We start from the raw sequence: 110551 nt of genomic DNA, 5'->3' as shown, positions 1-110551 counted from the left end.
CAAGACTGCTTTCCCTGTGTCCCATAGATTTTGGATTGTTGATTTTTCATTGTCATTTGTTGCCATGATGTTTTTTATTTCTTCCTTGATTTCTCTGGTAACCCAGTCATTGTTTAATAGCATGCTATTTAGTCTCCATGTGTTTGATTTTTTTGGATTGTTTTTATTGTAGTTGATTTCCAGTTTTATGCCATTGTGATCTGAGAAGATGCTTGATATGATTTCTATCTTTTTGAAATTGAAGAGACTTTGCCTGTGACCCTATATCTGTTCTATCTTTGAAAATGACCCATGTGCACTTGAGAAGAATGTATATTCTGTGGCTTTGGGGTGAAATGTTCTGAAGATGTCAAATAATTCCATCTGGTCTAGTGAGTCATTTAGGATTGATGTTTCTTTGGTGATTTTTTGTTTAGAGAATTTGTCCAATGGTGATAGTGGGGTATTAAAGTCCCCTACTCTGATTGTATTGCTGTCAGTCTCTCCCTTGATGTCCTCCAGGAGTTTTTTCATGTATATGGGTGCTCCTGTATCAGTGCATATATGTTTATCAGAATTATTTATTCTTGTTGGATTGCTCCCTTTAGTATTATGAAGTGGCCTTCCTTATCTCTTTTTATGTCCTTCACTTTGAGATCTAATTTGTCAGATATAAGTATTCCTACCCCAGCTTTTTATTTCTTTCCATTCACCTGAAAAAACTTTTTCCATCCCTTCACCCAGTCTGTGTGCATCTTTTTTTCTGAGGCAGGTTTCCTGTATACAGCAGATATATGGGTCATGTTTTCTTCTCCAGTCCGTTACCCTATGTCTTTTGATTGGGGTATTTACTCCATTTACATTTAAAGTTATTATTGATAGGTTACTTGTTTGTCACCATTTTTATTCTTTACCCTTGTTTTTCTTCTTCACTTCCTATTTCTTCTTTTTACAGCAGACCCTTTAGTATTTCTTGCATTGCTGATTTGGTGGTAATAAACTCCCTTAGTCCTTTTTTGTCTGTGAAGCTCCTGATTTCACCTTCAGTTTTGATTGATAGCCTTGCTGGGTACTGTATTCTTGGATTGTGACCCTTCCTTTGCATGACTTTGTATATTTCATTCCATTCCCTTCTTGCCTGATGTGTTTCTGTTGAGAAATCAGTCGCTGGTCTATTGGGGGATCCTTTGTAGGTAACTTTCTGTCTCTCTCTGGCCGCTTTTAAGATTCTTACTTTGTCATTGGTGTTTGCCATTTTAATTATAATGTGCCTTGTTGTAAGTCTTTTGGGGTTCATTTTGTTTGGGACTCTGTGAGCTTCTTCGATTTGTGTGGGGTTTTTCTTCCCTATGCCAGGGAAGTTTTCTGTCATTTCTTCAGACAGGTTTTCTATTCCTTGCTCAGTTTCCTCTCCTTCTTTCACCCCTCTTATGCAGATGCTGTTTTGTTTCTTGTTGCCCCAAAGTTCCCTTAGACTCTCTTCCTGCTTTTTAATTTTTTTTTTCTAAAAGTTTCTCTACTTGGGTGTTTTTTCCTACCTTGTCTTCTAGCTCACTGATGCGGTCCTCTGCTTCTTCTAGTCTACTCTTGATGCTTTCTATTGAGTTCTTTACAGCAGCAATGTCATTTCTCATTTCTTCTTGGTTCTTCATTTCCTCTTGGTTCTTACACATATTGTTGAATTTGTCTTCCATTCTTTTCATCCACCTTATGACTATTTATTTGAATTTTTTCCCTGACATGTTGCTTGCCTCCATTTCCTTTACTTCCTTTTCTGGTGATGCCTGCTTTTCTTTCATATCCAGGCTGTTTCTTTGTCTCCCCCCCCCCCCCAACCCGACCATGATCTCTCTTCTCCGGTTGTCTGGTTATGTAGTTCTCTCTCTCCTGCATTGATTTAAAGACACAAAATACAATACAACAAGGCATGATGCACAAGGCACTGAACACAAATGTATTCACAATATTAATAACCCCAATAAAGGTGACCACCAGAGAAAGGCAAATTAGAGGATAAGAAAGAAAGAAGAAGTGAAAAAAAAAGGAATGCAAAAATGAAATCGGGAAAAGGGAAAAAAAAGTAAGAGAGAAAAGAAAGAGAATAAGAAAGAAGAGGGGGAGAAAACTATTTATATGTGGAGAAAACTCTAATAAACAGCCACTATTCCCAACAAATGCAAACAACAAATAACTAGAGATGAATTCAAACAACAAACAACCACTATTATCAAGCGAGGCGAGGGAAAACAGAAGCAAAAAAACAAAAAAAACAAAAAAGAGAGAGGCGAAACAATCTCACAAACAAGCATAAAAAAACTGATATAATCAACAATCGAGCAAACAACAAAAGGACAGAGAGAAAAAAATTTGGATAGTGAAGAAAAAAGAGAGAGGCGTGTATGGACTTGGAGCAGGGGATTGGAAATTAGATATATAAGTAGGGTTAAATGTTAATAGGGGGTAAAAAGAAGGAATAGGGAAAATCTAAAGCAGGAATAGGGTAGGAGAAACAGGATAACAAAAGGGGAAAAGTGAGGAAGACAGTGTTGGCATAAAGGTAAATTTGAGATAGAGTAAAATGATGCTAAAGGAAAGATGAAAATAGAATGTAGAACACTAAACCAAAGGAAAATACAGAGAAAATAAAATGACACTTTTTTTAAAAAAGGTAAAATAGTATTAGTAATAATACTGATTGAAAATAAAAATGTAATAATTAAAAAGGTAAAATCATGTGAGGAAAAAAGAAAAACATTTAGTTTCTTAAGTAAAAAATGAATATAAAAATAAAAATGTGCAGTAGTGAAGGTCATTCACTTCTACTGTTCTGTTTGTCATGCCTTTTTCCTAGTCAGGACAATATTGAAGTTCCCTGCGTTCCACTGCTCCTCAGTGTTGTAAGCCACAGTCCTGATTTTCAACCTGGCAGTACGTCTTTATTTCTTACTAGAGGCCCGGTGCACGAAATTCGTGCATGGGGGGGGCAGCGGGGAGTGTGTCCCTCAGCCTGGCCTGCACCCTCTCCAATCTGGGACCCCTCATGGGATAACCAGCAGTTGGACATCCCTCTCACAATTCAGAACTGCTGGCTCCTAACCGCTCACCTGCCTGCCTGATTGCCCCTAACTGCTTCTGCCTACCAGCCTGATTGTCCCTAACTGCTCCCCTGCTGGCTTGATTGCCCCTAACTACCTCTGCCTCGGCCCACACCTGGTACCCAGGATTCCCTCCTCCAGCTGACCACAGGCACCCAGGATCCGGGCTTCTCTCCCTCTGGTCAGCCATAGGCGCCCAGGCTGGCTGCAGCCTTAGGGGATGGTGGACAGGGGGCTTCGCCTGTGCTGCAGCTGCAGGTGCTGGCGCTCAGGACTGCAGGGTGGGTGGCTTCTTTGTCTCCCAGGCCACAGCCAGCCACAGGTGCTGGTGCCTGGGACTGCAGGGTGGGCGGATTCTCCATCTACCATGCTGTAGCCAGCTGCAGGCGCTGGCACCTGGACCACAGGGTAAGCGGCTTCTCTGTCTCCCAGGCCAGAGCCAGCCACAGTTACTGGTGCCCAGGTCCGCAGGGTGGGTGGCTTCTCTGTCTCCCAGGCCACAGCCAGCCGCAGGTGCTGGTGCCCAGGACTGCAGGGTGGGTGGCTTCTCTGTCTCCCAGGCCACAGCCAGCGGCAGTTACTGATGCCCAGGACCGCAGGGTGGGAGGCTTCTTTGTCTCCCAGGCCACAGCCAGCCACAGGTACTGGGGCCCAGGACCGGAGGGTGGGTGGCTTCTCTGTCTCCCAGGCCACAGCCAGCCACAGGTACTGGTGCCCAGGACCGCAGGGTGGGCGGCTTCTCCATCTCCCGGGCTGCAGCCAGCCTCAGGTACTGGTGCCGGTTTCTCCATCTCTCCCAGGACGTGGGGCGGGTGGACATGGGGTGGGCGGCTTCTCCAGCTGGCTGTAGCCTGGGATCATAGGGCAAGTGGCTTCTTCATCTCCCAGATCGCATCCACCCTCAGGTACTGGCACCCGGTTTCTTGTCTCCCCCAGGACGTGGGGAGGGCGGCTTCTCCAGCTGGCTGCGGCTTGGGATCACGGGGCAGGCGGCTTCTTCATCTCCCAGGTCGCAGCCAGCCTCAGGCGCTGAGGCCGGGTTTCTCAGTCTCCCCCAGGAGGTGGAGCAGGCGGACCTGAGGTTTCTGCTGCTGGCTGCAGCCTGGGATCACAGGGCAGGCGGCTTCTTCATCTCCGGGGCTGCAGCCAGCCTCAGGCACTGGCACCTGGTTTCTTGTCTCCCCCAGGACGTGGGGAGGGCGGCTTCTCCAGCTGGCTGAGGCCTGAGATCACGGGGCAGGCAGCTTCTTGGTCTCCGTGGCTGCAGCCAGCCTCAGGTGCTGGGGCCCGGTTTCTCCGTCTCCCCAGGACGTGGGGCAGGCGGACCTGAGGCTTCTGAGGCTGGCTGCAGCCTGGGATCATGGGACGGGCAGCTTCTTGGTCTCCGTGGCTGCAGCCAGCCTCAGGCGCTGGGGCCCAGTTTCTCCGTCTCCCCAGGACGTTGGGCAGGCGGACCTGAGGCTTCTGAGGCTGGCTGCAGCTTGGGATCATGGGGCAGGCGGCTTCTTGGTCTCTGTGGCTGCAGCCAGCCTCAGGCGCTGGCGCCTGACTTCTCCAACTCCCAGAGACCTGGAGAGGCTGGGGGGCGGGGCTGCCGCCATGTTTTCAGTTTAATTGCATACTCACTCAGATTGGATGGTGGGCGTGGCTGGGGCGTGGCTGGTGGGCGTGGCTTGTGAGTGTAGCGGAGTGATGATTTGCATACTACTCTATTATTAGATAGATACTCCTTTATTTGTGTTTACATAAGAGTCAAGAGTCAATTTGTGATTAAACCCCTGGGTGGCAGTGTTTCTGGGTTGACCTCCGGGTTTATAGAATCCTCTCTAGCTAGTGTTTAGATTTTGTTTTCCCTGTGGCACTTAATACTGGTTTGGGTAATGGGCTGCCCCAGAGCTGGTTCTCTGATCGTTATTCCCCGCTCTGATCCCCAGGTCCCACAAAAACAACTTTCCCCTGCAGTCTCTTAGAGTGTTCCCAATTGGGTGATCCTATGTATTGGGCTTAGTCATCAAAAGCAATGATTTAAAGAGAAGAAAAAAAAAGAGCCAGAGTAAGTGTGCAAACTCCAGGGCTGCGTGCAAGCCTGTGCAGTCTTTTTCCCCTTGGGTCTAAGCAGCCGGCACACTTTTAAAATTTTTAGGCTGTCCTTTTGCACCCAGTTCAGCTATGGGTTGCTTTTTAGAGTTCCCTTCTGTTAGCAGCCCTGCGGATCCCCTTCCACAAGCGCAGATCACGCCAGCCCCAACGGCCCCAGATTTTTGTAGGCGCAGACTTCCCCAGATCCTCCAGCTCCCGTAGTGCAAGTTCCTCTCTCCTGCTGGGACCACAGACCTCACTATCCCAGGCGAAATCTGACCTTTTCGTGAGGGGGTGCAGAGCTCCTCTGAATCTGTGTGATTGCGCCACTTGGGGACCAGTGTTTTCGGTTTCGCAGCTGTTCGCTGGGTGCTGTAGTTGTAGATTCTTGGGCTTTGCAGGCTTCTGATAACATCCACTTTCCCCTTCAAGATGGCTGGTCTCCGCGTCCGAGCCTGTCGCTCTGGGAGGGAAACCAGTAGCAGTGGGGGCTGCCTGGTCAGGGGAACCCCATCCAGCAGTCCCCCACAGTCTCCTGGAGTATAGCTGTCCCTCAACTCACCAACAAACAGTCCCCATGCGACCACACACTCTCCCTTCTCTCACTCACACTCTCTCTTGCAGTCTGCCTTCCCATAGGCAGCCATCTTCCTGTCTCTCCCACAATATACATTTTAAAGGAAAACTATTAAATCAAGTATTTGGGAAAGATTTCTGCAAATGAGCATAAATAATCTGCTATATTCAAACTAGTTATTCAGTAGAATTCATGTACCTAAATATACTGTATAGCACTGTTGCTTAAGACTGTCAGTTTGGTTAATTGTCTTTTAATGATCACTAACAAAAAAGAATATGTTAGTCATTACGTGTTAGACCAGTGCTTTTTAAAGCTTTAATATCTATATAGTTTATCTAGGTATCTTATTAAAATACTTATTCTGATTCAGTAGGTGTGAGATGGGGCCTTCAATTCTGCATTTCTAGTAAGCTCCATAAGAGTAATAAGGTGTTAAGATAAAAATCCCCAGTGTGATTCTGGTACACTTTGGCAACTTTGTTTAAACAGATAGTGATGGACATGGCATTTGAGCTGAGACTTGAGTGGTAAGAAGGGCTAGGTCATATGAATATCCTGTGGAATAGCATTCAAGGCAGAGAAATGTACAAATGCAAATAACCTGAGGTGGACCAGCTTTTGCTGGATCATGATAAGGGGGACTGATGAGAGATGAAACCTGTGAGAATTTGAAATGGAAAGCCATTGGACGGTTTTAAGGAAGGGGATATGTAACATGATTTACATTTTGAAGATCACTGTGGAAGTTGTGTAAGGACTCTTTGTAGAGGAGCCGAAGGAAGTAGAGGGCCATATAAAGAGATTATTCCAGTTATTTGTGGTTACAGTGGAGCTGGAGAAAAATGGATTTTCTTTCACTTATAAATTGGGTCTAGAAAACCTCATTCAAGATAGAACAAACGAAAATTTAGCTTATGTTACAAACAGAAAATTGTCTTAAAAATACAAATGTTACTGGCACAGGCCTGTCTTAGGACAAAACAGATTTCACCCTAACAATAAAGGTCAAAGTACCATCATAAGAAAAATAAATAACTTGGTAATTATTTTAAAAGCATTTTCCCAGAACAGTTCAGGGCCATTTTGTGGAAATGGATTTTACTGATTTCCACTTCTAAATGGCCTATACCATGATGGAGAGGAAAATATTGTTACCTGTCAATTGGTATTGTTACTCGGGTACAGCTCTTAAATTCAACTCATGCTTATATAGGACAACCACCAGTTTGAAACTTGAACTACCCTTAAAAATACATATGATAGAGCCCAGCTGGGATGGCTGTCAGTTGGGCATCATCCTGTGCACAGAAAGGTTGCTAGTTTGATGGTTCGATTCCTGGCCAGGGCACATACCTCGTTTTCGGTTTCGATCCTCGGTTCTCTCTCTCTCTCCCCCACCCCCTTCTTTTTCCTAAGCATGTCCTTGGGTGATGATTGAGGGAAAATATATGTATGATAGTGGGTGAGGATTGAGAAAAAATATATAGTATGATAGATACATGTTATATAACTTTTATTGCAGAAAATTTTCAACCATATATAAAAATAGAAGTACATAATGAACCCCTACAGTATGTAGCCACAACCCAACTTCAACAGTCATCATTTTGTGGCCAACTTTGTTGTTGTTGTTTTTTTTTAAATAAATCTTTATTACAATTGTTTCTCCTTTTTTCCCCCCATATCTCCCCATCACCCGGTTCCCTCCCCCCCCCCATTGTCCTTATCCATAGGTGTATGATTTTTGTCCAGTCTCTTCCCGTACCCCCCACACAGACACCCCTTTCCCCCTGAGAATTATCAATCCACTCCCATTCTATGCCTCTGATTCTATTATGTTCACCAGTTTATTCTGTTACTCAGATTTTTAATTCACTTGATTTTTAGGATCACTTGTTGATAGATATGTATTTGTTGTTCATAATTTTTATCTTTACTTTTTTCTTCTTTTTCCTCTTTTTAAAGAATACCTTTCAGCATTTCATATAATACTGGTTTGGTGGTGATGAACTCCTTTAGCTTTTTCTTGTCTGTGAAGCTCTTTATCTGATCTGCTCTTCAATTCTGAATGATAACTTTGCTGTGTAGAGTAGTCTTGGTTGTAGGTTCTTGCTATTCATCACTTTGAATATTTCTTGCCATTCCCGTCTGGCCTGCATAGTTTCTGTTGAGAAATCAGCTGACAGTCGTATGGGTGCTCCCTTGTAGGTAACTAACTGTTTTTCTCTTGCTGCTTGTAAGATTCTCTCTTTGTCTTTTGCCCTTGGCATTTTAATTATGATGTGTCTTGGTGTGGTCCTCTTTGGATTCTCCTCTTGTTTGGGGTTCTGTGCGCTTCCTGAACTTGTAAGTCTATTTCTTTCACCAGGTGGGGGAAGTTTTCTGTCATTATTTCTTCAAATAGGTTTTCAGTATCTTGCTCTCTCTCTTCTGGCACCACAAAAATTCGGATATTGGTACGCTTAAAGCCATCCTGGAGGCTCCTTATGCTATCCTCACACTTTTGGATTCTTCTTTCTTTCCGCCTCTCTGGTTGGGTGTTTTTTTCTTCCTCATATTCCAGATCTTTGGTTTGACTCTTCGGGTGCAGTGGTCTACTCTGTATATTCTTTATTTCAGACAGTGTATGCATAATTTCTGACTGGTCCTTTTCCATTTTTTTTTGGTATTCTCATTTAGGTCCTTGAAGGTCTCTTCAAGTTTATCAGCGGTTTTTAGAAGATTCTTGAGTAACCTTATAAATATGGTTCTGAACACTGTGTCGTCCATTAGTTTGCTTTCATCTATCTCTCCTACTTGTGACATACTTCAATGTCTCCACATTTTGGCTGCCTCCCTGTGTTGATGGAGTGGCTTTGTTTGGTCGGTGACCTATAGGGGCCGGTAGCTCAGCTTCCCCAATCACCCTAGGTGATCGCTCTTGATACTCCCCTTTGTGGGCTGAGTGGAAAGTCTTGGTGTAGTTAAAAGCCCTGATTGCTGTTGGTACACTGGGATGAATTGACCTCCGGTCCAATTGGTTGTGAGGGCCTGCTGTGTCTATAACGGAAGAATTGCTGTGCTGGAGACACAGTAGGGCTTTGGTGCTCACTGAGTCTGCCTCTTGAATGTGTCCCTTATGAGAGTGGTTGAAATCTGGTGTTGTCCACACCGACAGAAAAGTCACTCTCAATCTCCGACCGATGGCCAAGAGTCCCATAGGTGTCTGGGTCCCCCACATGTCCCCAGAAACTGGAGTTCAGAGTGGTTGGGATTGTTGGTATCACTGGCGGGAATTGATCTCCAAGCCAGTTGGCTGTGAGGATCAGCAGTGTCTCCGCTGGGAGAGCTTCTGTGCTCAGCTTGGATGGGGCGGAGTCTCAGGGTGGCGCAGACAAGCTTTGGTTTCCCGTCTGCTCTGCCCTAAGAGGGGCGGTTTCTCCGTGCCCGAATTAATGGCTGCGCGCCTCTGAGAGAAAGCAGCTTTCGAGCCTCTCCCACTGCCTAACAGACCAGTTTCTCCCCAGCTGAGGCTGGATTTCAGTGCAGACCGGAGGTTTTGTTTTTCTCCCGAACGAGAAATCCAGTCACTGGGAGGGCTGTGCTCAGCTTGGATGGGGCGGAGTCTCAGAATGGCGCAGACAAACTTGGTTTCCGTCCGCCCCACCCTAAGAGGGTCGGTTTCTCCGTGCCCTAATCAATGTCTGCGCGCCTCTGAGAAAAGGCAGCTTTCAAGCCTCGCCCGCTGCCAAACAGACCAATTTCTCCCCGACCGCAGCTGGATTTCAGTGCAGACCGGAGGTTTTGTTTTTCTCCCAAACGAAAAAGCTAGCCATGCAGCGTCTGCTGCCCTCCCTCTCCGCGCGCTGCGAGCAAGCCTGCTGCGTATTCAGCTGCCCGCCCTTTCCGCGCTCATGGATCTCCACACCTCCACAGCTCCTGAGGCTCAGCGTCCCCCTCTCTTTTTTTCTCTAGTTGTAGGTTTTCCACTCTGCCAGCTTTCTGGTGGTTCTGGACGGTGTGCACTCTGTTTTCCAGTTGTAGTTTAAAAATTGTTGTGGTAGGCAACAGTTAGGTGTTTACCTTATGCCGCCATCTTGGTTTCTCTTGTGGCCAACTTTGTTTCGTTTATATTCTTCCTCACTCCTCCCTGTACCCATCTACCTGACTGATTTATTATGAAGCCCCCTAATCTCACTGGTTTAATTTGAAGTAAATCCCAGACATTTTTTGAAAGAATATATAGTAAAATTCTTAAATATGCCTATTTACAGAAAAAAGAAGACTCATCTCACATAAAGTCAGAGGAACAAAATAATCCTCTTGTTCAGATATTTTGTTCAGATATCTTTGTTCAGATATGTTGGTGAGAATAAAAAAAAATCTGACCTAATTCTATCCAATAGGTTTTTTGGCTCTTAATAGGGATTCTTTTGGAGAAAATACAGAATTAAATCAGTGCTCTAGAATATCATTGGATTAGAGAATATTTCCAATTTTGTTCAGCTCCATTCTGTTCTTTCAAAATAATTAGCTTGTAAATTTGATACTGGTTTAAGAAGGCCTCTTAGAACTTTGGATCCTACATAAGAACTGGCTAGTATTATTGGCAGTTTAGAGACTCTGGAAAAGAAATTGTGACACTTTTAGGGTCAAGACTGTAGCACTAGATAATCCTATTGAAAAATATTTTCACCTGCTTTGTTCTAGTTGCTTAGTCTTTCTCTTTGAACATTACCCAGATAACTATTTCAAAGAGAGTTCTGCTTTATTTTAAATTTTGGACCAATTGGCAATATTTAAACTATCCCATTTTACCCATATGTAAGTCTCAATCACCACCTCTCTGACCCCAAAACCCTGTCATCCTAGGTCCAATAACAACTACTCATAACATGGCTGGCTCATCAGACTCCTTTAGGGAACTACCTCATAAAGCCTATATATTCTCCTATTTTAAGAAATTGGTCTTGCCCTAGCCAGTTTGGCTCAGTGGATAGAGCGTCGGCCTGTGGACTGAAGGGTCCCAGGTTCGATTCCGGCCAAGGGCACATGCCTGGGTTGCGGGCTCAATCCCCAATAGGGGGTATGCAGGAGGCAGCCGATCAGTGATTCTCTCTCACCATTGATGTTTCTATCTCTCTATCCCTCTCCCTTCCTCTCTAAATTCAATAAAAATATATTTTAAAAAAAGAAATTGGTCTGACTTATTATATCTTGGCACACATGAGCTAGGAACATCCAACACTGATTGTGTTAGCAAACCAGATATTGAATCACAGCATTATATTGCAAAAGCTATTTCTTAACATAGAGGATCTCTAGAACATAAAATTTAATAACAAAAAATCCTATTTAATAAAAGAGTAATTTGCAATTTGACTGTACCTCCGCTACACCCACAAGCCATGTCCACCAGCCAATCAGGAGTGAGTATGTAAATTAACCCAACTAAGATGGCTGTGGCCATGGAGTGAGCAGGAGGGTTGGGTTTCCCCAGCAATGTAAGAAGCCAAGCTTCCCCACATACTCTGGCGGGCCCTGGACTCCACTCAAGGCTACAAAGTTTCTATTATAGATAATAAATAAATCCCAACAAAAATGGCCATGGCCACGGAGCGAGCAGGAGGCTTGGGTTTCCCCAGCGATGGAGGAAGCAAGCTTTCCACCTGCCCTGGCCTTTGCTCAAGGCTACAAAATTTCAATTATAGAAGATAAATAAATCCCAACAAAAATGGCTGTGGCCAAGGAGTGAACAGGAGGCTTGGGTTTCCCCGGCAATGGAGGAAGCCAAGCTTCCTGCAAGGCCTCCACTTAAGGCTACAAAGTTTCAATTATAGAAGATAAATAAATCCCAGATACCAGGGCCTCCGCTTGGGATTTCCGGGAGGTGTGGCCGACCTGCAAACCACCAAAGGCCCCTCACCCAGGCTGCCCCATGCCCCAAGGGAACCCCCACCCAGATCCAGGACACCCTTCAGGGCAAACCAGCTGGCCCCCACCTGTGCACCAGGCCTCTATCCTAATAAAAGAGTAATATGCAAATTGACCATTGCTCCAATACCCAAGATGGCTGCCCCCATGTAGTCAGAGATGGCTGCCCCCATGTGGACACAAGATGGCTGCCACAAGATGGCCAGCAGGGGATGGCAGTTGGGAGGGACCAGGCCTGCAAGGGAGGGAAGTTGGGGGTGATCAAGCCTGCAGGGGAGGGCAGTTAGGGGTGACCAGGCCAGCAGAGGAGAGAAGTTGGGGGCGACCGGGCCTGCAGGGAAGGGCAGTTGGGGGGGGGGACCCAGGCCTGCATGGGAGAGCAGTTGGGGGGGGACCAGGCCTTCAGGGGAGGGCAGTTATGGGTGACTAGGCTTGCAGGGGAGGGCAGTTAGGGGCAAACAGGCTGGCAGGGGAGCAGTTAGGCATCAATCAGGCTGGCAGGGGAGTGGTTAGGTGGTGATCAGGCTGGCAGGCAGAAACAGTTAGGGGCAATCAGGAAGGCAGGCAGGTGAGCAGTTGGGAGCCAGCAGTCCTGGATTGTGAGAGGGATGTCTGACTGCTTGTTTAGGCCCGATCCTCCCGGAATTGGGCCTAAACGGGCAGTCAGACATCCCTTGAGGGGTCCCAGATTGGAGAGGGTGCAGGCTGAGCTGAGGGACACACACTCCTGAGCACGAATTTTGTGCACCAGGCCTCTAGTTATTTTAATGTAATGGGTTGGGAAACCAAACCAAAGACCCTGCTCTTAACATCTCATCTACAAGAGACCAATCCAAGAAAGTTACCAAGACTGCCTGGCTATCATATAATTATTTCATTTAGCAATTCTAGTGTTCCTTTGTAGACTCAAAAGATGAATGTCTTATTTTGACACTAAATATTAAAGATTTTATTAAAATATAGAATTATTTATTATATTATTTAATTTAAAACTTAAGTTAAATATCCTGGTATCAGTATGAAATACTTTATATTTTTATTAAACAGAAAGTACTATAAAAATCCAATAAATTTAATAATGGTGTGTGATGGTAGAAAGATACCTTGTAGAGAAGTTTTCTTACTTGCAAAAGAATTATGTCTACACATCTTTGTAGATTACAATAATGAGAAAGAAGTGAGAATGGCTTTTTGTTTAGGTAATCCAAATTGGGGGGTAAGATGAAAATTTTTAAACTTTATTTTTATCCTTTTGTACTGTTTGTGTTAAGAAAGGTATTAGAGTAAAGAATACTATTACAGGGATGGGAAGAATACTTTATGGAATCATATATGCAATAAGTGAGTTATGAAAATTAGAATACTAGGTTTGTAAGACTAGGCTTTTAAATCAGAAACCTGCAACAATCAGAGGTCCAAGTATGTTGAATTGTTGTCACTAATAGTTCACATCAGGCCTTTTTTTTTTTCAGTTAGAGGGGTACTTTTAGTTCTAACATAAATATTCACATGATAGCAACTTCCTGACAAAAATGTATAGCTAAGCTAAAAACCTATCCTGCATGTTTCTTACTAGAACTTCTACAAAGACCATACAGATATTTCAAATATTTTATTTAGACACTTAAATAACTTGTCTTGCATTTCTTGCAGTCTCCATTTTATTTGACATCTAAAGTGAAACATACTCGAATAGAAATTAGATAATAGGCATTTCTCACCTAGCATTTTTTTTTTGCAAGTTTCAGAGAGAAGCTGTGTGAAACTTGTGAGGGAAAAGAAATCACTACTTTTTTATTGATTTTAGTCACAAATTGGAAAAGAAATACATACATTTAAATTTATTAAGTGCAATAAGTACCTTGTTATGACAACTCCATTCAATCACTATGCTTAGATCAAGTAAGCCAATGACATACTGACTTCTTAACTGCCTGGAGTTATGGATTGTTATTTGGGAAAAATTACAGTTCTAATTTTCAAACAGTTATGGTGGCAGTTTTCTATTAGGCTACTAAAAACTTCCATTTATATCATATGTAATAGCTAGATACCATGGCATAATTTTCTTACAGTTACATATATGAGTAGTTAACAGAAGGGAAACTGCCCTGTTGTTCCCAAACCAAGGGGGAAAATGTAAGGACTATATAGCTCATGAAAAATATTAACATTTTCTATCACAAAATATTGATAAAATTGGAATTGTGACAATCCATTTTATAGAGCTTGACCTTTTAGTCAAAGGATTAAGATAACAAAATAAGGCTTTTAGCTTGGTATCAAAACCTATTTGAAAGTTATGAGTATTAAAAGCATCTTTCTTATTATGGTTTGATTTAGTGTAGTGCCTCATCTGTTCCTATCTTAACATAGTATAATGAATAATTATCAAAGTATAATTATAAAGCATGACAAGTTCTATATAGATATTTGCAGAGATATTTCAGTGCAAAACCTTATTCAAATGTAACCCAAACATATTTGTTGCCTTAATCTATATTTTGTCAAAGGCAAAAATTTTAATTTTTGCTAATTCTTAACTTTAAGCCGAGGGCTTGAAATTAAGAAATTTCATTCCTATCTACTGATATACTTAGAAAATACTTTTGTTCACTTTGTAAGGTCATTAGAACCTAATTAATCAACCAACTTCTAAGTTCAGTAATTACTATAAAAGCTCTTTATCCCAATTTAGATGCAGATATCAATAATTTGTTGTTTCTTTTTTTATTTCTTAAGCCTTTATGCAATATTTCAATGTCACATTATATATTCTCCTATAAAAATGTCTACGTTCTTTCTACCCACTACTACAATATATTGTTATATGTTTTCAAGGAAGTGGGTGAGCTCATTTTGGGGATGATATGCTTTGAAAGAACAGATTTTCCACGCCATTGATATGTACTTAGAACCATAATAGTACAGTGTGCAAATTAGTGGATTTATTTATTTAAAAAATATTATCCCACTTCCCTATTTAATGAAGCTAACCATCACCCTTGATTTAGTTATGTCTCTAAGAGGTATAAATAGCATGTAATGAAGCAGCTGCTTTAGTCATAAGATTCAATGTGAGAAAAACAAATATATACTATATAGACCATGCACTAAACTTTTTAAAAAAAATCAATAGTCTTTTGCCTGTTTTTTGGTAATAAACAGTATCAATCCTTGTAGCTGAATTGCATATCTAATATCAGAGAAAGTCTTCTAGTGGAATAACTTGTAAAATCTCTATCCCAACAAATTAATTCAGTACCTAGGAAGCATTCTATTGAAAAATAGTGAATTATGTTCTATAATTACTGCTATGGAAGTTTAAATAAATGATACATTGCTATATTAATACAAGAATGTGGATTCAGGCCTCATAAATGGTTGGAGAAACTCATCTTCAGGACTAATTCATTCCATTCGATTCACTGGATTGTGCCATGGTTCAAAATTTTGATTGGCCTTTTGTTATGGAAAAATTAAAGTACTGATGCAAACCCCCCAAAAAACTTCTTCTGAGTTGGAGAGTCATTCATGGCTAGAAAGTAAAAAAAAAAAAGTTAGTTTACAACTGGCTAATAATTAATTTTAGACATTGTCATGGTATGAACACAGTTTTGAAAAATGATTTAAATTGATAAGATATAAAACCAAAGGAAATGCACTATGTTTTTGTGGTGCTCTTTTATATGTATATTTAATGATACAGTGGTTTGTCTGACTTTAGTATAGGTATATATTTCAAATTACTTTAAGCATTAGAGAGGGAGGATTCAGTAGAGTTCTTCCTTGGTGTCATATTTAGAGGTTAAATATATCCAAATGTATCTAACTGTTAAATATAGATTTTGAACTATCAATATCTAGTCCTTTAAGATGTCAAGTTTGGTATTTATTGCTACACATTTTTTTTTAAAAGAGAAACATCGATCAGCTGCCTCCTGCACACCCCCCACTGGGAATGTGCCCGCAACCAAGGTACATGCCCTTGACCGGAATCGAACCTGGGACCCTTGAGTCCACAGGCCGATGCTCTATCCACTGAGCCAAACCGGTTTCGGCTGCTACACATTTTTAATAGTGACAGTAGTAATGACTATCATTCTGTATACCCTTTATTTGATAGATCTTCACATTGATGTAACCCCTGGGGCACATATAGTTAGTAGCAGCAATTGCTTTTCAGTCTTAAGTTTCAACATCAAATAATCCTCAGTGACAAATTTTAAATCCTATACTGACTTTCCCTTGCTGCTCATGTGGTTCTTGGGCTATCCGGTACCCTTTATTAATTAACAAGTAGTAATTAGTAACTCTCAACTAATTAATGACCTAAGAAACACAATATATGTCAAAGCTCAAATTATTTTTATTTTTGGGTTACTGAATGTTGATTGTTTTATTGATGATAGACAACCATTTATACAAGATTGATGGCTTAATTGTAGTTAGAAAAGGGCTTCAAAGCTAAACAATTTTGAAATTCTTTTTTAAATCAAATAGTTGAGTTTGTTCAATCAAAAGGTAATTTTTAAAAGGAGTTATTTAATAGATGCTTAATTTTACTAACTCTACACCTGCAGTTATTTATTAACTATACAAATATAGTATTTTATGAACTATAAATCTGCCTCTAAACTGCCAATAACTATAAAATTTTAAATTTTCTTCAAGACGTTCTGCAAATGATTGACATTTATATATTTATCTCTTTATCTATTGTACTTTGTGGCATATTTAAGCATTTTAAGACTTTTATTGAAGTATCATAAACATGTAGAAAAAAGTACACATATAAGTGTACAACTAAATGAATTTTCCCAAACTGAGCACATGCAGTCATCACCCAGATAAAAAAACAGCATGCTATTAGTACCATAGTAGTCTTCCTTATGCTCACTTTCAATAAGTACCCATCCTCAAGGATAAACACTGCCTGAGTTTAATAACCAGAGGTTAGTGTTATCGGCTTTTAGTACCTAAGCAATTTTTAACAAAGCAAAGGCTGTCATTTTCAGATACTGTATTGTTTCCAAGCTAGGCTTCTCAGCTTTTTTTTTCTGTCCATTGCACTTGAGGAATATCATACATTCCCATTACTCTCAGTGAATTATTGTTACAACCTCTTGGCAGTACTATAGGAGTATGTAATTAGAGAGAAAATAACCTCAAGGTCATTCTGTTGTGGTAGTAGGGTGTCTCAAACTCGGCACTATTAACACGTTAGGCTAGATAATTCTTTGTGGTGGGGGACTGTCCTGTACATTGTAACATCCCTAGTCTTTACCCACCAGATGCCAATAGTACTCAATCCCCAGTTGTGAAAGCAAAAAAAAAAAAAAAAAATGTTTCCAGCCCTAGACAGTGTTCTAAGTGGTTAGAGCGTTGGTCTGTGTACTGAAGAGTTCGATTCCCAGTCAAAAGCATGTACCTGGGTTGCGGGTTTGCTCCCGTCCCTGGTCTGGGCTCTCACACAATCCATTTAAAAATTATTTTAAATTTTTATTCTCCCCCTCCCTCCCCTCTTCCCTCCATCCCTCCCTTCCACTCTCTCTGAAAAGCAATGGAAAAAATATCCTCTGATAAGGATTAACAACAATAACGAAAATGTCTCCAAACAGTGCTAAACGTCCCCCAAAGGGAAAAATTTCCGCTGGTAGAGAACCACTATGCTAGAAAAATAAAATCCTTTGTTTGATGTTCATTACTTTAAAGGTCTGTATCATCTTGTCATCCTGGAGAATGTTGTAGAAGGTAGATATTAGAGTACATGACATTTAAAGTATTCTTCTTCAGTTTAACTATAACTATAGGATTTAAAGGCAGATAATCTTATAATCTAGTTAGAAAGACAGGCATAGCTTTTCTCTTTCAAAATCTTAAAAATTTAGAATCTACTGGACATAGATGATTGCAAGAATTATTAAAACATGCTTCTCCATCTTCCATTCCCCTTCATAATCATCTATAATATTTTCTACCTGCTTCAGAAACAATAAGGTTTTTGGAAATTTTTAATAGAATCATTTCAATCACTCCTAAGGTGTGCAAGGAAATAAAACACAATGTTAATTGTGTTCCTATTTGGAATAAAGTCATATCTAATGTATTACAGTTAATTATAATGCCCCATGTATGAATCATTTCAAAGTTTCTTTTTTTTTTTTTCGGGGACAGGCCCCTGTGTCTGTTTGGCTCAACACTGTCTCAGCAGTGCCTGCTCAATGACTGGGGCTCCATACGTTCTGGATCAAAGTTTCTTATCTCTTACTATATATCAGTAAGGGGAATGTGGAAAAGTATTAAGAGGAAAAAACACACAAATTCTGTAAAATTTTAGTTCATTCTGATATTTTACCAGAATTTTTTAAGGCTGTTATATATAAAGAATATACATGATTTTTAGTACTAATGGGACTAGATACACTAAAGTGAACTTACACAGGTCCATTTGTCTTCTGTTTTCTCAATCACAATTGTCTGTGTGTCACTACCTGGTGGTATATATTCATAGTCATCATACAGGAGTCCTAGGATTGGATATTGTGTCCTGTACCTACACAGAAAAAAAAAAGTTAGTTTACAAGTTGCACATGAAAATAACTTTCATTCCTATTTATTCACTCCTAATTTGATTCCCCTTATTAAATTAATTTTTCTCTGCAAGACTTTTAATGTTTTCTTTTTAAAAATCCCCTGTTAATGTACAAAGATTTACAACTATTATTTTAAAAAGAGTAAGGGGAGGTACTTCTATTTCTGGAAATAATGGACCACAGGCATCATGAGATAACAAAGAAGGGAAGCAAATGACATAAGCCCTAAAAGTGCCTGGCGATTTCCTTGATCACAGCATAGGGAAAGGGAAGCCAAACAGATTCTAGCAGTCTCACCAAGTTGAGGTAACAAAAGTTCAAGTAAAACATGCCAAAGCAGCCAGAATAATAGACAGGAGAGAGCTACATAGATGGAGAGAGGTCAGGAGACCTGTGGAGGGTTGGCCACAAGTCTTTGAGTGAGTATGGATCATTGTAAGCATGTGAAAACGTTACCCAAACTTAGGAAAGAACCACTGGAAAGGAGTAGTATGGCAATTCCTGGAACTCACATAGTAATGGGAATAGTTTGTTCCACTAATCAGAGTAGAAAAAACTAGTATGGGGAAAAACAAGCAGAGACTACATGAGATTAGCCTTAGTAGAGGGATGACATTAGTCCTAGACTATAGTTTGTTCTAATAGAGTTTAAAGGCAAGACTTGAAACTATTAAACTATTTCCAAGTAACTTAACTTTATCTCAGAATAAAACCACAAAATACTTAAAGTGATATAAAATTATTCAGAAATCCAGTATGTAAAATCACAATATATGGCATTCAATGAAAAATTAGTAAGCATGCAATGAAGCAGGACTATATGACTAATAATAAACAGAAAAATAAATTTGTAGAAACAGACCAAGAAATGGTAGAAAAAAAGAAACAAGATAGCAAGGGAATATAAAATTTATATTAAAAAAATAGAGGAAGGCATGAACAATATGAGGAGAACAATGAAGGATATAAAGATATACGCTGAACTTCTTTACATGAAAGTTACACTGTATGGGGTTAACACCATTTAGGCACTGCAGAAGAAAATACTGTTAATTTGAAGATATCAAGAAAAATTATCCAAAATAAAACATGAGAGTAAAAACACTGAAAAATATAGAATATGAGTTAGCTATGGAAGATATCAGGTTCCCTCAATGTGTGTAATTGAAGGCCTGAAGGATTGGCAGTAGACAAAAACAATTGAAGAAATAGTGAACAAATTGTTTCTAAAGTTTTTGAATACTACAAACACACAGATCCAAGAAGCTCAATGGATATCAAGGAAAAGACCAATGAAGATCAAAACAGAGAGGCACATTATTATCAAATTGTTGAAAACCAGTGATTAAGTTTCTTGCAGCCAGAGGAAAAAAAGAACATTACTCAAAGAGGAAAATAATCATAAGATAAACAGCTAACTTCTTATCAAACAGTGAAAGTCAGAAGACAGTGGAATGACATCTTTAAAATACTGATAGAAAAAATAATTATTGACTTACTATTCTAAACATAGTAAAAATAACTGAATAATAAAGACAAAATAAAGATGGTTTTTAGATATTTAAAAAAAAACCCACAAGAGAAATCTTCACCAGCATGACAAGAAATGTTTAAGGAAGTCCTTCAGGCAGAAGGAAGATTATATCAGATAGAAATTTGGAGCTAAGCAAAAGAATGACTAGTAACAGAAAAAAAAATGTGGGTAAATTTAAAACAAGATTGAATATTTTTCTTATTAATATTTCTTTAGAAATAATTGGCAATTGAAAGGACAATTGTGTTGGGAGTTTATAATATAGGTAAAGGTAAATATGTGTGTCAAAAATACCAAAAAGACCCTAGCCGGTTTGGCTCAGTGGCTGGAACATCAGCCTGTGGACTGAGGGGTCCTGGGTTTGATTCAGGTCAAGGGCATGTACCTTGGTTGCAGGCTCCTCCCCACCCCGGCCCTGGTCAGGGCTCCTGCAGGAGGCAACAAATCGATGTTTCTCTCACATCGATATTTCTCTCTGTCTTTCCCTCTCTCTAAAAATCAATGGAAAAATATCATCAGGTGAGGATTAAAAAAAAAAGATCATGAAGGGAAATGGAAGTATACTATCATAAAGTTTGTATGCTATATGTGATGAGGTATAATAATATTATTTGAAGGTGGACTGTGATGAAATAAAAAATACTTTAATCCTTTGCAATTATAAAAAAGAAGTATACCTAATAGGCTAATAAAGTAGATAAAATGCAATAATGAAAAAAAGATTAATTAATCTAAAAGGAAAAAAGAATAGAGGAAAAGTGGAACAAAGGCAATATGGGATAAATAGAAAACAAATTTCCAGATGGTAAATTTAAACTCAAACATAATAATCACATTAAGTATAAACGGTCTAAACACTCCAACCAAAAGGCAAATATTACTACTTAGGATAAAAACACAAGATCCAACTATGTGTATCTACATATTTAAAAGTCTAAGTGACCAAATGATTGGTCGCTATGATGCACACTGACCACCAGGGGGCAGATGCTCAACACAGGAGCTTGCCCCCTGGTGGTCAGTGTGCTCCCACAGTGGGAGTGCTGCTCAGCTGACCTACGGGTGCCAGTCACAGGGCTCACAGCTGGCTGGTGAGTGCCACTGCGGAGGCTTGAGCCTCTTCCAATTGGGACTGACTGGACCAGGATGAGCAGGAGTGGCAGGCAGTGTTGGACTGCCGGTTTTGGCCCAATTCCCCACAGGCCATGCCGAGGGACCTCACCGGTGCATGAATTTGTGCACTGGGCCTCTAGTTATTTATAAAAAAAACTTTAAGTGTAAACAAATTAATAGAATAAACTAAAAAGAATAAAAACATATTTATCATGCAATCTGTAATCAAAAGGAAGCTAGAGTAGTTATAATATCAGATGAAGTAGCCCTCAGACCAGGAAGCATAGAGGTTCACTTAATAATGATACAGGTGTCAATTCATCCACAAAATACTACAGTCCTTAATTTTTATTCAATAGGACATAACAATCCTAAATGTTTATGCACCACCTACTAGAAAGTCAAAATACATGCAACAAAAACTGATAGAAATTAATGGAGAAATAAACAAGTTCACCTTATGAGTCGGACATTTTGGCATGCCTTCTAAGATAATTGATATTAAAAGGAGATGGAAAGTCAGTTAAGATATATTGAACAACATAAACTGATGAAAAAATATATACCCTGAGACAGAGAAGCATCAAATAGACTGTCAAACCTCAGAGGGAAGGCAGGGGATGGGGGGTGGTAAGAGATCAACCAAAGGACTTGTATGCATGCATATAAGCATAACCAATGGACACAGACACTAAGGGGGTGAGGGCATGTGCTGGGGGGGGTGGGAGTGGCTGGGAAGAGGTCAATGGGGGAAAAAGGAGACATATATAATACTTTAAACAATAATTTAAAAAAGATATAGAAGCTATGAACAACAGAGTTAACCAATTTGAGATAAGTAAAATTTATAAAATGCTCCATTTATCATCAATAGATTATACATTCTTTTCAAGAACATGGAACATTTACCAAGAGTCTATTCTGAGCCACAAAACAAGTTTCAATAAATTTAAAATGATTATAATGAATACAAGGTATGTTCTCTGTCCATAATGAAAATAAATTTGGAATCAATAACATAAATATATCTAGAAAAGTCCCATAGATTTGGAAACTAAAGAATACAGTTCTGAATAACCCAAAAACAAATCAAAAGGGAAATTTAAAAGTATTTTGAACTGAATGCAAATAAAACTACAACTTAAAATTGGAGGATATAGCTAAAGCACTGGTTAAGTAGAAACTTGTAGCATTAAAAGCTTTATTAGAAATGGTTTAAAATCAATGCCCTATGTTTCCAGGTTAGAAACTAGAAAAGAGAAGATTAAGTGGAAAATAAACATAAGAAAGAAAACAAAGATAAGAAATCAATGAAATTTAAAATGGTAAAGCAGTAGAGGAAAACCAATTAAAACCTGGTTCTTCAAGAACATCAATAAAATTGATATAGCTCCAACCAAACCAATTATCAAAGACAGAAATAAACAATTTTCAAAAAACAAGAAAGAGAAGTCATCACCTTACATCTATTAAAATGGCTATTATCAAAAAGACAAATAGCAAGTGTTGGCAAGGATGTGGAGAAAAGGGAACTCTTGTGCACTATTTGTGGGCATGTAAACTGGTATAGCCAATGTGGAAAACAGTATAGAGGTGCCTCAAAAAATTAAAAATAGATCTACCATATGACACAGCAATTAATGTATATACATACACAAACACACAATGAAGTATTATAGAGCCATAAACATGAAGGAAATATTACCATTTATGACAGCATGGATGGACCTTGAGGACATTATGCATAGTGAAATAGGTCAGAGAAAGACAAATACCATATGATCTCACTTATACGTGGAATTTAAAAAACACACAAATAAATGAACTCACAGAACAGAGAACAGATTGGTAGTTGCCAGAGGAGGGGGCTGAAGGGTGGACTCTGAAATGGGTGAAGATGGTATAAACTTCCAGTTATAAAATAAATCAGTCCTAGGGATATGATGTATAGCATGGTGACTATAGTTAATAACACTGTATTGTATATTTGAAGTTGCTAAAAAAAGTAGATCTTAAAATTTCTTATCTTGCCCAGCCATTGTGGCTCAGTGGTTGCAAGTTGACCCAGGAACCAGAGTTCAGTGGTTTGATTCCCGGTCAGGGCACATGCCCAGGTTGCAGGCTTGATCCCCAGTAGGGGTATGCAGGAGGCAGCAGATTGATGATGTTTCTCTTTCATCGATGTTTCTATCTCTCTATCCCTCTCCTTTCTTCTCTCTCTAAAAATCAATAAAAGCCGAAAATGAGACAAGCAATAATGGTTATGGTGACAGGCAAACAAGGAGGCATGGATCAGACTGTCAGGCCTCAGAGGGAGGGTAGGGAAGGGTGGGGGTAAAGGGGAGAGATCAACCAAAGGACTTGTGTGCAAGCATATGAGCCTAACCAGCGGTTAAGGACAACAGGGGGGTGGGGGCATGTGTGGGGAGGGGTGTGGGATGGGAATGGGGGGATGAGGACAAATATGTGATACCTTAATCAATAAAGAAATTTAAAAAATAAAAAATAAATAAAATACTACTGTAAAATAAAAAAAATCAATAAAAGCATATTTAAAAAATTTCTTATCTCAAGAAAAAAATTTATAACTGTGTGATGAACGATATTAACTAGACTTAGATTTATACATTTTGTAGTATATAAAGATAATGAATCATGTTGTACACCTGAAACTAATATAATGTTTTATGTCAATCATATCTAAATGAATTTTTAAAAAGAGACATCCTTTGTCTTGAAAGCATAATAAAGGAAATTGTGACAATTTTATGCCCCCAAAGTGTGATAACTTAGATAAAATGCACAAATTCCTTGAGAGACACAAACTACAAGACAAGAATATTCAGTCTTGCCACTTCTTTTTCACATTACTGGAGGTACTAGGGCAATTAGGTAAGAAATTGAAACAAAATGCATCAAGATCGGAAATGAAAAAGTAAAATTATTTCTATTTGCAAATGGTCTGATCTTGTATATAGACATTTTAAAGAAATATAATAAAATTATTATAATTAATAAATGAGTTCAACAAGGTTAAAGAATACAAAGTCAATACACAAAAATAAATTTTAATTCTATACACTTGCAATGTACAATCTGAAAATGAAATTAAGAAAACAGTTGTATTTGCATAACATCAAAAAGAATATGGTACTTAGAAATAAATTTAACAAAATGAGTGCAAGACTTGTGCAATGAAAATTACACAATACTTTTTAAGTAAATTAAAGAGCACCTAAATGGAAAATAATCTCATACTCATGGGTCAGAAAACTTAATATTGTTACCATGGCAGTAATTCCCAAACTTTTCTATATATTCAATTAAATTCCTATAGGAATCTCAACGGAATTTTTTACAAATATTTACAGATATTTCAAACTTATCTTAAAATTCATATGGAAAAATATAAAGATCAAATATAGCTGGAGCAATCTTGAAAGAACAGTTTGAAGGCTATCATTCTTAATTTCAAAACTTAACAAAAAAGCTATAGTAATCAAGACAGTTTGGTATAGGCATGCAGACCGACAAATAGATCAATGGAGTAAAACTGATAATCTCCTTGAGAGTCTACAAATTTGCCCTTACATTTATGATCATTTGATTTGTGACAAGGGTACCAAGGCAATTCAATAGGGGAAATAATAGTATATTCTACAAATGATGCTGGGACAACTAGATCTCCCCACGCACAAGAATGAACTTGGACCCCTACTTTACACCGTATAAAAAATTAACTCAAAATAGATCATAGAACTAAATGTAGTAGATAAAACTAGAAAACTTTTAGAAGAAAATGTGGGTTTAAATCTTCATGACCTTAGATTAGGCAATGATTTCTTACATATGAAAACAAAAGCACAAGTAAGAAATGAAAAATAATAGGTAAATTGGACTTTATTAAAATAAAAACTTGTGATGAAAATAATATCAAGATTGTGAAAAGACAACTCATGGAATGAGAAATTATCATTGCAAATTATATCTCTGATAAGTTTTTTTAAAATCTAGAGTATATAAATATCTCTTGCAATTCAACAATAAGAAGCAAATAATCTAATTTTAAAATGGAGAAAGAATTTAAGTAGTCATTCTCCAAAGAAGATATACAAATGACCAGTAAGCACATGAAAAATATTAAACAACATTAATTATTAGAGAAATAAAGCTCAAAATCACAATGAAATACCACTTCTCACTCCTTAGGATGGCTATAATTTAAGAGACGGACAATAAGAGTTTGGGAAGATAGAGAGAAATTGGAGTCCTCATATCCTGGTGGGAATGTAAAATGGCACAGCTACTTTGTAAAACAGTTTAGCAGTTCTTCAGAAAGTAAACATAGTTACCAAGTGACCCAGCATTTTCACTCCTAGGTATATACTAAAAAAGAAAAAATGAGCATATATGTCCACACAAATTTGTAATAGCCCCCAATTTTCAACAGCCCAAATGTCCATAAATTGATAAGTGGATAAATAAAATGTATATTCATTAGATGGGATATTATTTAGTAACAAAAAGCAATGAAGTACAAACACATGATAAAATATGGTTGAACCTGGAAACATTATGCAAAGTGAAAGAATCCATTCACAAAATACCAGATTTTGTATCATTCCATTTATATGAAATATCCAAAATAAACTTTTGCTGAAACTATCTATATATATAAAACCCTAATATGCAAATAGACTGAACGGCAGAACAACCAAACAACCAGTCACTATGGTGTGCTCTGACCACCAGGGGGCATTGCAGAACATGGTGGGCTTCGGCAGCAGGCAGCAGAGTGTGAAACATGGTGGGCGTTGGCCACGGCAGGATGGTGGAGCAGGTGAGTGGGGGCACCAGACCAAGGCGGGGCACAGGTCGCTGTCATCAGGGTGAGTCTCTGGTGATTACTGAAAATTCTTTGCTCCCATGTGCCATGGTCCTGCCCGGCACTTGTACCTGTTGCTGGCGCCAGTCCCACTTGTACCTGCTGCTGGCACCCAGCGCTGGCCCCAATCACTTGGCACCGTCAGCAGGTGCAAGTGGCAGCTGCTGGCCCCAATCACCCCTCAGGGCTTCTCCACCTCCCCCTGCTCCTGAGGGGCGATTGGGCTGGCAGCCGCCTCTCGCACCCACTGCTGGTGCCAGCCCCACTCGCACTCACTGCCAGTGCCTGGCGCTGGTTTCAATTGCTTGGCGGCTGCCAGCCCCAATCTCCCCTGAGGGCATCTCCACCTCCCCCTGCTCCTGAGGGGTAATTGGGGCACGAGCCACCACTCGCATCCACTGCAGGCACTGGTCCCAATCGCTCTGTGCTATCAGCAGGTGAGAGCAGGGCCAGTGCCATCAGCACATAGGAGTGGTGGCTGTGGGAGCAGGGCTGCCGGCAGAGAGGGAACCAGGGGCCACGGCAGGAGGGGGCATGGAGGATGGGCCGAGGCCTGCCCCTGTGCCCACCGCAGTCTTGCGGCCCACAGTTCCTTTCAAGGTGCATGAATTCATGCACTGGGCCCCCAGTTTATTCAAAAAAGATCAGTTTCTATTTGGTAATGCTAAATTGTTGGGATGTATGCTATGGTCATATTGCTACTATGAAGGAAGACACTGCCTAAGAATGACATCTACACAAGAAAGAGCACAGCCAAGAGACAGAGAAAGCTTTCTAAAAATGTATTTTCAACACAAGAATCTATGTAAACACCAAGCAATACCAATTAAATGAATTAACTAACTCCCAGTTTAAGTTGGGTTTCTGGCATGTGCAACTGAAAGTCTTGACTCATATAGTTTGTTAAACAACCAATTATTTTCTTTTCACTCCCATTGTACTTAATATATTGTAAATACAGGAAAGGTGTTCTACAGAATTTTATTGACTATATTAGTGATATCGTTTTGTGAATATTTACTCTTTAGTAGAATTACTGGCCTGCAGGAGACACAAAACTCTGTCTAGGGATATAGAGATAGATAGATTAGATAGATAGGTAAATTATAGATAGATAGATAGATAGATAGATAGATAGATAGATAGATGATAGATAGATAGATAGATAGATAGATAGATAGATAGATAGATAATAGAGATAGGGATATGCATATATAATTTATATATAAATTATAATGCTATAACTTGGATTATAAATAACCAAAGTCATATTAAATTTCATTAAAATACATTACTTTTTAGTAGTAATTGTAGTCCTTCCACCACTGGAGGATTGGTTATGCGATGAATATATCTCTTGTCTCAACTTCGAGAGTTCCTTACAAATAAAAGGTAGTATAATCATTTGAAAACAGTAGAAACATGAGGTAAGAAGTATGCTCGATCATTTAACAAGGTTACTAAGAATAATTACTTGTTTTTCTTCCTTGTTAACTTTTAGGTGAAATGTTTTAATCCCATTCGTTGAATACTACAGATTCTTGCTTCATGGTACCCAATAAGGTACATTATCTGTCCATGTAGCAATCCACTAACTGGTAGAGGATTTCTATATTTGAGGGATAACATGAGATTGAATGGACATAGTTCTCAAGATGATGTGAAATTTTTTGCCCTAAAATGCTTGACAAGTATAGTCACAAGAGAAAGTACTGAAACCTTGATATGGAAGCAGGTATTGTTTTCTAACAGAAAGTAAATCACTGAACGTTACTACAAGTACCATTTGTTCAATAACAACAATACATTAGCCACCATTTTTGGTAGTTCCTTCCTTTGGTACTGATTTTATAACAGATCCTGGCTATATGCTACAGATACAGATAAAAATATAACACAGTCCCTTGCTGAAGCAACTAATAATCTAGTAAGGAGCTCACAGTCTTATTGGGAGTTTTACTGCTAACAAGATAATAAAATCAATGTCTTAATATTAAATGCACAATGGCACTTATTTGTGCTTCAATTCTAGCTTTCATTGAATTATTTCTCCTGAAATATGAATTTTCTACCTCTTTGCACTCACATTCTACTTCATTAATAAAGTGAGTCTTAGAAATGTGTCCTTCTCTAATGCATGGGAAGTATTTATCCTACAGGACTGAGTTGCATTGTTCCTCTGTACCCTATCTCTTCCTTTCTTACCTCTGACTGACGCTTTATAAGGGAATCCTTCTCTTCCAGCAAGCTTGTCAGTTCATGAATCTTGAATTGGAAATCACTGCAACTTCCTTCTCTTCTTGAAACATCTTTTTGATACTGATTTAATTGAGTCTAATAATTTAAAAAGAAATAAGAATGATTATAATTCTCATTTACAAAATAGGTAACTGAGTTCTAGAGAGGTTAAGTGACATAAAATCATATAGCTAGCTATGAAATGAAGAGCTTTATGAATATAAAATATGAATTAAAATGCAAATTAGAAATTTCTCGTCTTTTTAAAAGTGCCTTTAAATTTAGGGCTAGGCATTATGTAAGTAGCATTTTTTTAGGCTACAATTATTAAAATAAAGCTTTAGATTCCTTCAAATTCCAATTAAGGAAAACTCAAAAATAATAGTGAATATTACATCATTATCTGCAATTCACAAAATATTCCTCCTGCATGACTTATCTCAATTCTCACAGCAGCCCTGTGAAATAAGTATTATTATAATATTTATTTACAAAACAGAGATATGAGATCCAGAGAGGTTAAATGACACAGTTATACAGCTAATAAGAAACATAGCTGCAATTAACTCTAATACAGATCTTCTGACTCCAAATCCTGCCTGTTTTCCTCTTTAGTATATTATGTCTGCATAGATGGCTATTAGGTTGAAGTGTTATTAGTAATGCTGAGATGAAAAAGAAACTAGTGGAGGAAATTTGCTAGAGAAATCATTAGACTTTTGAACAAATTATATTTTGTTTCATTTTGATTTTTGGTCAGGATTGTACAGTGATATTTGAAGAGAAAGACCTGTGGTCAGTTTTTTTATTAAAATATTTAAGTATATTTAGCTACATTTAGGAATCACTAAATTAAGAGTTAGTCAACTTGACCTAAAATTACAAGATAAGGTCATGTATACTTATTCTCATAAATATCATCATAATTTTATGCCAGTTACACGTACATAATTCAACACTGCTTTTATGTTTGTGCTTAACAAGGGTCTTGCTATGTATTGTTACTCAAAGTGAAGTGAGGATTTTTATGAATCCCACTGTGGCTTTGCTAGATAATCTCAAATTTGTTCTTGCCTGCATAAGCATGCTGTAGGCAAGCTCACAAAGTGTCCTGTCTTCCTGCTATCAAATAAAAAATAGATAAAAATTAAAAACAAAAAGCCTAAACTTAATATATTTTTTTATTTCCTAGAGAAGATTAAGCTAAATTAGAGAACAATTTAGCAATGTTCTATACACAGTGATATGTATTTAAACAAAAGATTCTATGGCATATTCTTAAAACTCTACCTTCACTTGATTTTTCCTTGTAGCTTTCAATGTGAAACCATCATTATCTCATTAGAAATGTTGTGTTGACCTGTGAATTTATGCAATGTAGCATCAACTTACCCTTAGCTTACAGATCTCTCTATCTTTCTCCATTCTTAAGTTTTTTACCATTTCCATGTAATGGTTGCCAATCTCATCCATTTTAGCCTGTAGCATAGGGCCTGTGCATGTCTCAGAAACCTACACAAGACAACATAATTTTCTGTAATTGGATTGTTCTGAAGGAAATAGATATTATATTACAAGGTTTATTACATGAAAATCACATGATTAAGTGAAAAATTGAAATGAGAGCATTTTTTAAGAATTGCATTATACAGCCCAAATGGCAGTGAGATAAGACCTAACTGCACACAAGAACATCAGAAAGCAGTCCATGTATTTTCTCAAAATTAATAGGATTATATATATATATTAGTATATAATATACACAATATAATTACAAATATATATATAATATATATGTTTGCCAATGCTAAGATCACAATAGTATAACTAAGGTAATAACATATATTTAGAACAAAGTTTTAATACCTGAATTCTAAGATTTTTATTCTCTTGTTCTAAATTATGTTTACAGTATTCCAGTTCTTTTAATCTATATTCTATGTCTGATAGTGTATGTCGAAGAGAGAGATTGCTTTCTTCCAATGCTTGGCATTTTGAAGTTGAGTCTTGAAGTCCTTGCTGTAAAGAAGATACAAGTAAATAAGACAAATGGTTTCTACTTTGGGGGAAAGAGTGCTCTTTTAGTTGATTAATTCTATTAAATAAAGCAAATATTTTTCCATGTCTAGTTTTCTTAAATATTGGTCCTTAAATTGTAAGTTAAATCAGCCATGTAAAATACTAGATTATTGCCCTTATTCTGACTTACCTGTCTTGAGTGAGAAGGAATCAAGACTAGATGAAATTTCATTGTACCAATTTAGCAATCTGACACTTGCTACTCTTTGACAGTACTATACCTGCCAACTAGTAGACACCAAAAATAACCATATGCCTAATTATTTATGTGACAAATGGAAGCTGAACAAAAAATTTGGGACTGTCATGGGAGTAAAGATTAGGAAGGGATTAGCCTTAGAGACTCCTTACAATTTCCTAGGAATCAACTCTGCTCAGACATCTGGAAAACACTTCTAGAGTTGACTCTTTCTTTTATTCATTGAACAAACACATGTTAAGATATAAAAAAACCCACATGTTTTTAATGACACGTTTGTAGATTAAATCAATGAGTGAACTTGGATTTTCAATATTTATGCAGTTCTTGTCACCCACCAGCATAGGTAAATGTGGACTGTATAAACTTTATATCTAAAATACATACAGTTATCTTTTTCCGAGAGGCTTTTAGTCATTAGAATTAGCCAAATCTATTCAATCCTTATAGGAACAAATTATTCCATCAGATTTTAATTGTGTCTGGATTGACCTCATAACTCCAATGTGCCAGTAATTATGCATACGAAAAGGCTTCAATCTAGTTTATCATCAAAAAAATGTCAATTTACCAGCTGCTGACGGTTATTTGCTCTCACTGATGCCAAGAGATCTTCATATTCTTTTATTTGAGTTTCTTTGAAAACCAAGTCCTTTTCAAGTCTTAACTTGTCATTTTCCAGCGACTAAAACAAAATTATGTGTTATAATCTAGAATTACAAAAACTTTTCCAAGTTACATAATACAAAGACTTATTTACATTGCAGGTTTAAATAAATACTTTTCATTTGTAGTTGCTTAATAAACAGAATTCTTAAGAGTTAAGCAAAATATAGATACAAAATTATTGAAACTTTAAAAACCTGCATATTGAAGGAGACAACTTGATGGATTGGATAATTCAAAGTGCAAGGAAACAGAAACTTCTGAATGATTTTAATGTTTTGCCTTAATCTAAAAAGAATTCTTATTAATCCTAGCAGGTGGTGAATTTTCAAAGTAAAGTTTAAATGTTTTCCTCGGAACCCAGAAACAAAAAATTCCATTCCAAAGTCCTCAAGCAGTTATTCATTGTATGAAAAGCATTGTGAATGTATCTAGCTGATGGCACCAAGAACACAAATTAAAATAGAAAAGGCTAAATGCTTGGAAAAATAAGTTTTCAAGTATTCAAAGAAATTCATAGTATGCTTTATTATTACAGAAAATGGGGAAATTCCCATTCAATGAGTCAGTTTATTCTAATTTTACAAGCTACTCCCTGGCTTTAAGCAGTAAATTACTTTAGTGGTAAACTAATTAATAAGTGCATTCCCAACTTTCTTCCTTTTTAGTGGGGCAATTCTTTTCTCCTCTCAGACTCAGTTAAGTGTTTCCAGAAAATAACTACTTTTGGATAAGTATAATGTTGTGTTCTACTAAATTTTAAAAGGTAGACTGAGTGCCTTGATTTCTAAGTTAGGAAGGTAGGAACTAGAAAAACTTCGGAAAGAAAAATAAAAATAAATGTTACTGTCAAGTCATTTTGAAGATGTCCAAGCTCCTCCCGTATGTTACTGAATGTGGACAGCACTAGCCGGAGTGATTTATCAGACATACCCCTCATCTGGAGGAAGAAAACAATAATTTATTTTTACTAGCATTTAAAAATAAGCAATATCAGTGATAGTGATCCTAGTTTTCTTTTCTTATAAGCAAACTTATTAACAGTTTTATTGTTGATATGGCAATATTGTTAATAACATGCATAAATAATTCAAGCAAGTCTCCTGAAGCAATCATAGCTATGTAATTAGAACAGGGTCTATTATTTTTTTCCATGATGAAGTATCACCCTTTTCATAAGACAGAAATTTATCAGAAAATTCTCAAATTTACTTTTATTCTTTATTTAAAGATTTGAAAAGATTAGGCAAGTCAACCTTCAAATAATAAAATAACACCTTCCTAAGTGTGCTGCCAAATGCATGGATTTTGTCTAAGATGAGAAGAAAATAATGCTAGTTAAGTTTAACCTTAAAGTATAGAAACATCTCAAATTTTAAAGAAGTTGTAGAAAAGCCCCTTTACTAGGAGAAATTACTTTCTTCAAAGGAAAAAAATGTTTAATGAAATTGTCATTTCTGGAAAGATGACATAGAAATACTTTTCCCTATTTTTTCCTGCTAAGTATAACTAAAGCCCTGGCAATTATGTACAAAAAGACCCTAAAAAAGAGAAAAGAAAGACGTCTACTTAGGAACATTGGGACCTGAAGAATGATACAGAAATGAGTTCCTGGGTTTTCTTCTTGCTTCATACATCACAGATTGGTTTTGTGAAAATCAATAACCCAGAAACACAAATGGGTACAAATAACAAAAGTCCCTAGAAAAGTCTGTTCTCTGTAGCCAACGGACCATGAAAAGGGCAGCCTAGTGAGGTGAAGAACTTTTAAATAATAATAACTCTACTCCAGCTAAATGCCATAGAAAAAAACCTACAACTCTACTCCTACCCAAACCATCAAAAGCCAGGAAAGAAACCTACACTTTCCCCCTCACCAGGCCTTAAAAAGGTGCAACACCAGATTGGTGTGAGAAAAGGTAGGGTGGAAAGATGGAACTTTCATCCCCACTGGGCAAAAATGAGATCATAAGCACTGTGGTATCAATTAAGACTATGCAAGGAACCTAGGCTCTCACCTTATTCAGCAGTAATGAGATACTGCTCCACTTCCTTACTAGGGTGATGTATGAGGATGCTTAGTAGAGAGTAAGGAAATGATACCACTTAACTTGCAGTGTCAGTGGAAGCCAAGTGGTAACAGTGATGAGGTACTCCTTCCTACCTATACCAGGTCCTAAAAAGGTGGGTGCCTAGTATAGGGTCACAATTCTTACCCCTGCTCTGGAGGAACAAGAAGCAATTTTCCTGATCAGTGTCAACAAAGACTAAGTGGGAAACTTGGACTTCCACCCCCAACTGGCAGTAACAGACAGTACCCTCACTTCCCCTGTTGTTTCCATATCAGAGGAAGGCTGCTACTACAGAAGATTTGAATAAGATCCAAAGATAACATAATACCAAAATGTCCAAGTTTAAATTTTAAACAATCACTCATCATGCCAAGAATCAGGAAAATCTTAAGTTGATAAGAAAAAATGTAACAGATGTCAACATCAAGATAATAGAAATGTTAGAATTGTCTAAAAAGAATTTGAAAGCAAACATCATAACAATGCTTCAACAAGAAATTACAAGCTTAACACAAATTAAAAAATAGAAAGACTCAGCAATAATATAAAAAACATTTAGAAAAGAAATAGAAAATATAAATAATAAATGAATGGAAATTTTAGAATTGAAAAGCTCAGTAACTAAAAAATAAAAACCTCAGTGGATGGACTGAAAATAAAGGGAAGTACAGAGCAAAGAATCAGCAAACTTGAAGGTAGAAAGTACTGAATCTGAACATCATAGAGAAAATAGATTTTAAAAAATTTGAATAAAGCCTCAGAGACCTGTTGGAGTATAAAACATATCTGATATTCATGTCATCAAAGTCCTAGAAAGAAAGAAGAAAGAGTGGAGCTGAAAATATATTTGAAGAAATAATGACTGAAAACTGCCCCAAATTAACAAAAGCCAGAAACATACATATTAAAGAAGCTGAGAAAAGTCCAAATACAATAAATCCAAAGAAACCCATGCCCATGGAGGCCACGGGGGCATAGGCTACCAAGGAGATAAAACTGAACCTCACGTCACCCTGCTTGGCCCCGGAGGATGGCTGGTTAGCCAGAGATGGGTAAGATTCCTCAAGGAAGGAACCACCTAAGACAGGCACAGTCGCAGAGGGGCCATCAGGAGAGAATTTGGGGATCAACAGAGGTGGGGCACAGACCCTCACCCCCCCAACATTGCAGGGGCCTGAATCCTAGCCCCTTCTGAGGGAGGTCTCCTGCCCCCATGGCTGCTTCGTGCTTCCCATGCCCAGCTGAGATCAGGACCCAGGTGACCGACAGAGACTTGGCTGACAGCAGCTGCCCTCTCACACCAACAAGAATTGTTTGAGTTGTCTTGTACCCATGGTGTGGGGAATTGGGTTTATGATATCTAAATCCAGCCTACCACCAGGAATGCTCAGGACCTACTCAAGAAGGCAAATAATCCCTTCCACCAATATTTACAGGGTAAAACAAGATTATTGTTAGAGTAATAAATTTGACAGTAAAACAGTAGTCAAGTTTTCAGGCAAATTTAAATTGGCTAGTTGAAACAAGCGAATATTCTAGAAAAATTAATTGTACTGGATAAAAAGGTGTTCCTAAAGTGTCAACTAAAATTTTTATTGGTACTTCATCTCATGATAAAATTGTGCACCATATAATGAACCTAAAACAGTAATATTATGGTGCAAAAAAATTAAAATTTAAAAGCCATCAAGACTACATTATAAAATTTTCAAAAGCCTCCTAACATTTAAATCAAAAGAGGAGGGGATAGTGGAGGAATATCATGTAAGGAAAAATATCCTGTAAGTAAATTACATCTAGAAAATTAATACCTTGGAAAATTAATTGTAAGGCTAAAAGCAAGACACCCATGAAAAACACACAAGGTGACAAAACAAGCCAGAGGAAAATCATTTGGGCAAAAATTGAAAAAGGATCCCCAGTCAAATTTATAGAAAATATTCCTTTATTAACTTTTGGTCGAGAATATGTTTGTATATTTTCAGAAAACAACTCCGAGACCATGTGGATTCCAGCAAGAGAGGAATCGACAGGACTACTCCAGCCATGAAGACAGAAGAGAAGCAGTCCAGAGACGGAAGACGCTGATGTGGCCTTCCCATACTAGCAGTTAGCAGCTGCGCATCAATGCAGATTGCCCAGGACCAAACCAGACAGAGTCGGACCTGCATTACCACCATTTGTCCACCATCCAGAACTGAAATGTCAGTGCTGACATGTACACATAAGAAACTGTTGGACATTGAAATTGGGTCTCAAAAGAACTGTTGGCCCAGAAAGAAACTCACTACACACTGATTCATTTGCCTGTCACCATAACCATTATTGCTTGTCTCATTTTCGGTTCTTATAAGTGTATTTCTAATAGCACATGATCTCACTCATCTAGGGGAAATAATGAACAACATAGACTGATGAACAAGAACAGACCCAGAAACAAGGAGGCACGGATCAGACTGTCGGGCCTCTGGGGGAGGTTAGGGAAGGGTGGGGGTAAAGGGGGAGATCAACCAAAGGACTTGTGTGCAGGCATATGAGCCTAACCGGCGGTTAAGGACAACAGAGGGGTGGGGGCATGTGTGGGGAGGGGTGTGGGATGGGAATGGGGGGACGAGGACAAATATGTGATACCTTAATCAATAAAGAAATTAAAAAAAAAAGAAACCCATGCCCAGATAAATTGGTCAGATTTCTTAAAACTAAAGATAAACTTAAAATCTTGAAAGCTATATAATTTTATTAATCAATGTCACCCCAATAAAATATATTGAAAAAAAAAATAAAAGTATATATCATAATTTGTGGGACACAGCTAAAGCCTTAATGATAGGATATTTATAGCACTAAATGCTTGCAGGAGGGAAATGAGTGAGGGGTAAAGGGGGTCAAATATATGGTGAGGGAAGATGATTTGACTTTGGGTGGTGGGCACACAGTATAATATATACATTTGTGTCATAGAGAGCTACACCTGAAACCTATATGATCCTATTAACCAATGTCACCCCAATATTTTTTTTAAAAAAGAACATAAGAAAGGTCTCAAATCAATAACTTAACTTCCTATATAAGATATTGGATATAAAAGAGCAAAATAAAGCAAAAGCAAGCAAAGGAAGTAAATAATACAGACAAGAGCAAAAATCGATTGAAGCATAAATAGGAAAATAGTAGAAGAGATGAAAAAACTAAAACCTAGTTATTTGGGGGGGAAATCAATAAGCATGATAAACCTCCAGCAAGACTAACAATGAAAAAAGGGAAAAGAGACAAATTACTAGTATCAGAAATTAAATAAGGGATAGTAATACAGACCCTGCAGACATCAAGAGGATAATAAGGGAATACTGTGAACAACTATAATAATATAAATTCGACAATTTAGATGAAATAGACTATTTCCTTGACAATCATAAGTTACCACAACTAAACCAATATGAAATAGATCATTTGAATAGACCTATAACTATTAAGGCATTGAATTTAGAGTTTTAAAAACTCCTGCCAAACAAATATTCAGGTCCAGATATTTTCACTGAAGAATTCTACCAAATGTTTGAAAAAAGAGAGAACCCAGAAATCAACCCAAACCATTATGTTCAATTAATATTTGACAAAGGAGGCAAGAGCATACAATGGGGTCAAGAGAGTCTCTTCAATAAATGGTGTCGGGAAAATTGGACAGATACATGCAAAAAAAAAAAAATGAAACCAAACCACCAACTTACACCATACACAAGAATAACCTCAAAATGAATAAAATACTTAAATGTAAGTCATGAAACAATAAAAATCTTAGAAGCACGGAAAAAGATGGCGACCGGCAGGAAGGTAGGGAGAGAGAGAGTGTGAGTGAGGAACCCATAGAGGAGAGTGTAGATGTGTGTGGTGTGTGTGTGTGTATGAGATAGGGTCAGTTAGATTCTGCAGGTCTTCCAAGGGGCTCCCGAACAGGGCAGCCCTAGACGGCGGAGCCCCGCGCACAAAGCGGACACTTCTCGGCGGCTGGTGCGGACGCAGAGACCACACCATCTTGAGAAACAGAGCTGCCTGAGACTCGGATCCTGGCTTCTGACACAAACCAGGACCCTGCAGCCACTGGGGACAGAGAACTGCTATCACAGCTTCAGACAAACAAACAACAAGAATCCAGACTTCCCGGCAGATTTCCGTGAGTCAAAGAGCCTATCCCCCTCCTCGCAGGCGCTGATAGCGCCATAGTAACTGATAGACCCGCCCCTCCCCCAAGCTGCTGAGCGCCCACAGGCGCGCGGAAAGCGCCATAGTAACTGATAGACGCGCCCAAGCTGCTCACAGGCGCGCGCACAGACAGCGCCATAGTAACTGATAGACCCGCCCCTGGCCCAAGCTGCTGAGCTCTGCGCAGGGACACGCTCCCTCTTAGGGAATTTGGAGCGCTCGCGCACGGGACAGAAGCAGCTCCCCGTCGGGGAAATCTGTCAGTGCGCACAGAGGGCTCCCCTTCGGGGAATTTGGGGGAATTTGGCTCGCGGGTCACAGCTCCCCCTTCGGAGATTCTTAAGAGCGTGCACAGAGGGGCTTCCCTTTGGGGAATTTGGCGCGCAGGACGGACTCCGCCCCCCTTCTGGGACTTTGGGAGAGTGCATTGAGCTGGCTCACCTTCAGGTTTTTAAGAATGTGCGCTCTAGCCGGTTTGGCTCAGTAGAGAGAGCACACACAGGACGCAGCTCCACTTCAGGGAATTTGGCACGCCGGACACAGCTGCCTGGGATCCCTGACTCACAGCGCATTCACACTAAGAGCCAGCGACCCCAATTGTTGGTGCGTGCACACACAGGGACCCTGATTCTCAACGAGAAACCGCACAAGGCAACAGAGACTTTGACACTCGAGTCTTGGTGCAGGCACAGGGAAACTCTGACTCCTGGCACATGCTAAGGATCTTATTCTTGGCACATACCAACAGTGTGGTGCAGACAGGGCCCCTGATTCTAAATGTGCACACGAGACCACACGGAACACTGGGGACACTGATCCTGGGCAAGTCTGGTTCCCACCAACCAAAGACAGCCACACATCCTAGTGTCAGAGCACTTCAGTGAAACTAGGGTGGAGCGAAGTCCCCACAGCACACGGCCCAGGTCCACGCAAACAGAAGCTTGAGCTTTCTGGTAATAGCCAGAATGGGGAAACGAAATAACTCACAGAGGAAAGAAAATGTGGAGTCGCCAAGAAAGGAAATTAGTGAAAATGAAGCTTGCAACATGACCGAAAAGGAGTTCAGAGTAATGGTCATGGAATTTATACATCGGATGGATGAGAAAATCAACAACTTATGCAAGAATCAGGAAGAAATGAAAAGTGATATAGCTACAATCAAAAACACCATGGAAAGTTTCAACAGTAGATTACAAGAAGCAGAGGACCGAATTAGTGAGTTAGAAGATCAGGTACAGAAACAAGCTCAAGCTGAACAGCAATTGGAGAAAAAAATTAAAAAGCAGGAGGAAAGCCTAAGGGAGCTTTGGGACAACATGAAACGAAGTAACATGCGTATAATAGGGCTGCCAGAAGGACAAGAAGAGCAGCAGGGATTAGAAAATCTATTTGAAGAAATAATGACAGAAAACTTCCCGGATATGGGAAAGATAAAAGTTACGCAAGTAAAGAGAGTCCCAAGCAGGATCAACCCCAAAAGACCCACACCAAGACATGTCATAATTTCAATGGCAAATATAAATGATAAAGAGAGAATCCTAAAGGCGGCAAGAGAGAGACAGAGAGTTACCTACAAAGGAACACCCATCAGATTGTCAAATGATTACTCTTCAGAAACACAACAAGCTAGAAGTGAATGGAAGGAGGTATACAAAGTGTTGCAAAGCAAAGGACTGAATCCAAGAATACTATATCCAGCAAGACTATCAATCAAAATTGAAGGGGAAATCAGGAGCTTTGCAGACAAAAAAAGCCTCAGGGAGTTTATCACCACCAAACCAGCAATGCAAGAATTGCTAAAGGGAATACTGTAAAAAGAAGAAATAAACAGGTAAGAAGGAATACAGACACAAAAATAGATATGACTGCAAACAAATACCTTTCAGTAATAACTTTAAATGTAAACGGACTAAATGCTCCAATCAAAAGACATCGAGTAGCTGAATGGATAAAAAAACACGACCCATATATATGCTGTCTACAAGAGACCCACCTCAGAACAAGAGACTCACACAGATTGAAAGTGAAGGGATGGAAAAATATCTTTCAGGCAAATGGAAATGAAAAAAAAGCTGGGGTAGCAATACTTATATCTGACAAAATAGACCTCAAAGTAAATGCCATAACAAGAGATAAGGAAGGCCACTTCATAATACTAAAGGGAGAAATCCAACAAGAAGAAATAATTCTGGTAAACATATACGCTCCCAATATAGGAGCACCCAAATACATAAAAAAACTCCTGGAGGATATCAAGGGAGAGATTAATAGCAACACAATCATAGTAGGAGACTTTAATACCCCACTATCACCACTGGACAAATCCTCTAAACAAAAAATCAGCAAAGAAACAGCAATCCTAAATGACTCACTAGACCAGATGGAATTAATTGACATCTTCAGAACATTTCACCCCAAAGCCACAGAATATACATTCTTCTCAAGTGCACATGGGTCATTTTCAAAGATAGACCATATGCTGGGTCACAGGCAAAGTCTCTTCAAATTCAAGAAGATAGAAATTATATCAAGCATCTTCTCAGATCACAGTGGCATAAAACTGGAAATCAACTACAATAAATACAATCCAAAGAAATCAAACACATGGAGACTAAACAGCATGCTATTAAACAAGGACTGGGTCACCAGAGAGATCAAGGAAGAAATAAAAAACATCATGGCAACAAATGACAATGAAAACACAACAATCCAACATCCATGGGACACAGCGAAAGCAGTCTTGAGAGGGAAGTTCATAGCTCTACAGGCCTATTGCAAAAAACAAGAAACAATGGTAATAAATTACTTAACCCTACAACTCAAAGAGCTAGAAAAAGAGCAGCAAGAAAAGCCCAGTGTAAGCAGAAGGAAGGAAATAACAAAGATCAGAGCGGAGATAAATGACATAGAGACCAAAGAAACAATACATAAGATCAACAAAACCAAGAGCTGGTTCTTTGAAAGGATAAACAAGATTGATGGACCTCTAGCCAGGCTCACCAAGAAGCAAAGAGAGAGGACCCAAATAAACAAAATCAGAAATGAAAGAGGTGAAATAACAACAGACCCCGCTGAGATACAAAGGATTGTTACAAAATACTACGAACAACTCTATTCCAACAAACTGGACAATCTGGAGGAAATGGACATATTCCTAGAAAAATATAACCTTCCAAAAATCAATCAAGAAGAATCTAAACAGCTCAATAGGCCAATAACTATGGACGAAATTGAAGCAGTCATCAAAAAGCTTCCGGCAAACAAAAGCCCGGGGCCTGATGGCTTCACAGGAGAGTTTTACCAAACATTCAAGGAAGAACTAAAACCTATCCTCCTCAGACTATTCCAAAAAATTCAAGTGGAAGGAACACTTCCAAGCTCCTTCTATGAAGCCAGCATCACCCTAATACCAAAACCAGATAAAGACAACACAATGAAAGAGAATTACAGACCAATATCCCTCATGAACATAGATGCCAAAATCCTCAACAAAATTCTAGCAAATCGGCTCCAGCAGTACATCAGAAAGATCATACACCATGACCAAGTAGGATTTATCCCAGGAATGCAAGGATGGTACAATATCCGCAAATCAATAAACGTGATACATCACATAAACAAATTGAAAGATAAAAATCACATAGTCATATCAATTGATGCAGAAAAAGCATTTGACAAAATCCAACAGCCTTTCTTGATAAAAACTCTCAACAAGGTGGGAATAGATGGCTCATACCTCAACATAATAAAAGCTATATATGATAAACCCACAGCAAACATCATACTCAATGGACAAAAACTAAAAACATTTCCCCTAAGAACAGGAACAAGACAGGGATGCCCACTCTCACCACTCCTGTTTGACATAGTACTGGAAGTATTAGCCATTGCAATTAGACAAGAAGAAGAAATAAAAGGCATCCAAATTGGAAAAGAACAAGTAAAGCTGTCTTTATTTGCAGACGACATGATATTGTACATAAAAAATCCGAAAGACTCCGTCAAAAAACTAATAGACTTAATAAATGAATTCGGCAATGTAGCAGGATACAAAATTAATGCCAAGAAATCTATGGCCTTTCTATACACCAATAGTGAACTTACAGACAGAGAGACTAAAAAGGCAATCCCATTTACCATCGCACCAAAAAAATTAAGATACCTAGGAATAAACTTAACTAAGGAGGTAAAAGACCTATACACGGAAAACTACAGGACACTGAAAAAAGAGATAGAGGAAGACGTAAACAGATGGAAGAACATACCATGTTCATGGATTGGTAGAATCAACATCATTAAAATGTCCATACTACCCAAAGCAATCTATAGATTCAATGCACTCCCCATTAAAATACCAACGGCATATTTCACATACCTTGAAAGAACTCTCCAAAAATTCATCTGGAATAAAAAAAGACCCCGAATAGCCACAGCAATCCTGAGAAAGAAGAATAAAGTAGGAGGGATCTCAATACCAGATTTCAAGCTGTATTACAAAGCCACTGTTCTCAAAACAGCCTGGTACTGGCACAAGAACAGACATATAGATCAATGGAACAGAATAGAGAATCCAGATATTGACCCAAACCACTATGCTCAATTAATATTTGACAAAGGAGGCATGAACATACAATGGAATAAAGACAGTCTCTTCAATAAATGGTGTTGGGAAAATTGGACAGATACATGCAAAAAAATGAAGCTTGATCACCAACTTACGCCATACACAAAAATAAACTCAAAATGGATACAGGACTTAAACATAAGACGGGAAACCATAAAAATACTAGAGCAATCCACAGGCAGCAAAATGTCAGACATATGCCAAAAGAAATTCTTCACTGACACTGCCCCTAGGGCAATGGAAGCTAAAGAGAAAATTAACAAATGGGACTACATCAAAATAAAAAGCTTTTTCACAGCAAAAGAAACCATCAACAAAACAACAAGAAGGCCCACTGCATGGGAGAACATATTTGCAAATGGCATCACTGATCAAGGTTTAATCTCCAACATCTACAGGCAGCTTATACAACTTAATAAAAGGAAGATAAATGATCCAATAAAAAAATGGGCAACAGACCTAAATAGAATCTTTTCAAAAGAAGATAGAAGGAAGGCCAAGAGACACATGAAAACATGCTCAACGTCACTAATTATCCGAGAGATGCAAATCAAAACAACAATGCGGTACCATCTCACACCTGTCAGAATGGCTATCATCAACAAATCAACAAACGACAAGTGTTGGCGAGGATGTGGAGAAAAAGGAACCCTCGTGCACTGCTGGTGGGATTGCAGACTGGTGCAGCCACTGTGGAGAAGAATATGGAGTTTCCTCAAAAAACTGAAAATGGAACTCCCATTTGACCCAGTAATCCCACTCCTGGGAATATATCCGAAGAAACTAGAAACACCAATTAGAAAGGATATATGCACCCCTATGTTCATAGCAGCGCAATTCACCATAGCTAAGATTTGGAAACAGCCTAGGTGCCCGTCAGCAGATGACTGGATCAGAAAACTGTGGTACATCTACACAATGGAATACTATGCTGCCATAAAAAAGAAGGAATTCTCATCATTTGCAGCAACCTGGGAGGAATTGGAGAACATTATGTTAAGTGAAATAAGTCAGTCAATGAAAGAAAAATACCACATGATCTCACTCATTTATGGATAATAAAGAACATTATAAACTTGAACAAAAAGATAGATACAGAGACAGTAAAGCATCAAACAGACTGTCAAATTACAAGGGGAAGGTTAGGGAGAGGTGGGGGAGATAAGAGATCAATCAAAGGACTTGTATGCATGCATATAAGCATAACCAATGGATGCAAAACTCTGGGGGGTGGGGGCATATATGGGAGTGGGGTGTGGGGAGGGCAATGGTAAGATATGTACACATATAATACCTTAATAAAAAAATTGAAAAAAAAAATCTTAGAAGCAGCCATGGGCAGCAAAATCTCAGACATCTCTCATAGCAATATGTTTACTGATACATTTCCTAGGACCTAAGGCAAAGGAAACTAAAGAGAAAATAAACAAATCGGACTACATCAAAATAAAAAAGAGAGCCACTGCATGGGAGAATATATTTGCCAATGACATATCTGATATAAGGAGCTAATTTCCAAAATATATAAGGAACTCATACAACTTTAAAAAAGGAAAACAACCAATCCAATAAAAAATCGGCAAAGGATCTAAATAGACTCTTCTCCAAAGTGGGCATACAGAAGTCCAAGAGACATATGAAAAAATAATGCTCAAAGTCACTAATCACCCGGGAGATGCAAATTAAAACAACAATGAGGTATCACCCCACACCTGTCAGAATGGCTATCATCAACAAATCAACAAATGACAAGTATTGGCAAGGATGTGGAGAAAAGAAAACCCTAGTACACTGCTGGTGGGAATGCTGACTGGTGCAGCCACTGTGGAAAACAGTATGGAGCTTCCTCAAAAAATTAAAAATGGAACTGCCATTTGACCCAGTGATCCCTATCCTAGGAATATATTCTAAGAAACTCAAAACACCAATCAGAAAGAATATATGCACCACTATATTGATAGCAACACAATTTACCATAGCTAAGATTTGGAAACAGCCTAAGTCCCCATCAGCAGATGAGTGGATTAGAAAACTGTGGTACATGTACACAATGGAATACTATGCTGCTATAAAAAAGAAGGAACTCTTACCATTCACAACAACATGGGTGGATGTGGAGAGCATTATGCTAAGTGAAATAAGCCAGGCAGAGAAAAATAAATATCACATGACCTCAGTCATTTGTGGAATATAATGAACAACATAAACTGATGAACAAAAATAGATTCAGAGACAGAGAAGCATGGAACAGACCCTCAATCCTCAGAGGGAAGGCAGGGGATGGGGAGGAGTAAGAGATCAACCAAAGGACTTGTATGCATGCATATAAGCTTAACTAATTGATACAGAGAGTAGGGGGTGAGGGCATGTGCTGGGGGGTGGGAGTGGCTGGGGAGAAGTCAATGGGGGAAAAAGGAGACATGTAACACTTTAATCAATAAAGAATAAAAAAAAGAAAGAATATATGCACCCCTATGCTCATAGTAGCACAATTTACAATAGCTAAGATTTGGAAACAGCCTAAGTGCCCATCAGCAGATGAGTGGATAAAAAAGCTGTGGCACATTTGGAATACTATGCAGCTGCAAAAAAGAAAGAATTCTTACCATTTGCAACAGCATGGATGGAACTGGAGGGTATTATGCTAAGTGATATAAGCCAGTCAAAGAAAGATAAGTGTTACATGATCTCACTCATATATGGAATCTAATAAACCAAATGAACTGATGATCAAAAATAGACCCAGAGTCATAGAAGCATGGAACAGACTAATGAATTTCAGAGGGAAGGTGGAGTTGGGGGGTGGGGAGTGATTTACTGGGGAACTTATATGCATAAATGGACACAGACAATAGAGTAGTTAAGGCCTGAGAGGGGCGGGTGTGGGGTGGAAGGGGTCAGTGGTAAAAACAAACAAATGGGACATCTGTAATACTTTCAACAATAAATTTAAAAAAATAAACAGAATAAAACTTGATACCAAGTCTATAACTATCTTCTAGAAAATAGAAAAGGAAGAACCCCTCCTCATTTCATTTTATGAAGCTAGTTTTATTATTATCCTGACGACAAAACTAACTGCATATGTGCAATACAGGAAAGGAATACTACAAACCAATGTCTCTCATAATCTTAGATGCAAAAATTCACAGAAGGGGTTTAGTTGTTTTTTGTGTTTTTTTTTTCAGAAATAGATCATGAATGCACTTTAGATGAGCATCCCACCTCCAGAGATAATATTAAGAATGTCTCCAAGATTCAGGTTCTGCAGAGCATATGTGTTCCCCATACCACTGTCTATTATACAGAATGTGTACCACTAAAAATAATATTTCGTTTAATTTTTACAAATATAATACCAGGTCCAAAATTTGGATAAACAAAAGTTTGAGACCAACTATCAAATTTAGATATTGTCTTCAGAACCCATTTTTGTAAACACATGTATTCTTTTTAGTCATAGTCCCACAGCACCTATCTTGGTCTCTCTCTCTCCCTTCATTGTATTGGAATTTACTACTCCAGTGGTCTCCAGCCTTCCACAATTTAAGAAAAGCACGGCACTTGCTTTTCCATCTCTCACTGGCAGGAGTAAGATGGGGAGGAGTAGAAAGCAGAATGGAGAAGAGGAGGGCAACAGATATAAGTCAGGTTTTGCTACAGCAGAGAGGAGAGACTAAAGGCATTCCACATTGAGGAGTAATACAGGATGGGGCAAAAGGTAAGTTTACAGTTGTTCGTATGGAAAATAATACAGTAATAAATAAATAAATAAATAAATAAATAAATAAATAATATAAGAATAAACTCTGTGTTTCACATACTCACAACTGTAAACCTACTTTTGCCTCACCCTGTATTTCTTGAATGCTTTCCTATATGTTAGTCATATTCTACTTGCATTTGTGATCTGATCAAAATATAATATAATCCTTTTAAAATCAAAATACAGTATAATCAATTCTTGTGAAAAAGGATTTTTATTCGAAAATTTCTGTTATTAATTAAGAGAACCATTCTAACCTAAAGGTTTGTTAGTGTTGTTCTCACACCCACTCTTGACACCATCTCACCTGCAAAATATAGCGAATTTGCTGTTTTGTAAACTCTGACAATCCTTTAGGAATCAAGGATTCAATGTCTTCTGACTGTAAGAAAAGAGAATCTTATCCATTGAACAGTTACACATTATTATTTTAATCTTAGGGTCAGCAGTCCACAGACTTGTGCATTGGGCTTATTTTTAGGGACATCAAAAACTTACTTCACTTTTCATGTAATAGTTGCTACAAATTTCATTTCTAGCCTTATCAGTTCTTACTTTTAAAAAATAGCCCTAGCCAGTTTTGCTCAGTGGATAGAGCATTGGCCTGCAGACTGAAGAGTCCCGGGTTCAATTTCGGTCAAAGGCACATGCCCGGGTTGTGGGCTCCATCCCCAGTGCGGGGGCGGAGGGTGCAGGAGGCAGCCGATCAATAATTCCCTCTCATCATTGATGTATCTATCTCTCCCTCTCCCTTCCTCTCTGATATCAATAAAAATATTTAAAAAAATAGATTATACTACACACACCATGGGAAGAACCCTCAATTTCAGGCACTTTAGGGAAAAGCTTTGGACAACCAAATGGTCCATTGTTATTTTTTCAAAAGAGCAATTTAAAAACAAGATGATGGCCCTGGTCTCAGTTGGTTGGAGCATTGTCCTGTACACCAAAAGTTCGCGGGTTCGATCCCTGGTTGGGGCACATATGGGACGCAACCAATCCATTTTTCTCTTTCATCTCTCTCTCTCTCTCTCTCTCTCTCTCTCGCTCTCGCTCTCGCTCTCACTCTCTCACACGCTCGCTCTCTCTCTCGCTCTCCCCCTTCCTCTCTCTCTCTCTCTCTCTCTCTCTCTCTCTCTCTCTCTCTCAAATCAGTAGAAACATATCTTAGGGTGAGGGATTAAAAAATAAAAAAAATTTAAAAAATCAGAATAAGAGGATGGCTTCTTAAATCCCATTAAACACTTTACTTCAGTACCTCTCTAAAACCTTCTGGAAGTTTTGTTGTGTGTTAGATATGACATTTTAGAGGGTAATTTTAAACAATGAAAATTTGGAGAAATAAAATAATATTAAGGGTTTATGAAAATTTACACAGAGCTGTGGTGATTTTTTAAAGATGACACTGCCACAGCAACAATGAGAATCTTGAGCTAATTTTAAGTGAGAGGCTGTATTAAAGTCAGTATTTTTAAAGGCAATTTAAAGCTAACTGAAAAAAAATGAAATAAATACAGTATATCAATAAATTGGAAACAAAGATAAAAATTAGCACAAAGGAGGCCATTGTGCTTTGTTACATTGAAATCTATTCGTTCTCTATTTTATGATTTATTCTATTAAAAGTAATTATTAACAAAATTTGCATATATAATAGAAGTAATATTTGAAAAAATGCTTTGAGCTGCTATTTGTCATATAACATACAAGGTTTCAAAGTACATTAAAACTGAATTTGCTCTTTATTTAGTTAATGTAGATTTTAGTTTTATAAAGCAGAGAATATGTGGTCAATTAAATTTTAAATATTCTGATAAGCAAAGACAAATTAAATCATAAAGTGACAGCTGATAAAACATTTTTGTGTGAATTATTTAAGATTATTGCTTTGACAGCCATTACAAAGATATAAATGGCTATTTCATGTTAAAAGAAAAATTATCATTATTTCTTGTTCCATATTTGATGTTTAACTCTTTTTACACTTACCTCATCTGTGGACTCAAAGTCTTGTTTGCTGCAAGAATGAAAAAAAAGATGGACAACCTTAGGGAAATATATACACTGATCATACATAAATGCTAATATTTTAATTACTTTATCTCACTTTTCAATATATCATAATAGTACCAGTTCAATTTATAGTCCAAATAATTTTTTTTAAATAACTGAAATGTCACTTCACAAATGTAAAGATAATTTTCTTGTAACTAGCTAATCTGTTAAAAATAAACAATACCCAAAACAAACCAATAGAATATGCAGAATTGGTTACTACCATCATTAACACCAGTCTGTTTGAGTCTGGATGTTGAAGTCCTCGGTGCTTGGCAATAAATACTGCCTGAATGAATAAATAATGATAATAGTTGTTCTCTATTTATACCTCCCCTTTCTCTTTGTATTGCTCCTTTTTAATGCTGATTCCAGTGATTTCAAGTTTTATCAAAATCCAGACTTGCAAAACAAGATTGAGAAATTTATTCAATATACACTACAGTATAAATGGCAGAGACAAAGTTTAAAGGGTATTTGAATATTTTCATAGGGACAGACCTTAAGCAGCATGACCAAAATTTTATAATTAAAATTATTATATTTTAATATATTAAAATTAATATATTAAAATTAAAATTTTATATTACAATTACTCACATTAGCTTATGAGTAATATATTGCTAATTGAAATAAATGGGTCACTCATTGGGCAAAACCTCTTACATGCGTTTAGAAAAATATGCAAGCTAATGTGGAGAAGAACTGAAGATTCCATTTCCCAAGACATGACTGCATATGTGCAATCATATGCATGTATGTATACATGTATGCATGTGGTATTTCCTTTGTTGCCTTCCAAAATAGAAATTGTGGGGAGGCCATAGCCAAACAAAATGAAGTATCTTCTACTTATTTAATGTTTTACTAAAATAATCACATGCATATATTGGAAGGTAAAACAAGTTAAAATATGAATCACAATGCAGTTTTAGTAGTCTTGCACTACTGATAACTGGAATCACCACTTTATTAAAATTGCAATTCCAATGCCGAACTAGTACACAGGTCTCTAGTCCCTTACTTTTTTCTACAAATAAGAAAATAATACAAAGAAATAAAGCAAGAAACACTGGAATATTAAACAGTAACCAGAATGGTTTCATGAAACAGCTTTCCTTAATTTTGACCCTGGAGCCCACTCCTTGCTGAATTGTAATTTGGAAAGAAAAGTGGAGACAAAAGGGGAGGGAGGGAGAAAGGAAAAAGAGCAGAGCAGGGAGGTGGAAAGGTCACTGTGGATTACATCTCTATTCAGCACTGGGAGTTGGTGTCTAGAATTACACTGCGGGAGGTGGGGGGGGGGGGATAGAGTGGCACTCACTTTATACCATCTCATCTCCTAGGTAGAAAGAAATGTAACATGGAAAAATAAACAAAACAAAAAAAGAGAGAGAGAGAGAGAGAGAGAAAGGAAGAAAAGAGGGAAAGAACGAAGAGAAAGAAACTGACAACCTTATGACAAACAGAAACATATAAACACCTCTCCATCCTGGAGAGTTTACTAATATTGCGGATGCTAGCTTTCAATTTGGTTTTTGTTATTTTTAGCTACTCTAGGAATTAAATTAAAAGTTTTGCAGTCTTTAATTACACATTTAGGTCATCCATGTATATTTATGAAAGTTCTTTAAAGACCTCAGATTAAAATTTACCTGGATGATTATTATGAAATAACTGAACTTTCCTTGTCTAGCTACTTCTTCTACTTATATTTAGTATGAGACTAATAAATTTAGAATATATTGAACTCTAATTCTGTAAATCTTTATTTAGTAGAGACTTTGTCAAGGCCACATGCTCTGAACTCTTTTGGGGCAATACAAAACACAAGTATTATCTTGTACTTTATACAAACATAATTGTTTCAAGGCAAAATTTGCACAACATAAAATTGGTCTAAATTCTGTGACATTTGAAATTTGATGATTCAAATTTTTTATAATTTCTTAAAATTGTCAGCAATATTTTAAACATTTTGGAATACATACCTAGTATTGAAAAGTTAAGTGATTTGCCCAAAGAGAAAGGCTCTCAGAGTATAGGTACTAGCCCCAGATTTTGCCACTTTGGTAGCCCTAGGTCAGCGATTTTCAATCTTTTTAATCTCATTGCACACATAAACTAATTACTAAAATTCTGTGGCACACCAAAAATATATATTCTATTTTCTGCCATTCCGACAAAAATATCGGTATAATTTTGATTCATTCACACTGGATGGCTACTGTTGTGTTGATTGTTGTCATTTTTAATTATTTTATTCTTTATTGATTAAGGTATTACATATGTGTTTATTTGACAATATAAGGGAAAGAGGTCAGTGCTCCTGACTAAACAGTCGGTATTGCATGTTTTGAAAATTCTTGCGGCATACTGGTTGAAAATGCTGCTCCAGGTCAAATGCTTCTCAAACTTGAGAATGTATCAGAATCCTCTGGGGTGCTTGTTGCTGGGCACTACCCTCAGAGTTTCTCATTCTGTAGGTCTGTTTCCAAGCTCTCACATGATGCAGATGCTGCTTGTAAGTATATGTCTTGCATCATTTATTGCTTATAAGAAATCTATGCGATAAGAATTATTTATTATAACTCCTATTTTACCAATGAAGAAACCAAGAAACAGAGAGGTTAAACATATTACCTGTTATTACACATCTAATATGTAACAAAAGCTGGGATGTGAGTTCAACCTATGAACTCTGGATCTAGAACCAGGGTACTTAAGATTATGTCTCTATATGCTCTTGATTTGATAATGTGATGCTTTGATACAAACATTCACAGGACATTATTAATGTACAGAAGAGGAGCACCAAAACCAAAATGAATATCTAAGGAAGACTTTGTAGAAAAGCTAAGTCATAATTTATAGCTAAAGAGTACTCAAAATGTTTTAATTCATCTCAAGCACTTAGAAGGTATGTGACCTTAAGTCAACAACTTTCTCTCTTTGAGTCTTCATTTGAAACTTTCTAGGGTAACTGTGTCAATTAGATAATATTTAAAAAGCACAGAGTGTAGTACATAGTAGACAATAAATAATTAACTACTCAGAGTGAGGGGGAAGGTTTTAAGGTATGTGACTTATACAAATGGATGAATCTGTGAAACAGTAGTTTGGGTAATCAGAGAATGTGCTGATTAGTATAAACAGTAATGAACACATAGCTTTGAAGATGGGAATCATGTGCTAGCAATAGGATCGGATCTTGTACCATCAATGTAATATCTTAAAATAAGTTATAAGTTTATCATGCATTTTTTGAGCTGCTTGCCCAAGATGCTGCATTTGCCATCAAAATACAAAGAACGTATATAGAATTTTTTACTCATCCTAGAAGGGCTTATGTGATCTCTTTGATGATTTTCATAAAGTAAATTAACTCTTAAAATGAAACATTTGCTATATCTGCATATATAATTGTGCTGTTTCTCCATTAAAAGCACTAGAGTTTTGCTGTGGACCTAAAAAGGCTCTAAAATAGTCTGTTAAAAATACTAGAGTATTATAAATGTTTGATTAGGTACATTATCAAGGCAAATAGTATATTAACCATACCTTCCTCCAATTCTCTGCAAATGTTCTAACAGGCAGTGATATAGATCTGCATTTTTGCGGTTTAGATCAGCAAGTAACTCTCCAAAATATTTGGGATCCAATTTTTCAGGGCCATCGTCCTGAATTATCACCTGAAGAAAACATCAACCTCAATTATAAACAATATTAAGTATTTCTAAATTCACAGATGTTTTGATATGAAATGAAAAACATGAAATAACTATTAATACAAGTAACTAATTACGAAGTCATCTCATGAATCAAGCCACAATTTTTTTGCACTGGGGTATACATTTTTCAATATAGGATGAATTTAAAGTAAAGCAACATTGTGATAACATTTTAAATTTCATTTCATACAAGTCTAAGTGACCTAATAAATGCAAAACTTGGATAATTTATATAAAAATTCTGGAACATAGATGCTTAAGTAAAGCAGTAAAACAAGTAAATAAAAATCTCTGAATTGCACATTATCACCACATGGCTTACCTATCTGTCCCATTTTGGAAAAGAAAATGTGAATTATTTGAATTATACTGACTATAGAAGAATTAATTTCATTTGGAATTGCATCTTCTCAGTGAAAGTTTGATTTATTAGTATATCTTAAAGTTAGATTAAATAAGCCTTTTCAATGTAATGTGTTTTTATGTATTTCTTATTGGAGTCCCTCCATTTATTATTTGGATTGAATAGCCAATCAATTTGACATTGGAAAGAGTAACATAGGGCCAAATGTAGAAAATTCTTGGACCCAGGACACTTTTGAAATCCTAAACGCAAAATACTCTGAGTAATATCCTAAATAAGATCTATTTTAATAACTTTATGTTGTTTGGTCCCAATTTTTTCTACATTTTTATCCACCTTGCCTCTGACCTCTAAAACAACAAATGTTAATAACTTAGGCTGCATTTCAGACTATCTTTGATATTGCATGTGGGACCAAAGGTGCCCTATAAACACACATATTCCTAAGTATATGTATGATAAATATACTTCAGATTTGACCAATGATATTTTCTTTTCAACCCATCCTCTGGATGCAGACCCTAAAAAATCATGCATGCTGAGGCAAATGGAAAGATTGCAAAATAAACAAAGATGAGCATTCATAATTATGTCTGTGATATTATAATCCATTTATAAAATAAAGATAAATGGGGAAAAGCCATACTCAATATATAGTATAGTATGATCATGTTTGTATTAAGATATACATTTTTCACATTTTTAAAGGTCTGAATGAATACATTACAATGTTATCTTGTCCATGTACCCTTTCAAGTTACTTTCTTAGAGAAGTAATGATTGTTTCCTAAACAGAGTAGTCTTCATTACACAGTATATTAAAATGTCACAGAATTAATAAGTTGTATGTATTCAATATAAAACCTTTAAAAGTTTACATGACCATAATAATATATTCTATTTCCCAACATGTTCTCTGTTCCAGCAATAGTAGATTACACTTTCCAGGGCATACATCACATTATTCTGGCTTCTAGACTTTACTCACATTTTTGCTACTTCGAATACTCTTCAACAATTGCTGTGTATCCAAATATTACCCATCTTTTGAAATACATCTCAAGATCCACTGCCACCATGAAAACTGAAACTATTCTAGCCAACAAGATAATTCAATTTAGCTCTTTGTGCTCAAATATCTTGAATTTTTTAAAATTTCTTTATTGATTAAGTTATTACATATGTGTCCTCATCCCTCCATTAGCCTCCCCATCCCCCCCACATATGCCCTCACCGCCCCCCCCCGTTGTCTGTGCATGCATACAAGTCCTTTGGTTGATCTCTCCCCCTTACCCCAACCCTCCCCTACCTTCCCTCTGAGGTTTGACTGTCTGATCAATGTTTCTCTGTCTCTGGATCTGTTTTTGTTATGAATTTTTTCATATTATTTTACACATGTAAATCTTATTCTCCCAGCACCCTCTCCCTACCTAAAAGAAATAAGCAAACTTAAGAGTAAAAGAATGAATCATATTTTTGGTATATCCCATAGTATCTAGCACAAAACTTATTGAACACTCTATAGTTGCTCATTAAGTACTTGTTAAATTGAAAGTCATCTACCTGGTTAGAAGTGACCCCAGATACTAGCTGATTCTGGAAAAAGTTCTTTTTTTTTTTTTGCAGGTTTCTCTCTTAAAGCAGCTAACTAAGAATGATTAAGAATAAAAGAAAAGATAAAGAAAAAAGGCATAAAAGAGCATAGGCAACATTTCCTCAACAATATCATAGTAATCCCTTTTACCCATTTCCCTAAGTTCAGACCAGTAATTATAGCAACTAACCTGAACTCCTTGTAGAGTTGGAAACTGATATTTGAGTTCTACCTAGATTTCTAGATCTTGGGAGACAGATTCTTAACAACAAGCCCCCACGGGAAACAAAGGTCTAATTAAGCAAATCTGTATTCAGAGTAATCATGAATACTTCTGATTTTATATTTCATTCATCCATTTCTCCCTTATGGACCATCTATATAGTCACCAAACTGAGTCTGCTCTCTATGTTTGTTTCTGTTGCAATTTTGTTTGGTGGTTGCCAAAGGGGCTTGGGGAACTGGGTGAAAAAAATGAAGAGATAAAGAAGTACTAATTGGTAGTTACAAAAATAGTCACAAGATGTAAAGTACAGCATAGGCAATATAGTCAATAATATTGTGATAACTATGTATGGGGCCAGGTGGGTACTGGAAATATCAGGAGAAACATTTTGTAAAGTATATGATTGTCTAACCAACCAGTATGCTATACACAGGAAACCAATACAAAATAATATTGAAAGTAAACTGTAATTGAAAGGAAAAAAAAAAAGTCAAGCCTGACCAGTGTGATTCAGTGGTTGAGCATGGACCCATGAACCAGGAAGTCAAGGTTCAAATCCTAGTCAGGGCACAAGCCCACGTCGCAGGCTTCATCCCCAGTTGAGGGCCTGCAGGGGGAAGCCGATCAGTGATTCTCATCATTGATTTTTCTATCTCGCCCTCTCCCTCCCTCTCTCTGAAATCAATAAAAAAGCATTTTTTAAAAGAAAAAAAAATCAAGCTTAACTGGATAAGAGGAAAATCTAGCTATCATGTCAATGTCATTCCATTGATCCTTGCTGTTGCTGGCCAAATAGATACCATTTTCCTGCCCCTTCTAAAACTAAGTTTTCCAAGTAGAAAGATTTTATTTAGCCAAGGATATTGAAGTACTGAGCTCCCTGTTAGAATCTCCAAACAACTAATTTGATATGTTTAGTGTTTTGCACATTTTTTTCTAATAGGGGATTATAATCCCTTCATCATAATGTGAAAATTCTTCCTTTTTTCCTTCAAGTTTGATTCATTTGACATAGTACTTCCATCATTTCAAATTGTCTTGAAATATTTATTTCTTTTTGCACAAATATTTTCCTAGCATTGCACTTCATACTAGTAGACCTTTTATGTACATAAGTCTTCACCCACATGAATCTTAATGCCATTACTAAAACTTTTACTCAATGTGACTTCGATGTGGTGGAAAATGTAGGTACCTAAATAGAGAATCACAGAGCTCAGGACAAGGAATGATTTATATTAACATTGTGTTTGTTTCATATTTAGAAAGCAGTGTTAAAAGTTACTAAAGGTAAGTGATTTTATTTTGAGAAATTATATTAATAACTACTGTTTATTAATCTCTTACCATGTGCCAGGCATTGTGCTGTAAACTTTGTGTAAATATTAAATGAAGTAATGCTGTCTTGTAACCACTAAACAATATTGCCTCCCCAGATGACCTCTTCTGTTTATTTTCATTGCAATTCCAATCTTCCTAACTGCGTTATTTTGGAGGTTAGTTGTTTGATTTTATTAGTTTGAAACTATGCTAAGTATGCCTGAAATTCAAATAATAAATTTTAATCAGCTAGAGAAAAGGTAAGAGCATTAGAATTAAATAATAATTTCTTTTGGCAAAAGACATGTCAAGGTGGAAAAGAAGGGAACACAATTTCACTCCTTTGTGTATATATTCATTCTCAGTTTTGTACAACTTACACTTTACAATAACATTTGAGTAACACTCAGTAAAATCCAAAAAAGAGTTGAGTTCAAAAGTTTGGAGGAGAGAGGACAGGCAGAAGTCAGCTTCTAATCTACTGTTAAATCTTTGACAGGACTATGCTCAACAATAAGATGACATTTTCTAACCATGAACTGTGATGTGCCAGTTCACAATATTTTCCATTTACTAAATCACAGGTCTTTAGAGCTTCTTAGTTTTATTTTAACTGTTTGTAGGAGTGTTTTGAGATGTCTTTTAGAATTTGCTCTAAGTCATGCTCATATATATTTTAACACATTTTTTTAATTCTCAAAGAGGAATAATGAAAAATTTATAATAAAATGACATGACACCATGAAAATGTAATCTACAAACTGAGAGTAATAAGAGCCATCCTCTGGTTACCTTTAAAAAGCCAATATAGGGAGCCTCCCAAGCCAACTTGAGTTTGGGGTCAGAATAATGGTAGAAAAATGGGTAGAGGTTGTCTTTCTGTGACAATAGTGAGTTGATAAGGTATTTGAGATATGTGCATACCACATATCTACTCTTCTGCCTAAGGAATGAGAGCTATTTTGAATGTCAATTTTGGATAATAGATTTAACTTTTTATATATAAACAGGAAAGAGATACAAACTGTATTGAAGAGTAGTTGTTTCCAAATATGCAAAATGTGATATTTCTCAAAACATTACAACAAATTAAAGATTTAATTAGATAATTATTTGACTATAATAATGGCCAAGCAATCCAACATCTTGTCTCTGATTGTAGGTAAAAAAAACAAAAACAACCCTCAAAAAACTTTGATTAGAATTGCTGCCACAAACCTAAGGCAAGGCAACAATATTTAGGTATGAAAGCAGACATAAATTAGTGATCATTTCTCAGATAATTTGTAGAAAGGAAGTACTTTGTAAAGAGAAAACTTGGGCCTCACCTCACTATTGCCTTGGAAGTTCTTGTCCTGGTTCCAGTTTGGGGTTTTGTTTCTTATTTGTGGTCTATGATATTCCAGGAGTGGAATTTCTTGCTACCATTTACTTTATATTAACTTTCATATTTAAAGATGATACTTTTGACCAACCATATTTACAAAGTTTAATGGTAGTGATAATTGAGGCCTGCAGATAGTAGGTACAGAATAGTTACAGATTTTGGCTGAGTTATCTAAATATTCTTGCCTGCTCCTTCCTCTCAAACTTAATGGCACACATTTGTGAGAAATGTTGCTCAGGACTAGGGATAGTTTGTAAGCAGGATACAGTCACAACCCAGTAGTATAGGGTGTTGGCTTAATTAAATTTATTACCACTAGGTAACTGGCTTAAGTGTGTGCATTTTTCACCTATTTAGAAGGGTTATTCAGCAGATTATAAAGTGCTTAAAATGCCATGTTATAGAAAAGGTATCATATATAAATGCCTACTCCTCTTAAAGGTCATGGACATGTTAAGTAACAAAGTTTGTTCTGCTTAGACCTTAGTGGGTAGTGACTTTTTGTTACATAAAAACAAAAAACATCAGTATTAATAAAAGATTTACAATGTATAGATTTATTATCCCCCCAAAGCTCATAATGATATGGTAACATTTTATTTTATTTATTTATTTTTAAATTTATCTTTATTGTTGAAAGTATTATAGATGTCCCCCTTTTCCCCCACTGAACCTCTCCACCCTGCACCCGCCCCTCCCAGACTTTCACCACACTATGATAACATTTTAGATAAATAAGGTTACTGATTCATTTATTTTGCTTAGATTTGGGACAGTTAATAACTGTTAGACTGACTGAGATCATGGTTAATCGAGTAGACATTAATCCCTGTGAAATTAAATACATTTTAGGTACAATGTCATTTGGCTAATAGGGTAAAAAAAAAATAGTGTCCTATTTTGTACCACAAGAAGAAATCTTGGCTAGAGAAAATGTCAGAATTTTAGGTTCTGAAAATTTTCACTGCTATTTTAATATCTATAGACATTTTAGTAAAACTATGTTGCATTATACAGTACATGGTACACAGATTTTCAACAAATGTTGTCACTGAATTGAATGTACTGTATAACAATCACAATTCTAAAATGAAGACTTTACTCCTAACAACAGCTCTGTACTTGAAACAAAACCCTAATTTAATTTTCTATATGAGTAAACCTAGGCAGCAAAGCGTTTAAGTGAAAAAAGAATGGAAATTGGAGCCGAAAGTGGAGTTTCCACTTCCTAGTTTTAGATTAAGTATATTGCTTAAGCTTTCTGAACTTCAGTTTTCTCAACTAAAAAATGTAGGTAACTTAATACCTACTATTTTTTTCTTTAGATAAAATGTTAAACCATCATATAAGTAATGGTCTTATTTAACTTAAGGCATATGGACAATTTGTTATTGGAATAATGATAGAAAAATAAAAGATTGGTATCAGTCTATGAGGGCTGAAGATGTAGTAGAAATAAAAAAAATGAAGGTAATGAAGAACCATGAGGACAGAGTGTGGGAAATACCACTGATATGAGTGGTGAAGTTCTCATAGATAATTCCAGGTCAGGGGTCACTGGGAAATGGAGAAAATTGTAAGCTTGCCAATGAAACTATGAAAAGATGGGGAGAGTGGCTAGAAGGTCAGTAGATAGTGGTAATACAAGTCAAGAGGGCTCATGTATATGGATTGCAGGGTTTTAAACAGAGGAGATAATTGATCAACAAAAACCAGAACACTTAACTGTATAAAATTGCATTGAGAAAAGAATTAGCAGAAGATACATAGAAAACCAAACAAATAAAAAATAGGAAAATATTAATACCAGCAAAAAATAGTTATAATAATAAAAGAACCACAAAATTGTTCAGCAACAAACAATACTTTCATGTCAATAATAACAAACACGGAATATTGATTTAGATAAAAATTGGGATTTATAGAACTAAATTCTATGTATCAGAGTTATTAAGAGATAACATACAACATCAACAAATCAAGAAATAGCAGCATAAGTATATGCATACTATTTAGGTGTATGGAGTTAAATACCAGAAGAAAAAGCTAAGAGTTGAAAATGATTGCCTCTGGGGGATCAGGTGTGCATGAAGAAGGTTGGAACAGGAAATTGCTGTTTCTTATATATCTTTTACTATTTGACCTTTTAAGCATTACAGACATTACTCTAATTAAAAAAATAAAAGCTATTTTAAAGAGTTAGTAAATAGCAATTCTTGTTTGCCATAAAACAAGAGTTCAAAGGAGCACCAGAGCAGGAAGTAGGGGGAGACAGATAAGGGTGGTGTTTGGAAAAGATGGGCTCAACATAGATAGAAATTAAATTTTTGGAAACAATAGGAGGGGACAGAGGTCTGGACAAAAGACATTTATTTTCAATAATAGGGGTGAAGAAGGCAATTAATATGGAGAGGGATATGAGTCACATGTTAATAAGTAAGGGAGCTGCTGAGTTTATAGAGCTAAACAGCCCAGAGATTCCATCATTAGTGAAGGACTTATGTTAAATAAGCACTGTGGAAAGCTGCCTGGACACTTTCCAGAAAACAAAACAAAACACACCTGACACTAAGATCTATGCTGTCTTGATATTGATAAAAACTGAATTTTCAGATGAAAAGCATCCAAGTTGGAGTATTTTCCTTTGGCAATAACACTATCCAAGTAATCAGGACTGTTCTTTGTGTATCCTCCCATGACTCTTAAAGGTTTCTTGGAAGCCTTGAGCCAAGTGGAAAAGAGTTGCACATATGATATACATAATTATTTGAGTCTTCCTAATAACCACCACCTGTATGACAACTTGTAAAATTGAGTTCAGCTGAGTTTTCCCCTGTCACTAACATATGTGAAATTATCTATTTCTTGCAAATGGCAGGGAAATTATCACAGTGTGTTATTCTTAATGTCCCCAGGAAAGAAATGTGATCAGTGATGTTTTGAATTTGAAACCAAAATGATGTTGCTTCTAGGGAAAACATACATAGATTAGTTTTCTAAAAAATATTTTGAAACCAGGTTTTTGCACATCTTATTTTCAAAAATATTTTAATATATTTTGCTTTGTGGAAAGCACTTTAGTTTTATTTTAAAATATCATTAAAATGAGAAAATATCAATATAATTTCTTATATTTATGCTTGGAAAGATTTGTGGCATAGGTTTTGGGGAGGGAGAAGATAGAAAATTGGACATTCATTTGAGTACCTACTTTGTGCTTGACACTAAGCCAGGTACTTTAGATATTTTATCTCATTGAACTGTATTGTAGATATGCTACACATTAAGTATGATTCTCCCTCTTTTATAGATGGGGAAACTGAGGTTCAGTTTAGTTAAGTCAGTTACTTCAGTCCAGTTAAATCAAACACCTAAGATCATACAGCGCAGGCTTTTATAACTCCAAATAATTGAATTTAAAGTCCATAATTTATTATGCTACCTCAAATTACAATTGAACTCTAAACACAAACTAAAAATGGGCCAACCTTTAGTTTTAAAAGAGCCTAACTTACTTCTACTCTATTAATCCTTAAAGAGACTCTTCTACCATGTGGAAGAGACATATAAATACCAAGGAACCTAGGTGAGACAACTTACTCCCTGTCATCCCTTGTCCATGGGATTTGCACAGCCAAGTTACTCTTCACTCTGACCAAGAATGGGTCCAATCCTATGTAAACCCATACAAGTAGAATTACCACATCTAAGATTCTTAGGGCACTGTTCTATTTTCAGCAACACTTCAACTTGATCATCAGAAGCTATTGAAAAACTAGAAAAATGCTATCTATACCAAAAAGCCACCAGCATTTGACAAATCTCAAACTGAAGTATGAATAATAAAATAGAAAGTAATATATTAGTTACCCAACTCTGCCCATTTTTAAAATAGACAATATCTGGTCTGGTCAAATACATTATTAGTTGTACTGAGCTAATGAAAGAATATAACATCACCATTGCCACTAGTCAAGATTCTTAATCCTAGCATATTATTCCTGTCTCTGATAATTGCTCCTCACTCCCTTCCTACTGTCATGACACCTTCTTCATCTGATCACTGTGAGAATAAAATTAATCAGTATGCCAATCTGCCTTGTACAAAGCTGCTAGGATTAACCTCCTAAAGCACACCTATCAGTATTTTCCTACGTAATAACCTTCACTCACTCTGCACTGCCTACCAAATAAAGTTCAACATTTTAAACTTAACATTTGCGCCTCATGGTCTAGTATTCCTCATTCTGTCTTCCTTTCCATACAAACCAAACCACTAAATGAAAACCGATTCCTGAAGCCCAAAATGTAAATTCCCAAACTTATAACCTTTTGCATGTAATTCCCTCTTACGATGTCAACTCTATGCCACACCATAATACCACATATAAAAATTGGCTCACTCTTCAAAGCCCAGTTCAATTCCTGCCTCCACAACAAAGCTTTCCTTGACCTTCTAGCTGAAATTAATTTTTTCTCTCTTCTGTTCTCAAAGCACATTGCTTGTTCCTTTTTTTATGACAGAAGACACTTAGTTTTGTGTTATGTTTTAAGTTTGCCATTTCCCTATTAGATAGTAAACACTTATAAGAAATGTGGTAATGCTTTACCCACTTTAGTATTTTTCATAGTACCTGGCATGAAGATTTAATGTTTATAAATAATAATTGCTACTAAAAACTAAGAACTACTGTTTTGTTAAGTACTTACCAATGGCACTCAACTATGGTAAGTGCTTAACATACAAAATATAATTTATTCTTAGAATAGCCTGTAAGAAATGGATGATGTAAAATCTTTATTTTAAAATGAAGAAACTGAAGCAAATTATAAGATTTAACTATATTTCAAGTGACTTAATCTAATAAGATGGTTCAGAGAAAATATAATTCTAGGCCTTTATAGATTGAAAAAAGGTGGATTTTAAAATTAATTGCGGTTCTTTTTGACAAATACAGATAAAGTGCATATTTCAAATTCACAGCCCTTAGAAGTAATATCATGTATATTTAATATAAAACAATCAAATTCTTATGTGGACAGGTTCCTTTATTTTTTCTTATTCATTTCCTTTTGTCTTTTACTAAGAATTGCCTATGAAAGGGTCAATTTGAGCAAATTATTCTTTACTAGAAAAGATATCTGAAAACATACAAATGATGATGATTCTTCATTGTTCCAGTTGTTATTGTTAACTTTATCAAGATACAAGAAAATCTTTTTTCCTTTGGGGAAAATTTTATTGAATTCTATTTTTATTTGATCAGGTTGCTGTGACCATCCAAATACCTTTTCCTTTAACACTTACATAACAGATGTTTACAAGATTCCAAAGTTTTCAGAACATAAATTAGTCACTGGCAATTATATTCCAAGAGATTAATGCTTAGCAACTAAATTTTAGTTTCTATTTTGTTTATGTAATATACAATAAAATGTATACATTCTAACTTGACTTAATATACCATATTTTCTTTTTTTAATTTCTTTATTGATTAAGGTGTTACATATGTGTCCTTATTCCCCCATTACCCCCAACCCCCCCCCCACTCATGCCTTCACCCTCCTGTTATCTGTGTCCATTAATATACCATATTTTCAAAGAAGACATATAGGAAGTAATTACCAGCCTGTGAAATGAAACCATTATAATAATCTTCAATAATACCATTTGCAAATTACTGTTCATTTAAATACCATATCTCATGAAAGTATTTCATGTTTAAAAATATTTAATGTTTTACAACCATTAGACCCAATTTAGACCTGAGGATCAGCTATAAATCAGGAGTTTATTAATCAATTCATGACTTCCTTCATAAATTTAATTCATTAATAGACCTGAAATATTTTGTCTTCTGAGAGGAAAAGGAAATTTAGTTTTAAAAATACTGTAACAAAATACAAATACTAGTTACATAATTCTTCAATATTTTGATGAAAATTTAATATGGGTACTTGTACAGAGTGAGAAGTGTTTAAGGGTATTATTTCAATTTTGTAAGGTATCAGTTAATTAAACTTACCTGTTCATGTATATGGCTTGATTCACCATGGCAAAGGTCATTTCCAATGCTTGTAGATATTGAGTCACCTCCTGTGATAGTTTGGATTTGCTGACTAGAATGGGATTGTTGACAGTGCGGAGAGTGGATGATCTGGGGCTGTTGGACAATGTGATGATGGCACTGAACCTGAGGATAGAATTCCTAAAACACATACATATGCCAAAAAAGAGTAATTGAGAATAAAAATTACTGATCAAGAAAAACACAACTGAAACTATTTTAAAATTTTAATGTGTTCTTTCACAAGATATTTGAAGCCTTAGGATTTGTAGGTTTACTAAGTGATTTTTTTTCTGTTTCTTTTCTTTTATGTTTTAAATTTCATTGAATTTATTGAGGTAACATTGGTTAATACAATTATATAGGATTTAGGTGTACAATTCTATAATACATCATCTGTATTGTGTGTTCACCATCCCAAGTCAAGTCTCTTCTGTCACCACTTATCCCTCCATTACCCCCTTCAACCTTTCTCTCTGGCAATCACCATACTGCTGTCTGTGTCTATGAGGTTGTTTGTTGTGTGTGTGTTTTTTTTTACATAATCCCTTCACCCTTTTCACTCAGTTCCCCAACACTCCTCTCCTCTGTGCCTATGGGTCTATTTCTATTTTATTTATTTTGATCAATTTCAAAGTATTCCATTGGGGGAAATTTTATTGAATTCTATTTTTATTTGATCAGGTGGCTGTGACTATCCAAATACTTACCTAAATGGGTCAGGGACTTGCATGTTCTGATTAAATTAATATTCCACTAATAGTTATCACTAAAACTATAATGAATATTAATATTAAATCCTCTTTTTAAAATTTCTTTATTGATTGTGGTATTACATATGTGTCCTTATTCCCCCATTACCCCCCAACCCCCCCATTTATGCCCTTACACCCCTGTTGTCTGTGTCCATTGATTAGGCTTATATGCATGCATATAAGTCCTTTGGTTGATCTCTCCCCCTTACTCCCACCCTACCCTACCTTCCCTGAGGTTTGAGGTTCTGATCGATGTTTCTCTGCCTGTTAAATCCACTTTTTTGATGATTCAACAGATACTTCAGCACATAATTACCTAATAATACTATAGTTCTGAAACTGTAGATGGATTATAAAATTAGAAATAATATAATGTAGTGATTTTCAATGTTAGAAATTACAGTGGGGGTGGAGAAAGTTCTTACGCTTCTGAAAATTGAGTATGAATTAAGAAAAATATTCAAAAACAGTGACTGAAAATTCAGATCCAGAAAATATGGATTCTAAGTCTGACTTTATCACTTACTGTGTGATCTTGAAAAACTGTATATGCAATCTTTATTAACCTCAGTTTCCTCCTTTGTAAAAGTGGAAACAATATGTGTCACATTGGGTTGCTATGAAGAATAAATGAACTAAAGGATGATTATCTTAAAATTACACAACTAATCAGTGGCAAAATTAGGACTGGAACTCATGATTTCTATATCAGAGTTCTTTCAGAACATTAAGTTAAATTTTTTACTGCCCTTAAAATATTCTGGAACTTGTTTTTTAATTAAATCTTTGTTATCTGTTTATTCATTGGTCATGGAGGTTTTTCCCCTTCATAAGTATAGAGCACAGAATAAAAAAAGATATCTGGTTTTTTCAGTTTGAGAGCTTTCAGGTTTATTTAAATTTCCTACATTTTTTGTGAATGTTCTACTTTGATAACAGGCAATTTTCAAAGAAAAAAATAATACTTTTTGACTTATAGTGATATATTCATGCACATACAATGAACTGTAAAAGTATAAATTCAGTGCTCTATTTCCTTTGACTGTGGAAAGCTCACCTGTATTAATAAAAGAAAACATTTCAGATCTACAATTTTTGTATGGAACAATTTTAAACTATGTTAAATGGAAAAAGCAAGATGTGTAAGAATGAATATAGTATGCTCCCTTTGTATAACATTTTTAAAAATGTACACATATGTATATATACAAATATATATGAAGGCTTTGAAATGCACAGAGCAAAACACTTTTAAGAGTGGCTGCCTGGGAAAATGAACTGAGGGACAAGAGGATCAGGATAGATAGGCTATTTATTCACCGTATGCATTTTTATTCTCTTTTTATACTTTTTTTGTGCCTCTTAATACATTTTATGCTTTGATGTTTTTAACTATGTATATAAATTATCTCATTATAGAAAAAGTATTTTGAAAGAAAGAAAATATTTAAAGAAACACATTTTACAGATAGAAACTGCCTTGGTAGACATATAGATAATAAAGATCGTAGAATCAGTTCATAGAATAATTTTCTATAGGCTCTTTTCCAATATGACTTACTTTACAAATATACCAGCACTAAGATGTCTATAGTTTAGAAGTCTGGCTGTATACTAATCAGTAACTCTTACACAAATTCAGGGGGTAAATGTATTATCTGTTCTTTTATGTTACAAAATACCTTCATATATTGGATTAAGATAAAGTCAGGGTGAAAGTCTGAACTCTGGGAAAACTTTCACTCAGTGGGAAGCTCGTACACTACTGAAATAGAATTTCTCCTGAAAAAAATATGTGTTTCTTCAAAAAACAAGTTAGGAAACACTTTGAAAGGACATATCAATAAAGAATAATAAAACGAAACCCATTTCTCACTCATCTTCCTTTATTAAAGTATCTGTTGCCTCTTGCATAGAATGGGAATAGCCTCTCCATCTGGGGTGCCTTGTGGTTTCCCTGAACCTATTTGTCCTCTTACCCACTCATTGGAACCACTGAAGTCTTAGCAGGTACTCAGTTTTCAATTCTCACACATGACTACTAAAATTGTTGTTCCAAGGCAAGATATTCATATATCACTCATACTTTTGAAGCATACTATAAGCTGAGTTTTTAACCTACAAGAGATCAAACACTTTTGATTTATCATATATTTTGTCTTCTTTGATAGAAGGAAAAACATAGAATACAATTCATATGAATTGGATAATATCTTGCAACTGGTGCCATTTTAACAACCTTCTAATGCAAAGACCTCTTTCTTGGACAGGTCCCATCTCCTAAGAGCTAGTCTTATTTGAATTAGTCTCATGTCATATTAAACAGGTTTGTACAGATTCTGACTTTATCCAGTTCATCTCACTGTATTTCTATCACTGAGGAAACTCAACTACGACAAAGCAGTTGTAGTTTATCCTATATGAATGGCTCCTTTTACCTTGGGCAATCTCCATGGTAGTTTCAAAACTCCCAAATCATTTAAGTCATTCATAAGAAAAGTGGAACTATAAATATAAATATATAAGTTAATAGTAAGTAGCAGCAGTGTTCTCTTAAAGGGGTTCTTCTTTAATTAATCCAGATGCAAAGCAATAATAATGTACAAGGTGTTCAATACTTTCCTCTAGGGACAAAAATTTAGAAAACGTTTATTTATTCTCTTTGAAACAAGAAGTTGGATGCAGCATGAAATGATGTTCCTCAACCATTCCTTGCTGTTGAAAATGTGCCAAACTTATTGTTTTGGCAGTTCAGTTGGATAAAACAAAAATGATATAATTTGATAGCTTGAGGAAAGTACCCCTTGAAGAACTGACATAGTTGATGAAATTTTTCTATTTGAAATCATAATGTTCAGAAATATTTTGCTTGTTTCTTTGGAAGATATGTGTACTATTCCCTTTGGACTACATCCAGTTTTACAAGCAGCCCAGAATTTTAAAGATTTAAATGTTTATAAATCTGAGTTTACTCTATCTCATTTTTATTGGGCAACATCTAAGTAATATGCATTAGTTCCTATAAATATGGTAACAACTGCCCATAAATGCTCAGAAAAATAATATGTGTTCTCATACCAAGAAAATTAAAAAGAAAAATTTGGTATATTTTAATGTTTCATTCATATATGAAAAAATATTTTGTGATTGAAATTCATTCAGTATTATTTAACTGTCTGTTTTTTGGCTGAATTGTGCTCCTTGCTCCCCCTAAAAGATATGCTAAAGTCTTAGAATGTGATATTATTAAGAAACAGAGGTATAATCAAGTTAAAGTGAAGTCATTAGGATGGATCTTAATCCAACATGACTAGTGCCTCATATAAAGGGACAGACATGCACAAAGGGAAAAGGATTTGAAGACAGACAGGGAAGATGCCGCTTAAGGATCGAGGATTAAAGTTATGCATCTATAAGTGTAGGAACATTTACCTCCAGAATCTAGAAGATAGGTATGGAAGTTTCTTCCCTAAAGTTTTCAAAGGGAGCATGGCCCTGCCTGTTGGAGACCGGGTGTAAGCTGACACCTGAAGGGGCTAGCAAGGCTGGCCCCAGACCCACACAGTTTTCCCAGACTTATTTAGATGGCGGTTATCAACAGAATGAGAGCAACCCTTTCATGGCTTGCCAAGAAATCTGTAACTATTTACTGAGAATCTGCCTGATTTACTGTACCGAAAATTTGTCCTTCTGCTGTGTCTCTCCCTTAGAGGTTAAGAGGAACAAAGAGTACATTCCTCTTCACAGACCTCCTATTCAGTATTTGTGTATAAAAGGCATTACAGAGTTAATAAACACGCTACAATCTCTCGATGACTCGTAGACCTCCCGATCCCGCTGTCTTGTCTTTCTTTCTTTTCTCAAATCCCACCTTCCTACCTCAGCCCGGTTCAACCTGTCAGGCTGGCCCTGACACTTGCCGACACTGAGATATCCTAACTCTATAACATTCAGAACTGTGATAAAATAAATTTCTGTTTTAAGCCATCCAGAGTTTGGTAGTTTGTTACAGCAACCCTAAGAAATTAACACACTGTTTAGTTCAAGAATGTCCAGGAGATAACTCTCAGGCTTTGTGTGGGCTAGGCATGCTTGAATCCACCAAGCAGGTCATGTGGAAACCTCTGTAGGTTACAGTAACAACTCTGCTTTGAAGGACTGGACCTTCAAAGCTGCAATTTTGTACCCTGTACTTCAAGCATGTCAAACTCAAAGGCTAACACGGACCAAATAAACAAGGTTTAAGTTTACGGTACATGGGCTGCAAAAAACCAAAAGCTTCAATTTTCATGGAAACGTAGGTTTATTTCAATAGAGACATGCTGAGTACAAAGGGCCGAAATAAATGAGTAATCATTAACAAAATATTAGAACATTTTAATAAAAATTAATATTTTTTCTTGAACATTAACTTATCAGACACTGGATAACTGTACAAATTAATAAGCGTAACGCAAAAACAACAACTATTTTTTTTGTTCTCTGAAAGCGAAATATTTCCTGTTGCGCACACCAAACAAGTCAGTCCAAGACTGTAGATGTGGCAATCGGCTGCTAAAATATTCGCTGCTAGTATTAGTGGAGAGAAATGGTGCGCCTGCGCATAAGGTGCATAAGGGAAATGAATGCAACACGATTATAGTAATCAATCATTAGCGAACCTTGTAGTTCGTTATTAATAATTATGTATAACAGGATATTGTAAAAATTAAGTTACAAAATTTTTATTAAAGCGTTTCTTACATACCATTATATTGGCTGGGCCGCAAAAATATTTGTTGTGGGCTGCCTGCGGCCCGCAGGCTGCGAGTTTGACATGCTTGCTGTACTTCATCTCTCAATTAAGTTTAACAGAATTTTAAAAGTGTGACTTGAAGCTTTCGTTTTCTAGAATTTTTACAGTATACAATATTTTCCATATACAGTAATTTAACATTTTATTTTATGTTAAATGAATTAAGATAAAATTATAATGTTTTAAATTATGATTTTTGTGAGACCAGTTTAAGAGAAACATACAAAGTACGGGATATCTATATTATGTTCAGATTCTACCATTAATTGTCTATGTGAGTTGACATCTTTACTTCAGTTTCCTATTCAGTGTAACAGGGACAATAATATTTCACATGAGGAAATGGATATGAAAGTGTTAAGGATGATATGAAGTGCTGCAGACATAATAAGATATTATGACTCATAGAGGTCTTGTCTAGCACTTGACATTGAATGTCATTTAAGCTCTACTAAAATATTCATAATTCAAAAGTGTATACTTACAAAATAAGCCTTAAAACAAATTTTACATACCTGATCCATATTTAGCTTCTCCACTTTTCTTATTGTTTTTTCATAAATAACATTGTTTCCTGGGAAGAAATGGCCTCCTCTTAGGAACGGAGACAGTGGTTCCTATAAAGACAGTAAAAACTGTGTTGTGCTTTGAAAGGTACCTTTTCAGGGAAATATTAACTTAAGTAAATATCCAGTCTTTAATAAACTCTGAGGTAGTGGCAAACTATAGAAGTGGAGTGATATTTCAATAAGGTCTGAGATATGTAAAGAAATAGTAATAAAGATAGCCTATTTTCTCAAACAGAAAAATCTGAATCTCTCCTACTACATTTAACTAGGCCTAACACAGTGTTTTGGGGAAATTATAAAGGGGTGGAAAAGAGAATTTGTTTCTGTTCCTAAGGCAAGGTATAATTTTCTCAGAGTTTTCTCTGAAGTAGACAGGCATGAGGTCAACCTCATTTAAATTTGGTTCTTTGGCAGGTTTCGCTCCATGTAAAAGTATTATTGGAGAAATGCAAAATAAACATAATTCATCACCACTGAACCATAAAGTATGTAGAACTATATTACATAATTTTTGTTTCTGGAACTCAATCTGGGTACCCTTGAAGTGTACAGTTCTTATTTGTGATGATAATCAAAGCTAAGGCTCTCAGTACAGTATGTTTTGAATACTGAGAACAGAGTAAAGGTTTTAAGGGCCACTGTATCTCCATATAATCAACTAAATTGATGTAGTATTATCTTAGAAGATGTCAGCCAGTGAAATAAAGGCTGGTGACATGTTCAAGAACTAAAAGAAACCAGGAAAGAGCTAATAAGATTCATATCTGGAGTCTAAAATAAATGTAATGTGCACTCTATATATTTCTTTCCCTTCTTTTGGTTTTCATGAGTCTTTAACTTGTAGATGGGGAGTTGGAGTTGTTTTGTTACAAACCAAAAATTGCATTGATCTGTTCTGGGACACAGGGGAACAGTTTAGAAAGGGATTGGCCAAGCCTGTTACCAGTTAACATGTTTAGGACCATTTCAAAACCAACAAAAGGTTCTAGCATTTTTGTAGTCTGCTATTGTAATATATTTTAGAATAATAGAACTAAAACCCTGGTTGTTGAGAACACATGACACTTTTGAACCCAAAGCTATATACTTCTTATATTCATGTTTAAATAAAGAGTGCTTTAACTAAATGTTCCTGGGATACTTTGGTAGAAAAGCATATAAGTAATTAAATTTGACTAGCTGATGAGTTACTAAATGTAAAGATGGATATATTTAGATAAATTCCTCTAAAAGCTATTTTATACTTGTTTGTTTTGGGGGGAAAAAGCATTTTGGGTAGTTATTTGCAATAATTGTAGCATGCTTAAGAGGTTACTATGCAGAATATTCTTTGCTCAGTGTTATAAAGCATGAATCATACTTAGATTATTACCAGGAGCATTAAATGTTGATGATAATTTATCAGACTATAGCCAGCAGCCTATGTTTGTGATGTCTTCAAGCTAAGAATGGTATTTAGATTTTTAAAGGACTATAAATAAAAGGAAGGACTGAGACCCTATGTGACCAGAAAAACCTAAAATATTTACTATAAGGCCCTTTACAGAAAAGTTTTGCTAATATCTGGTCTAGATGATATATGAACATAAATATCTATAATACAAGGTAGAAAGTCATAAGTGTAAGAGGTACAGAGAAATAACTTATGGAATGGAATTCAGAAGAGACAAAATGGAATTTCATTTAGCAATGGTTGGATACATTACTTGGATCAGATGGCGTTTGAGAGAAGGTTAAGGTATGCTTTGGATATGAGGAAATGGAAGAAATAGTATTCCAAGTGAAGAAAACGAAATAAGTCAAGGCACCAACATTGGAAAAGTGTAAGTTGTATTTAGGGAACATACTTGGCAGATGGGGCTTGGTTCTGCAAGTAGTGAGAAGTGAGAAGCTTGGGTGTGAGGTGAACTTTGGGAAGAGTAATTGGAGAAAGGAAAAGGTACATGTGAGGAGAACAGTTAGCAGATTATCCTAAATCATTAAGGACAGTACTTTTCAAAGATGACTCTGATCTTGAACATGAGGAATATATTATATGATCAGTGGTGAAAAAAACAGAAAAAAGTTTAGACATTTTGAGTTTCATATGCTCCTAAGAATCCAGGTCTGATTCATGGTTTTGTTTCTCATAGCACTTAATAAGGTATAAAGTACATAGTAATCAATTAAGCATGTATTAAATTATTACAAAGAACTAGCAAAGAGACTCTTTTACAAAAATGTGCAGGTGGGCATTCAGATATAGATGTCCAGCACACAGTTGAAAACATGTCTGGAACTGAATAAGGATCTCATGGCTACAGTTTTAGATTTTAGAATCATATGCTTAGAAGTTCTAGTAAAAGCATGCCATTGTTGAAAAGGTAAGTGAAGATCAAACACATAACTAGACAAGTCTTAAGGAGTATGAGAATCAGAAAAGAAAAATGTCATAAAACCAAGAGAAGAGAATGCACTATACAGACCATGTATCATAGAAATGTACACCTGAAACCTATATAATCTTATTAACTAATGTCACCCCAATAAATTTAATATACAACAAAAAAGGAAACAGTGGGAAGGTGAATGAAGGTATAAAAAATTCAGAAACTTAACAGGTGAGAATTGCAAAGTGGATTGAATTTGTACTAAAATTAGTGGCAGCAAGTGTAATGGGAAAAATTATGGAGTCATAAAACCTGTATTCATTTCTGTATATACTACATACTTGCTGTGGAAACTTAGGCAAGTAATTTTCCTTCTCTGAGGCTCATAGGGATAATAATGCAGGGTACTTTATATCAAGCAAAATACTATATTTTAAAGAACCTTTCATCCATAATTTTAATATACAAATGACATAGTTTTAAAAACTATTCTATATAATAAAATCCTAATATGCTAAGTGTCTGGTTGTCCAGTCGGCCGTTCAACCAAAGCATAATATGCTAATAATATGTTAAGACAGCTCAACCGCTTGCTATAACGTGCACTGACCACCAGGAAGCAGATGCTCTGACTGGTAGGTTAGCTTGCTACTGGGGTCCTGCCAATCAGGACTGAGCAAGACCAGGCTGGACATGCCCTGGAGCCCTCCCACAGTCTCTCCCCGGTTGGCCAACCTCTTTCGTCCCTTCCTGGCCCCGATCAATGGTGCACTGGTGGGGTCCCTCAGCCTGGCCTGCACCCTCTTGCAATCTGGGACCCTTTGGGAGATGTCAGAGAGCTGGTTTTGGCCCGATCCCGCAGGCCAGGCTGAGGGACTCCACTGGTGCACAAATTTGTGTACTGGGCCTCTAGCAGTAATATAATACTTAAAATCCATACTGATTTAAAATAATTTATGAGAATCTTGTTAAAACTTTTCTAGGATACCAAGTTAAAAAATATACTAAAGTAGACCTATTGAGTACAGGGACTTTATCCATCTTGAATACCACATAGCGAGTGAACAGATGATTGGATGAGAAGGGATGAGCTGAACCTTTATCTTAAGGATATATGCATCTTCCTAAGAGGCAAAAAACAAATATAGCAAAAATAATGAAATGTTCTATGTGAACTAAATTTCAATGTTGAACCATTATTATTTTAAGAAGAAAAATGGTTTAGGTGGTGACAGTGTTGATTCTCTCTGAAATAAGTGTCGGTGTTATTATTTTAAATGAGTTACTGAAAAAAAAAAACTTTCAAATTTAGAGGACTATTATTTTCCCCAAATGGAAAAGAAGGTAAAACCAAATGATACTATGAACACATAATTCTGAGTAAAACAGGTTAGCAAAATAAATTTAAAGTCATAGATTTCTCACAAATGTGCTACTGGACAATTTTACTGTTTTGTCAGCTTATTTTTTTTCTATCTGTACATTTGAATTGGTGCCAGTTCCACCCTAAAAATTAATAGGTGTTTTCAAAGATGGCTGATCTTATCATTATAATTGTTACTTTTAGGACCTCTGGCAATAGTTCTCACATCTAACAAAGTCCATAATCCCCAACATCTACTTTACTGTTCCAAGGTCATGAAACTTTGCTGGAGAAAAAAAAAAAAAAAGATTGGCTGATTAAGCTCAATACAAATTCAATTTATCCAAATTTAAGAGACCCTCCTAAACTTTATGGTCATACTTACATTTCTCAAATTATCTATAATTATGGTTAAAATATTTTAATTTTCCTCAATCTTCTATGCTCATGATCCCTCATTTAACTTATACTTATTGAGAAAACCAAGATAATCTATCCAATGAGATTCACCCATTTTCCTCATTATAGAGAAAGATATACTTCTCTTTTCCCCCCACCCCACCCGGAATTCACTTCTCTATCTACCTGGAATCCTATCTTCTCATGTTTCTTCCAGAATCTTATCCCAATCGTCCCCATTCTCTGATGCATCTTTAGTCTTCCTTATTAACTGGTTCTTTCCCTCTGCCTACAAATCTCTCATATCTCCAAAATTCTGTTTTCTTCTTTAGCTACTATCTCTTCTCTTCTTCCTCTGACCAATACCTTTTTCAGAATAATAATCCTCACCTGCTTCTTGATCTATTCACCCATTAACTATTTACATCTGGATTTTGCCTCCATAGGTACACCAAAAATGTTCTCTCAGATATCACCACTGCTTTCTTAATGGTCAAACTCTATTCTTAAACATCTTCCTCCTTGGCCTTTTTGTCATTTGAGACAGATGATCATCTCCTTTCTGAACTTGCTTCAGTTACTCTGTGCTCACACTCCCTCTGTTCACAGATCCTCTGCCTGTGTAAATGGTTCCTTCCATTTATTCCCTCAAAGTAGGAATTTCTCAAGGTTAAAACCTCAACCCTCTCTGTTACCCCTTAGTTATCTTACCCATTCCCACAGCCACAATAATAATAATTTTAAGAGGAATAACTCTCTATCTCAAATGGGACCTTTCTGCAAGTCATTTTAACTGTCTGTTGGGCATCTTCTATTCCATGCACCTCAAATGCCACTGGTTCAAACAAATATCAAATCTTCCCCTTTCCCAAACCAGCTTCTTCTCCCCTAACTTCTCATCTTTTAAATTGGCTACCATACTCCCAGTATCTAAAATTGAAAAGCTTACGATCATGTTTGACTGTTCTTCTTTTAACCCCGTATCCAATATAAATTATCAAATCTTGTCAAAACTACTCTCAGAATAACTGTGAAAAATATAACAAGTGATAGATTTGGAGTAAAAAAAAACCCTGAGCAAGTCACACTTATTTAAGCTTTAGTTTCCTCATTAGTAAAATAATACTAATAACAATGTTAATTGTAAAAATGCCTTAAATACAACAATAAATCCTTCTCTGAAGCCCCCCCCCCCAAACAAATACGTTATCTCCAACCTTTAAGCTTCAATAAGACTTCATCTGTATTTCTTTCATGGCATCTATCATGCACCTCACCATGTATTTTACATAGCTGTTTGTGGCTATATCTTATTTCCCTTCCTGAGAACAACTGTAAGCTACATTGGGAACCATGTCTTATTTCCTTTTTTTTATTTGAAGGCTGTACAGTGCCCTCTCCACAGGAGGATCTACACACTGGAAAATTAATGAAACTGAGTAATATCAACAGGACTCTGACTACTTAAAGCAACAAAAATACTTCTCTGATTTCTGGGTCAAGTTATATACCATAATGCATAAATCCTTTGACTAAAATGACAACAAATGAAGAGTAAAGAAAGTCAGGAACAACCAAACATAAAACAGCTGACCAGAATTTGAAGGAAATCATATTGAGAAAAGTGAAATGTTATCAGTTTAATTACAGGGAGGATAAGTAAAGATTAGAGAAACTGGGAGGTGAAAGAGGATAAAGTTGCCATTTAGGAGGCTCAGCTTATTATAAATATTGTAATTAAGACAGAATCTATTCCTGGGGAAATTTAAAAGAACAAACAGAAAAGCATACATTTAGATAAACGAAATGCAGAATATATCTAGACAGGATTTTCAAGCTGTTCTGTAAAACCGGTTAGATTATTTTTGTTTACAAAGCATCAGATTGAAATTTGTTTTATTCCTCAATAATGGAAATAGTTAAAAGCATTAAATTATTTTTTTCTTTAACCCTCTATTGTGTCTTCTCACAAAGAAATTATTTGCTTCTTTGTAGTTGAACATAGCCATAATAATAAGCAGATACTGTGTTACAAATATATTACACACTTGCGTACATACTTCTAATTTATCTGTGCTTCTGTTTTCTCACCTTTTTAGGATTAAATGGGATAAAATATGTAAATTGCCTAGCAGGGAGTGTACTTCAAATAAACATTAATTCTTCCCTTTCCCCATTAACTAAATAATTTATCCAAAGTCACATAAGAGCCAGTCAGAGAAAGATAAGTATCATATGATCTCACTCATATGTTGGAATATAATGAACAAAATAAACTGATGAACAAAATAGATCCAGATACATTGAAGCGTGGAACAGACTGATGAATCTCAGAGGGAAGGCAGGGATGAGTGGGTGGGGGAGAGATTAACCAAGGAATTTATATGCCTATATGCGTAGCCCATGGACACAGACAACAGTGTGGTGAAGGGGCGGTGCAGGGTGGAAGGAGTCAATGGGGAAAAAAAACAAAGGGGACATCTTTAATACTTTCAACAATAAAGATAATTTTTTTTAAGTCACATAAGAATTGCTGGCAAAGTGGGTGGAATTCAAATGATTTCATTTTTTAAATCTCTCTGTGGATATATCCTAGGCAAACACAGCAATTCTCACATTATGAAAAAAGCACTATCTGGAATTAATAATTTGAAAGCCAGAGTTATCAAATGAAATATGCATCCGAATATGCAAATTCTCCAGTTTGTGTGCAAAAGAGGCACACTCTCATCTTCCACACTATCCCTATGGCCTCCTCCCTGACACAATTTTCAGATTTGTTGCTTAAACATTTGATTCTGCTAAAGAAGGAACAAGCAGTTCTCTTTTGATATTTACACAAATATATGGAAACTCAAGCAAATACCTGACAATCTCCCCCAACACAGAGACTGCATGCTCACAGGTTCACACACACACACACACACACACACACACACACACACACAAACACACACACACACACACTAACAGCCTCCCTTGCTAAAGAAACATGAGAAAATGATTTAAAAATAAAGAAAGAAAGAAGAGGAGAAATTGATACAAACAGAAGAATTAATTTATATCCTCCTCATCTATCTAGAATAGTACCAAGTATGTTGACCTAATTTAACCCTTTGCTCACCTCAGCTGAAGCAAGTGATCAAATTTATTTTGTGAAAAAGAGAAGGGTTGTTTCCTGCAATAATGGAGATACACAATAAAGAGCAAAGCAAAGAACAGCTATGTTATATACTTTTGTATTTATAACCCAATAGGAGACCCTCCTGTTGCAGCTAAAGGGCCATGTCTGGCTGTATGCGTGCGCACGTGTGTGTGTGTGTGTGTGTGTGTGTGTGTGTGTGTGTGTGTGTGTGTGTTTGAGGAAGGCTTATTACTGAGGGGGTAAAGTTTTCTTAATTTTATCCTTAAAATAGACAGATAACAATATCCTAGTTTGTAAAATATAAGGTCATATGTTTTAGTAGATTATATAATTATGTAGTTTTCAAGAGCCTATCAATGGGAACAAAAGTTCATATACCATATGCAACAAAGGCATGGGGACACTTTTGAACTTTTGATTTTCATTTTCTTCTTCCTAACCCATATCTCAATGGCATATTTAAATATACTAAATACTCCAACCCCTGAATTAACAACTGATAGGTATATATATATATATATATATATATATATATATATATATATATTCCTTTATTGATTTCAGAGAGGAAGGAAGAGGGAGATAGAAACATCAATGATGAGAGATAATCATTGATTGGCTGCCTCCTGCACCCCCGCCCCCCCTGGGGATGGAGCCTGTAACCCAAGCATGTGCCCTTGGCCAGAATTGAACCTGGGATCCTTAATTCCGCAGGCCAATGCTCTATCCTCTGAGCCAAACTAGCTAGGGAACAACTGATAGCTTTTATATGAAGCTTATGAAAGAACTTTGTCCCTTTTTTCTTTTGTTCAAAGTGCACAAAAATCCTTTGTGTCACAGGGGTGGGGCTGAAATAGAAAGACTTTATAACCCAATGATTTACTGTATATACTTCTTGGAACTGTTGGAGCTCTGAGTCAGAATGTATGGGCACATGATTGTCTAGAATTATGGTGATTAGGAATTAAATTTATAACCAGAAGAAAGTCCAACAATCTGATTTTAGGGATATGGTAACTGACTCACACTTCTAAGGAATTATAGTTTGAGACAAGATTTTTGTGTGACATGGATTACCTGTTCAGGATTTTGTACTATATATCTCCTAATAGTGGTCTGTGGATATGTAGTGACTTTTACTATTGGAGAATGAAGTTCCTGTGAAGAGAAGATAAAAAAATGCATATAATTATAGTTATTTAGTGACCTTGGAACCATCAATAATAATAGGGAGCAATTTTCAGAGTAAAATTTTTAGTCACTTGCATAAATGATGACATCTGACTTAGTGTTGTAGTTAATTTCAGTCTCAAAAACATGTGTGAAAGCATATGTTTATGTGCTGAGCACTGTGCTATGTATTTCTATTATACTAATTTCATGGTAAATTCATCACACCTTCTAAATTATATTTTATGAGAGTTTCAAACTATTTCTTTCATTGTAAATGCTTCCACATGATTTGAAAAATATAGCATAATATTTATTAATTATATCTGTTTGGAAAGGACATCCTATATTTTTTTTAAATGGAAGGAGATGCAAAGAGAAAACTCTGTGTGTGTGTGTGTGTGTGTGTGTGTGTGTGTGTGTGTGTGTGTACTTAAACACTTAAATCTTTAGTGTAGTGGTGGGGAGGGCCATAAATAACATTAAAAGGGAGACAAAACACTAAAACAAAGTAATTTGCAAACTTTTGAAGGAAAAAGAGTCAATATTATTAATACAATGAGAGTTATTATACCTCAGTAACAAGAAAATCTTCACACTAATAGAAAAATGAGCAAACGGCATATAATAGAAGAAAAGCAAATGGTTATTAAATAACAAAAAGTATTCAACCAAACTAGGAATCAATAAACATAACAAAAGAACACCATATTTTAACTGGAGAAATTTTTAAAATAATAATGTTGATAGGGTGCAGTAGCAGAAGCACTTTCCTATGGTGAGGGGAAAGATTAAATAATCACATATAGGCAAAAATATGTAGCCATCAAAATAACCACCTTGAGTAATAAAAATTTACATGAAAAAAAGCTCACAATATTATATAAGATTATGTGAAAATGAAGTTATAAAACTGCATATTTGGCATGATCACAATTTTTTATTTGAATGGAAGGAAACAAAATGCTCAGAGTAATATCTCTGGGTAGGGGAGGAGATCATGAATGAGCTTTATTTTTTTCTTCTTCATATTATTTTATAGTGCCACAATTCTACAATAAACATATTTTTATTGTCAGAAATAAAACATACAGTAAACTCAATTTTAAAGCCCTTTTATTATGAGAAATATCAGTGAATGCAATTTTCTGACAGGATTTGAATATAGTGAACAGCACTGTGATTTAAGTGGACTTAGTACTTTTCTGAGGTAATTATATCTTGGTGGTCCCATAGGATTCCATTTTAAATTCAATTGTAGCCGTTATCCCACTGTCTTGTGTTTTGTCATGTATGTGACCCATGTTAGTCTGTGAGCTCTTTGAGAATAATGATGGGGTCTAATTCATCTTTGTGCAATATTTGGTACATACTTGGCACTAAGCAAATGTTTACTGAATAAATGCATGACTCTAAATGACCTAGCTCCAGGTTAGGCCAAATTGGGATGAGGTAGGCAAACTTTTCTTTGATAATCTTTTTAGTTCTACATAATATCACCTTTTCCTTACTTTACCCAAGTTCTAGGGACCAGTTTTTGTCCATCTGTGCCTATACTGTCCAAGTTCACACCCTGAAACCTCGTCTTTCTCTCTTATCCTCAAAATCCCATACACTTTATACTCCCCTACTATGTAGTAACACAATTTGGATGCTTTATATTGTATGCTCGTGGAATCTACTTTTTGAGATATGGTGACTAGCTCATTAAACACATATTTGTTAATATGGCATTTCATTATTATTATAGTGTCTTTTAAAGATCTAATGCTTAGGCTCAAGAACAATCTTAAAAATGGGTATTAGGTTATAAATACTAAGGAATCTAGATCCTTGTGTGTCTTTTAAAGCACAAACTTTTGAGAAGGGCTAGTTCTGAACCTATAAGTTATTGTCTCTGAATGTACACTCATAGTACTAACATTCACACAGTTAGGTCCTCAATCAATCCAAGATCTGTGTACTTCTTTTGTGCTCAAATCAAGGACCCTTAAAATATACATAATCAAAAGGAGATCCTTGGCTAAAAATAAACTGCACTCAAACTAAAAGCAATCAGATTGAGTAGACAATGAAACTGAAAAATCCCAATTCACAGAGATTATTTAAACACTTGCTTCACATTCCTTGATGGGCTGAACTGATGCTCATATGTGAGAATTCCCTTTCTAGTTTTATGTTCCCGACATTTTTGAATGTGTAAAACCCTATGAGGGTCTAAAGTTTGTTTAAACATATGAGCAAGGCTTACATTAAAAGAAAATAATAAAATCTAATCTATAAAATCTTTTACCTGCTCAGTAGTTGGGGCCATGTGTAGAGTGCTTGGGGTACAAGTAGATATTTTTAGAGTTGGAGAATGGAGTTCCTGTTGAGAGAAAAAAAAAGGGGGGGGGAGTTCAGAAATTGTTACGGATCCATGTCATTTGAATGCATTATTTTCTTTATTTTTATGATAACCCAATTTATCAGAAATAAGAATGTTATGCTTTCCTAGATGATGTCTAGCTATCCAAAGAGCACATTACTGAATTCATTTGTCAACTTTGCATGTAACCTAATAAGAAAATTTCAACAGTGCTTTCATGATAATGTCTTCTTCTTGTACTTTTAGGTTGCATTCTTTTTTTAGAACTCAGTTAATATACATCCCAATGTATACTATGTCTGCAATTAACAATATGCAAAATTTATCAATAAAAATGTTAAATGTAAAAATTCTCAAACCAATATAGGAAACTCCCTTTGCAAACTCAACTAAGACTACTCCCCTTAGATTCCTTCTAGCTGACCCTTAATTATGTTTTATTTGGTCTGCTTCTGGTTTAATTTCAAAGAGTAGGTTCTGATGTTTAAAAAGGATCCATGTAAGTGGAGAATATGATTTTAATAATGAGTAGATAAAAGTCATACTATTGATTATATCAACATTCTTGATATTTCTCAAATCAGCAAGGATGCATAGCTTTCTTAATATGCAAAGAGTTGATAGTATTACTTAATCTCTTCATATATTACTATACTTTTCAACCAATTGACACAATTCCAGGATACATTCCTATAATGATAAAAGTATTTTTTAGAACAAGGAGGCTATTGAATATCAGAATATGGACTTACAGAGGAAATACTGACAGAATCATATGGAAGTACAATAATATTAGGTGTGACATGCTGTTCTTAAAACAGATCTATGCGTTTACTCAATCTGCCAAATGTTCTGCACACCATGGTTTTTCTTTTTATTTTCCTTTGGTTCAACTTGTAACATTTTCATTCTCCCTCTCCCTGCTATATCAAGACCAATAATGCAAGCTTAATGTTACAAGGAAGCCTTTGAATGTGTTCCCAGATTTCCTGTTGGTTGCTGAGGAAACTGCTTTAAAAGGCAGAAAATTTAAGATAGGAGACCAAGCAGGTACATGTTCTTCAGTTTGGGAAAATGGTTACAAATACAGCTAAGTTCAAGTGGGTTTGGCTCTCAGATCTAATAGAAGCAGCTTCTGAGACATAGGGGGCAAAGGGGATACTTTTAAGTTATGCAATAGTACATGGACACATCCTCTCTAATAAAATGGTAATATGCAAATTAACCATCACTCCGCTATATAAGCCACGCCCACCAGCCAAGCCACGCCCACCAGCCAATCAGGGCGAGTATGCAAATTAACCCAAACCAAGATGGCTACAGCCACAGAGAGCAAGGTTTCCCAGGTAACAGAGCAAGCCAAGCTTTCCATAGCCGTTGCAGGCCTAAGCCTCCACTCAAGCTACAAAGTTTCAATTATAGAAGGTAAACAAATTCAAACAAATGGCGGCAGAATGGAGCTTGAAAGAGCAGGCCAGGGTTGCCGGTGGCAACAGGGGAAGCAAAGCTTTCTGCACACCCTGGCCGGGCTCACCCGCTTAAGGCTACAAAGTTTCAATTGTAGAAGGTGAATTAACTGCCACAGAAATGGCTGTATCCACGGAGGGAGCCCCAGGCTTGGCTCCGCTCCAGGCTACAAAGTTTCAATTGTAGAAGGAAAATAAATTCCAGATACCAGGGCCTCCTCTTGGGTCACCAGGGTGCGTGGCCGGCCTGCAAACCACCACAGGCCCCTCGCTCAAGCCGCACCACACCCCAGGGGAACCCCACCCTGATCCGGGACGCCCTTCAGGGCAAACCAGCTGGCCCCCACCCCTGTACCAGGCCTCTATCCTATCTAATAAAATAGTAATATGCAGATTGATCATCACTGCAACACACAATGTAGCTGCCCCCATGTGGTCAAAGATCCTGCCCCCATGTGGACACAAGATGGCCACCACAAGATGGCCAGCAGGAGAGGGCAGTTGGGAGGCACCCGGCCTGCAAGGGAGGGCAGTTGTGAGGGACCAGGCCTGCAAGGGAGGGCAGTTGAGAGGGACCAGGCTTGCAGGGGAGGGCAGTTGGAGGTGATCAACCCTGCAGGAGAGGGCAGTTAGGGGTGACCAGGCTGGCAGAGGAGGAAAGTTGGGGGCAATCAGGCTGGCAGGGGGGCAGTTAAGCATCAACCAGGCTGGCAGCGGAGTGGTTAGGGGTGATCAGGCTGGCAGGCAGAAGCGGTTAGGGGCAATCAGGAAGGCAGGCAGGCAAGAAGTTGGGAGCCAGCAGTCCTGGATTGTGAAAGGGATGTCCGACTGCTCGTTTAGGCCCGATCCTAAACGGGCAGTCGGACATCCCTCCAGGAGTCCCAGATTGGAGAGGGTACAGGCTGGGCTGAGGGACAACCCCCCGCCGTGCACGAATTTCGTGCACTGGGCTTCTAGTTCTAACATAAAATTATATACAGATCTTCCTCCATGAAGTCAAAGACCTTCCCTTAACCATGCTCCCTGCATCCAAATCCCTTACCCGAAAGTAACCATCATTGTCAGGTGCATGTTTACATAAATATATATATATATATATATATATATATATATATGTTGCATTTATTAATTTGTTATTCTGCAACATTAACCAAACAATATCTCTTGTATTATAGATTAAATATATGTATCAATTCATTATTTTAAATTAATATGTAATGTTCTATAATGTTTGTTTGTTACCTTATTTATCAAAATTTAAATTATTTCTGGGTTTTCTCTATACTGCAATGAGCATTCTTGTGCAGTGTGATTATTTCTCTTAAATCCCACAAAGAAGTGGTATTGCTGGAGCACAGAGTATGTGTACTATTTGTTTTAACAGATACTGCCCAATTCAATTCCCAAATGGCTATACTCATGGTAGTTATTTCCCCCTCTTTTTAACCAATTCAAATCTGATGACATCAGCACATTAAACAGAACAAAACTTACTGGCCAAGCGGTTAATATAAAAGAGTGTGCTGTGAAGTTTTATAAATTTTCAGAAATTAACACAAGTAGGCCTACACACAACAAACCCCACATACACATCTCTATCAATATCCATATCTATATCTATCTACTAGTGTAAAGCATAGCTTTAGGACATTTATTTATCATACCAGAGGCAGGGTTACTTTATTCAGATGCTAAGTTAGTAAATATTTGAAAAGGAAATTGGTACATTTGCACAAAGACTAGTCTGATCCTAAAATAAAATATCCAAATTTATTATATTTAGAAAGCTGACACATTAATTCTATAAATTGTAACTTAATTATTTTGAGTCTGTTATTAGAATTGATCTAGGCAAATATGGATTGCAATCCTCATAAAAACAGGACAAATGGGAAAGCTACAAAAAGTAAAATATTAAGGTGGTAGATTGATATACATCAAAGGACATTAAGACATATGATGCTGACCAGTGTGAAAAACTATAGCAGTATTAAGCTGATTATAAGGTGGAAAAGCAATCTGAATATAAAGTTTATTAATTCCAGAGAGACTTGCTAAAGAAAATTCTTTTCCCTGGAAATCTACAGAATTAGGTATGATGGTCTGAGTAAATGTCCAAAATGAACATTATCTTGATAATGGAAGGCACTTCAGTGGTATCTAGCTCTAGGAAGAATTGCAGCAAGTCATCCCTCAAATAACTATTGCCTATTCTATAGGAATTGATAAAAATGTGAATGAAGAGGATGCCTTAATTTTAAAGGCACCACAGGAATAGGAGTTTAACTCTCCCTCTTGATAACGTGTATCAGTGTGTTTAATTTTAAGTGTCCCTGATCTGTATATAGCTTACCTAAATCCTTCATGTTGAAATCATTAAATTAAAAAAAAGTTATATCTTTTGTTCTTATGCTTTCTGTGACACAGCCTCTGGGGTGCCTTTTATTTAATTAACAAAATAATTAAAATTTGGGGAAGGGGTGAGTGGTGATTACTATCATAATATAGTGGAAAGAGACCTATACATGGAGTCAGGAGCCCTGGGTTCTACTTCTAGTTATACTACTAGCTAATTGTGTGATATCAAACAACTCACATCATCTCCCTGAGCTTCAGTTTCCTCGTGTGAGAAATGGTATGTAGGTGTGTGCTAGTGTGGATTAGAGGATCTTAAACTCTCCTTTATATTTCTAATGTTCTGTGAAGATAGATAATTCCCAATGTATTTTTCCATAGAGACAAAACAATTTCAAATCCTTTAAACTAGTCAGTCTTTTCTTTTGATGATGATGATAACTAACACCAATTAAAAGCTTTCTGTGACAAATGTTACACAGATTATCTTTTTAAAAAATATATTTTTATTGATTTCAGAGAAGAAGGGAAAGGGAGAGATAGAAACAATGATGAGAGAGAATCATTGACCGGCTGCCTCCTGCACGACCCTCACTGGGGTTCGAGCCTGCAACCTGGGCATGTGCCCTTGACCAGAATCAAACCCGGGACCCTTCAGTCCGCAGGCCGACACTCTATCCACTAAGACAAACCAGCTAGGGCTACACAGATTATCTTAATATTAAAAACAACCTCATGAGGAGGATACTACTATACCCTTATTATACATCTGAATAGAGCTAGACAGAGATTGTTTAAGTAACCAGATGAAGATCACAATGTTAATACTAAGGTGCTGGAGCTGAAACTCAAGTACCATGACTCCAGAACTCACACTCTTAATTACTATACTTTGCCGCATATATAGCATATGTCATTATATTTTCTGCTTTTCAAATTATAGAACATAATTCTACTGTTAAATTTGACTAGTGCTTAAAATAGGGGGTATATATTTGTCCTTTTTATTATTTACTATCAAAGGCAACTTTTGGATGCCTGAAAACAAGAGAGCCATCCAAAAGTGACTGTGTGAGAGAATGGCTCTGATTAAATATTTTAACTTCTACTACAAATCTAATAGATTTTATAAACTGTGCCATATATTTATAGCAGGTACTCTGAAGCCTCTAAACTAAAAAAAAAAATACTTAGTACTCATATTACTTAAGTCCTTCCATTTTTCAGTAAGTCCCTACTTTTTTAAAATCAAATATTCAGCATAGCATTCAGTTATTTATTCCCATGCCTCAGATTTGCTAAACACATAAATATTGTCTTGTTGGCAACTTTCTTTTGGTAGAGGTATAGTGAAAAATAATTTTGTTTGTAATTGGGTGGGCTCAGCTTTAGTATAAAATTCAGGTCTTATTTTCCCATACTGCCTAAAGTAACGATTTTCAGCTTTGGAAAGTTGTAGCATCCCTCTTCCTCCTTTTGCTCCTCTTCCTCCTCCTTGTATACACTACATATGGAATTACTAATTCTAAGATCAAAATGGATTGAAAACAGTCTGCTTTTGGGGATAATTTCATTATGTCACTCGAGATAATTGTCCATACCTTGATATACCCTAAACCACAACTAGTCACAATACTATCTCTATTCTGTTTGCTAAAACAGCTATTTTTTTCAGAGTTAGAAAATCATATGAAACGGAAATGGAGCAAGTTTCCCTGTTATTTACCTCAGTGAGAGAGCTTTTGAGTAGCTCACACCTTAAAAACTTAGCCACATGCTCCTTTAAAATATTAAAAACAGCACATACTCTAAATGCCATGATTATTTCAGGGTAAGACCATAAAAGTCAGATCAGAAACTATTTTTGTCCTCTAATATATTTTTTATACTTTCTACACTAATAATGGAGCATTGGTGTGGAAAAAAATATACAGTAAGGGTAATCATCAAATGATTTGCTGAAATGAATAAATATAAACTTGTTTAAACTGAAAATACTTTAGTAAGGTTAAGTGAGATAGCTGATACAGTAGAAATATCAAGAGCTAGTTTCTAAACCCAGGGCATTCATTAACTAGCTGGTATAACTTGGAAAATTTATTTTGAGCTATTTGAGCCTTGATTCCTTTATTTGTCCAAGGCAAATAACATACAATGCGTGTTTTTATTTGTATACTGTACAATTTGTACAGTGGCTGTAATAATGCTTTTTTCTACTTAATATTTGGAGTAATAGTGAGTAAAAATGTATGTAAAAGAATTTTGAAAAATAAAACATACCATCTATTTATATAAGGCATTATTTTTACTGGATTGGTTACATGTGCAACAAAGTTATTTGTTCAATATTTCTTATGTAATGGTATTGAAAGAGATATAAAAGAACTATACAGAACTTACTATGGAAGTTCTGAGAGCTAAGAGATAGTTTTCTAGAGAACTATTCTTAGCTGTAACTACGTTTGTGAAGATTTTAAAATAATTGTATGCAGGAACCTATGCAACAAGCTGAAGCCTGTGTTAGAAGAGAAATGGGTAGATAAATATGTTTGAGGACAAAAATATTTCCTTGGAAAGTTCTAAATGTATTTTGGTGTGTGAACAAGTACTGAACAGTATTAGTAGTTTTTATGAGGGAATTTTGGAGCACATAACTAAATCAATTACAGGATAACTGAGTTAAGATTCAATAAATAAAAACACTTCACTTAGAATTTCAATAGCAGGGGAAGTAGAGGGACTGTCTTTATAAGCAAATTAATTAACACCTTCAAGCTAATTTGTTTACAGGAAGTATCACAGCAAATCCAGGGGAGATCAGAATCACTAACCCTTTAAAGTATTGATAAAATAAGTAATCATAAATATTTGTCCATAAGGAACATATAAATAAAAAATAAACAAGTCAAATCCAGATGCTTAAAGGAACACAAGAACCAGAATAGAATACTAATTGACTTTTAAATAGCTCCTTATGTTTAATGTGTTGTTTACTTTTATAAAGGGACAATTTGTGTCCTACTATCCATTTTCAGTTCAAAAATAGGGAATTGAAGAGTGAAACCCACAAATAATCCTTGTCATATATCTTTATTAAAGCCAGTGCTGATAGCCACATTCATACATTTTTGCAAGCCTTAATCACAAAGAGAGGGGGCGAGCAAGGAAGGGAGGGGTACAAGCAGAGAGGGAGAATTTCCATTCTATTCTTCCAAACATTCATTTTGATTTGTGTTTGTGTTTTGATTTTTAAAAAATATCAACAGAAATTATAATACTTGATATAAGTACATATAGTTAAATGTTTAAAAGTGATACTCGCTTTAAAATGGAGACCACACCTGGAATAAATTTGGAAGTGGAGTATTGCATTGAGGAGAGGGTGAGAAGATTCAGGGTTGGAGAAGATAACTTAAAGTAGACAGTTTTCCAGATGGATTTTGAGGGAGAGGTAGAATTCCAGCAGAAATATGAGGGAAGGGTGAATGTTGCCAGAGCAAGGGATTGAATGAACAAAATGGGGTGGGTAGGAAGGAAACAAAATCATCAGTTTATTTATGAAACTGAGAGTAGTATAGTGTATCTGGAGCACCAGGTAGGAGGAGTTGGATACTGTGAGAGAAGAGTGTAAAAATAGGATGGAACTATCCTAAAGAGGTCCTTTAACATCAAGGTAAGGAGTTTGAACCTAACTTTGGAACTTGATCATCAAAGATTTTTTTTTGGCGGGGACCAGGTGGATCACTGTGCCTGGATAAGGAAACAGTGACACAGCCTGTAAGCCAAAGCTTTGTTTTATAGTCAGATCATACAAAGCAAAACAAGAGCAAGATGTTTACAATGTTCTTGCGAGTTTCAAATCTGCTTCTTTCCTGTTGTTGCCATTCTCTGAACTCTATCAAGCTTTGTTTAGGCAGTACTTGCTGCACCACCACCATCCCTCTTCTGCGCCGCCCCCCCCCCCGCCCCCCCCCCCCCCCCCCCCCGCTTCCCCGCAGCCCACATCCCTTAGCTACCTAGGACTGTAGGTTTGGACTACAAGGTCAAGCTTACAACCATAGCCCTTTGGCTATAATTGTGCTGGGAGGGCTTTGCCCTCCAAGCTGGGACTTGTATGTGGCTTTGCCACAAGTCAGTCTGAGGCTTGATCCTGTCTGAACGCTGTAGCCGCTCTCCCCAGTCCATATTATCTTTCTTATGTCATGGTCTGATCATAAAGGAGAGAGGGATCAAGTTTCATTTTCATTGAAAATAATTGTATGCAGGAACCAAAATTTTTAAATTTTATAAAATATTTTTAAAGATTCTGAATTACAAACCAAATGCCATTACTGAGATAATAATTTTTACAATAAGGTACAAGCCAATTTTATTTCTTCATATTATTTCTATTAAAGTGCTGCCAAAGAATTTATGAGATTTACGTAACTAAATTCAATCACGTTATTACCCAGTGATAGAGCTTTGTATATTTTTATACAAAATAATCAATAAAATGTATGAGAATAATATAAAAATCCTGAACAGCAAAAATAATATCTGCCTTTTTGGTAAATAACATAATATTTTAAAATAATTGAAATGTTCTTTTACATTATTTATTTATGCCCAAGCTTATGTCCCAAAAGATTTTAAGTGATTTATAATGGGAGCACCTATAAGAAAATGATCCTGAAGTATGAATAGGAATCAGATATTGGAGACTGTATAACATAGATAAAAGTCAAATGTGTAGACGAGGAATACACAGTATACTGTTGTGGTTACAAGTACATATCTGTAGCTAGACTGCTAGATTTAAATCCTAGTTCTACTATACAGTAGTTGTATGAACTTGAGCAAGTCACATAACTTCTCTGTGCCTTGATTACCTGATCTTATAAAAATGGTTATGATATTTGAACTTTTACTGAAGTTTAAAAATTCAATAAGTTAAGGGAGATAGGCAATTTCAGAAAGACTATGAAACACATTTCATAGTCCCAAAAGAAAGGAAGATGAATTTTTAGGAGGGGATATTTTTAATTTTATACCTCTTTTTAACCATCTGCTCGGTCAAAAAGCGAGGTTCTGGGAAAAATTCACAGACAGACAAACGTATAGATATATGCATACACACATAAAAATCTTTCATTCAAGTTCTTTTTATTGAAGGTTTATTAAGTTAATTCTTCCTCTACTGAAATAGTCGCTCTAAACTTATACTTTGAGAATTTGTGCCTTCATTTTTTGTTTCATTCCTATGTGCCCACTATAGCTGATTATGTAAATTGTCAGCACTTTGATCACATATTTGTACCACCATGAATTTTTTTGAATGTGATGATCTTAGAGGCATTTTTATATTTAAATGAGCAGCTTGAATATATAGATCTGCCATGTCCAGTAGACTTCTCTGTAATTTTCTTTTAATTAATTAATTAATTAATTAATTAAATCTTTATTGTTCAGATGATTATTACAGGTGTTCTTCTTTCCCCCCCATAGCTCCCCTCTACTTGATTCCCCACCCCATCCCATACCCTTACCCCCCCGCCACTGTCTTCATCCATAGGTGTAAGATTTTTGTCCAATCTCTTCCTGCACCCCTCAGACTCACTTCCCCCTGAGAATTGTCTGTCGCCTCCCTTTCTATGTCCCTGATTCTATTATATTCACCAGTCCATTCTGTTCTTCAGATTTTTTTATTCACTTGATTTTTAGATTCACTTGTTGGTAAGTATGTATTTGATGTTTTTTTGTTGTTCATAATTTTTACCTTTACCTTTTTCTTCTTCTTCTTAAAGAATACCCTTCAGCATTTCATGTAATCCTGGTTTGGTGGTGATGAACTCCTTTAGCTTTTTCTTGTCTGTGAAGCTCTTCGTCTGACCTTCAATTCTGAATGATAGCTTTGCTGGGTAGAGTAATCTTGGTTGTAGGTTCTTGCTGTTCATCACTTTGAATATTTCTTGCCACTCCCGTCTGGCCTGCATAGTTTCTGTTGAGAAATCAGCTGACAGTCGTATGGGTACTCCCTTGTAGGTAACTAACTGTTTTTCTCTTGCTGCTTTCAAGATTGTCTCTTTGTCTTTTGCCCTAGGCATTTTAATTATGATGTGTCTTGGTGTGGTCCTCTTTGGATTCCTCTTGTTTGGGGTTCTGTGTGCTTCCTGGACTTGTAAGTCTATTTCTTTAATCAGGTGGGGGAAGTTTTCTGTCATTATTTCTTCAAATAGGTTTTCAGTATCTTGCTCTCTCTCTTCTTCTGGCACCCCAAAAATTCGGATGTTGGTATGCTTAAAGCCATCCCAGAGGCTCCTTACGCTATACTCACACTTTTGGATTTTTCTTACTTTCCGCCTCTCTGGTTGGGTGCTTTTTGCTTCCCCATGTTCCAGATCTTTGGTTTGACTCTTGGGGTACGGTGATCTACAATTGAGTTTCTGTATATTCTTTATTTCAGACAGTGTATGCATAATTTCTGACTGGTCCTTTTCCATTTTTTTGTTATTCTCATTAAGGTCCTTGAAGGTCTCTTCAAGTTTATCAGCGGTTTTTAGAAGATTCTTGAGTAACCTTATAAATGTGGTTCTGAACACTGTGTCGTCCATTAGTTTACTTTCCTCCATCTCTTCTATTCGTGACCTGCTTCGGTGTCTCCACATTTTGGCTGCCTCCCTGTGTTGATGGAGTGGCTTTGTGTGGTCAGTGACCTATAGGGGCTGGTAGCTCAGCTTCCCCAATCTCCCTAAGTGGTCGCTCTTGGTAACCCCCTTTGTGGGCTGAGTGCAAAGTCTTGGTGTTGGTAGACCTTGATTGCTGTTGGTACACTGAGAGGATTTGACCTCCAGTCCAATTGGTTGTGAGGATCAGCTGTGTCTACGCCAGGAGACAGCCTTATTCAACTAGACTTGAAAAATTGTAAAAGCCTCTGTTGGTAAGTATGTATTTGGTAAATAACATAATATTTTAAAATAACATAATATTTAAAATACATCTGTGCTCAGCTTGGATGGGGCGGAGTTTCAGGGTGGAGCCTACAGCCTTGGCTTCCCGTCAGCCCTGCCCTATGAGGTTCCTGGGTCTCAGTGTCCCTCAGTGTCCCTCTGTACTCCCTGCAAGCACCTCTGAGAGAAAGGCACCCTGGAGTTTCACCTGCTGCCAAACAGTCTAGTCTCTCCCCCAATGAATCTGGATTCCCAGATTCTTGCCTGGAACTGGGTTTCAGTGCAGTTGGAATTGGGGCTCAGTGCAATCCGGAGCTTTTGTCTCCTTCCCGCTAAGGCAATTCAGCGGCACAGTCAACAGTCCGTCCTCTGCGTGCATTCCAGAGCTCTGCCTTTTGCCGCTCCCCTTACAGCCCAGATTACCCCAGTATGAGCCTGGCTTCCCAGGGTCTTGCCCGGAACTGGGGTTTAGTGCAGTCAGAGCTGGGGTTCAGAGCAATCTGGAGCTTTTAACTCCTTCCCGCTAGAGAACGCCAGCCAGGCACTCAGCCGCCCGTCCTCTCTGGCTCCATCCTCCCCGCACGTGCGCGCGCCTGTGTCTCCGTACCTCAGGCTTTTATGGCTCCTCTGATTTTCCTTGTCGTTTTCTCTTTCTTTCTAGTTGTGGGCGTTTCAGTCAGCCAGCTTTCCAGTGGTTCTGGATGATGTCCGTTTTGACTTTTAGTTGTATTTTTGAAATTGTTTTGCGAGGCTGCAGGTTAGGTGTTTACCTATGCCGCCATCTTGGTTTCTCTCTCTGTAATTTTCTTTAACTGTACTGTCCAACTAGCCATATGTGGTTGTTGAGCACTCAAAATGTAGCTAGTGCCACTGAGGAACTGAATACTATTTAAATTTATTTGATGCTAATTAATTTAAATATAAATAGTCACATTCTACCCTATTGGAAGTCCAATTCTACAGAAAACATTAGGTAAGAGGCAGACCGCAAGCAAGCTTTTATGCTCAGTGTCACTACGATTTAAAAAGGAAAAAAGAAAAAAAAACAGATGTAAAAACTCTATTTCAAATATAGAGGTTCAAGTTCTAATACTCTTAAGAGTATGAGAACTCCCAAATTACTCTTTCTAAAGGATATTTATGCCAGTAAATATTATAAATACATTCCTACTGTTACAGTCTTTTTATTATATACCATGAATTTTAGAAAATTGCTTTAATGCTTTTCCTTATTAGTCTTTCTTAGCTAGTAGAGCCCTAATAAGCTTTTCAAGCATATATGTTTGCCTCATCTTTCCAGTGTGAAAGGAACTATTACTTTATAGTCTAGTCATTAAGTTCATTAACTTATTTTGCCTGTGCAGGTAGGGGCTTTTTTGGATATATTTTATAAGATAATACCAATGGAAAAATTATTGAGTGCCAACTCTGTGCCAGTCATTGTGTTGGGCATCTACACATGTTATCTTTTTCAATATTCACTACATTTCTGAAGGAAGGTATTATTGTCTTCACCTTACAAATGAGGACACTGAGGCCCTGAGAAGTCAAGTAATTTATTCTAGGTAATGCAGCATTAACACTTACTATGTGTCAGGGCACCGTGCTGCGTGTTATTCACCATACATTATTGCATTTGCCTCTAACAACAAAACTATGAATTAGATATTAATTCCCCATATTATAGATGGGACAACTGAGGCATATAGCTAGCAAGCCCTCGAACCAGGAATTAAACCCAAAAAGTTTAAAACCTAAGCCTACACTCTTAGCCATTACACTAGAGAGTGTCATAGTTCGCTTCTGCCAAAGTCACCACTGAACATTTATTATTTGCAGCTCTCCAGAGACACATGTTGAGACATATTTCACATAGATTCACTTGTATGGGCATTTTCTACACACAATTTTATCTGTGACTGATCTGTAGTCTCTGCAAAATATGAACCTCTTCAGTAAATAACTTTTGGTTTTCATTTTCCTATTGATAGCTCTGATCTAAGAGTTCAAGACCTTGGTGCAATAGATGCAGGAGAGATGGTGAGACCCCTGGGAATGAGAATTAGGTAAGAAACAGAGGAAATTACATACATAGTACAGGACTTTGTTCTCTAAATATTTGGAAGCTTATTGAAATGAACATGGAACTTTTTCATGTTGTCTAATTAAAATTTTAAAACTTTACTTGAAAACTAGTAAATAACATAATGTTCCAAGAAGAAAGTCTTGGGAGTCTTGTGGATGCTACCATTAGTCCTAATGACTGAGAATCACTGAAAGTAATAATGGGAACATCCTAGGCTGAACAGTTTCCAAATAGGCAATATGTTTAAAAACCACCTGACATTTATGCTGACAAAATTTGCCAAGATAAACTTCCATTTGAATAAATTCCCTGAATAGTATGGGAGATGTTTTGTTAGAACCTTTCAAAGCCAGTGATGTGGTTAAACACCTGCCTTAGGTTATTGTTGAGATGTTATTCTGAACTTTGTACAGGAAGAAACTTGTAAATTACAATGATCTGTCTGTAGATGAAACAAACACTTCCTTATTTAAAGTCTGTGATTCTGTTCTCATGTAAAGAAAGCAATAGAAATTACTAGAATACTAGTAATAGAACTACTTCCCCTCATTCCTTTCCTCCAACAGTAATTCTCATTTAAGAGACTCATTCCAGGATAATTTCTCTTCTTTTCCTACAGGAAACTAGGAGAGAAAATACAGTATACAGTCTCTTTGTAGTACATGCTTTTTGTCTTTAAAAAATGAGAAGTATATATGCTCCACTGGAAGTCAAAAAAGTATCGCTATTGAAATAGCTTCTGGTATGAAGAAAAAGTTAGCTCAAATAGACTAGTTTAGAAAGGTTTTTACTTTTAAGTGGGGTTTTAAAGCATGACAAATCTCCCAGTTGTTTTAACATGAATTATCAAGAAAATAAATTTGGATCAAGACAGTTAAAGGACAAGTTCACCCCCCTTCCCCTTGTCTCAAGTCCCCCACCTTCACACACACACACACACACACACACACACACACACACACACACACACACAACAGCTTATATGTGAGTGCCATTGACTAAAAACAGGCCTAGAAATTTATTAGACCTCCCTTAAACAAAAGGCAAAGCCAACTGGCATGGACAATTTCATCCAACAATTAGGTACACTCACGATTTCTATAGCTTAATTTAATTGTAAACACAAAGGGGATGACCAAGGCTGAAAACGTGTGCCTCTTTATCCTATGACCTCATTCCTTTTTCAGGCAACCTACTTCCCTGAACAATCATTCACTTTAGTGACCACACCTTTGAACAAACCACACCCTTGAACAACAATTTATCAAAGCACCATGTCCCTCCCCACAGAACAGGAAAAATTCTGATAGAGTATAGAAATCCCAGCACAATAAGGGAGCTATCCACAATCTTTGTAACAAAAGAAAAGGGAAAAAATAATATAACAAAAATAAGCCCAGCTGAATAATTACTGAGAGCAGAGACCATTTATAAACACCCGTTCTCCCCTGGGCCACTCTCTAGAGTTGAATTTGTTTGCAAGTTTCAAATTCAAAAGAATGGTAACCCATATAACATATACATTAAGAGGTTCCTTCTTTCACCCAAACTTGGTGTATTCAATAAGATGATTGATGGCCAAAACACAAAATAATATTTAAAAATGAAATATAGATATATGGGATACCTAAAGACTAGGTCCTGTATATCTGTTTGTAATATGGCCTCTCCCTAGATGAGCAAATGGTATTTATCCTGATAATGACAGTGCTTTCTACATAATAGACACTTAATAAATATCTGTTCAATGAATAACTAGTATTAAAAATATTTTTTCATCTATTTCTCACACCACAGAGCTCCTCTGAATACATGGAAAATACCTTGAACTTCATGAAAAATTAAATTAATGGAATGGAAAAATACATGTCTAGTGAGTAATTAACATCAATGCTACTAATTTGAGACAGTATGTAATTTTGAGTTGTGATGGTAGATTAATATTTAAGCTTTTAAAAAGGTTGAGCTGTGAAGTTTTTTTTAATTTTGTTTTATGTAATTTTTTAGAAATACAGTTATTTACAGTATCATATTCATTTTTAAATGCATCTATGAACTTTATTGCACCCATGTTTGATTTTACTTGTTCATATAAATAAAGCTGATAATTTAATTCTACCATCAATTTTGAATATTTCACCAGTAACTGGTTTCTATATTAAAATTTCTCTGAGGAACACTCTATCTATCAGACAAAATAATAACCAAGAGAATCATAAAATATAGCTGACCAATTATTGGCAAGAAAGAAAGCAACATTATATCTGGAGAAACTGAAAATACATTTACATCTATAAACATCATTTTAGTGCACAAGAAGGTGATAGAGGAAAAACATATACTAAAAAGCCAGATATAGAAAATACTAAAATCTTGCAAAAAAACATTTGGTTAAAACTAAAATTAAAAATATAAGCTAAAATTAAAATTCAGGAAGCAAAGCAGAGTAGCATCAATTTTGGTTTCTCAAAAAGAACATATTTTACTACTGGCAATTATATATTTTTAAAAATCATATGAATTGTCTGAATGTCACCTAAACACCAAAATACTAAAAATAAAGTAAAAGTTTAATTGAATTTATGATGACCAACCATTTCCTTAGGTGACATGGTCACAAATTCTAGCATCAGAATAATTGCCATATACCAACTCAAAATGTCTCTGAAACATAGCATATTAAGCAGAGACTTTATTAAAACATAAAATAAACAAAAAATAATTTTGAGTAATATGTACTGCTTGCGTGTGCTTGGCATAATTCATAACAAAGCTATCACCACATCTTACCCAGCCATATCTTAACCATTTTGTTAGCATGAAGGTAATTTCAGATCAAATTGAGGTTCTACTTTACACAACACCACCCTTCCAATAAATAGGGAGAAAAAAATAAAATAGAAAAGCTTCCTAGTCACATTCTTTGTGGCAACTATCTAAAAGTTTTTTGACAAATTATATTTTAGTGGAGTTGTTAATCCCCTTTGATATCTAACTCAATTTTCAATATTTTTGTCAAATTTTCTCTTTTCTTGTTTCACTAAGGGAATGAAGCTACTTTTTTTTTTTTTTTTTACTTTACCACATATCTAGAATTTCACCTCAACCATTTTCATCCAGCCTTTTCTTTCCTTTCAATTGCAAATAATTTCAGACTTTACAACAACTTCCATTCCAATCTCTTATCCTAGTTTCTGTGGCCATATTTTTGGTCCCTAAGATTCTTTATAGAGCCCCCTATGGAGAACTACATTTCTGGATGAAGATAGTCTCCTAAAGATCACTTAAACAAATATTAGACAAAAAGAAGGAAAGTCTTGTAAAAAACTAGGCCAGCTTGGCCCTGGGATTATTACCAAGGTAAGTTGAACTAAAGAGCATACAATAAAATGTATTCCTAAAGTTCTGTAGTCAATATTTATGATTTGCCAAATTTCAGCTTTTCACTTTTTATCTATTTATCTTGCTTTTTCTAGCAATTTGACAAGAAAAGAGGTTAATTGTGTAAATAACTATGACAGGTAGGGTGGTTTTAGCATTCTTATGATAATGGTAACTGTTGTCTTTGACCTCATTGTTTTGGAGCTACTTAAAAACACAGGTGACACCCACTTAGTTGTTAATCAGCATCTAATATAGATTACTGGAATGTACATTTGCATTATTATCACTTATATACACTAGTATTTTTAACCTTTATATTTTTTCTGCCCTTTGAATTCAACATAGGTGGAGTTTTTTTCAACTAAGAAATTACTAACAGTAGATCATGGGTTTTTCTTCGTATTTTTCCCTCAAATTAAACTAGGGGTAAAAGAAAAGAGTAAGACTGTAGCCCCTGTAGTTGTTATCTATATTTTCTCTAAAATTATTTAAAAATAGTTTTATTATACACTTGAGAAATATTGCTTTATATCTGATTTTAAATTGGTCCCAGGATTATTACAAAGGTAAGTTGAACTAAAGAACATGCCATAAAATGTATTCTCAAAATTCTGTAGTTAATATTTATGATTTACTAAATTTCAGCTTTTTAATTATTATCTATTCATCTTGCTTTTTCTATCAATTTGACAAGAAATTGAGGTTTTAGGGAAAATAATTCATATTATTCCAGATTGGTATGATAATGCAACATAAGATAATATCCCAGTGGTTGTATTCTTTTATCTCTCTTTCTTTTTGAGCTCTTTACAGTACAAATTATATCTTGAAAACATAATTTCAGTTTGGACAGAAGTTTCCAGAAAGTTTAAAAACATGGAAATTCAATGTAAAGAAGGTCAAAGAATGAAAACATAGAGGTGTTAATTTTATATAGTCTTGCAATGTTTCTATACATTCATTGGTATGATTATTAGTACAGATCTTGATGCTGAAATAACCCCTTTACAAACACATTTATTTAATTTTAAAGGGTGTCTTAGAGTTCCACTCTTTTTAGCTTTCAGATAAACAATTGCTTACATCTTGCCTTCCTTAATCCTATATCCACTCTTTCAATACTCTTACCAATATTCATAAATTATTCACCTTAGCTGTGCAAGAGCCATGTGTCATTTCCAGAATATGAAACACATATGGCAATTCAAATAAGGATTTGTGCCTGTCATTTATCCTAGAACAGCATACTATTTGCTGAACACAAATATTTGCTTGTCACACCATACATGTCATTGACCCTGAGCCATCATATTTGATACAAAAAAATCTATTTCTGATATGAAGTGAATCAACAAAAACATATTCTATAAAAATTATCATATTCAAGTTGAGGATTGCTTTGTGGTAGGAGCAAAAAGACTACCTCAGATCAGATATTCCAATCAAATGCAACAAAAATGAGCCAACCTATGCTCTAGTTAAATTATGAAAATTACGGGAACTGGTTACAAACAACCATAGGCATGAGTAAATGAAAGAACAACCAAGAGATGAAATTTTGACTTACTGTACATTGGATATGTAGCTGCATTCCACTGAGAGGTAACATTATTTATAACAGAGGCAGAGAAATAGAAAGAAAAGAAGTGACAAAGGACTGGTATGCATATGAGCATACCCAATGGGCACAGATGGGGTGGGGGTAAGGGAATGTGCTGGGGGTTGGGGGGAGCCGGGGAGAGATCAACAGGGGGAAAAGGAGACTTATGTAATTCATTAAACAATAAAGAACTTAAATTAAAAAAAAGAAATGAGGTTCAAGATTTCCCCTCTCTATTAGCCTGACATAGCTCTCTTTGTGGTACCTGGGAATGGTCGCTCCAAACCAAATTTTGGTAGGAGGAGGAAGATTTGAGAGGGGAGAGCACTTCCCGGGAGCCGATGGGATCCAAGGCTTGAACCACCTTATTCATGGGTCCACTGTAGGTCCTCACTCGCTCATACACTACATTTTTTTCTGGAGGCTGCTGGGCTTGACTTGACTGATGGTAGCAGTGGTAATGCTGGGGCTGGCACTGCAGCACCTCTGGGAGTTGCTGAATCCCACAGCTGCTGCTGTTCATCTCATTCCAATAGCTTGAACTCATCATCTTCTCGGTGGTCAGTAAGGTACACACCAGATGCTCTCCCTAAGGAACAAACAGAGAAAAGGAGAGAGACAGAGAGATCATGAAAGGAAAAGATAGGAAGGCAGACAGGCAGGTACATGTACAAGCCTTTTACCAACCACCTCTGTCTATAGTGGTGCCAGGGGGAAATGAGAGTTACCTGAGCAGCAGCAGGAGCAGGTCTGGCAGCTGTAGAGGAGGCAGCAAAGTATTTGAACACTAATGGAAAGTGGAGCCACCCTGTGAGATTGCTCCAGGAAATGGTACTGACACGCCTCTGATGGGCGTATTCACCAGACAGGTTAACCTGCCAGGAGAGGCCCTGCATTGCCATGGAGATAGCTACAAAGCTGCCCAGTAGATAAGGGAATTTGGAAAGAGCAGAAATGTGGAATTTTAGGGCTGAAGCCAAAGCTTCCAAGTCCACAGGCTTGGAAATTCACTTTAACTGTAAACAGGCAGACAAAGGCATGCTCATGCCAAAAGTTATTAGAGAACAAAAAGTCACAAACATGACACTGAAGTGGCTTTGACCTGGTTCTTTTGAAGCTTAGCAAAGGTGTGATTATTGTCATTAGAGTCCCAGACCAAAATATGATGTTAGCCTAGGGACATGCTAATTCACAGATAAATTTGGATTCTTTGTAAAATCCAGCTGATAATTGCAGTTAAGGGAGATTACTATGGGGTCTCCATCTGGCAACTCTTTGTAATTTATGGACCTGTTTATCTTGCTCCGAGCCTAGTATGACTTTCTAACTTACATTAAAGTAGATTTGTCTAAATGACTGTATGCCTGTTTATACATGGGGAGTGGTAAAAAAAAATCTAACAATTCCACAAATGCTTTGCATTTTAACATTTAGATTTATTCTTTTGCCTTTTTTGTGTGTGTGTGTGTTGTTTTTTTTTTTTTTTTTTTTTTTTTTTTTTTTTTTTTTTACAAAATAATGTACCTCAATTGTATTTTTCCCTAGGAAACACTGAGTTTGATTACTTTCAAAATATCTAGTTAAGGGTTTGGCAAGTCCTGAGGGTTGACTTACCTGATATGCTTAGCACTGACAACCCAGACCCTGCCCACGCCAGCTGCAGACTGTTATAATAATAATGATAAGAATAATATAAAATAAGTATTAAAATATAGAATTATAGTGTGATATTAAAATATAATGTTAAAAATATTAAATATAATATAAATAGGTTGATTAAATATTTTTGAGTAATTTATATATAGAAAAAAAAGTGATTTTTTTAATATATAAAATTAAATACACAAAATTTTTAGGATCTATTAATAAAATATACACTGAAAATATTTATTTAAATACATAAAAAGAAAAAATACCAGAGGAAGATTAGAGAAATTATTTTATATTTTTATAAATAATTATTTTTTATTTTTTTTGGTAATTTATCTAAGTTTTATCGTAGATTGTAAGTTTAAATAATAAATTAAAAATTAAAATTTTAAATAAAACACTGAGTTATAATTATAATATCTAATATTTAATATATATATTTATTAATATAAATTTTTAGGTAATCTACCAAAATTTAAAAACCACCAAAACTCTATAAATAAACCATAAATAATTCATACATTACATATCTATCTCCTGTATAATTTATACTCAATCAATATTAAATAAATACCTTAAATCATACATATCAATTTGAAAACTAACTAAAACACCCTTAATCACCTATACTTACATCCCTAAAAAAAAAAAAATTAAAACACAGACACAGGCAGAACCTCTGCAGGCCTGTCATGCACCCAGCCTGAACCCATGTGCCCAACAGGGACCTATCCTGGATGCTGTGCCACTGTTGTGTGACTTCTATTGACCCGGCAGAACTCTCGCCCCTGCCATGTACTCACCCACTGTCACTGCCACTGTGCTGCCCCCGCTGCCCTAGAGCTGCTCGGCTCCACCACCAAGGCTCAGAGGCAGGAACTGTGCTGAAGGCCAGGAGGTGGATGTAACCTCCCCTGACCTGGATCTACTAGAATCGAGGACCTGAGGAGACTGAAGAGGCTGAGAGAGGAGGCCTCAAGGGCACTGGCTGTGGAAATTGCAGAGTCGGTGCAGCAGTGGAAGCCTGAGGCTGGAGTCCCTGGATAGAGTAACACTAGCACCCCACCAACATGCAGCCTGGGAAGCTCCTCTGATCAGTGGGAAGGGCCACGTAACTGAGCTCAGGGCCAGACTACACTGGAGCCTACACTGAGCTCAGGATACACCCAACATTGAACCTAGGGTGCCCTTTATTTCTTGGAGGAAGTCATGATGGTGAGCAGAAAGGGGACTGGGAAATAAGTCCAGGAAGGAGGATCAGCCCTGCCCACCTGGAATGCAGGGAAGGTCTCCTCTTTCCCGCTGGCAAAACATCTGCTTCTGACCCAACTTGCAGTAACCTGAGGCAAGAAGGAACAGCCTGGGGCAGGAAATCTGTGCCTCTGCAGGTGACAGAGAGGAGGTTCCAGCAAACCAGGCATAGCTGAGGCTTTAGAAGAAGAGGAAGGGCCTGCCCCTCCCCCCCCCCCCACACACCAGCTACTGGCACCAGCCCCAACACAAGCCTGATCAAACCATTCCAGCCAAGACCAGGATACCCCCCCCACACCCCCCAGAGCCCAGCTCCATGGGACAAGGGAATAGAGCTCCGAACAAGGACAATCAAGGTGTGAGACTTGAGGCAGACCCAACCTCTGGGTTAAGGAGTACCTGCCAGCTGGACTACTAGGGGCTTCAAACTCTCACATCTCAATAAGGTGGCCCAGGGCCAGAAAGGGACAGTGACTCCGATTGACCTGCACCACAGAAGCTCTGAGGAGGCCGAGGATAGACACACCAAGGGACCAGATTCAATAACATCAGAGAAAATCCAGCGAGCTCCACAAATAGCAGACCCAAAGATTTTTGACTATGTGTGTGTGGTTGCGTGTGTGTGTGTGTGTGTGTGTGTGTGTGTTTATTTTGGTTTTGTTGTGGGTTTTATTTTTCCTTTTTTTCTTATTTCTTTTTTTGCTTGCATATCTCTAATTTCTTTCCTTTGATTCTATTGTACTTTTGTGTATTCTTCTTATTATTTTTTCTTATTTTATTTTCTTTTTCTTTTTTTTCTATTTTTCCATTTTACGTTTCCTATCTACATCTTAATATATCCATTATTACTGAATTTTAAATTAATTATTATTATTTCATTTATGTTATGTTTCCTTTTCTTTTTTCTTCTTATACTATTTCTTTTGGCTTCCTCTTTGCATTCATATAGTCATTTCATCTTCTTTCTCCCTTTTTCTTTATATCCCTTTTAGTCTTTGATCACATGTCTTTTAGTATTTTTTTATTTTATCTTTGCTTTGCTTTGTCTTCTTTTTCCTTCTTAGTCTTTCCTATTGTTGTTGCATTGCATAGTTTAATTTTCATGGTGTGTTTTTTTTTGTTTGGTTCTATTGTGTCTTTTGTTCTGTCAGCTAGCACATGACATTGGGGTTGAGCCTCACTGGCATCAAGTTGGAGGGGAAATTCCTCCCATGAATGTGACATCAATAGTCAAGCCCCGATTACAGCAGGAGAGCCCGAATAACACACACAATGGGGCATTCCTAGAGTATCAAGTTCAGGTGATCAAAGAGATTGCACCACTGGATCCCTCAAGACACTTTCTGCATAAGACCATCCCACAAAGACTGAGAGGCATAACAGTGCTATCTAATACATGGAAGAAAATACAAAGATATAGCTAAAATTGGGGAGACAAAGAAACAACCCCCACATGAAAGAAAAAGGAATCTCCAAGAAAAGAACAAAATGAAATGTAAGCAAGCAAACGATCAGCTATAGAGTTCAAAGTAATTGTTCTAAAGGTGTTTAAGGAGCTTAGTACAAATTATACGGAACCCAGTGGGAAGTATAGCATCATGAGAAAGGAAATAGAAACCATGTACCAGAATCAGACATAATGAAGAATAACATATCTGACATCGAGAACATACTGGAAGGAATTAAAAGTAGATTGGATGAAGCAGAAGATCAGATCAGCAATTCGGAAGACAAGGTAGAAATAAATACCCAATTAGAGCAGTGAATAGAAAAAAGAATAAAAAGGCAGGAAGATAGGTTAAGGGAGCTCTGGGACAACATGAAACTTAACAATATCTGCATTATAGGAATATCAGAATGGGAAGCAGGTGAGCAAGGAACAGAGAACCTGTTTAAAGAAATAATGACAGAAAACTTCTGCCAACCTGGTGAAGGAAAATGTCACACAAGTTCAGGAGGCACAGAGATATACCCAATCAAGATATACCCAAACAGACCCACGTGTAGACACATCAGAATTAAAATGGCAAACATTAAAGGCAAAGAGAGAACCTTAAAGACAGCAAAGGAGGGAGACAGAACATTACCTACAAAGGAATTCCCATTAGAATGTCAGCTGACTTCTCTATAGAAACACTTCAGATCAGAAGGGTGTGACATGAAGTATACAAAGTAATAAAAAGCAAGGGATAGAATCCAAGACAACTCTATCCAGCAAAGCTATGATTAAAAATTAAAGGAGAAATAAAGAGCTTTGAAGACAAAAAAAAAAAAAAAAGGCTAAAAGAGTTTATTACCACCAAACCAGCACTGCAAGAAATGCTAAAGGGACTGTGGTAAGACAAACAGAGAGAAAGGATCACAGGTATAAAGAAAATAAAAATGCCAGTAAATACCTATCAATAATAACCTTAAATGTAAATGGATTGAATGCAACTCGAAAGAGATAGGATGACTGAGTGGATAAGAAAACATGACCCATATATATGCTGTCTACAAGAGACCCACCTCAGAACAAAAGATATACACAGACTGAGAGTGAGAGAATGGAAAAAATATTCCATGCAAATGGAAAAGAAAAAAAAAAAATCTGTGGTATCAATACTCATACATGACAAAATAGACTTCAAAACAAAGGCCATAATAAGACACAAAGAAGGCCACTGCATAATACTAAAGGGAATGCTTTAACAAGAAAATTTAACCCTTGTAAACATACGCTGAGTGGCCAGATTATTATGATCTCTGAACGCATAATAATCTGGCCACTCAGTGTGTGAGTATATATATATTAGAGGCCTGGTGCATGAATTCGTGCATGGATGGGGTCCAGCCAGCCTGGCCAGGGGGAAGGGACATGGGCGGTTGGCCGGCCTGCCTGCTGGTCAAACTCCTGGTCAAGGGGACAATTTGCATATTAGCCTTTTATTATATAGAATATACACTGAGTGGCCAGATTATTATGCGTTCAGCAATCATAATAATCTGGCCACTCAGTGTATATATCCAATATAAGAACACTCAGGTACATAAAAAATTTCTTGATGAACTTTAAGGGAAAGACTGAGAGCAATACAGTCATAGTAGGGGACTTTAATGCCCCACTGACATCATTGGATAGATCTTCCAGAGAAAAAATCAACAAGGAAATGGAGGCCTTAAAAGACACACTAGATAAGATGGATCTAACCTATATTTACAGAACAGTTCACCCCAAAGCAATAGAATATACATTCTTCTCAAGTGCACATGGGACATTCTCAAAGATAAACCACATGTTGGGACACAAAACAAGTCTATGCAAATTCAAGAAGATTGATATAATACCAAGCATTTTCTCAGATCATAATGGCATGAAGTTATAAATCAACTACAATTAAAAAAAACAACCCTCAAAAACACTCAACTACATGGAAGCTAAATATCATGTTATTAAGCAATGAATGGGCTACCAATGAGATCAAGCAATAAATTAAAAACTTCCTGGAAACAAATGAAAATGAACACACAACCACCCAAAATCCATGGGACATGGCGAAAGCAGTCCTGTGAAGGAAGTTCATAGTATTACAGGCCTAACTCAAGAAGCAAGAAAAAGCACTGATAAACTATCTAACCCTACAACTAAATTAAATAAAAAGAAAACAGCAAAAAAAAAAAATAATAAAGCCCAGAGGAAGTGGAAGGAAAGAAATAATAAAGATCAGAGCCGAAATAAATGACATAGAGACAAAAATAAAACAGTACAAACGATCAATAAACCCAAGAGTTGGTTCCTTGAAAAGATAAACAAGGTTGATGGTATTTTTATACACCAAAAATGATCTCTGAGAAAGAGGAACTAAAAATAAAATCCCATTTACCATTGCAACAACAACAAAAAATAAGATACTTAGGAATAAGCTTAATGAAGGAGGTAAAAGACCTGTACTTGGAAAATTATAGGACTTTGAAAAAAGAAATGAAGATACAAACAAATGGACATGTATACCATGTTCATGTATTGGTAGAATTAACATCATTAAAATGTCTATACTACCTAAAGCAATCTATAGATTCAACACAATCCTTGTTAAAATACCAACAGCATAACTCACAGAACTAGAACAAATACTCCAAAAATGTGTATGGAACCATAAAGTACCCCAAATAGTTGCAGCAATCTTGAGAAAGAAGAACAAAGTTGGAAGGATCACTATAGTGAATATGAAACTATACTACAAAGCCATTATAATAAAAACAGCCTGGTTCTGGCACAAGAATGAGCATATATGGGCATATAGACCAATGAATCAGAACAGAGACCCCAGAAATTGACCCACACCATTATGATCAATTAATATTTGACAAAGGAGGCAAGAACATACAATGGAGTAAAGACAGTGTCTTCAACAAATGGTGTTGGGAAACTGGACTGACACATGCAAAAAGATACAACTAGACCACCAACTTACACCATACACAAGAATAAATTCAAAATGGATAAAATAATTAAATGTAAGCCATAAAACCATAAAAATCTTAGAAGAAAACATAGGCAGTAAAATTTCTGATATCTCACATAGCAGAATTTTTGCTAATACATCTCCTAGAGCAAAGGAAACTAAGGAGAAAATAAACAAATGGTACTGCATCAAAATAAAAAGCTTCTGCATAGCAAAAGAAACCACCATCGAAATGAAAATGGAACCCACTTTATGGGAGAAGATATTTTCCAATGATACATCTGATAAGGATTAATATCCAAAATGTATAAAGTAGTCATACAACTCACCAAAGGAAGCATAACAATCCAATTAAAAATAGGCAGAAGACCTCAATAGAAGTTTCTTCAAAGAGAACATACAAATGGCCAAGAAACATGAAAAAATGCTGAAAGTCATTAATCATCAGAGAAATGAAAATTAAAGCCACAATGAAATATCATCTCACACCTGTCAGAATGGCTATCATAAAAAATCAACAAACAACAAGTGCTGGTGAGGATGTGGAGAAAAGGGAACACTAGTGCACTGCTGGTGGGAATGGAGATTGGTGCAGCCACTATGGAAAACAGTATGAAGTTTCCTCAAAAAATTAAAAATGGAATTTCCATTTGACCCAGTGATCCCACTTCTGGAAATATATACTAAAGCCCTCAAAGCAACAACTAGAAAGAATGCATGCACTCCTATGTTCATAGCAGTGTTATTTATAAAGCTAAGATTTGAAAACAGTCCAAGTGCCCATCAATAGATGAATGGATACAAAACTATAGGACATTTATACAGCTGAATACTGTGCAGCTGTAAAAAAAGAGCTATCTCTTACTCTTTGGGACAGCCTGGATAGACCTGGAGAATATTGTGCTAAGTGAAATAAGCCAATCTGAGAAAGACAAATATCACATAATCTCACTTATTTGTGGAATCTAATGAAAAAAAATGAATTGACCAATAAAATAAAACATGAAACATGGAGGCTTAGAACAGACTGACATACCTCTATGTGGGAATGTGGGAATAGGAAGATATAAACCAAAGAACTTACATACTTATATGCATAGCACATGGACAGTGCAATAGGGGGGTGAAGACTGGAGCAAAAGAAACCTAGAGGAGGAGGTAAGGGGGGGGGGAATGGGAGACATCTGTAATACTATCAACAATAAAAAATATTTTAAATAAAAAAATAAATGTGCCCAGCACTTATATTCATTAGTACTTGAAATTACAATCATAATGCCTACTTACCCACCATATCTTGCATCACAAGATACTTCAGCATCACTAAACACTAGAGTACCCACTGAGTATATCTTCAGAAAGAGGTAGCTTTCTTGTGTGTATATACACTATTGAATCTAGCTTACCACCACCATTTTGGAGAGGAAGTGAATATCATGAAACTGGCTCACCAGCTTTTATCTGCTGGGTGAACAAAAGATAGTGATTTACTGCTGGTCACTTACTATCCCTAAGTACTGTGAAAGAAGCTTTACATGGATTTTCTGTCATCCTACCAACTTTATGAGGTTCTATAGGTGAGTAACTGTTAAGGGCAGAAATAGAATATTGGGGACTAGCTACAATGATAAGAAATATTAATCATTCTGTTAACCGTGATGGTTTTGTTTTGATTATAGAAAGCACATTCTAATCTTGCTGAGAGTTGTATGCCCTTGGACATGGGAGCTAACATTGGAATGCAGTCCATCCTCCTTTCCCGATAACTGCCTACCCTTATGGAAAGATTTACAACCTCAGTGGCTAAAACAATCTAGTCCCGGAGGCATCTGCCCTCTGCAAGTCCCCCCCACCCCCCAGCCCCGCGCATGGCCTGTAACCTGTAACCATTATACCTTGCCTACTTTCCCATGCTGGTAATTCTTACTCTTCCATGTAATCTTTACCTTCTACCCAATATAAACACCTGGCTTATAGGGAGAGGCAGATCAGGTTTTGTGGATAACCTGCTACTCTTCCATACTGCCAGCATTATTTGAGTAAATGCTCATGATTCAATCCTGTCTCTGCTTAATTTGCTCAAGTAATGACAGGCAGCCCAGACCCCTTGGTTGTCTGGTTATAGAACTGAGGCACAGACACAGAAAGGCTGAAAAACTTCCCAAAGTTAGACAATGATAGGTCTGGGATTTGAACATAGGGCAACACATTTTAGAGTCTAAGCTCTTGTCTATATTATACTGCTAGATAATTTGATTTTTTATTCTATTTTTTTTCAATTCTTTTTTTAAATTTCTTTATTGATTAAGGTATCACATATTTGTCCTCATCCCCCCATTCCCATCCCAAACCCCTCCCCACGCATGCCCCCACCCCCCTGTTGTCCGTGACCACTGGTTAGGTTTATATGCATGCATACAAGTCCTTTGGTTGATCTCTCCCCCTTACCCCCACCCTCCCCTATCTTCCCTCTGAGGTTTGACAGTCTGATCGATGCTTCCCTGTCTCCGGGTCTGTTTTTGTTCATCAGTTTATGATGTTCATTATTTCCCCTAGATGAGTGAGATCATGTGATACTAGAAATACACTTACAAGAACCAAAAATGAGACAAGCAATAATGGTTATGCTGAGAGGCAAATGAATCAGTCTGTAGTGAGTTTCTTTCTGGGCCAACAGTTCTTTTGAGTCCCGATTTCAATGTCAAACAGTTCCTTATGTGTACATGTCAACAATGATATTTCAGTTCTGGATGGTGGACAAATGGTGGTAATGCAAGTTCGACCCTCTCTGATTTGGTCCTGGGCAACCTGCAGTGACGCACAGCTGCTGACTGCTAGTATGGCAAGGCATCGTCAGCGTCTTCCATCTCTGGACTGTTTCTCTTCTGTCTTCATGGCTAGAGCAGTCCTGTCAATTCCTCTCTGTTGCAGGAATCCACATGGTCTTGGAGTTGTTTTCTGAAAATATACAAACATATTCTCGACCAAAAGTTAATAAAGGAATCTTTTCTATAAATTTGACTTGGGATCCTTTTTCATTTTTTGCCCAAACGATTTTCCTTTGGCTTGTTTTGACACCATGTGTGTTTTTCATGGGTGTCTTGCTATTAGCATTACAAATGAAAGTTAATTTTCTAAAGTAAAAATTTTCTAGATGTAATTTACTTACAGGTTATTTTTCCTTACATGATATTCTTCTACTACCCCCCTTTTTTATTTAAATATTAAGAGGCTTTTGGAAATTTTGTAATGTAGTCTTGATAGCTTTTAAATTTTAATTTTTTTGCACTAAAATACGACTGCTTTAGGTTCATTACATGTTACACAATTTTACCATGAGATGAACTACCAATTAAAATTTTAGTTAACACTTTAGGAACAGCTTTTCGCATCCTTGGGAATCAATGTTTTTTTATTCTTTATTAAGGTATTACATAGGTGTCCATATCCCCCTAATGCCCCCCACCCCCAGTTCATACCCTCACCCCTCCATGTCTGTGTACATTGGTAATGCTTATATGCATGCATACAAGTCCTTTGGTTGATCTCTCCCCCATCTCCCCACCCTCCCCTGCCTTCCTTCTGAGTTTTGATGGACTGATCAATCCTTCTCTGTCTCTGAATTTATTTTTGTTCGTCAGTTTATGTTGTTCATTATATTTCACAAATGAGTGAGATCATGTGATATTTATCGTTCTCTGACTGACTTATTTTGCTTAGCATAATTCTTTCCAGGTTCATCCATGCTGTTGCAAATGGTAAGAATTCATTCTTTTTTACTGCAGCATAGTATTCCATTGTGTAGATGTACCACAGTTTGATAATCCACTCATCTGTTGATGGGCACTTAGGCTGTTTCCAAATCTTAGCTATTGTAAATTGTGCTGCTATGAACATAGGGGCACATATATTCTTTCTCATTGGTGTTTTGAGTTTCTTAGAATATATTCCTAGAATAGGGATCACTGGGTCAAATGGCAGTTCCATTTTTAATTTTTGAGGAAATGCCATACTGTTTTCCACAGTGGCTGCACCAGTCAGCATTCCCACCAGTAGTGTACTAGGGTTTTCTTTTCTCCACATCCTTGCCAACACTTGTCATTTGTTAATTTGTTGATAACCATTCTGACAGATGTGAGATGGTACCGCATTGTCGTTTTGATTTGCATCTTTCAGATAATTAGTGACTTTGAGCATGTTTTCATGTCTCTTGGCCTTTTGTATGCCCTGTTTTGAAAAGAATCTATTTAGGTCCGCTGCTCATTTTTTGATTGAATTGTTTATCATCCTTTTGTTAAGTTGTATGAGTTCACTGTAAATGTTGGAAATTAAACTGTTACCAAAGATAACATTGGCAAATATGTTCTCCCATGCAGTGGGCTTTCTTGTTGTTTTGTAGATGTTTTTTTTTTTTTTGCTGGGCGGAAGCTTTTTATTTTGATGTAGTCCCATTTGTTTATTTTCTCTTTAGTTTCCATTGCCCTAGGAGCTGTATCAGTGAAGATATTGCTTCGGCTTATGTCTCAGATTTTGCTGCCTGTGGATTCCTCTAAGATTTTTATGGTTTCCCATCTTATGTTTAAGTCCTTTATCCATTTTGAGTTTTTTTGTTGTTGTTTTATTTGTTTGTTTTGTGTGTGTATGGTATAAGTTGGTGGTCTATTTTCTTTTCTTTTCTTTTTTTTGCATGTATCTGTCCAATTTACCCAACACCATTTCTTGAAGAGACTGTCTTGACTCCATTGTATGCTCTTGCCTCCTTTGTCAAATATTAATTTAGCATAGTGGTTTGAGTCGACTTCTGGGTTCTCTATTCTATTCCATTGGTCTATATGTCTGTTCTTGTGCCAGTACCAGGCAGTTTTGATGACAGTGGCTTTGTAATATAGCTTGAAATCAGGTATTGAGATCCCACCTACTTTGTTCTTCTTTCTCAGGATTGTTGCAGCTATTCAGGGTCTTTTTTTATTCCAGATAAATTTTTGGAGAGTTCGGTCTAGGTCTGTGAAATATGCCATTGGTATTTTAATGGGGAGTGCATTCAATCTATAGATAGCTTTGGGTAGTATGGACATTTTAATGATGTTGATTCTACCAATCCATAAACACAGTATATTCTTCCATCTATTTATGTCTTCCTCTATCTCTTTTTTCAATGTCCTGTAGTTTTCTGAGTATAGGTCTTTTACCCCTTAGTTAAGTTTATTCCTAGGTATCTTATTTTTTTTGGTGCAATGGTAAATGGGATTGTTTTTTTAAATCTCTCTTTCTGTCAGTTCACTATTGGTATATAAAAAAGCCATAAATTTCTTGGCATTCATTTTGTATCCTGCTACATTTTTTAATTCATTTATTAATTCTATTAATTTCTTGATGGGGTCTTTAGGGTTTTCTATGTATAGTGTTATGTGATCTGCAAAAATGCACAGTTTTACTTCTTCTTTTCCAATTTGGATACCTTTTATTTCTTCTTCTTGTCTAATCTCTATGGCTAGTACTTCCGGTACTATGTCGAATAATAGTAGTGAGAGTGCACATCTCTGTCTTGTTCCTGTTCTTAGGTGAAATGGTTTTAGTTTTTGCCCATTGAGTATGATGTTGACTATAGGTTTGTCATATAAGGCTTTTATTATGTTGAGGTATGATCCCTCTATTCCCACTTTACTGAGGGTTTTTATGATGAAAGGGTGTTGGATTTTGTCAAATGCTTTTTCTTCATCAATTGATATGACTATGTGATTTTTATCTCTCAATTTGTTTATGTGATTATCACGTTTATTGATTTGTGGATATTGAACCACCCTTGCATCCCTGGGATAAATCCTACTTGGTCATGGTGTATGATCTTTCTATTGTAATGCTGGATCTTTCTTTTTCTTTGTTGTCTTTATCTGGTTTGGGGATTAGGGTAATGCTGGCTTCATAGAAGGAGCTTGGAAGTGTGCTTTCCTCTCAAATTTTTTGGAATAGTCTGAGGAGGATAGGTTTTAGTTGTTCTTTGAATCTTTGGTAAGACTCCCCTGTGAAGTCATCTGACCCCGCGCTTTTGTTTGCTGGATGGTTTCTGATGATTGCTTCAATTTCTTCCA

General features: G+C 36.5%; 1 protein-coding gene across 3 annotated transcripts; it reads right to left on the bottom strand.

The window, feature by feature from the left end:
• Positions 1-13243: 13243 nt before the first annotated feature.
• POF1B (POF1B actin binding protein) lies at positions 13244-97887 on the bottom strand (the record flags this gene model as incomplete). Of its 3 annotated transcripts, XM_079764299.1 has the most annotated exons (17): positions 97845-97887; positions 97382-97705; positions 79222-79296; positions 76836-76916; positions 68429-68530; positions 62322-62504; positions 51235-51365; positions 47608-47635; positions 45926-46000; positions 31804-31896; positions 30862-30975; positions 29879-30031; positions 29405-29524; positions 27980-28108; positions 27070-27152; positions 18088-18202; positions 13244-15184 (listed from the first exon to the last, which is right to left on the bottom strand). In XM_079764299.1, the coding sequence occupies exons 2-17, from the start codon at positions 97664-97666 to the stop codon at positions 15179-15181; spliced, it is 1773 nt and encodes a 590-aa protein (XP_079620425.1). In that variant the 5' UTR covers positions 97667-97705; positions 97845-97887. The 3 variants fall into 3 exon arrangements, with proteins under 3 accessions (XP_079620425.1, XP_079620426.1, XP_079620424.1); XM_079764300.1 differs by lacking the exon at positions 76836-76916; XM_079764298.1 differs by lacking the exon at positions 13244-15184 and having other exon boundaries at positions 18073-18202.
• Positions 97888-110551: the final 12664 nt, after the last annotated feature.

The sequence above is a fragment of the Cnephaeus nilssonii genome, assembly GCF_951640355.1.
Source record: "Cnephaeus nilssonii genome assembly, chromosome: X".
Taxonomy (NCBI): domain Eukaryota; kingdom Metazoa; phylum Chordata; class Mammalia; order Chiroptera; family Vespertilionidae; genus Cnephaeus; species Cnephaeus nilssonii.
Note: the sequence above shows the minus strand (reverse complement) of the source record. Positions and strands in the feature narration are given on the sequence as shown.